General features: G+C 37.2%; 1 protein-coding gene across 1 annotated transcript; it reads right to left on the bottom strand.

Moving 5' to 3' along the window:
• Positions 1-40,754: 40,754 nt before the first annotated feature.
• Positions 40,755-124,514, bottom strand: FGF10 (fibroblast growth factor 10). The gene is made up of 3 exons (XM_045438534.1): positions 123,056-124,514; positions 47,967-48,070; positions 40,755-43,690 (listed from the first exon to the last, which is right to left on the bottom strand). Exons 1-3 carry the CDS (start codon positions 123,408-123,410, stop codon positions 43,493-43,495), a joined length of 657 nt encoding a protein of 218 aa, XP_045294490.1. The 5' UTR covers positions 123,411-124,514; the 3' UTR covers positions 40,755-43,492.
• Between the last annotated feature and the right edge of the window lie 19,665 nt (positions 124,515-144,179).

Genomic DNA, 144,179 nt, shown 5'->3' with positions numbered 1-144,179 from the left:
ATAAATAGTGTTGTCAAAGTTGTTCATATAGGCAAAAAAAATTAGATTCCTATGTCACATCATACAAAGGAAGATATAGGTCTTTTTTTTTCCTAAAAGTTTTTAGAAGCAAATATAGGGGAGGGTATTTTAAAGAATGCATAAGGCTCCAAAATCATTATGCAAAATGCCAAATTTGACTGTATCCAAGTAGGCAAATCCGAAAAAAAACCCCACAAACCTCATGAAGGTATTATTTTTCTGAATTATTTGAAATGCATATAGCCAACAAGATTTTATTACCTAGGATATGTCAATAATTCCTACAAATCAACACAAAAATAACAAATCAACTGAACAAATATGCAAAAGATATAATAGGCAATTCATAGGAGAAGAAGAAGCAATAAACTTAAAGAACTAATGTGCTACTTCACAAATAGAGTATACATAAAAACAAAAGAGATACCATTCTAAAACTATTATGTCATCAACAATTAAAATTTTAAAAAAGTGTTTATTTTTGAGATAGAATGTGAGCAGGAGAGAGGCAGAGAGAGAGGAAGACACAGAATCTGAAGCAGACTCCAGGCTCTGAGCTGTCAGCATAGAGCCTGACATGGGGCTCAGATCCACAAACTGCGAGATCATGACTTGAGCTGAAGTCAAATGCTTAACCTAGACTGAGCCACCCAGGCACCCCAAAAATTAAATTTTTTTTAACCAGATATCAGTGACAATGGGAGCAATGGGAACTGTCATATGCTACTAATTGGTAGAAAACCATTTGGAGAGATTTTGACAATGTCCATTGATATTGAAAATGTGCATGTCCTTTGAAACCCACACGTTTCACTTCTTAGGTGCTCTTGAGAAACTCTTGCACTTATGTATAAGGAGACGTAGACAGGAATGTTTATTGCAACAATGCTTGTATTGGCGAACAGCTGAAATCAACCTAATAGTTCATTCATTGTTTTAAAATTTTATCCATATTGATACTTATTTTTTGTAACTATTATAGAATATTCCACAGTATGCATATTTGTCCATTAATTAATTAATTTGTCCATTCTTGATCTTTGAATATGATCAAGATCACAGGAATCACTGTTGTTTTACCATTATTGCTTAAAAATAAAGGATTTGAGAAAAGTAAGAAATAATGTTAAGATTTGATAAAGCTGGATAATGGGGTGTAGAATGAGAAACTTCTTGAGGGTTTCCCTTTCCTGAGATCTTAGTTGTCCAATATCATTCAAACTGTACCCTCTTCTCAGAAGTCTAACCCATTTAACTCTGACTCTTGCATAACTTTGTCTGACTTAGTAAATCTCCAAATATACTGCGTCAATTTGCAAATACTGTATCAATTTGTACTTGGTGATTTGTTACTTTCTGGTAAGTCTCCTGGTAAAAGAATAGTAGAATTAAAAAAACCTACTTTTTGCTGTTGAAATAACGATGAGATTGAGACCCAGAATATTTTCATGCAGCTGTGCATTGGCCATCAAGCTAGATAGTAACTATTTTCAGAATGAGGATATTGCTGTTGTTTTTTTCTTTCCTTTATATTCTAGGCTTCTCATGCTTTCCACAGTGTTGTGCACATTACGTAACAAAAATGGTCGACTAGGTGGCTACAGAAGACCAGTTCTGAGAGGTGAAAGCTTAGGCGCGAGAGCAGGGTGCTACAAGAGGAAAACCCCAAGTCAAGCATAATGTCGTAGGATTGGGGAAAGGGGGAGAGGTGTATGAAGAAGGAAGAATCATGGAATAGAACTGTGGTCTGAAGCTTAAAGTATTTTAGGAAAACCAGATGGGAGACTGTTAAGAGAGACTTTCTGTAATATTAGCTCTGCATTTTCTGCCATCCATTCAGCCCTTGATTAATCATTAAGCAAAATGGGCAGATATACCGAGGGAAGAAGGACACTAGAGTCTCTCACCACCTCACCTATTATGCCTTTAACTCTTTCCCTGCTTCTCTTGAGTTTAGTTCATTTTTTTGTTAACTTTATTTGCCATATTTTGTTTTCGTCTGTTATTACTAAACATTTTCTTTGTCATAGTGAGTGACTAAAATTTGGGGTTCAAGCTGTTATCAGATACCACATTTGTTTCTATCTTCTGGCGTGAGAGTTTCACTTCTATCCAATGGAAACATAGCTGCTGAGTCTGGTTAGCATTTAACTTACCAGCTGATTGGGTGTATGATCCTAAGCACTTCATTTTCTCAGCCATGGCTGAGGGGGCACCATTGTTGACTACTGAGGGCATCAGTTGGTCTTAATAGAGCCTTGTATTAATTAATTCATCTCAGGTGTTTTGAAAACCACCTACGTGCCAGGAAACTCTGCTGGCACTGGAAATACATGTTGTAAAAGACTCAATCTTTCTCCTGTCCAAATTTATAATAGCCTAAAGGCTGATAAGAGGAGTCATAATACGATGTATTCAGATTGCTGTAGTCTCTTTCGTCAGTACTCAGTCATGGATCCGACTGTGTGTGGTAGCAACATGGACCCAAATGTCTTCTTCCCATCAGACAGAGTTGATACTACAGCAACTCAGAAAGTGAAACTTAAAGAAAACAATTTTTATTGAGAAAAAAGCAAAACCTGTAATCTACACCAGGCCACAGTTATTTACAAACATATATATTTCAACTTTTCTGTTTGGAACGGCAGCTCTCAAACCATAATTGTCTAATTCCATCTTCTGTCATGTGTGCATCCTCCTTGCAACCGAGGGTAATTATCTCTGAGTACATGAACCTAAAATCTGGACTAGGAGTGACTAAAACCACTCTGGAAGTGCTGAAGCCACAATACAAGAAGGAATGAGCACAATACCAGTGTGGGCTGTGAGGCATAAACACCAGGATCAGAATAGAAACATGAATCAGTGGCTGTAAACAAGCTCTGTTTTAACTTTGTTACAACTGATGGAAGTCAATTAATTCTCATTTAATCTAATTGTTTGAAAGAACCGTTTAGAATTTTCTGTCTTTAAGGTAGGCCTGGTTTGTGACGGAGGTGGGAGGCAGAGGAGAGGCATATTTTTTGGGTTTCTTGGGAACCAAAATCTTTATTTTTTAATAATAAACCCTTCATCCAAATATGCAAAATTTTGGGACGTAATAAAAGGTCAGTCTAATCTTTAAGTCATCCCAAATACTTTTCATTTATCAGGAGAGGTCAAAGTAAGTATGGTCCTTGCTGAGTGAGGAAAATGGGGCTCAGAGATGTTCTGTGACTTACCTAAGATTGCTCAGCTTTTTAGTGATAGAGTGGGGAATGAGCCTTGAGTTTTTCAGATGTGACTGAGGAACACCATGTCAAGAGACCTGGGGCCTGGAGGGGGGCTCTGGGCCATTCACACCTTAGAATCAGTTAGGGACCAGTTATAAATAAAGCCAACAGCAAAAAAAAAAAACAAAACTGATGTAGGTAATTTAATACAGAAAATTAGCTACAGGTTAGAAGAGCTTGAAAGAGCAACCTGAGGAAGTTGAGGAAACTCCCAAGATAAGCACCTGCAGCAATCCACCCTTACCCAAAGGGCTGGAGGGGAAATAGATGGAGGAGCTGAGGCCATGTGATGGGAATGGGAGCTTTGTTAGGAGGGGGCCTTTAGTGGGGGACAGAAAATAGGACTACTGAAGATGTTTCTGGGAGGCAGAGTAGGGGGATATCAGATTTTCCATCCAGTAGCCTACAAGACGAGCCTAGGGGTGCGCCAATCTATTAGATTCTCTATCTGGTAGCCTACAAGACGAGCCCAGTGATACACCAATCTGCAAGAAAGTGGGAAACAGCGGGAGTCCATCCTCCTTGGGACACAACAGAGCATGAAGAGATTAAGGGCTGGGTCTGAGGAAAGTGACCAGCATGCCTTTTTCCAATAGAGTATTCCTGTGTTTAATCTCATACATGTGCTCTGTATCTCAAGGATGTTTTATTGAAGAAGGGATTCTGTATTCCAAAAGACAAAAGTTTAAAATTCATGATACAAGACCAACTCATTTTTAAGAAAATACCCTACATCTCTAGTATAGCATTTCTATGTACAAAGTACTTTTGGTTATGTTCCTTCTTAAGATGATGAAATTGTTGATGAATTTTAAATGAAGAAATTGAAGATCAGAGTATTAATAGACTTTCTCTGTGAGACATTGGTCTAGAAGATTCAGGAGCCAGGACCAGAAATCTGAGTGTTGGGTTTCAAATTTGCTAAAGCCACCATTTCTAAATTGTGTACAAAGGCATTTTGGAGTGCTGCAGCAGATTTATAGGGACATAGCTGAATATTTTAAATTTTCAAGAAAAATACAGTAACCTCTTTTGGACACTACATGAACTAATAGTTTAAACATTAGATTGCTGTGTTCTATTTTTTCATGTCATGTTTTTGTGAGGCTGGGTTTTCTATGGTAAAAAGCAAGGACCAAGTGAAAACCATTTTGAAACAGGACATGGAGGTAGCTGTGTTCCTTTTGATTGCAAGGTTTGAGATATTGTACTCAGTGCTCAATAGGCACTGAATTGTTAGGCTATAAGTACTTACAAATGGTTAGACCCTAACTATTGAATAAATAGAACTGTTAGGTACTTACAAAGGGTTAGACCCTAACTGTTGAATAAACAGAACTGTTAGGTATTTCTTTCAGCTTAGGATGTGCTGTGAAATAATTACTGTGATATTAAGAACACTGTAAACTGAGAAAACCTCTCTGCCTTGGTGACATTACCCTATTAGTATCCAAAGGCAGTGACATTAATAAATTGAGATTATGGGTTTGAGACTCTTGGTGGTGGGGAGAACTCACAATTGCCTGGATTGTTCTTCCAGAATCCCACAGCCTTATGACCACCATTTGTTTGCTTTTATACAAAGGGTAACATGGGCTATAGTAGAGTTTAGCAATTGAAAGCCAAGGTCATCCTTATAAGGAAAAAAAAAAGCTATGTGTGTCCTTAGTTCTTAACTTGTACCTCAAATCAATGAGTGGAAATTCTGGAAGATAACTTGCTGGTTTATCAAACCCTCAAAGACCACATGCAAGACCAGTATGGCACATCATTTCTAAACCTTCTGTCAGCACATGCTCTTAACTCAACCAGTCTTTGCTGTGTGCTCACTTGGGAAGCTTAACTGTGGCAGTTAGGTGGCCATTTCTTTAATTGTTACTCAGATAATAGTTTTTTCCCCCTTCCAGAATGTAATTCTTGCAATGATTTTTATGTCTTGAATACTTCATCCTTATCTCTCTGTACAGACCTCTAAACTGTGCCTTATAATGAAAATTACACTTGGACAATACATTCTCCAAGAACCATAGACATCTTAAAAGGTCAAAGAAAATAGGGATTGAAATTTGTAAGTGATGTTATTTAAAACAAAAATGAGTGAAACTGACATCTTGTGACATTATAGAGTGGCGGGAAATTTTGTACCTTGGGAACTAGAGAAATGAAAATCTCAAGATCAAAAGATGAGGGATGGAAATCTGAAAGAATTCAATATTCTACAAATTATGAAAAAGTTCTCTTGTGGTGAGTTAGGATGGAACTAGAGTTCCTAATAATTGCAGTGAAAAGACTTGCTTCCAGATTTTTACATGTACAGTATAGGTACTAAGAAAGTGTGAAAACATTCTCATCCCTGGTTATTAATCAGAATCACTGATGGAATTAAAAAAAAATCAGAGATCAGGGTTCTGTACGAGATCCGCTGAATCCCCTGAGCTAAAGGTCTTGAATCCATATTTTAAAAGAATAATTGATATACAGCTACTGAATTAAAGGATTATTGGATTAGATGCACTCTGGTTTGGAACTGCAGCCCAGTAGCATTAGTATCATCTGGGGAAATGCAGAATCCTGGGTCCCATCCCCTAGAACTTCTACATCAGAATCTGTAGCTGAGCAAGATTCCTAGTGATTTGTTTTCAAGTTCCTGAAGTACTGGTCTCAGGGAGACAAACCATACTGGGATTCATGGTATGTGTATGCCATAGATCTGTTCCTTACCAGCTTGTACAAGTCATTTATCCTCTGCGAGTCTATTTCTCCAGCTAAAGGAACAGATGTAATTATACCTACCCAACTTAGCCTAGGACTGTTGTCAGGCTATGAGATGGAATACGGAAAATATGTGGAAGTACTTCAAAAGATTAAAAGTGCACTGTTTATATAAATTGATACTCTAATGTGGTCAATAGAACCACAGAGTTGTAGAGCTACTTGGCTCTTCAATTTATTCCACCTCTATATTTTGAGCCACATCCTTGATTACTTCATGGCTAACCCCCACTCACATTCATTTAGCCTCCTACTAAAAATGCCCAAAGGTAACATTACTTTCTTCTTACATTTTTAAGTCGTAGGGAAGTATGAAATTCAAGCAAAAGAATAGCTCATTTGGTATCCATGGAGTGTCTGGTAATATACTGCATGTATGAATATAACTCCACACGTGGAACTTTGCAAATTAAGTATTTCAGTAAAGCTTCCTTGACATTAGGAGTTCTGTAGTCTCTCGTGGCTTGGATAATTAATGGCTGATTCATGGTTTCTTGATGAATGGGTCATCTTCTTGTGACAAGTTGCTCTGTGCCATTAGGAGATTTTAGTGCTGGAGCTCTGTCATTTGTGTCTGGGAAAATAACTAGAAGAGTATAATCTTCAGAACTTGTCTGGGCCCTGTTCTCCAGCCTTCTTTGCTTCCGTTGTGACACCTGATGCTGTTTGGAATCTCCTGACTTTTTGTGCCACATTTTTTTTTATCCCCAGCTCCTCCCAACTTCTTCCTACCCTTGCCTGCAAAACACATCTATAAGATGTCCTTTGCTGTGAGGCTTAGCACTCCCTAAATACAAGCCTAGATTCATCTCTAACTCCACTCCTCACTTCTGACTAGTGAGCCAGCTGTAACCCCAAGACTCCCTTCTGCCTCTTGTATCGTGTCTGTGTGTGGGTAAGAGTATCTTTCTGCTGGTAGTTGATGTTCTGAAGTATGTTTCTTGGTACCTGCTGTGCTGGATGCTAATTCTAATAAAGCTCTTTTTGTTTCTTTTTTCTCTTTCCTCTCTGTTTCTCTCTCTCTCTCTCTCTGATTTTTTTTTGTTTTTGTTTTATTTCGTTTTTGCTTTGCATTTCCCCCAGTTGTATAGTACATTCATTGCTCCACATTAACTCAGTGTGTCCTTTCTGCTGTTTCTCCCCTCTTTCAGCTCATTTCCTTCTAAGTCCTATTTTAATTTTAATTTTAATTTTAATTTTAATTTTAATTTATTTTTTATTCTACAGGGCTCAGTTACCATCTTTTGCAGTTAGATTCATTGTGTTTCCCTTCAGGCTAATGTCTATCTTTAATTTAAGGCTGTGTTTTTTTCTGGCCATCTTGTCCTACGGGCAGACATTAGGCAAACAAAGTATCTGACCTCACTATTCGTGTATTTCTCACCATCATTTCCTGGATGGTGGGGGACATGGTTTGACTCCATTAGGGAACATTGTTATTCTCGAAGGTCTAGAAGAATGAGTGTAACTAGAAAGTCAGTAATGAGGAAATAAAACCAAACCATGCTAAATGATGTTTCCTTTGAAGATTTCTTGTCAAGAAAGTTGGTCACCCAATAGGACTTTGAGAAACTGCAGAAATGTTGTGTGTTTATACCTCTGTATGGTCTCTGTTACACATAGGATACACATGTGTCGTTTTTAGCAGAGGTTTCATTTATATATGTACAAACTCAGATTATAGTTTACAAATACCACTTTTTACTTATGTAGTCACGGACTGATAGTAACCAACAATGTCAGCTTACAACTCAAATGATAACAAATTATTATTTATATCGTTTGAGTTAAACTTCTACTGGAAAAATTTCATGAGGTCCTTCTTTTACGTTATTCTCTGTTGTCTTAGTGTTCAGAGAGAGTAGAAAATCTAAGCAGCAATCATGATAAGTATCAATTACTGAAAGATTTGAGAATTGAAATACAAATAAATGAATAAAAGGCAGGTACATGCCCAGAATCCCACAGGGTTTTGATCACTTGCATTTGCATTTTATTTTAAACTGTGAGTATCATCAGAGAAATACAAATCAAAGCCACACTGAGATACCAGCTCACACCAGTCAGAGTGGCTAAAGTGAACAAATCAGGGGACTATAGATGCTGGAGAGGATGTGGAGAAACGGGAACCCTCTTGCACTGTTGGTGGGAATGCAAATTGGTGCAGCCGCTCTGGAAACCAGTGTGGAGGTTCCTAAAAAAATTAAAAATAGAACTACCCTATGACCCAGCAATAGCACTTCTAGGAATTTACCCAAGGGATACAGGAGTGCTAATGCATAGGGGCACATGTAACCCAATGTTTATAGTAGCACTTTCAGCAATAGCCAAATCATGGAGAGAGCCTAAATGTCCATTGACTGATGAATGGATAAAGAAGATGTGGTTTATATGCATAATGCAATACTACTTGGCAATGAGAAAGAATGAAGTCTTGTCATTTGCAGCAATATGGATGGAACTGGAAGGTATTATGCTAAGTGAAATAAGTCAGCCAGAGAAGGACATATATCATGTGTTTTCACTCATATGTGGATCTTGAAAACTTAACAGACGACCATGGGGGAAGGGAGGAGGAAAAATACAAACAGAGAGGGAGGGAGGCAAACCACAAGAGACTCTTAAAAACAGAGAACAAACTGAAGGTGGATGAGGGGAGTGGGGGAGAGGGAAAATAGGTGATGGGCATTGAGGAGGGCACTTGCTGGGATGAGCACTGGGTGTTGTATGTAAGCCAATTTGACAATAAATTATATTTAAAAATAAATAAAGTGTGAGTAGCTTTCGTGCAGATATTTCCCAGAAACATTTTAATACTAAAAATGTGCCAACGACTCATACTCTGAAATTCTGTCTATGACCTTGCAGTCCATCTTTCATGTGTATGGGGATTTTTTCCTTTCTGTCGTGTTTCCCTCTTCCTCCTCCTTCTCTCCTCCTCCTTTCTCTTCTTCTTCTTCACCCTCCCCCTTTCATTTCCTCTGTCCCTGTCCCTCTCCTCCTCTGGCCTAGATTGGTGTATCTCATCTCAACAATCTCTATCTCCTGGTATTCACATCCTGGTATAGTTTCCTCCCATGTGAAACAGAGATACCTTGTGTAACCTATAGGATATTGTGGAAATGATGGAATGTGACTTCTGAAGCTAGGTGATAACACATTGTGGCTTCCTCTTGCTTTCTTGCTTTATATAACTTTTTTAAAATGTTTTTTTGTTTATTTTTGAGAGAGAGAGAGAGAGAGAGCACAAGTGAAGGGGGGCAGAGAGAGAAGGGGACAGAGGGTCTGAAGCAGGCTCTGAGATGACAGCAGTGAGCCTGATGTGGGGCTTGAACTCACAAGAGATCATGACCTGAGCCCAAGTTGAACTCTTAACCAACTGAGCCACCCAGGTGCCCCTTATATGACTTTCTTTTGGCAACTCCAGCTGCCATTCTGTAAGGACACTCAAGAAGACTATGGAAAAACCTATGTGCAAGAACCTGATGCTTCCTGCCAACAACCAGTGGGGAACTGAAGCCCCTTGCCCATAAGCATGAAAGAGTGAGCACTTTTGGAAGCAGATTCCCTAGCCCCAGCCAGGCACTCAGATGACTGCAGCCCTTGCTGTCACCTTGCCTGCAATCTCATGAGAGAACCTGAGCCAGAACCACTCAGTGAAGCCACTCCTGAATTTCTGGACCATCAAAACTGTAAGAAAATAAATGTCTATTGTTTAAAGCAGCCAAGTTTTGGAGTCATTCATTATATAGCAATATATAACTAATGCATACATACCCTACCACCGATGGGAAGATCTCTGATCCAAAGAATATTAAACTAATATAAGTCCCAAATCAACCTGCTAAAGAAATTAAGTTGTTTATATTTTTATGTGTCTTCAATAAAATCACTTTTTCTTCATTTTATATTTAAAGATAATTTAAAACTAAATGATAATACTATAAATTGAAGAGGGAAAGAATTTCAAAATCGTAAATACAGAGGCTATTTGAACGCTTTAAATAATAATAGTTATTCTACCTCTAAATAACCGGAAATTAATCATCTTCATTCAGGTTGACAATTTTTATATATATTAAAGAAACTAGAATAACATAACTAAGTGCCACTTGCCAATATTTTCCAGTTCTGCGTAAAGTTAACTGAACATATAAAACATATTTTCTCCTGCTGTTGACTTTTTATTGTCCTGGGCCTGTAGTAAATGCAAGGCTGCTAAGCTTAAGGGTATAATTTTGTGCAGGAAACCACAATAAGGTCTGGGAATAATTGCCACAAAGACTAAGATTAAAAGATAAAGTTAGCAAAAATCTTTTGACATTTCTATCAAAGTCTGTTCTCTAGAAGAAAAATTGCAATTATTTCTTCAGTGATGAAACTAATATTAGAAGAAATGCTGTTGTAGACTTCATTTTGTTGTATAGTCCAGCAACTTTTCTACCTTTATATCTGTTCTTACTTTAGAAAAAAAATAGCATATTAAATATTTTCTGAGCCAAACCATTTAATTTTAAATGGAGTAGCCCTATCCCTAAGAGAGAAGAAATTAAAATTTCCAGTTTTCTGTAACTTGAAATATTTCTATCATGCCTGTCTCTTCACCCTGGTCCTCCCACAAAATCAGTCACCTCATTCCATTTTTCTTGATAACTTACGGGAAGTAAAATAAATTTGGTTCAAATAGTGTGTTGTTATTATGGAAGGATTCTGGTTGTTTCCCGGGGTGCCACACAGTGGCCCTAAGGCGGTCCTGCATTAGTTTTGTGACCCTCAACCTCCCTAAAGTGAGGTCCATGGGGTCTAGAGACAGCATATAGAGCCCAAGAATACATCTTTTTGCATTTTATTTTAGAATGCTGAAGTTAGTATGAGGATTTTTTATAATGTACCTAAAAGTGGTCTGTAGTTCTCAACTCAGCTGTGTTGGAGATCTTTGAAGAATTACACTATGGTCCTTACCCCATCTGTATCTTAGTATAACCCCCCAGTCGAAGTGTGGGATGTACTCTTCTCACACTCTCATAGACCGCGTGCTCCTCACACCCTACATGCCTGGTCTTGGGACAGTTCACCAGATCATCATCAGCGCTTTTATTTCGAGGTTTTATTAAAAAGATCTCAGAGAGGGAAGATCCAAAGACAGCTCCTCTGGCTAATTTCTTACCAGAAAACCTTCCGAATATGGCCTAACATGTTAACGTGAGAGAAATAGGAGTGAAGAAAGTCTGATTTCACGATAAAAACAAAGCATTTTTCTTTTCCCCAAATATTTATTGGGCATGTTATAGTCATGGAGCTCATGCCACATGCAGAGAAGGCATTTTAAGACTTATTTTAAGTAAACATTTCAAGTCTCTGAATATAGACATAAATGGTAAATAAGAATGCAGGCTCTTAAGGTATTTATTTTTTTCCAGAGGAGCCCTCAGACTTTATTGTGAAATTATTACTGGAAAGATATGCTGTTCATATGCAAAGTCAATGACCAAAGTCCAAATTATTGGGAGGCTCTGATTTGTGTGGTTTCCATTTCAACATGTGAATCCGTGGTTACTTGAGTAGGACCTACAAGTAAATGATGACTTGGTCACCATCTTGAAAATCCACTTTCCTTGTTCTGACTTTGTCCAGAATGACGTTGGTGTTGAATAGAGAAGTGGCAAACAGCAATTTCAGCTGGTCGAAATCCAAAACTCTGTTTTCCACAGACACATAAAATTAGTTTAGTGTAGCCAACATGCTGGTCTGTACTGCGGTCTGGGTGTGCAGTGTCGGCTTCTGTTACTACATCCCGTCTGCAAACCAGGTGCACAAAACATCATAAGGAAGTGAAGTCTGGTTGCTGGTAATTAATGGAGTTATTTGGTGAATGAAAGTCAAAGCAGTAGCAATATATTATGGTGGAGAGTGTTAGAGAAGTTTTCCTGAAGCTAGACTAGAATCTTGAAAACGAAAGCTTCTAATCTCAGTGAACTGGGGACATTCTTGCACATTAAAATTCGATGTCTGATTGTCAACCCTTGCTTAAAGAAGAGGGGAGGGGGAAAATAAGACTTTTATGGGGTGGATAAAATGTTCCCTATAAAGTAAGTATGGCAAAGCTACTCATTGTGATGAACTGTGAAAATAATGGCTCACTAAACATCTTACGGTGCTTAGGGGCTAAATTTAAGGCTGTGTCACATCTTGCTTCTCAAACTGTGTGTCTGTGGCTAAGCATGGTTTGTGATTGGTGCTGGGATATGGGTTTTATTCTCCCATATTTTAAATTATTTTCTCTAGATAATCATGATTTAAACGATATTTAATGATGGAAATGTCACTGCTTGAAAAAACGGAAAGGAGTAGAAGTCACAGAAGACAGATAATCATGACTTATGTTGCATAACTATGAATAAAATTTTAAATTATACAAAGGGAAACATCCTACAAACTGAGAATTTTGGGGAGGTTTATAGATTATATGTTCATATGATAACTCTAAGCTTCTTGTGTCAAAGGAAATTAAGGGATAATGATTGCATTAATGCAAGAAAGGTACCCTCTTTGCATCCAAAGTCAATTGCTAAAGAGGAAATAAAAGCAAAAGCAAAGTAACAACATTTTTGCCTATGAGAAAAGTGTCATCTTTTTCTGTATGTTAAATATGGTATCAAATTTCCCGCTGTTTTAGATAGACATCAATCAATTAATAAGTACCTGTCTGTCACTACTACGTCTTCAACATTGGACCAGACTGAGCTCCTGTGATTTGTAATGGAATCATCTGGGCAGTTTGTAAATGCAGATGGTGCTGGGGCACCAGAAACTTGCTTCTAATCCAGTTTGAGGTTCATCATTCTCAAAGTGTTCTCCTAAAAAAGTGAAACACCTAAGTCTCTCTGCAGAGGTGGGAGATTATGTATAGTTCAGGAGACTAAACCTTTACACCGAAAATAAAAGCAAGTAGTTGATGACAATTGTGATTCTCCTCAGACAACAAATATTACCTCCTATGTTTGCACTGGAGCAGTAGGTGGATGATTAAAATTCAGTTGATCAGTTAGAAATGACTTCACTTGCCTAGACTAATGATGCTCCACTTTTCTTGGTGGTAGGCTCTTTTTGAATTTGATGGCGATTTGACACTTCTGCCAAAGAATATGTTTTCAATTATGTATGTAATTAAAAAATGAGAAAAAAGAATCCAACTACATACCTTCAAATAATGATACATATGAAGTATATGTAACCAAAATAGTATAAATATCCACTTTTAACCATGTTTTCTTAGAGGAAGTGGGGGCACAGTTCTTTGGTTTCACTGATGGATGACAATTGCAGCCAAAAACACTGATGAAACTACCCATGGGAAGTGTTTAGAAAACAAGAACTGAAGAAGAACGACACTGAAAGACACAAATAGGGGAGAATGAAAAGCTGATGAAGGAGAATAAGAAGCAATAGCCAAAGAGAAGAGATGCCAAAAGAGTATCATGACAAGGATAGGGGGAATGGGTTACCAAGGACTGAGTAATATTGCTAAGTGTTAATTGAGGTCAGGTAAGATAAGGAGGGCAGACTATGGCTATCTAAAAGGAGTAGAAGTAGTTTTCAGGACTTCAGGAAGTCATGGATCTATAAGACTAGAGATTATGGCTTTTCGTTTTTGGTTTTTGTGTGTGTGGATTTTGAGCTTCTCTGGGATAATAACAAGGCTCAGTATGTAAGAGGAGACTAATCCAGGAGTGATTTGTCCCAAGTGAGTGAGGTTTTGGGCGGTGATAGGTGATGGTACTAAGTAAAAGTGGCAGATTGGTTCTGGCATGAGGTGCCCAAACCAGAGGTGCCACGGGTATGCTCTCACATTTTACATCATAGAAAAATGCTATTAAGTGAATATGCCATGTAACATTTATCAGAAAGAAAATTGTAAATAGAGTATTTCACATTATCTGTTATTAAGCGACTTACATGGTGACATAATTTAGAAAGGTTTTAAGATATAAAAATCTAAGAAAGTGGCTGTTAATACTGAATAAACATTATACTCATTTGGGGGAGTTAAAAAAAAAACTAATTCCTGGCAACAACCCAATCCCTAGGTTGTTTTCACTTTGTTGATGATTTGCTTTTGCTATATTAATAGAAATTCTTAATTTTAATGTAATCTAATCAACGTATTTTTTGTCATCAGTTTTTTCTTGTGCCTAATTTAATACATTCTGTCCTTCCTCAAGGTCATGGGCATTCTACCTTGGTTTCTTAAATTTTAAAGTTTTCCTTCCACATGTCTTTAATCCATTAGAAATGTTTATAAATAGCATAAGGTACTAATTAAATTTTAATTTTCCTTTGTGGTCTTACTGGTGATCCCAGACTTTTTTTTTTTTTTAAAGGCTCAGCCTTTCTTGAGGGAGTTATAATTCATTTCTCTCATTTGTCTCATATTCTCATATCCTTAGATGTATGGGTTTGTTTCTGGCCTTCCAATTTAGTGACATTAGTCAATTTGGCTATCCCATTTCCATGCCATACTGTCTTAATTATTACAGCTTTACAATAAACATTGATGTTTCATGAGGGCTTATCACACCATCTTCTTATCCTTCTTCAGCAATACTTTGATTATTTTTGTTTTTCCACATAAACTTAGAATGAGCTTATCAAATTCCTTGTAAAACCCTTTTATAATTCAAGTTAAAATTAAATAAATCCAAAAGTCAATTTGAGAAGTGACATCTTTAAAATATTGAGGACTCCTACTTATGGTGCAGATGGTTTACTCGAAATTCCTGATTTTAAGGTACTTTCAGTGGAGTGGAATTGATACACCAAACATTCAAGAAAGAAATACCAATTCTACACAAACTTTTCCAGACCACAGAAGAAGAGTAATAACTTCTAGATTCATTTTATGAAGTCAGAACCTTCTAACAAAACCAAAGACATTACAAGAAGAGAAAACCATAGACTGGTATTTCTCATGAGGATAGATACAAAAATCCTCAGTAAGATATAATCAAATTAAAATCAGTAATTTTAGGAAAATGTTAATACACCAAGGTTGAGTGGGATTTATCCTGGAGAAGCAGGGCTAGTTCAGCACTCAAAATCAATGCAATCAACATGTCAATAATTAAAGAAGAAAGTCCATATGATCATATTTATACAAAAGAAACAGTTGACAAAATTCAACGTCCATTCATGATAAAACTCTTGACAAACTAGAAATAAATGTTTATTTTCTCAACCCAGTGAAGGGATCTACTCCCCTCCCATCCCTCACCCTCCAAATAGAATTAACATAATACTTCTTTGTGAAAGGCTGAATTCTTTAACCCTTAAGATTGGGAAAGGGGGAAGTATGCTCCCTCTCATCTCACTACTATTTGACACTTTGCTGGAGGCCATAACCAGTGCAATAAATAGATGCCATAGAGATTGGAGAGAAAGGAATAAAACTTACTGTATTAATAGATGAGATGATTGTCTATGAAGAGTATGCACAGAACCTACAAAAAAGTTATTAGACTTAAAAATTGACTTTAGCAAGGTCAGAGGATACAAGGTCAAAATATAAAAAGAATTTGTATTGCTATATACTGGTAATGAGCAATTTGAAATTGAACCAAAATCTAGAGAGGAATTTAATGACTGGTCACTTATTAATTTAGTAAAGTTAGCTTATTTTTCTATGTATAGGATCTCATTAAGAAGCTTGGTCAGGATTTGACTTGGATTTTCAGAGCCCTTCAAAGAAAATAATTTATACAGTGGTTGGGACTTCCCATGGTTCAACTCACTCTTGGTGTTATTTCAAATCTCCGATGATACAGTCACAACTCCGCATTTGTTATATCCAACACAGATTGACAAGAACTGTTGTTTTCAACAATAGATCTGAAATAGATTTGGCTGAGTTCAAATAATTTGTGGACAGAAAAAGGCATGTGATCTGCATCATGGCATCTCATCACCCAAAAACATATGCTTAATAAGTTATAAGGAAGGGACAAAAATGAAAAGATTTCCTGAACAGGAAGCCTGTTGGTGACAGTTGAAAAGACCTTCAAATATCTTGGAACCCAGCATGTCACTGTGCATTTCAAAAAAAATGTCTGTCTTTCTGAATTGCCTACAGGATGAACCTGTTAATAGGTAATAACTTGCAAGTGAAGCAAAATGTGGTCTGGTGATAGTTCAGCTTTTATTTACTTTTAACTTAAATGTTAAATTTTCTTCAAATCATTGACTTGAAACATGGTAGGTTCCTATCTCTTTAATATAGATTTTTCAGCCTGGGCTTTACAGGGCACCTTATATAATATGACAGTGCTATGTTCATAAGCTGCCAAGGTGTTTCTTCCTAGCTCCCTTGATGATAGATGTACCATTATATGTGCCTCCACCAGAGCTATAAGGCATTGAAAATTTTTTTTCTGCCACATGTCTGCAAGGCCCTCAAAAGAGGAAATAATTATTTTCAGGCCACCTCCATGAACTAAGTAAAAACATCTGGTATTTCTACATCAGTATAATGTAGACACACTAAAAGCGACCCATTTGATGGTTAAATAGTTATTTTAGAGGGCCATTATATATTCCATAATGATATGATTTTTAGTTTTCCCTAAATATTTCTCTATATACATTATTCATTTGTTCAAATATTTGTCTCAAATATTCTTCAAAGCTAGTGCATGTTAGACACTGAACCAAGATGCTTAGCTGCATAGGAAGCAAAGTGATATAAGATTATATGGAATTATTTCTAAGAACTAGTCAGCCCAGAGAAATAAAATCTTCAGTCAGAGGCAGTAAAATACTCCAATTAGTTCCCTTTTTTTTTTAATTTTTTTTAATGTTTATTATTTTTGAGAGAGGGAGAGAGAGAGAGACCAAGCAGGGAAGGGGCAGAGAGAGAGGGAGACACAGAATCCGAAGCAGGCTCCAGGCTCTGAGCTGTCAGCACAGAGCCCGATGCGGGGCTGGAACTCACAGACCGTGAGATCATGACCTGAGCCATAGTCGGCCACCCAACTGACTGAGCCACCCAGGCGCCCCCAATTAGTTCTCTATACACACAAGTAAGCTTACCTTTTCAATCTGCTGAGAGGGTACCTATACAGAAGACAGTGTCGCATGGCCTGTCACCGTTCTATGGCTTTGAATGTCATGCACGATTTTTTTCCCCACTTTTTTCTTTCAGATAAGAATGCCAAATTAAATATGTAAAGCTTTTAAAATATGAAATGTTGCCAAGAAGATTAAAGGATATGTTACTTCCTGCTGTCCTGTCAAAATAACTTTAAAATGTACTTGAGCTGGAAGAAAGTGAGATTGATTTTAAAGGCGGTTGCCCTCCAGAGGGGTAGCATCATTCAGAAACAAGAGAAAGTGAGAATTCAGTAAGTGAAGTCTAAGAACTTTTTGTCAGCAATGGTTGGTGTTCATGTCCTTGAATTCTGTTTACTCAAAGGAAAAAACAGGGTCAAAAAGCCCAGAAACATTTTGTGGGCAGCTTGTATAGTTCAAAACCAGTTTATTTGCTTTGGTGGCTAATTCTTTGTAAGCAGATTCTCCTGTTTTTCCAGCCACAGTAGCCACACCATTGCTCAGAGAACACTTTCTGTATTATAATATTAATAACTAAGAGTGAAATGTTACCACAAATGTGGAGAGGAGAGGGAAAAACTTAAAACAAACATACTTCTTTTATATGAATGATGCCATTGGAAAAAGAATTTTATAAAATCGGAGGCAAGACTTAGGGCACATAAATGGCATCTATTAGTTTTTACAAGTTTGTTTTGAACTCACAATTTAAGTTTGGGGGTCTAGTTAGCAGAGTGCCTTATTAAAAACCTGCAATCTGGTGATCCTGATTCAGATAAAACCAATAGAAATACAGGTAAGTTCTTATGTGTTTTTACAGATGAATTTAAGTATTTGAACCATTTAGCAGATTTAAATGAAAATATCACTTTGATACTAGACTTTAGACTGAAAGGTCTTACTTGGCCAAAGGGGATGTATCTAAACCCCCCAAAGCCTTGTGATAGCCATGGGAAGATATTCTTGTTGAGTTCTTTGCATCTTTAGTAAAACAGCGTTTGAATCCTCTCGAGTTGTACCTTAGATTTCCCATAACACAATACCAATTTTGCATTTATTAAAACACAGAATATGAGGTCACTATATCAAATTGTATGGTTTCATTGATACTGAGAAGAAATTTTGGGACGTTAGAAACATCTTACCAAAGAATATGTAAGCTCAGGGGCTCCTGGGTGGCTCAGTTGGTTGGGCGACCGACTTCAGCTCAGGTTATGATCTCACAGTTTGTGAGTTCGAGCCCCGCATTGGGCTCTGTGGTGACAGCTCAGAGCCCGGAGCCTGCTTCCGATTCTGTGTCTCCCTCTCTCTGGCCCTCCCCTGCTCACGTTCTGTGTCTCTCTGTCTCTCAATAATAAGTAAATGTTAAAAAATTAAAAAAAAGAAGATGTAAGCTTGGGTAATTATTAATATCTTTCACCTCATGCCAGAGGATATGCCAGGGAATCAGAGGAGGAGGAATAGCAAAGAGACAAATGGAAGAAGCAGGCCACTATGGGGTAATCAGTATGGTGGAGTTTGGATTTCAGAAGTACAAGTTGTAGTACAGTGTATTCAGCTCAGTGAAGTGTGGATCCCGGGAGTACAAGCTCTTGGTTTGGAAGCTATTCTATGTCCATGAACATAGAATCCTCAGATATAACATTAGACATTACATATTATATAACCTAACTTGCAAGATCATGGGAAGCCAAAGAATATTGCCTGATCCTAAGCTTAGAACACAGTTAGTCCCCAATAATATCTGGCTTCTCTGCTTCCTACTGTTGCATTTATTATTCAGAATGGGATTTCTATTTTAAGCATACTGGATTTTGAAGTCCTTGAGGAATGAACCGTGTCTCATTCGTATTTATACTCTCTGTGATAATGGAATTCAAAAATATTAAATGGAAACAATTGAATTTTTGTGTATAGGAAGTCCATGAGGGGAAATATTTCAAGAATAAGCATGTTAAATGTTACCTAAGCATTATTGATAGCACAACAGTAGGAGTACTGCTGGTAGAAAAAGAAATGGTTTTCAAATGTGGTGAAGGATTTCAAAGTCAGTGAAATATGGTCGAGGCGAGTTCTTTATCAATCACGACAGATGTTCATTAGTTCTTAGTTAACAACTCTGTAAGAACTAAAGATGCACTTGATTGTTGAGATCCTGTTTGCTCCGAGGAGGAAGTGCTTTTCGTGTGTGCCAACTCTAATGAACTCTCCTTTTTTCACGTGCTGTCACATTCACAATCAAGATGATGGTCAGAAACAGTCCAGACTATAAAGTTCATGTGTACCAGGCAGTGTCTTAGACCCTGAGGATGGAGCTGATAAGACAGCCAAGGTCCCTGTTGCCAATGTCATTTACATTCTAGTTAGGATGTCAACATTAGGCTGAGACCTGATTCACTTTTTAATTTTCCGTTTCACATGTATAAATTTTGTCTCCATTCCTCTTGTTCCCAGCAGGACCGATAGTTCCATTTAAATAAATTGTCAGGGCACTCGGTGACTCAGTTGGTTAAGCGTCGACTTAGGCTCAGGTCATGATCTCATGGTTTGTGAGTTGGAGCCCCACACTGAGCTCTGTGCTGCCAGTGCGAAGCCTGCTTGGGATTCTCTCTCTCCCTCTGCTCCTCCCCGACTCGCTCTCAAAATAAATAAATAAACTTAAAAAAAATTGTCATGCACTTCTTTCATAGCATTACCCTTGCTGGGGTTAAATGTCTAAAAAGCAAAACAAAACAAAAAGTAGTGGCTGGGATGAGACCGTAGGTTCTCAATTTGCTGCTCTCAGTCCTACCAATCTTTGTGTCACTTCGATCAATTTCAGGAAACAGAAATGGGTTATTTAGACATATTCTTAAATAGGAATGGTTGGAGAAACTCTTAAAAGAGAAGTGCTTAATCATCAGACAAAAATGCTTACTGTCAAATCCACAGTAGGGGCTCCATTGACACTTCCCCCAATAGCAAGTTGTCTTCATTATCCGTCAGAGGTGCACTGTACTGTATTCACCGCATAGTGCAGCGTGAGACAGGTCACGAGAAAAATAACATGTTGGAATTCTAACTAGTGAATGGAATTGATGAGGTGAAATTCCACACCTAAGGGTCCTAATTATTCTATAAGCTATTGAGATGCAGCTGAATCATTTTTTCCCCTGGGATTCGCACGCCCAAGTTATAACGGGATGGCTTATAGTTAGGTTTCTGAACTCATTTATAGACCACTCATCTGTGCTGAGAGTGCTGTCCAATACAAACACAAAAACACAAAATTATTTGCTAACCACCAGAGTTTTTTGGTAACTTGAAATAATAAAATTCATAATTCCTTACAGAATTGGAAAAACACCAGCATAATAAAATCTTAAAAATCCAAGAAATATTTAAAAGTAATTAAATTACTTCAGCAGGAATTATTATAGAACATGCAGAAGATTAGGTTTCTCCAACTAATAGGATTTGCTTCTGTATGCATGTGTGTGCAAGTTGCTTTAATTCACACGCACACAAAGGAAGGTCACATGATGAAGTAACAAAACACTTTCTTTAACAAGATGTATTGACCTAACATGAGAAACTACAAAGGATATTGTTTCTTCTTCAGTATCTGTACGCATTAAGTGTTAAATAAATCCATATCTAACTTTAATTAGTAATATTTAGTAATTTGGGGTGAAATATAAAACATTAAAAAATGGAAAACTTGGCTGGAATCAGACTAAAAAGATTGTTTTATTATATTTAACATAAGGAAGATATCAAATAGACTAGTATTTTGAAAAGAGGATATGAGGATGGTCAATTTGAAGAACGTTCAATGCAATACATCCCCACCTCACATTAAGTACTCCAGGCTAGGGAGAGCTATATATCTACTCTCTGTTTCCTTCTAATGTCTCTTTACTCGTGGGATAACGTACCGTGTTTTGAAAATACCTAAGTTATTCACCATGGAAGGAGCTTGGCGGCGGGTGTGGGGGCTGAGGGTAAACCTTGATGTTCTTGAAACAGAAATGAAATGCTAGTTCACCTCCTTATATGGAATGACTAGTGTCTTAGAGAAAGCAACCTCAATAATTCCTGGAAGTAACAGGAAGATCTCTGCAAAAGGAGGGCAGGCGATAAAGAACCCAGATGTTTTCTAGCCTTCCTTATGATCTAGGGGAAGAATTTGAATGTTGAGAGTAAGAGGATGGAAATTGAAACGTTTTTGTCTCCAGTGTGCAGAACTGATCTTTACTGTCTAGAAAAATGCTTAGAGAATAAAGTTGAAAAAAATGTACATACAAACCCTTCCAAAATAGTGTATTTCTAATATTAAATGCTATAGTCATAAATGTATAATAATGTCTAAAACCTGGGAAATGGCACACTATTTCAAGAGGAAGCAAATAGAAAACCAAAACAAAATGGGAAGTTCTAAGAAATAACCTTATGCTCTGCATTTTATGGAGGGGAAGGGCTCACCTCTGGCCTCAGAAGGAAAGCTTCATTTTCTTATATAGAATGATATGATCATACTTGCATAAGTAAAAATACTTAATTTGGTGTCTACATGATTCTGTTGACTTGATTCTTTTATTTCTTTTCTGGAAATTATTTATTTTTATTACCTTTATTGGAATGGTGAATTAAACATTCTTTCTTTCTTATTTAAACTATATATATTAAGTGTGGCAGAAAATCCCAGATGGGATTAACTCAAATAGTTAATATATATTTATAAAAATAGCCATCCAAAAAACATATATAAAATTTATAGTGGCAAAAATACAACCGCTCACAAATGTTAAAGGTGTAAGAACAAACAAAAGATTCCAATGACTGTACCATTAATTTTATTGTAACATATGTCTTTAATAAGAAAAATATCCATTAGGTTCTTGGACTGTGTGGATATTATAAAAATATATAAGGATTATTTGAAAAATATTACTTTAAAATAATAGCTTTCTACATGATTTTTCTCTGTTCAAAGAATAATGAGGAAAGGTGATAAAGTAAAATATAATTGTGTGAAAAAGGGAAGGAGGAAATGATTGTAAGCATCTGCCACAGTGGGTTAATGTCAATATTGAAAATATAAATTTTTGATACATAGAGTCTAAGGAAACCGTGGACCCAGAAATTGATGGAAGAATTAATAACAGAAAGAACTGCATATTTAAAAACCTTGAGGCACAAAGGTCAGGCACATTCAGAAACCTGAAATAAGTTCTCCATGGCTGGAACCTATGTTTAACTTAACAAAACATTAGCGGCGCTTCTATAGTGGATATTGAGCCAGCAATTACAACTGATCTGTGGTCATGATTTTTAAATATTCCTGTGATCTGTAACTACAGATCTGTTAAATAATGGTTAGTAAATCTAATTTTAAACTGCCTATCAAACAGTTTGGGAAATTTAAGGGCAAGCCAATGTTATCTGAGCATTACTCTAATTAGAAGCAAATATTCTTGTAGATCCAGTGCAAATGATAAGAAAAATTAGAGTTAAATAAGAAACATACCATTCTGCTTTGTTTCTACAGAACCGACCACAACTCTAAAAGATATATAGCGACATTTTCCATTGTTTTCAAAATCCTTGGTACCCTCATAAAAACAGCAGGATCTTACTATGCCACTATTCATGATTTGATAGAATTCACGTAGTGCTATTTGATTATTCTTCATTAATTTAAGAAACCATTACTGGGGACATACCTTATGCCAAGAATGACCTATAAACATATGAAATACTCATCTTTATTAATAACTTTTATTTTCATGGTTATTAATGGTAGCAGTGAGGTTACCATTTCACACCACCAGGTCACTAAACTATTTTTTTAGAGTTCTAAAAATACAATGTGTTGGTAAGGATTGGTTGGGATGGGAACGTCATGGAAGTGTAACTATTACCATTGCTGTGAAAAACCCATTTCATATTACCGTGTAAAGTAATAAATGCGCACATACCAGCAATTTCGCTACTAGGTGTGTGCACATCCTTGAAGATGTGTTACACCAGCAAAAACTAAAAAAAATCATCAAAACCTAGGTTCTTTTTTTCTTTTCTTTTTTTTTTTTTAATTTATTTTATTTTTGGGACAGAGAGAGACAGAGCATGAACGGGGGAGGGGCAGAGAGAGAGGGAGACACAGAATCGGAAACAGGCTCCAGGCTCTGAGCCATCAGCCCAGAGCCTGACGCGGGGCTAGAACTCACGGACCGCGAGATCGTGACCTGGCTGAAGTCGGAAGCTCAACCGACTGCGCCACCCAGGCGCCCCAAAACCTAGGTTCTTTAATACTAGAATGATTAGTTACATCTTTATAAAACGGCAAAAAAATATGAACTAACTACAGCCAATTTTCCAACGTGGATGAGTCTCAAACCCAAATTTGGGTAAAATAACAAAATACAACAGGGGCGCCTGGGTGGCTCAGTCGGTTAAGCGGCCGACTTCGGCTCAGGTCATGATCTCGCGGTCCGTGAGTTCGAGCCCCGCATCGGGCTCTGTGCTGACAGCTCAGAGCCTGGAGCCTGTTTCAGATTCTGTGTCTCCCTCTCTCTGACCCTCTCCCATTCATGCTCTCTCTCTGTCTCAAAAATAAATAAACGTTAAAAAAAATAACAAAATACATACAGTTGGTTTCTTTCACATGAAGTTCAAAAGTAAGTTAAACTAAATAGTAAGTTGCTTAGGAGTATATCCATATGTGATAAAGCTGCGATGGAAAAGCAGATATTGATTATCCCAACACCCTTTTCCCTTGGTACCCTTCTCCTCACCTTAATGGTACTGTTCATTTGGCTTTGTGCTTCTCCTCTTTCTCTTCACCTAAAATCACCTGTTAAAATCTTACCCTGTTTTGAACGGCCTAATTTGAATACTTTTTCTCCATGACCCAGCATTTGCCCAGTCTTTTCTATAGTATGTATTTATTATATTGTCGCATTATATTTTGTGCGAGATTATTTATCTACTTGTCCATGATTCCTTTTGTGTTGCTGCCATCTCAGACAGAGATAATTAGTCCTTGATTTTTTACAACCTCACAGCCTTTAGCAAAGTGCCTAGAATATGTACAAGTACTCACATTTTTTAAATGGAATTGTATTTTAACTGAAATTCACTTTATTATAAAACTCTTAAAGCCGTATAATGAGGTTATGTAAAGGAAGAACACTTTGTTTGCTCTGTATCTTCAAATTTTAAACAAAATATAAAGAGGAGGATTGTTTTAGGGGCAAAGCTATGAAAATGGAATTAGGAAAAAGAATTCACAGTGTGTGGGTCTGTATATGTATGCACATGTTTGTGCATAGGCACAGATATTTCACATTTGTTGAGTAATATATATAATTTTCAATATAAAATCATAACAATAGAAACATTTCTAAGCCTTTATTTTCAAATTACTCTTACCACATAATGAGTGTGTATTTTTTAGAAAAGCTTTACTTTCAAGTTCATTGATAAAATTTTACTTTGGAGAAGTAGATCGTTTATATTTTCAACAACTACACGCAGTATTACTGTGTCAGATGGGGTTGCTCGGTTACTTTTTTTTTTTTAACGTTTATTTATTTTTGAGACAGAGAGAGACAGAGCATGAACAGGGGAGGGTCAGAGAAAGAGGGAGACACAGAATCGGAAACAGGCTCCAGGCTCTGAGCTGTCAGCACAGAACCTGACGCGGGGCTCGAACCCACGGACCGCTAGATCATGACCTGAGCCGAAGTCGGACGCTTAACCGACTGAGCCACCCAGGCGCCCCACTCTGTTACTGTTTTGAACTTTGTGATGAAGCTAAAGCTTATTCTTGGAATAGAAGTGCCAATTCTAGTATTATAGCTGTTTTCTTGTGCTTCTATTAATGTTATCTTTATTCTGAATATTTATAGAAATGTTTTAAAGTCATTTAAAACATAAAACAGTTGTCCATCTCATTATCTTGTTAGGGCCAGTTGAATTAAAACTGGCTCTTACAGGGGCGCCTGGGTGGCTCAGTCGGTTAAGCGTCCGACTTTGGCTCAGGTCATGATCTCGCGGTCTGTAAGTTCGAGCCCTGCGTTGGGCTCTGTGCTGACAGCCTGGAGCCTATTTCAGATTCTGTGTCTCCCTGTCTCTCTCTCTGACCCTCCCCCGTTCATGCTCTGTCTCTCTCTATCTCAAAAGTAAATAAACATTAAAAAAATCCCAAAAACCCCCCAAAAAACTGGCTCTTACAGGGGCGCCTGGATGGCTCAGTCAGTTAAGCCTTTGACATCAGCTCAGGTCATGATCTCAGTCTGTGAGTTTGAGCCCCGCGTCAGTGTTCTGCTGTCCGTGCAGAGCCCACTTTGGACTCTCTGCCTCCCTCTCGTTCTGCATCTCCTCTGCTCTTGTGCTTTCTCAAACAAACAAACAAAAACAAAAACAAAATTTAAAAAACCTGGCTCGTATAACCTAATAAATCTACTTTGCTGGCCACACGTCAATTCCCTTATACACTAACCTGCCAAAAGCAAACAAATCTTGAGGGCCTCACTGTCCCTCTTCCTCTTCCCTTAGGACATCTCACCTAGTGAGTGATCGTGGCTCTTGGACAAAAGGACTACAGGAGGTCAACAGTGTCCATGCATCTGTTAGACTTTAAGAGAGTATAGTTTCTGTTTTACTTTTTCACTTAAACTATACAAGAAAAATTTTCATGTATGACACAGATAATTTTGTGGCTTCTTCATTCCACTTTTGAAATCCTATGAATTAATAATCTATTGATTATCGATGCAGCATGAAGAGATGAAGAATTAACAAAGAAACTTTTACAGTGTCATGGCATACATATGATTTTCCTCTCCACTGTATCCCTGGTTGAGGACTATGGTATTAGGTCACAGTGGTCACTTACTTGGATAGGGAGAAAAAGAAAATTCTAACTGAGTGAGTATAGATGTGAAGACAATTGGCCATCCAGAATTTGAGACCATCAAATAACAGGAATTCCCCAAACAGGATATTCTTTTTCTGTGTTTCTTCAACTCTGCCTCTTCTTTTACTTTTTAAATCATAAGCTTTAAAAAAAAAGCTATAAAATTGTATTTAGGCTGTAATTCCGGCTCATGAGAAGAAATATCCATATGGAAAGAGATGGGAGGAAAAACAACAGGAAAATTAAAGTGATCAGTCATGGAATTGTGAATTTCATTTTTTTTAGTGATTTTTTTGTCATTACTCTGAAGCCAGGCTACCTGAAGTCTTGTCTCTTCCATCGCTTAACTTCTTAGGGTCTCTGTTTCATCATCTCCGAAATGAGTGGGTTGAACTGGTTGATCTCTAAGTCCCTTCCAATACTAATGTTATATCAGGTATCTGAAAAATTTAGGAGGCAAGTCAGTTTTTTATTTGAAACAAATATCAGTAAGAATCTTTAAGGCTTTCTTCTTAGAATTCAATTGGTTCTGCATTTATTGAACATTTTCTGTAACCCAGGAGCTGCCCTAGGAGCTCTGCATGCACTGTTTCAGGTTTTTATACTAACCTTTGAGGGGAGAATTCTAATCCCTATTTTATCGTAAGTAAAGTTCCTTTAAATTTGGCTAAATGACTAAGCCAGAATTTGAATGCAGGTTATGTCAGACTCCAATATTTTTTTAAAAAACGTTCATTATTTATTTTTGAGAGAGAGAGAGAGAGACAGAGTACAAGCAGGGGAGGGACAAAGAGAGAGGGAGACACAGAATCCGAAGCAGGCTCCAGGCTCTGAGCTGTCAGCACAGAGCCTGACGCAGGGCTCGAACCCACGAACCGTGAGAGTATGACCTGAGCCGAAGTCAGACGCTTAACCAACTGAGCCACCCAGGTGCCCCTGTCAGACACCAATATTAATATTCTCTCCACCATACTAAGATTGTTGAGGCTAGTTCTTTAACAAGCCTATGAAATGGTTTATGACAAAACGTGTTGTTACTTTACCTTGGGCATGTAGGAGGGCAATAATGAGAAGGGGCAAGAAATGCTAATGATTATCATCATGGTACAGTATACTTTCATATTACTGAAGGGAGTGGAAGGTAGTTCTTTCTCGAACTTGGTAAGTTTGATTTTAGGCTAAACTGCATAACAACTACATGTAAAATATCTTCTACAAGTGTTTATTTTTTATTTTCCTCTATCTTTGAAAACTGTTGTGTATGAATGTGTGCACTATCATATATATTTATTGAACCTGTAATTCTACATAGGTGACAACAAATCTGTTGCATATTTCATGCTCAATTAAAAAGAACTCTTACAACTCTTCCACCTATTATGGAAAGATCGACATCTGTCCCCCATTTAATTAGGTCCATCCTGATTATGTTAAATGTGTTCTGGCTCCCGTTAAGAAAATTATCTAAATATACATGAAGGAGAACCTAGTTAAAAGTGAACTGTCAGCAAGAAACAGGAGGGATTTAAACAAAGAAACTCCCAAGTAGAGCTTAACCAAACATTTATCTCAAACTTGAGTGATCAGACTGAATAATAACCCTTCCCCTTCTTCTTTCATAATTGATCCACACCAAAATGCAAATGCAACTTGACGCCAATAGTTTTGGAAGCTTCAAGAGTTTGGTTAATTTTTCCTTCCTGTTACTTTTCACTTTAGAACACCTTTTGGCTTCTGGGATCTGACTGCAGCCAGGAGAGGAAATGCCAAAATACTTTGGGGAAAGGCTTATTCTTGGGGTAATTTAGACCTGATTTGAGGAAGCCAACTTCTGCTATAAATTTTGCATTAAAAAACTTCTGTCTATGAAATTTCTAGTGGGTTGGACAGATGGAAGAATTTCAGATAATAAAATTTAGATAATAATGTAGAAGTAGAGAATTGTCAGAATTCATGGAAGAGATTGATTGAAACTTTGGATCCTGAGGCTTGGGTTCTATTCTTTGTTTTGCCAATAATTCTGTGATTGTCTTCAAACTTGTTCTCTGAATTCCTACCTTAAAAAATATGCAGCAGTAAGATCTCCCCATGCTTGATCACTAGGGATATACAAGCATCCTAAGGGGGTGAAAATTCCTTCTATCATTTACTTACTCATTTGCTCAACAAATATTTCCTTGCTAACTACCTGTCAGGAAATAGTCTAAGTTCTGGGGATATAATAGTGAACAGAAAGAATCAGTTCTTTTGGACCTTAAATGCCAGCGGAGAATACACCAATACTCGGTACGTTGGATTGTATTAAGTGCCATGCATAAAAATGAATCCATGTACAAAAATATTTTATGCAGAATAGTTAAGAAAGGCCTTTATGAAAAGTGATCTTTAGGCAGAGACCTGATTGAAATGGGCGAGGAAGCCATTGGGTGCCCTGGGGGGAAGAGTCTCACAAAGGAGGACCAGCAAGCACAAAGCTCCTGAGGTGCCCTCATACCTGTGTATTTGAGAAGCAGTGAGAACAGTGTGTTGGAGATGAGTGAACACGGAGGAAAATAGTAAAAGGCATGTTCAGAGCGTTAGCAAGAAAGAACTCTCCAGTTACTGAGTCTGGAGCACAGGCTGGCATGTGAAAGAACCAGTAATAAGCAGGTTCATTCATTGACACGGTTGCTGTTCTACCATAAATGCGTAGTGCCGCTGGAAGGGCTCTGCCACATGAGTTTAGAATTTCAGACTCTTCCCTTTGCCAGATTTGTCAGAACATTGGCAGGGATGCAGTGAAAAAGGAGGAAACCTAAATACACAAGAAGAGGTGGAAAGCTTGCTGAAACAAGAGAAGCAGATAATTGAGAGAAAAAAAAAATTCCCCTAATTAGGCTATGCATTTGTAACAATTCAGGCAGCATCCCAAAATGATGCCTCCTTTTTCTCTTTTCCTTCCCTCCCCTCTTCTTGCTTTTACTTTCAAAAGGTTACATGCTTTATGATTTCATTATATAACATTCTTGAAATGACAAAACTGTAGAAATAGAAAACAGATTAATGGTTGCCAGATGTTAAGAGCAAGGGAGTGAGAGGGAATTAGGTGTGGCTATAAAAGGGCAATATAAGGGGTGCTCGTGGTAATGAAAATGTTCTATATGGGGGCGTCTGGGTGGCAGTGTTGGATAAGCGTCTGACTCTTAATTTCAGCTCAGGTCATGATCTTGCAGTTCATGAGTTCGAGCCCCATGTCGGGCTCTAGGCTGACAATGCGGAGCCTGCTTGGAATTCTTTCTCTCCCTCTCTCTCTCCCACTCCTCAGTGGCTCAAGCTTGCACTCTCTCTCAAAGTAAATACATAAACTTAAAAAAATGTTCAATATGTTGACTCTTCCTCCCAGTATCCTGGTTGTGCTATTGTAGTAGTTTCACAAGATGTTACCATTGAGGGGAATTAGCTAAAGGATTCAAAATCTTGATCTATTATTTTTTTCAACAGTATGTCAAATCTGTAAGTATCTCCAAGTATAAGAGTTTAAAAAATAACGACCATCATGATGCTAGAGGGCAACTTGAGGCAACTGAACTCTCTCACTCACATCACAGTTCCTCTGGCATCTTTCTACTAAGGCTGTCTTGGCACTCTACAGTCTATGGCGTGTTTATCCCTTAGTGTACTAAAGCACATGTATCCCTTGGTGCAAAAAAGCAACATTATCGATAATTTAAATTCACTGGTACTCTCCTAGGCAAGCAGGCTGTGATGTGGCCAGTTGAGAGCAGAACCAGCTACTCAGATGAAGCAAAACAATTTGCAGAGGAGTAAGATGAGTTGATTTAAAAACTCATGTAAAATCAAAAGGACTGTGGAGCATTTTGGAACATTTTTGATGAAGATGCTGGGTAGATTGTTCTTCTTTTTCCCTCTCTGTTTGACAAGACCCCTGCAGTACCTACGATTTTCCATTTTACCAAATCTTCTCCAGCACTTAGTGTTGTCAGAATTTCTAATTTTTCCTAATTTGATGGATGTGAAGTGATCTCTTTATTTTAGTAGAGGTTTGTAGTTCTCGATATGTTCTGCATATTAATCTTTCGTAGTGTTATGAGCTGCAAATATTATTTCCCATCTGAACTTTATATGAAAAAGTTTTTTACTGCAAGATCCCATGGTTCTTAAAATTTTGTTAAAACTGGCCTGAAATTATCTGGCATTATATATATATTTTTAATTTTTTAACATTTATTCATTTTTGAGAGAGAGAGCGTGAGCAGGGGAGGGACAGAGAGAGAGAGGGAAACACAGAATCCGAAGGAGACTCTGGGCTCTGAGTTGTCAGCACAGAGCCCGACACAGGGCTCGAACCCACAAACCGTGAGATCATGACCTGAACCGAAGTCGGACACTTAACCGACTGAGCCACCCAGGTGCTCCGCTATCTGGCATTATAAACTCATCACTAAAATTGTGTGTTGCAGCTGCAGGCATCTAAGCTTTAACAGAGGAAACCAAATAGTCAAAAAATAGAACCACACACATATTTGAATTTGATTTATGAGTAAAATGACTATATGTCCCAGTTTGCATGGGACAATTTTTGCTTATGCTTGTCTGAGCATAATTATTAACAATCACCCCTTTAATTTCAAAAGCATTTTGCTTTCTATGAACAAAAATATATGCTTATCCTATACATATGCTAAGGTTGGACCTAAAAGGAAGTAGGGAAACCATTGGCTGTCTATGTTGAAAAGAATAAACTTGTATCCACATCCCACACTATAACAAAAATAAATTTCACATGAATTGAAAATCAAAATAGGAAAGAAAATTTCAGAACTTTTAGAAAAAATCTTGTAAGAAAAATTTTATAACATTAAGATGGGGAAGAATTCCTTTAAAATGACATGAAAACACAAACCATGTTAAAATTAAATTTTTTCTCCTTTGGAGAGCAACTTGACAATATATGGGAAAGTTCAAAGGTGATAAAACCCTAGAGTCCATCTCTAATGGCACACTGAAGAGGCCTTTTGACTTTGTACCCCAAGGGACTTGCATGAGATGTTTTACTGCATCGCTGGCTTTAAAAATTTAGAAACAAACTAGATGTGCATCCATTTGAAGATAGATGAATAAATGAATAATGTTATTTTCTTAAGATGGAATGCCATGTAGCAATTAAATATGCCAAGTTAAGACTTGCACTAAATCATAGAGAGATGGATGTTGGCGTTTCTTTCCAGATTGATGGAGCCACCTGTTTTCTTGTGTTTTGCATAACCAAGTCTGCTGAAGACAGCAATTATGAGCATAAAGACCTCATTATTTTTGTGAAAGTGGAAAAAGAGGAATACTATATACCTTTATATTTTAAGATTTATTAACAAACTCAATATTTTTTTAAGAACCCAACATATTGTATTTTGTGTTTTAGCTGCCCAGGGAGATCTTAGATATAATGAGGAGTGAAGTTTTTAAAAGGTTCAAGGATACATTTTGGAACTTAAACACTTCCCGGGGCGCCTGGGTGGCGCAGTCGGTTAAGCGTCCGACTTCAGCCAGGTCACGATCTCGCGGTCCGTGGGTTCGAGCCCCGCGTCAGGCTCTGGGCTGATGGCTCAGAGCCTGGAGCCCGTTTCCGATTCTGTGTCTCCCTCTCTCTCTGCCCCTCCCCCGTTCATGCTCTGTCTCTCTCTGTCCCAAAAATAAATAAACGTTGAAAAAAAAATTTAAAAAAAGAACTTAAACACTTCCCAAATTGTTGTCCTATCCTACATTAAACTTATACGTGTTAATACAAATATACTAGTTCATATAATACTTTAGAACCTCCAGAAAAGAAACATTGCACATGTAAGGCGAATTAAATATATTTTATGTTGTCTTGGATCAAATTGTTATACCATATAACTATCTCTAAAATTTGTTTTAATCTAAGTTTGTTCTCACATCAGAAGGCTGTGTATTCCCTATATTCCATTTCCGACTTGAGTTGTTGAAATATTTTTTTAATCCATTAAAGTAATAAATCCACTAAATTAATATTTACCCTTGTCTCATGGAAGTTTGGGTATCTATCTCTATTGGGCTTGAAGAATGTTTCTGCTTTTCATCTTTGGTTTCACTATTGGCCACCATTTCACCACAGGATTAAAACTGTGTATCAAGAGGCTACAGGGATATCAGTCCTAAAAACAAATCACTTGCTCCCTGAAACTTGCAGGTTTTGGTTAATGTTGAGGAACCAGTCCAAGGACTGAGACTCAGGGATCTGGTCATAAATAGTATCCAAGGTGGAAGGCAGCATGTTCTTGTTCTTTGGTCCGCTCTCATTTTGCTTCTTCATCTCTGAGCTGAACATCTGTCTCCTAAATCCTATTTCTTTTTGCCTCTTGTCATGCCTCACAAATGGTAAAGTAGTTAACAGGAGGGTGTTAAGGCAGAGATGATGGTGATAAGGGTTTAGTCGAGTGATTAGGAACCTTTTTCTGTCTGCTTTATATTTTAATGAGAACCTGGATCTTGTTGATACTGCCCTGTTTGAGAATTCTTTAATTTCTTTCAAAAGTCTTTCATAGAAATAATCGTGTTTTGTGTTCTTTCTTCAGAGGCATCTAGAGTATGCTCACCAGAATATAAACTGGCAAATACCAGCATCATATAACAATGTGGAGGCCCTCTGACTTGTGAGAAACACTGTACCTCATTTCTTTGACTGGCCTTTGCTATGTGGTAATTGTTAGGGAAACATCTGGTTACTGTCACATATTTTAGTATCCGATCTCATTGCGTGACATTTTGTTCTGTGACATTTAGTTCCCGCTTAGGACTTGGAATTGAAAACCTAAAATTAAGTTCCATTTCCAACATAATAATAGGGAATTGTCCTGGATAATGATGTCTGAGGCTCTCGGTAATGGAATTTCAACATAGCACATTGGGAAAAAAAAAATAATAGCAAATTGTTATCAGTGATTTTCTTTAGAAAAATACAAATACTTAGGTTCCAGAAACTGTTTGGAGGGGCTGCTCTGGAACTTTTTGTAGTTTTGAGAATAGCATCCTTGGCTTTCTGGACTCCTGGTAAACTGAAATGAACCCTCTTACAGTGAAGTTCATATACCTACACATGTCTCATTTTATACTGACTTTTTTTTCCTGTAAAGAAACATTTGGGAATATTCCTTTTAAAATGTCTTGAGTATACTTTTGGGGCACCGGGTAGTTCAGTTGGTTAAGCATCTGACTTCGGCTCAGGTCATGATCTCCTGATTCGTGGGTTCAAGCCCCATGTGGGGCTCTGTGCTGACAGCTTGGAGCCTGGAGCCTGCTTCCGATTCTGTGTCTCTGTCTCTACTCTCCTCCCACCCTTGCCCTGCTCACGTTCTGTCTGTCTGTCTGTCTCTCTCTAAATAAACATTAAAAAAAGATGAAAACGCCTGAGTATACTTTTTTAATCCTTAGGTTTTCCACAATAGAACCGCATCTACCATAACCTCTCTGCGGGTTCTGTCAAAAAATAAAAAGGAAAGACTTTTAGACAATTGCCATTTTGCCCTTGTATGGTTTTGCGCTTAGCTTATTCCCCATTGACCTCTAGTTCATATCCTGCAACTGGATTGGCAAACCCATTCCCAATCTCTTATGCTACTGGCTCTCTCCATGCTAGTCCTAAACATTGCTGCTTCCCGCATCAATTTATTCCTAGGAAGTGTTGTGCATCCTTAGGTTTCTCTGGTGGACTTATTAAACTCACATGTTGTTTAAGTTAAAACTGAGGCAACCATCGTTCAGAAGAAGGGGTAGTCATTTTGCCACAGTTTTGTCAAATAGTCCCTACCTGAAAAACAAACAAACTACGCTTACAGGCTGTCTTCGATCTAGTTCCAAGAGAAACGGATTCTGTGATGGAGGTTTGCATGTAGGAAGTTTATGGGGGAGTGCTCTTGGAACGAACACCTGTGAGAGGTGAAGTAAACAGCTGTAGGCAGAGCGAAAAAAGTTGATCTGAGATGAAGTCACAAGAGATGTCTCAGCTGACCCCACGGGGATGACCTGTCAAATAAGGGATGAGCTTTATTCCCAACTAGCAAGGGGGCAAGGCTTTAATACCTGCATTGATGTGACTGCCACAGCAGGCGGCAGGGGGAGCATGCAACTTGCCTTTAGCACCCAGGGAATGAGTGCCTCGGTCCTGCAAAGAGCATTTGGGCAGTGTACCTCCCATTAGTATTCGGGATGCTAAAAGCTGCGAAACAAAGGTGGTAGAGAGGCATACCTTCCCTCATTTCCCAAACTATTTGCAAAAGGATTAAAAATGTGACAGAAGGTAGATGGCCGTACAGTGGAGAATATGAAAAATAATCTTGGTGTGTTGTTTTGTATTTACTATTTACTGTGGGCGGAATAGTTGTCACTTTCACTTTCTGTGAAAGTGAGGTTTGTATTAGTTGGGAGGGAGAGGGAGGCTGAAATAGTGCTAAAACATTGCTAAACGAAAACCTCTATAATTTCTCTAGAAACCCTTGCGCTCATAGTGTTTATTCTTCCTTCCAAGTGAATATTTTAAAACGTCGATCCCTCTTGCTCTCAAACCAAACCTTCCACAATGTCACCTCTATATCTGAAGAAAGCTATGTCCATGCTTACGTTCTTTTCATATTATCTGTGCCTCCTTTGCTCCAGTGCCTCAGAAAGCCCGTTTTATTCAGGTGAGAAAATCGTACTTCAAAACCACAGTACTTCCTCACAAGCTGGCCCAGAGCCCAGTAACCAACAGTGCTAGAGAAGCTGATTTTAATATACAGTGATGATCTACTCAATGGTCAGAAAAAGATTTGAAGAAAGGAAGAATCATAAGTTAAACCTGGAATCTGTGTGTTGAAGTAACCTCCTGAGTAAGGTAGAGATTTTGACCCAGTCATTATTTTAGCACTTTGGGACACGTTTCATAAATATTAACAAATTGACCAACGAGAGGGCAAAAAACCAACATGTATTGAGTACTTATTGCTTACCAGTCATTACACAAAACAGTTAACAAATATGATCTTTCCCAACATTAGGAATTATTCAAGTTTTTTTTGTTCATTCATTTTTATCTTAAATGGGGTAACTTTTTTAAGTTTACACTACTACAGAATGGCAGAGCTAAGATTAAAAATTGTATCTCTGGAGCACCTGGGTGGCTCAGTCAGTTAAGCATCTGATTTTGGCTCAGGTCATGACCTTGCAATCCGTGAGTTCAAGTCCCACGTCGGGTTCTGTGCTGACAGCTCAGAGCCTGGAGCTTGCTTCAGATTCTGTGTCTCCCTCTCTCTCTCTGTCCCTTCCCCACTCAGGCTTGCTCACTTGCGCATGTTCTCTCTCTCTCTCTCTCTCTCTCTCTCTCTCTCTCTCAAAAATAAATAAACATTAAAAAAAATTCTGTCTCTCTGATTCAAAGTATATATATTATTCCTCTCAAAAAAGCACCCATAAGAGGAGATGTGTCACTAAAGGAAACACCTTCATTATCCTTAGACGTACATTGAAAAAAAACAACAACCTTGGACTGTAAATGGTGTGGTTCTCTATTTATTTATTTATTTGTTTGGCAAAGTTCTCATCTAATGGAAGGAAGAGTGATTTTGGCATCAGGATACCTGCATTCATTACCTAGCACGGAGCTCTGGTAAGGAAAATGAACCTCAGTCTTATCCTTTATAAAATTAGGGGGAAGAGCCGAATGACGGAGCTCAACCTTTCAGCTAATTTACTGCATTTGATATAGGAGACAAATCTTGGACAAACCTTCCGGTGATGGTATTATGTTGTGTCCCGGAACCAACCTGTGATATTTTGAATGTTGAGTTTTCTTGTGGTTAAATGCAGTACTGACTCAGCATTGGATTATCCTGGAGTTATTTTATTTGCCTAGCAGATGTCTGTTTTGTTGAAGGCCTGCTAGCTTCTTGCTTATTTGATTACTAGTTGTACAAAAGAAGATGGAAGTTCAGATGGGAAATGATCAAAGGAGGAGGAATAAACAAATTAGGAGAAACGGTTTGGCAAATGCGACTATATTTACAGAAGATCCTTGTAGTTTTTGAGTACATAACACAAGCATTTCATTGTTTTATACATTTTTGGTTCTGGATGGATTTACTAAAGTTTTTGAAGATGGCCCTTATTAGCCATCCATCTTATGGTTGCTCAACAGTAGGATCATAGAAACAAGTTCAGTAATGTATTCGGACTCAAAAGCTAATTGTGTAATTCTACTGGGGAAGTTAAGACTAAAAAGATAAAAGCTAGGATTGTAAATGAGTGTGAGCACAGGTGCCCATCTTTGGTATGAACTACTATGGGTGGGTTGGAACAGAAAGTCCCCGGCATCAAATCAGTGCTTTGAAAAGGAGGTAGGAGCTGAGAACATTTGATTTCTAGGATGAAGAATATTATAAATATGGTCTCCTAGTATTCTCTGAAGTGAGCAATATTCATTAGACGTATAAATTTTAATATATTAGCCAATTCCATTATGTTATCGTCACGTCTTCGTTGTAGTCTATTGTAAATATTTTGCATAAAATAATGGAGATGCTAATTCATAAAATTGTCAGAAATTAGTGGAGGCTACCATATGTAGATTTATATTTGTACGTACTAATTTGATTGTTTTTTGTTGTTCCTCTAGTAAACAAGGAAGGTCAAGATTTAAAAAAATTAGAACTCCCCAAAGTATGTCTGTTTCCCACTAAATTTTCTGGTTACATCAAATTCATCTAACTACCATTTTGAGATTTGGGTCAAGTGTAGTTTTTTGAATCTATCATATTTGGGGTCATTGAGAAACCACACAATTTGTGGGGAAAGTATGACATGATTGTGGGGACACTCCAAAAATCTATGGCATAAGTATAGATTTATTGAGCAAAACTGTACATTGGACTTCTCAGGGACATGGCTTAGGAGTGTGTTACAGGTTGTTTGATATGACGGTTGATGTCAAACAATTCTATGTACTGACATGAAAACATTATGATTCCCATTGTGTCAAACATCCTCCTAACTGATTTCTGTGGGTCTTAAGTTATGGACTCTGTATTAGTTTCTTAGAGCTACCATAACAAAGTATTATAAACTTGGTGGATTAAACAACAGTATTTCATTGTCTCACTTGGCTGAATGCTAGAAGTCTGAAATCAAGGTATTGGGAGGGTTGGTTCCTTCTAAGGCCTGTGAGAGTGGAGAGCTTTTGGTGGTTTACTGGCAATTGTTGGTGTTGCCTGGCTTATAGACTCATCACCCAGTCCCTGTCTTTGCATTTGTATGGTGTTCTCCCTGAGTGCATGTCTGTGTCCAAGTTTCCTGTTTTTATCAGGACACAAGTCATGCTAGGTTAGAGGTCCACTCTAGTTTTGGTGATTCATGACTTACATTTAACACCCAGTGCTCAACACAGGTGCCCTCCTTAGTACCCATCACCCATTTATTTAATAGGACTATATCCTAAAATTTTGGCAGTTAGGACTACAGCCCCTAGTAGGTCCTATGTTTAAATTGTTTTTCTTTTTATTCTTAAAAGTAGAGATGAGTAATTTAAATGATTAGGAACCGCTAATTTTTATCACTAGGGAATATTTATAACCATAGAGAGAAATAGGAATAATAATGACCAGAAAGGAGAATGTAACAATTCCAAGCACTCAATATTAGAGGCCTCCAACAATCCTACTGACATTATCATTGTGGAGTCTTTACTTGTTTGAAGCAGCTGAAGGTAGGTATAGGTGTAAATAAAGTCTGTCTTTTCTTGTGAGTCTAATAAGGAAGTCGATTTCACATAGCTATTTGATATCACCTGGAGTTAAAAATGAGGAAAGAGAGAAAATGTTGCAGTTGAAATGTGGGGATTTGAGTGTTTCTTAGGAGATTTTAGAGGATGGAATGCAAAACTTCCCTGGGGTAGGATGAGAAGGAACATTATGTAATCGGACTTAAAAAATATTATTAAATATTACTAAATTTCATTTGTTTCCTGCATGAAGATACAGTGCATTTTACATTTAATATCAATTTATTAGGAAAGTAAATAAGATATTATTTGCATCTTTGCTTATTTGCAATACCATTTTTCAGTGCTTTGTTAGTTGCAAAGCTCCCTAAATACAGATTTTTTTTCTCATATCAGTTTTACAGATATTGGCTGAAATACTATTAGTGTCTGAATATATTGATCATGTCACTGAAAAAAATGGATATTGAAAAGTCTGGTGTTTAAATAGCAGATGTTAAAACATTTTTAATGTTGAATTGATAAGTGACCTCTCACCTGAATGTCTGCTGTAACCATAAAGGGCAGTCTTTGTTGTTGTTTTGTTTTTAAAATAATACCTATGAAACACTGATTTTAATTTACTGCTCCTTGAAAGACCTAGGAATCTTTGCATTGTCAGCAGCTTAAATTGAGCACAGAAATGATAACTAATTTAGAAAATTGTAAGATTATTTAGTCATTTAGGATGTATATAAGGTAATTAAAAACAAACCCTTAGGAGGGTTAAGACCTGACTGTAGTTGGTTACTCTGTAGCTGGGGTCACTGCCTAAGTTGTACGAAGGCATATGTTCAATTTACAGTTGTAATGAGGAACATGGGATGTTTTGATTCTTCATTTGCCTGTGCTCATCTCTAGAGGATGCAATGGCCTGTATTAAAAAATGAATATAGGCTCTTTTATGGGGGATAATAAAAATGTGTAAGATAATACGTGCCACATGCATATATGGTTGACATATGGCTTTTCTCTTTGAGTATGGAATTGTTGCCCTTAGCTGCTATCACGGAGCAGCCACATGGGAATATTCATTAATAGCCACTTAGGAATGAGACCAGTTCCTTTGATCTCATTAGTTTGATCATGATTATTCCATTTTAATGAATACATAGTGTTTATAAAGGTGTTTTTCAGTAGATTAGTCCCTTGCAAGGACATTCTGTGTTTTATTCTAATCAGCAAAAGAGAGAAATGCATGTTATAAGGTTTTCTTTTGGCTCATAGTGAATGTATAAAAGACGTAGTAAAAGATATAAAGCAGGTTTTTTTATTTTTCTCTCCTTTTTATTCCATATTTTAAATAACGAATGGCATTTGAGTTGCAAATTTTTTCTACATGTTGATAGACTTGAAAATACTGGGATATACTCTTGAGTTAAATAACTTTTCTTGTTATTATGATAGAGGCTGGTATTGAGTAGAAGAATTACCTTTTGACTTAGTGAAAACTTTCACTCATCTGTTATTATTCCGTAAAGTTTACAGAATTACAGTGATCCTGGCTACATTCAGGGTCCTTCTCTTGGCTTTAGAACAAAGCAAAACAAATATAATCTTTCCATTATAAAAGATGCATAAAAGAAAAACAATCTTGAGATGTCTCTGATTTGAACAAATTAGATGAAGGCTAATTAGAATTAGTGAAAAATATAAGATTAAAAGATCTATGTTTTAAAAAGAGATACATGATTAGGTCAGTGGTCTCACTGATATAACTAAGAACCGTTTTGGGTTTTGCACCTGTCCAGCACTCTGCCCTTTCCTTGGTACACTGTTCTTCATTACTTCCAGTTGTGGGCAGAAGCTGCACCTTGCAGCTCTGTGGTCATGTGCTTGACACTTGGCCAGTCCCCATGCCAGACTGTTTGCTCTAGAGGTTGTGATGCTCTCCACACCTGGCCAGTAACAGTCACACCTAGTATATTTGCACTTGGAGATCTTGAGAAAAAGAGATTTGCGGTTTCAGAGTTGGAAGGATGGAAATCAGTGGCAAGCAGTAAGTAGCCCAGCAAAAAAAAGCCAGTCTGAGGTAAGAGGAAATGAGTGCCTGTGAGGAGGCAGAGCTTAGTTGCCTCATATCCCAGTTCCAGTGGAACTCAGACTTGTCCTTTTCTTTCCAGTACGCTTCCAAAATACTCCTCTTTTTTCCTTACTGCTTTAAGTTGGAAAAGTTCTGTCAAGTGAAATAGACAAGAATTCTTATTCAACGTGGTATTTGTTTGCATGTAAATGGGTTACTTCTAATGCACGAGGTATTGTAAGTATTTCATGGTTTCCTACAGTTAACTTTTTTAAGCAAAGTTTGGAACAGCTAATGCCTTCACTGATAAGGAAAGGGTAAATTTTATTTTTGCTGAATAATCATAAATCCTGAATGAACAATGTCCAAATTATTGGAACTGTGCAGTATTCATGCTGACCAATTTAGATAGTGTCCATAACTTTTCTTGGGTCCTGGACACACCTTGCATAATTATATGCTTTTCTGTCTCTACTTCTCAAATCAAATTCATTGGCCTATTCTCTCCCCTTGAAATCAGATTTTGCAGCCTCCTGGCTTTCCTCCAAAAGTCTTTCATTGTTTCACAAGCCATCCTTGTTTTCAATTCATCCTTCTTTATCCACTGTGTAAATTAGGTGGACCTGAATACTCAGGAAAAATCCAAAGCATTTGGTTGTTATTAGAGTAAGGATAGCTGACTCACACATGTAAAACATTAAAGAAAACTTACAAATGTTTGAGTGATGTTTTTCTTTTGTTGTTGTTTGGGACTGTGGGGCATTTAACCACATCCTGCCATGCATAGAACACTAGAGCCTCTCTTTCTATTCCCAGGTATAGTTAGGTATAGGCTAATAAAACAAACAAGGACAATATTTCTGTTTTCTTTTCCCAGCATTTTTATTGATTTACTTAAATGTAACATACTATACACTGTTCAGCCTTTTGGGAGGTAGGAGGAGGAAGGGATTCTATATCTTTATGAGGAGTCTTCTCCGAACCAACACTCAGATGGGGACATACATTTGTGGCTGACACACTTTGACATCATGGCCAGGGGCCACACTTCCCACAGAGGCTGAGCTCCCCAAATGATGATGATTTCTTTTTAACATATAATATTCCAGACTGGAACTGCTTTTTCTTCAGTAGCACAATCCAGCTGCAGAGGGGACCAGAATTCTGTCTCAATTATCAAGCAAAGATGCCATTTTTAAATGCAGGAGAATCTCCTTACTCCTTACCATACTGTTTCTGTTCTTATCTGTGTGTCTGTGTGTGTGTGTGTGTGTGTGTGTGTGTGTGTGTGTGTGTGTGTTGGGGGGGAGGTGAGGGATATGTTTTCTATTTTTGGCTTCTGCAAGCTTTGATACATTTTGCTAGAAGCTGTTTTAGTGTTTCGAGTGCAATAATGATGCCTGTTTACACATAGTCTCCTTGGTAATCTAAATGGCCGTGTGAAATACGAATCCAGTTTGTGTCCTGTTTGCTGTTAGTGTAGTCATCTAATACTGTATTTGTCTTACCAAACGTTTAATTTTGGTTTTGGGTGGTCTGCGTTCATGTGTCAGGTGCAATTATTATTTTAAAATAAAAGAACAAAGATAATCTAGTTCTGATAGCAATACATTACATTACAACTCTCAGACTCAGTTACCAATTATATTTTAACATACAGATTCCCACCACAAAAATTAAACATTTTTTAGAATCTGATTTGTCAAGAAGCAAGTTGGAAGCCAAATGCTATGAAATGCAACTTTAGCCATAAGCCAAAACACTCTGCCTCAAATGCATATCTTTTGAAATTCCAACTTTTTTAAGGAATGAAAAAAATAAAGACCTGTAATGGAATAACTTTATGGGAAAATGTCTTAATAAAACTGATTCTTAAGTAACAGATTAACTGGACGTGCTGGTTAAGTATCGACACAATGAAGTTATAAGAGAGGATCACAAAACACCAGCCTTTCTAGAGGTTAAACTTTAGTAAAAAGACATTTAGTGAGTCTTTCCCTTGTACCAAAATACTGTGTCTGAACAATAAAAATAAACAGACCTTTTCAAAACAAGAAATATGAAGATAACACCGCAGCATCAATATAATCTTATAGTTATGATTTAAAGTATTTAAAACAAATAGTATTTTTCTACACTTTTCTTTTAAAAATCACTACAGACACTGCAAATAAGGCTTATGTGTTTATTTAGTGGAATACAATGTGACGATGACTGGTATATTCCTATGTATTGTTTTCTATGCCTGCTCTAACAAAATGAATTTTGATATGGTTACATTATGGAATCTTCCAAAGCTCTTTAAATTTACAGAAAATAAGTTTTATTTGGTTTTGTAATGACTAGGCCACACAGCTGGAACAGGTTTCCGTATGTGATTAGACATATACCAGGATATATTTGCTCAGTTTAAGCCCCTGGAAGGGTTGCACTTCCAATTCCTTTGGGGGAGGTGTGCTATGTGGGACTTACAAAGGGTTCTTATATATGCAGACAGCCTCTTCATCACTTACTACTGTGAGACATGGCAAAAAATCATTAGCAAATAATGAGGCTAGGCTACTAAAATTTACTTCACAATTTTCCTTCTTTTTGTATTGGAGACCCATTGATATACTGAGAGAAAAGAATTTGGCGTTCTGGTCTATTTTTAATGAAAGGAAGCCTTAGGAGTGATAGCTCTTTCTAAATGACGGCAGATATGTCTCATCAAGCCATGCCCCAGCACTGTCATATTTACTGTTGATTCTTCTTGTTGCAGAAGTGATATTAAGTTAACTGATACTACATGGGGCTCTCACCCTCCTTCCCTAGCTCCTCTCCTAGTCTTAAGTGTTTGCCAAGTTTTAAAAACACTTTGTCATGAACATGCATGGGGTGTGCTGAAGAAAAAGAAAAGGTAAATCAGAGGGCAGCTGCTGTGGATACTCTTTAAAACCCCAAAAGATATTTAACATCCTATTAAATAAATAACTTAGAAAGAAATAGAAAGGGATGAAGGCAGAATGCACAAGCATACCATACTATTTGTTTTGTTAGAACAGTTTTACGCTAACATGTTTACATTTTTAAATCTTATCCAATTCTTCCGTGATGCCACGCCCAAAGCTCCTTTGGTTGTGCATATGATATGACCCAAGTGCTTTCCAGTAAATGCTTGCATGTCCTACTGCTCATTGAATCACTAGGCTTGAATGAGCAATGAAAGTTTTTGATACGAGTTCGTATTCCATAAATAACTTTCCCGAAGATCATTCAACAGATTGTTCCATGTCCTTTAAGTTCTATCTCAGAGGTTCAAAAACAAGAACATAAACAAAAACGTAACCAAAAACCCAGCCACAGTGTTGTTCACTTAGGAATAACTTCCATCCCATTTAATCTGCCTATTATCTCGATTATAAGGCATGACACAGAACTAATTAAAAGAACATCATATGTCAGCAGTGAGTACAAAACCTCCAAAGACTTCCTTTCTTGCAAGCAGGCAGACGTCTGCAATGTGTCTTTGCCTTTTGAGCTACTGTCTTCATGAAGAATACCGACTAGTCCTGGCGAAAGGGCCTTTAGTTCTGCTGTGTCCACAAACATTCCTTCCTCTATGAGTGGACCACCATTGGAAGAAAATGAGCTGAGGTGTTTTTCCTTCGTGTTTTCTGTCCTCTCCTGGGAGCTCCTTTTCCATTCAGTGCCACATACATTTGCCTCCCATTGTGCTGCCAGTTGAAGGATGCATACGTATTGTATCCGTTTTCCTCTATCCTCTCCTTCAGCTTACAGTCATTGTTAAATTCTTTCTGCAAGTGAAAAACAGAATCTTTTATTTCTGTGATGATGATACTTCATTCCATTTGGCACAAACCATCCGGAGAACTCCAGTTCAAGAGCTTTCTTTGCTGTTACCATTTGTACCTAAGTTGTGCACTTAAGGCACATTATCAACAACAGAAGAGTAAAACTCAACCACAAAGCAGATTCTGTGTTTGAAGGCTCATGATTCATTTTAATTGATCATCATAAACGTTTTAGGGTCCCTTTAAAAAGCTAGTGTGTTTTGAATATGACATGGTTTAAGTGCCTAGAATGATTGTCGAGAGCAAAGATTCTACTACTGGTGGTATTTGTGAAGAGCCAATGACAAACAATAGTGTTACAATCCTGTTTTCAGAGTAAGGACCATGGGGTCTCATCGGAAAAATAGAATTACAGAAAATCCTGTGTTTCTCAAGTTTGCAGACTTTGCCTGTAAATCCATAATAAATAAATCCACGTTGGTAAGAAAACAGATCTTACAGGAAAATCATAATAGTTCTAGATAATCAAGAGGCCAGGGAGGGGTGGAGGGATGCCTTCCTTTCTTAAAAATACTAGATTTCTCCATAACCTGGAATTTTAACAGATTTTACTCTGAGCTCTAGGAATGATTGAAAATTAGGACATGAAATGCCTTGCTTTGTGAATTACCATATCAAAGAAATTACAAACATGGTGACTGATCACTGTGTATAGTGTATAAACCTGAGACTTTGACCCTCAGAGATTCCACTCAGTTGTCACAGTCCTTTGGCCTTGTTACAGGTGACCATGTGTTTTTAAGGGGTCTTTGGGACAAGAATTGATTTTCCTTCATTCCATAGATCCAGTGTCTCACTCTGGAGTTACTGATGTAGAGGAGGTACCTCACTAATCTCAAAACTCTGGCTTTGGAAATGTCCCTCTTCCCTTACACCCACACTAAAGCAGGTAAGAAGCTAAAGAATTGGAGCTTTTGCTCTTCTGGTTCTACCTTTTCCAATCCAAGCCAAGGGTATTATAGGCATCTTTCACTGGCCTCTACTGGGCAGTTCAAACAGTTTTTCTCACCTCGGGATTAAAAAAAAAAAGTTACTAAATTCTCAACTCCTGAACGTGTGTATGTTTAAATATTCAGGTTTCTGTGAACTAGATCCTAATTTTGAACATTATCAGAACCATCACAAACAGGTATATATTATGTTCATGTTTCTAGTTTAAGCTTTGTTTCCTGGAATTTCTTTATCCAATGTGCTTCTCTTCTATAACGTGATATTGAAGTGTAACATTCAAATGGTTCATTTGGTTGAAAGTAAGAGGAAAATCGGTAAATTATTTAAGGTAAATATTTTAATGTGACAAAAATTCTGCATTAGAAAGGAATTTAAGTCCTTCCTATGTTTTTTTTTCCCATTTATTCATCTTAGTTTGTCTAAAGCTATGTGGCTTTCAAAGCAGAGATGATTTTTTAACATAGTTACATTCATTCTAATAAAGGGGGCGCAGTTTAGAGACTGTGGGAGGACTGAGGTTTTTGGGATGACTTTATTTTTTTATTTTTATTTTTTAAAGTTTATTTATTCCTTTTGAGAGAGACAGAGACAGTGCAAGTCGGGGAGGGGCAGAGAGAGATGGAGAGACAGAGAATCCGAAGCAGGCTTCATGTCATCATCGCAGAGCCCAACGCGGGGCTCAAACCCATGAAGCCGCGAAATTATGACCTGAGCCGAAATCAAGAGTTGGGTGCACTTAGCTGACTGAACCACCCAGGTGCCCTGAGATGACTTCATATTCGCAACAGAGCTGTATATAGAAAAGAGCAGTGGATGTGTAGTTATTTTGTCTCCCCAATATAAATTTATAGAGCAATGTCTCTTAAAGTGAGGTATACCTGTGGCAGACTCCTAATCTCAAGTGTTTTTTAATATTTACACTTTAGCTCAAATATATCAGAATCTCTGGAGGAGGGACCTAGGAATCTATGTGTTTACAGCATTTAGGCGAATCATCAGTATTAAAGTTTAAAAAAAAAAAGTCTAGGCTAGAGCAAGATCTCAAAAGTAGGGTTTTGGTAGTTTAGAGAAAGGTTTTAAATTTCCTCAGGATGCCTCATGAATTTCTTTGGTCCTTAAATCAGGCTGGATGAGAGCCTGTTTTATTTAAACACCATTTTCTAGTTAACCTAATTCTGTCAGTCATGTGGAAACCAAGAATACATAGATGCATTATTCAGAGAAGGAATAATGAAAATAGAAGAGAGACATACATTTCCCAAAAGGGAACAGAGGAAAATATTCAATACAGAATACAATAAAGAGCTGGTTTAGTTAATCACGCTGAGTGTTGGCCTAATATTTTCAAGAAGGTTTCTGGCATCAATGGAGATCACCTGAAAAAAGATGACAAGAATTTATAAGCATTGCCACTGATATACAGAATTATATTAGGTATGTCCTCTTGAATTTTGATGGCATACCCTTCAGTGCAAAATTCCTAGTCCTAGTCCACCCTGAGAGGGACATTCAGTTTGAGTAGATTTTTCATTTAATTTGAAGCCATCATATTTTACTCTTCCTGGTGGTAATGCAAAATTGCAAACCAAATGCACTGTGGTTAGAAAATGGACTTCTTTCTGAAATGGGCTGAAAGTGGAGAGTACAGCCTACGATGGGATGAGCTGCTAGGAGAGGTGGTTAGGTTTATGCATTTATGACTTTGTGCTCTGGATGGACTGCATGCTGAGGGTATAGTGCAGGACAAGGCAGACCCTGCCCAATTGAAGTTTACAATAAATTGGGGGAAGATAGTAAATACTAAACACAGTAATGAGAGATTTTTCCGATGAATCCTATTGCAGATAAGTAAAAGGGGGTGCTATGCTAGAAAGTGGGCATCTACTTTAGATACAGAGATGGGACAAAATAATTCACACATCTTAGAGTTCAAGAAGCATCATAGGCACAGTACATGAGCTGTGTTGGGACAGAAGAAAAAAGTGGGGAAATGAGAGAAGTAGTAAATATTTTGATGACACTGTTCATTTAAGAATTATCCATTTCTTGGGGCGCCTGGGTGGCGCAGTCGGTTAAGCGTCCGACTTCAGCCAGGTCACTATCTCGCGGTCCGTGAGTTCGAGCCCCGCATCGGGCTCTGGACTGATGGCTCAGAGCCTGGAGCCTGTTTCCGACTCTGTGTCTCCCTCTTTCTCTGCCCCTCCCCTGTTCATGCTCCGTCTCTCTCTGTCCCAAAAATAAATAAACGTTGAAAAAAAAAATTAAAAAAAAAAAAAAGAATTATCCATTTCTTGAGGTGCCTGGATGGTTCAGTCGGTTAAGTGTCTGACTCTTGATTTCAGCTAGGTCATGATCTCACAGTGTGTGGGATTGAGCCCTGCATCAGGCTCTGCACTGGGAGTGGAATCTGCTTGAGACTCTCTCTCTCTCCCTCTTCCTTTTCCCGTCCTCTGCTTGTGCTCTCTCTCTCTCTCTCTCAAAAGAAAGGAAGGAAGGAAAGAAAAGAAAGGAAGGAAAGAAAAAGAAATGCAAATTCCTAGAACTTACCACAGCTTTAGTGTATCAAAAAAATCTAGAAATGTGATTTAATCTTCCCGGTGATTGTGATGCATACTGAAGTTTGGGACCTGCTGGCTCTACGCAGCCACTACCATCATCCTTATGCTAACCAACAAAATAAGGTTATTTACACATTTTGAAGTGATAGTCCTTAATACTTGCTATGAAACACCAGAGATATATGTACTCAAAGCATTGGCTGGATTCCAGCTCCATCATTGAATTAATGATTGTCGCCCACATAAATAAAAATATGGAGTTGATTGGCACACAAATGGTAAATTTCTTAATCTGCCTCCCCATCTCATATTTTAAAAGAATACAAAATACCAGCCCTAAAACACAGTATATGATTTCCTCCTTAATTTAAGATCTTTGTTTTCAATGATTCTTCTCCAAGTTGTCTGCAGCACCCGTGCCAATCTGACCAGATGCTTCCGTGAGAGTCTGACCCTTTAACAGTTCAGAGCATAGACTGACGAATGCCAGTAACAGCTTGTGTGGTAGACTGATGGGTGAACAACAGAGGAAATTACAGAGTTGCAAGAGCCGCTTTGCCAGCCCTTGAAACTCTGGTGACCAGCCCACTGTGGCTCTATTTACTAGCAATAGAATGATAACAAAGCTCTTCAATGTCTGAGGGAAACATTCCAAAACTCTGGTAATGATTTACTACAGCGGACTTGGAAAATTAAAGCAGAATACTTACTGAGCCATAGAGTTTCCCCTTCTTGTTCATGGCTAAATAATAGTTGCTGTTAATGGCTTTGACGGCAACAACTCCGATTTCCACTGAAGTTATCTCCAGGATACCTAAACCATACAATGGAAAAAACAAACACACAAAAAACAACAATAGCTAAACTTAAAGAGTCGCATAAATTTAGGTGAAAGAAAATCAGAAGACCTACTGAGTTTTAATTTCTGATCATTCTAAAATTAGTAGATTTAAAAAACTGGGGAAAAAAACCCCAAACCTCTTTCAATGTGCCTAAAAACTGAGGAGTTATATTGAAAAAACAGTAAGTCTTTAAAAGAATTCCCCTATTTTTATTCTGAGCATACAAGGAAAAATGTTGTTTTAATTAAAATACTTCCTTTGCTAACTCTACATTTTCAACCCCATAAATATTGAAACAACTCTATCGTAGCCTAGATTTCACAAAAAACTTATCAGAACACACATCTGTACTATGGTATTAAATTAAATCCATAGCATATGTCAATAATATGTCAGATTTACCTCAATCTGTAAAAACAGTGGTAAACTATTTCTCCATTGTAGGATACTCAGATAAACTAAATCTCTTGGCTACACTTAACTGATAAATTCAGTTTGGGAAAATGTGTTGACATTCTGAGATACAGAAAGACTGATCCCAACATCCACATTATCTGTAAAATAGCAAAATCACTACTCTGAGTTGGGAGAATATCCAATATTCATCAGCATTTTTAAAGGCTTTTTCCCCCCTAAAAAGAATGGAACGCTGAAGGTTTTTGTAACTGATAGACAAGAGAACTTTTGTCCTTATACACATATTTTGGTTGGTGCATCTAAAGGTAATTTTCTCTGAAAAGTATGTAGGTAACTAAAGGGAGAGCATTTGATATTTTACCCCAAATCTATTTTAGGTTAAGAAACCCTCAGGTGCTAAGACTACTTCTTATTCTAGAACTCGGAAAAGCTTTCTCAGGTGAATAGCAAAGGCTTCTGGATCCAGAGTGTCTGGGTTTGAATCTGGCTTTACATTTACTGGTGAATGACCACAGGAGAAATCACTGAACTGCTTGTGTTTACATTTCATTTGTAAAATGGGCAGCACGATAGTACCCCCTTCCTAGTCGTGTTGTGAGGAATAAATGAGCTGGTACGTATAAAATAATTAGAACTTGCCTACAGCTAGAGCTTTAGTGCCTCCTTAAATATTATTAAAGAAAATAAATTTCCTCTCACACTTAATAGATTTTGGAACTCCTCCTTCACCAAACTGTGTAAATCCCGGACAGAACATACAAATTCCCATTGGCTTAGCCCATAAAATCTGAAAGGTGATTACACGTTATCGTTTATTATGTATCAACTGTCATAAGAAATGCCGTTCTAAATGTGCTCAACAAATTGGGTGTTTATATATATATACCTTCCCGTAGGGAAAGAGTGGCTTGTTCTTAAGACATGAATACCTTCTTTCCTCCTCATCCGTCCTAGGTGGACCAGCCATGTGGAGACCAATAGAAATGTTTGAGTTCCCCCACTGCAAAGTTGACAAAACCAGAGAGCTAGACTATATGCCATGAATGAATCATTCTTTCCATGTATCTTGTAGGAAGCCTCTGACCTAACACAACACACTCCCTCAATAATAGGGTGAAATAAATCTCAGTTGGCAAGCTCAAACCAAGGATAGGTTACAAAGGGTGAAGGAGACCGTATCTGTATTTTTAGTATCCTGTTTCCTTATGCAGCTAGTTGCCCTCAAGGTACAAACAAATACACTCACTTATTTGCATATTTTAAAACAGTTTCTTATAGTTTATTTCTTTAATTCTCACAACAGTCCTCTAAGATGGGCATTGCTCTTAATTACAGATGAAAAAAACCAGAGGATATGAGATTATATAACTGATACAAGATGATGAGGTGACACAAGTCAGTAATGATGGATCCAATACCTAAGCTTCTGGCTTTCAAACTATTTCTCTCCATCTCTGACTACTTGTCTCTTCATCATATCTCCCCTCTCTTTCCCATTGTCTCAAGGGAATCCTGTTGGAAAACCATCTGACAAAATGACTCATCAAGATAATAGTCTTTAATAGGCATGCCACAGAGGAAAATGTCTAAGTATCAGGGAAGGGAATCTAATATACTTTACGTCACAAGCAGAAGATACAAAGTGAGGCAGGAGGTTGAATTCTGGGGCAAAATATTTAGGCCAGTATTTACTTTGCCTAAGAAACAAGTAAGCACTGTCAGTAAATTGCAAGATGTTCCCTATATATGCTTTTGTAACTAGAAATTGTTAGAATGAAAGATTGAAGCAAAGAGTAAAGTGGGATTTTTGCAGGTGAACAAGATGTAGTGGGGTTAATCTATAGTAACAGACTGAGTTGACAAAAGGAGAAACGTGAGACAAATGTTACCAAATCCTTGACCAATCACTTCTGAGCATGCACTGCACATGATATATCATATTTAGCTTGGAAACCCCTGGGTTTTTCTGCTTTGCACAAAATGGAATCTCGATATTGAAAGAATCCATTCAGTCAATGAACCATTTTCCCCACTCTGTAACCAGTTAAGACTAGTGTGAAAAGGTTCACTATGCTTCAAAATACAAAGTGGGGAGAACTAGATGATTTAAGGGTCTTTCAAATTCTGAAAAAGAACTTTTATGGTATAACATATGCCAGCAAATTATAATCTGATAATTTTGTGGTAATGAACAATGACTGTCTTTACTGTAAACATCTGTTAATACGAAAGTGACTTTCTGAGGGGCTCAAGTCTAGAGGACTTGTCCATTTTTCATAAAAAATCTCTCCAGTGTTCTATGTTCTTTGGTGAGAATGATCAAGTCTTCCAATAAAAAGTATTTTTGCGGGGCACCTGGGTGGCTCAGTCAGTTAAGCAGCAGACTTTGGCTCAGGTCATGATCTCATGGTTCACGGGTCTGAGCCCTGCGTTGGGCTCTGTGCTGACAGCTCAGGGCCTGGATCCTTCTTCGGATTCTGTGTCTCCCTCTCTCTGTGCCCCTCCCCTGCTCATACTCTGTCTCTCTGTCTCTCTCTCAAAAATAAATAAACACTAAAAAGAAAAAAAAAGAAACTTAAAAAAAAAAGTATTTTTGCAAAGGAGAACCAGAATTTTGCTTTATGGTTGTTAGACTAATAACAGTGTATTTTGGTTCAAAATTCAATGCCAATTAAAGGATGACCTCCTAAGGGAAAGTAAGTGAAAGACATACAAATTTTTCTGTATTTCTTACAACTTATATGAGCATACAATTATCTCAAAAGTTATAAAGTACTGTTTTGTTACTCAGAGAAACTAACACCTAAAAATCATATCATCCAATGAAAGGGAACACAAATTATATTTCCCATTCATATATGTCAGCTGTTTTTTTTAAATTTAAAGACATATTCTTGTAGTGAAATTTGTTGTAACAACATCAGTTTTGATGTCTCTTAAAAGATGAATATCCCAAGTGGTTTTCTAAATCTGTTTAAGAGCTTTGGGACAGTTTAATTCAGACACATAGGAAGACCTATGAGGAGAAGGGCACTCTTGTAGGAAATGGGAACATAAAGTCAAATGAATCAATCAAAATCTAAAATCCCTCCTCCTCAATCAAAATCTGTGCTCTACTGGGAGTAAAAGACAAATACACAGAGAATTACAATAAAACATATTAAGTGATAGTGAGAGCTAAGATGGAAGACAAAAGAGGCAAAAATAAACGTGGCTCATATTGGCTGTGGCTCCAAGGCAGACTTCCTCTTTGGAGATGAGACTTGAACTGAGTTTTGAAGGTTGCACAAGAGGCATTCAGGGGAAAGGTGGGAAGACATGAACAAAAGCATTCATTAAGGTGAAAACAGTATGGTGTTTTCCAGAAAAATCATAAGTTTGATTTACCAACTAGAGAACAAGGAGCAAGGCAGAAAGTCATAAGAAGTGAGATTAGGGAGTTAATAAGGCTCAAGGTATCAACCATGCTGTATTCTGGAAAATAGGAAGTATTTTATATAAAAATATATTACTTAAAAACCATATTAGAAAAAGCTGGTATTTGGCAAATTCAAATTCATGTAAGTAAATAATAGCAATCTGTAAAGTTTATTTTGAATTATCCTTAAAATCCTACATGATGAAGTTTGATTATTGACATTACAAGTGATTGTGACATAAATCAGCTCCTGTTTATGAGCAGATTCTACCAAAGAATGGAACATCACCATAGTAATGGGGAGGATTTTGCAAACTGATGAAGTCCAAATGGAAATAACCTAGAAGTCACAATTTTCATGTAAATCATCTTTTCTTTTAACTTGCCAAGGCATGAGTTATGTTTTGATGAATCATTGGGTAGTTAATCTGAGGAGGGCCATTCACAAGTTTCTCTTCCAGTTTATGCTTTTCATCCTTCTCCAGAAGAGAAGCATCTGATTTTCTCCCCAGCAATCAGGTTGGACCAAGAATACTTCTCTTTTGGGGCTATTAGAATAAACAAGCTATTGGCCATCATGGTAACTTTCTCCTTAAACATTTTTTTTTAAAGTAAGAGGCAACTTTAAAAAGTAGGAGAAAGTAAAAGGCAAGTAAAACTTTAATAAAATTGGTACAGACAAGGGGAAAACTAGATATAAAAATAAATGCAAAATTCCATTATTCTCTCCTAAATAAACAGAACATGAATATATAAAGGAATCCTAGAGATTATTTGAGTAAATTAATTTGGCTAATACCTATTAAGCAACACTGTGTAGGATTTATGTTATCTCTTACTATGGAGGAGGCAAAGACAAGACACAATCTTTACCATCAAGGAGTTTTAAACCTGGGTAGAATAAGGACACAAATAATTAAAGTAATTACAATACAAGGAGAATGTTTTAAGTGCTATATGAGAGAGAAAATACATTGTCATGATTTTAAATAATAAAATGTTGTCCTGAAGAAGATGGTTGATGTTTTGGGTGAATCTTTCAGGGATAGGATTTTAGTAGGTAAGAATTTGAAAAGTCGAGGAGAATAATCTGTGTGGAGAAAAGTGAATGAGTAAAGAAAGGCATGGGGGAGGGAGAGGGATTCAGTGTGTATTTGAGCTATGGTTGACTCTCTCCACCAATTGTACTTTGTGGGGACCACTCTCGATACAAGTATAGATTGTATTTTATTGAGTAGCAGTGGTGCTCTCCTGGGTGAAGAATGTACTTTTGAAAAACTTTGTTGTGAAACTTGGAAGCAGCTCCATAAATGTCAGAGCCTCACGAATCCAGAATCTGTCACATCTGTTACTTCGCTCCGAACATTTTACTCAAAATTATAATGTTTGATAGTTTTAGACAATGTACTGAAACATATTATAATTAGTATAGTGTAGTAAACAAATCCTAACTTCTCTAAACTAAATCTCTTTCTCATGATTGTTGTCAAGTGTCCCAAATAATATAATATAATATAATATAATATAATATAATATAATATATCCTAATTATAGTTTCTAATTATATCCTAATATAAAAAGGCCTGTACTCCCGACTCTGACTTTCTGGAGTTCTTATCACATTTACCCTATACACCTCAGAGATTGTGTGGCCATACTCTAGAGTATGGGGCTAAATGGCTCCATCTGCGGTCTTGAGAATCACCTGTGAGTCGTATCTCCGTAGTGCATCTTTCTCAAAGAACCATAGAAATCGCAGTGATGTTCATTTTTTTTTTTTTTTTAATTAGAACAGGGCATACATACATGGTTCATAATATGAGCTCAATATATTTTTATTGAATGAATCATAATGAATCAATGAGTGGGCAGTCCAGCAACTAGCTGAATAAAGGAAAACTCAGCATTCATTAAATACAGAATTTTTTTCTTTCGATAGTATAGTAAAATTTGTAAATCCTTGAGATAAATTAATAACTCTACATCCAAATAAAGTGAAAATGAAAGTAAAAGGAAATGCCAAAATGTGTATACTTCAAAGGAAAAGTCAGTGGATTGCAAAATATAAATATTTGTTATTTATAGGCAATTATTACAAATCTGAAACTCCCTTAAACCTTCTTAATATATGTATGGCTCTTCAACTATTCATTATTAAAATTGTGAGAAAAGGGGTGTCAGACATGGATCAGAAAGGCTATCTAGAGCATGAGGTCTCAAGGCAGCTTTCTTGGTTAAGAAAAGCGCCGGTTGGGGTAAGTTGAATTGGAAGAGAGTAATAGTATAAAAATCAAGAACTAATACAGAATGACTGTCTTGTATCATATACTTTTAATATTCATATCTCAGTCTCACAAAACGTATCAGCTAAGCATTATTTTCTATACATGTTGAAATTGGGCCTTGGAGAAATTAAATCAATTGGTGAACACACACTCACCTGGGGTAGGGTAGGTTCAATGTTTGGAGCCAAGGCCCATTCTCTTTCCACTAAATCAGGTTTTGTTGAATAAAGTTAAAAATAGCAAAATAAAAAAGGCAGTAATAAAGACTGTTTTATCTGTTTTGAATACTTTTCTCCATATTCTAGCAGACACTTGAGTTTTAGATTTCAAAAGGTATTTTAGAGACGCATACCGATTAGTTAACACAAAGAGATTAATTTTTATATAGATTGATTTTTCTAGGTAATTAAAGTTTTATAGCTTTTTAGATTTTATTAAAAAATAATTTGGCACCTTCATCTTCAAGTTCATTCACTTTTTTGTTCATATGTGGAGATTACTAATCAAAATTTAATGTTTTTCTTGATGACATTATCTCTAATGACTTTCTCTGCTGTGAAAGTAGGATGCTCTAAGGAGCTTATGAGTACCTCCATTAAAATAAGCTGATAAATTAATATGAGGTCTGGTTAGAATTGAGTCAAAATTATGAGCAGGTTTTGATGGTGTTTTTTTTCTGAGTACAGGATATGAGGTTTTGTGTAGAAATCCTAGAATCTCTTTTTGATACATTCTTTCTTACATTCCAGAGAGTGAAGTTCTACACAAATGTGCAAAATTCTGGGGAAACATGATAATATTTAGGCTTATATTTAGAACAAATTATGTTAGTTTTATCTTTTATATTTATGATAAAACAAATATAATTTTCTTATGTTATAAAAATTGTGATAATTTGCAAACAATCTAATGGGGTATAATTTTGCTTCATAATTACCAAGGTTGCAAAAATTATACAGCAATTATTATTTCAACTGGTAGTTCATTTACACTCTTTAATTTCTTGAAAACATGATTCCACTCATGGTTTTTGACAGTGAAATGCTACTTTACATCTAGGAAGTCCAATAGATTCTAGGCTCATAAGATTATGTCCAGAAAAAATACATAGCAGTTTTCAAAGCTAAATAGTTTCCATTGTAATAATTAAAAAATATTTCAAATAATGTTTTCATTTCTCTTTAATGTGAAAGTTAAATTAATTGAAACCTCAACACATTATGTAACTGCTGCTCCCACAGAGCACAAAGGATCTTCCCTGAACACTTTGCAAAGAGACTTGACCACACTTAAGCCTGCCTTCCACCTGCAATAGGCTCTGTCCCTAAAGGTGACCTCAGGTCCTATGCTGAGTCTTTACTTAAGAAAACACAATTCTATCCAGCTTCAAATCATACATTGTCCAAACCTACCTTCCCAGACTATTTTCAGTTATTCTCTACTTATTCCCTTCCATAATTTTTCACTTCCATGTAGACTCTTCTCTTTTTTCTCACCTTCTCCAGTCTCATAATCCTTTGTTCTCCCTTAGAACCTCATTCATCTTTGGCTTAGTTGGAGTTGAGCTCAGTTAATATTGTAATCTCTCTCCCTTACTACAGTAGTCTGAATAAAATCTGTCTTATCACCTTTAACAGCATTTGATGCTGTTTGTTTGCTTCAATTACATGAGCTCAAAAAGTTTCACAGAAATTATGAGTAGGAAACTGTCACCAAATTCATGGGTAGCATATGCCCTGCAAAATAGTCTATAAGTGGTGAATGCAAAAAGGAAGAAGAGAATGTGTTTTTGAAGACTGGGAAAGGAGAGCACATAGCTGAGGGGTATGGCTCTTATCTTAAGTAGCCCTGTTTGGAATTGCATATTTACTTGATTCAACAATATCAAAAAGTGCATCTAGACTCTAGCTTAACTGTCTTGAAAGAATGTCAAAATGTTTCTAATGCTGTAAATTGAGAGTAACTGGACAGCAACATTTGTGATACTACTTTTATTTTTTGTATTGCCTACTTATATTCCCATTTCATTTCTCTCCACCCTGCCTTCCACCATCTGTCTGTCTGTCTCTCAATCACACACACACACACACACACACATACACACAATGAGGCAGCCAGTAATTTCAGACACACATACACACAAAATTTTAAAGGGAACATCAAAGTCATATTTTATGTGATGAAATTAATGGAAGAAGTATAAATGAGAGGGAAATGGCTCTAAAAGAGCAGAAGAACTTGGCTTAGCATCTCAGCTTTGTTACTTAACCATCAAAATGACTTTGAATAAGTGATTTATAATTCCTGAGTCTTGGTTTCCTCATTTGCAAACTGGGGCTAATTGCATACAGTTCATAGGATTGCATGGAATCTGGAGAAGTGGGTATTGAATAGGTATTTACTATCTGCTGAAGTTGGCTCGTTTTTTTATATCAGCTGTTCTCAAACTTAAGCATGCATCAGAATTATCTGGAAGGTTTGTTTAAACACAGATTGCTGGGCTTTTTAATTTACTAGATCTGGGGAGGCGCCCGAGAATTTGAATTTCCTAGGGAATGGCTGAATCTGTTGGTGCAAGGACCACACACTGTTCCATACGCTACAATTCAGAAATGGAGCAGGTTTTTGACATAAAAAAAGCATTGACAGAAACAGAGAAACAGAACCACAAACAGGAATAGACACACATAATGTTAGCAGCCTAACATCAATGAAAAAATTTTAAAGAATGTGGAAAGAAGTACTAGGTTTTTCTTTTGTGTATTTTTAAAATGTTTATTTATTTATTTTGAGAGAGAGAGAGAGAGAGAGAATATCTTAAGCAGGCTCCACCCTCAGCGTGGAGCCAGATGCAGGGCTTGATCCCACGACCCTGGAATCATGTCCTGAGCCAGAATCCAGAGTCTGAGACTCAGCCAACTAAGCCACCCAGGCACCCCTCTTTTGTGTATTTTTGATACGTGTGGGACTCAACATCTGCATGACTATAGCCATGTGGATTTGGTATTTGTGTACAAATATACCTTATCGTTGTCTATAGGTAATTTTTTTTTTTTAATTTTTTTTTTCAATGTTTATTTATTTTTGGGACAGAGAGAGACAGAGCATGAACGGGGGAGGGGCAGAGAGAGAGGGAGACACAGAATCGGAAACAGGCTCCAGGCTCTGAGCCATCAGCCCAGAGCCCGACGCGGGGCTCGAACTCACGGACCGCGAGATCGTGACCTGGCTGAAGTCGGACGCTTAACCGACTGCGCCACCCAGGCGCCCCATCTATAGGTAATTTTTTTTAGAGATTTGCAAGAAGATTATCATAATCATCATTTTCTTACCCTGAATAAGAGTGTGGAAATGTTGGTTGAAACTTAAGTGCCTTCAGTTACTCCTTTAAGTATTTTACATGCATTCTCATAGGGCCACTTGTGTCCCCATTCTAAAAATTAAGGGACCATGTGACCCCTTTATTGTTATGCTTATGCCCAAGAAATTGCTACAAATCAGTAGAGAGTCACTTGATCTGTTATCCTCCACCCAGAGTTAAAGGCATATACTTGCTCTGGAATGACCTCCCCACTTTTAAAAAGAGGACACCAGAGTGGGCTAATCATTAGCCTAGTTCTGGGCCACCCTGTGCTATTTTAGACTCCAGATGTCCTTTCAGCATAATGCAACCGAAATGATTTAGTTTCTCTATCATCCACAGTTCTTTGAGATACCGTGACATGAATTTAGAACTGCAGACATAAACAGGACCCGCATTAGCAGAAAATTCTCTATATAAGAGGATACATATTTTTCATAATTTGTTAAAGACCAGAATGACCTTTGACATTTTTAACTGGTGCTTCAAGGACAAATGTATTCATTAGCTTGGCCTTATTGATGAACACAGTGGCACATTCTAAATCATTTCTCAATTTAAGGCTATATTCAATTGAACAGTATTATAGTTTAGCCATTGTCATTGACCTACCATTAAAAGTACCAGAAACTAACAACACAATTTTAGGGACAATACTCCCAATTGTAAATTAATTGTTAAAGTGTGCTAAAGAATAATTTTCTGCTGCATTTTTAACTGCAAATTAAATGTGACTCTGGAGTGTTCCCGATTGATCATCAGTCAACAAATACTTGCAGGTGGTCATTTAAGGTCTCTTCATGGCACTGTGCTAGATCAATAGATTTAATAATACAACGATTTTTCTTTTTTATTTCCCTCTCCAAAGATTGCTTTTTGTCCATTTAACCTTATTGAATTATGTCAGGAAATAATTATTTATCAGCATTTTAGGCAAGTGTTATTTCACACTCATCTTAGTGCAAGTCTTAGTCAACTTGTCTGAATAAAACATGCTGAAAATTTAGTATTTAAGACTAGAAGATAGGTTACAACTACTATGTACCTGAGTTCTTACACATAAAATATTTCTGGGATCCAGATTATAGAAAAAAAGAGATGAAGAGAAAACCAAAACTGAAAAGTTGATAGAGGAGAAACACTGCAAGAAATAGAATGAATGCACTGACTTGACCTAAATCACGCTAACTGCAAATGTTTCACTTTACTCAAAATTTTATCCAAAATTGTGAAAACCTTTAAAATTTTGGGGAAACATTATATGCAGAGAAAAGTTGTCTTAACTTCTTTGTAGGATACATTAGTTACGCTGGATGAAATGCGACAATATTATATTTTGAAGAAATGTTTCCATTTATGTTTATTTATCAAAATCTGAAAACATCCCCCCCAGAAGACTCAATTAATATTATTTAATTCATATAATCAATTGTAAGAAGGAATTTGAATTCACTTGCTCAATTCAGACTAGTGTATATAGTATTGTCAAATAATGATTAAATTCACCTGAAATATGATAATTTATAATAATTTATGATAATTAAAATTTCAGTGTATAGATATGGGATAGGGAAAACAGAAGCTAAAAACTTGAAAATAATTTGTCAAACTGCCATTGAAATGGCAAAATACATTTCTAGGCAAAGTGGTTGGCTTTTTAGCAAGTCAGGTTAGTAAATTAATTGAAATATCTATAAAAATCAAGTAGCATTCAATAGTTTCATACTATTTGATTTCTATTGCAAATGTTTCCTCCTCTCCTACTAATTCTAGATAGCCAAAAGAAAACTCTGATTATAATATAATTTAATTTAGTACAAACATTGAAATATTTCAGTGGAGATTATTCTTGGGTAAGATTCAAAGTAAACCCTGTTTGTTTTCGTATAAGAATCTTTACAAATGATGTCCAAAGAGATGTCAAATCTAGTGTCATAATTTAATTTTAGGAGGAGCTATATTTAAAGTCTCCTTATTTTACCAAAACAGACCCAGAAATCCAGGACCATAATACAGGATACATTTTTGGTCAGTGTTATTAAATAGATATATGAATAGAAACATGCACGACTGTCTTATACAAACAAACTGGTTAAAATACAATCATAAAAATTAAAAAAAAACTAAGCAAATAAATAAATAAAAATAGACATGCTCTGAGAAAGCTCAAAAAGCTTGATTAAACTATGGCAGACCATAGAAATGGGGCTGAGGAATAAAACTCTATTAAGCAGTGTTTATTTATGGACAGGTTACAGCTACTCTGTAGCTGAACTTAATTCTTGATGCACTGATAAAAGAACTAGGCCAATTTTCTTATCAAGGAGAAATGGTTCAGTATGCCTATTGCAACTTCTTTCAAAACTCTGATCGTGGATCATTTGGCAGAAGTGAGAACTACAGTGAAGAACAATGAGAATGAATTTGGTTGGAGGTAGAGTCTCAATTTTCCCTTAGTTTATTGAAAGCATGACTCTTTTGTTTGTTGTATGGGCCACATCTGTACTACCAGCACCTTGCCCATAGCAGATGCCCAATATAGAATCATGGAACAAATTAATTTATCTGAATAAATTAATGTGCAAAGTACCTGTTTCAACTTCGGCCTACTTACTTTCCTCTGGAAAGAGGAAAAGAGAGAAAGCTATTGGCAGATATCCCTTTTTAATTTGGGGTGCCAGGCGACCCTGGGTACTTGGGTAAAATCAGAAGCCAGTTCATTTTCACCTTCTATGGCAGATAGGAATGTAGAGGAGCACAACATTGTCCCCCTCCACTGGCCCAATTTTTCTTCTGGGTCTCTGACCCAGAGACTGATCCCTCACATTAATCTTGGGTATATATATTCAACTCAAAGTTATGAGTCGTTACCTCGAGGGACTGATTACCTTATGTAATCCTATGAAAACATTAAAAGATACTGGATGTTTACTGTGTATGAAAGCCACCTACCGAGCATGAAAAGAGCCACCGTAACTTGCATGGTATTGGAAGAGAAAGAATAAAATGAAGTCCCAAACCTAAGTATAGAATTATTCTGCTCAATCTTTTCCTCCTAAATTCTACTCGCTTCTTCCACAACAAAAGTCAAAGACCACTTTATTCCTTCTCCTTACATAGGTGTGCAGTCATAAGAACCTATTTGAAAAGCTTTAAAAAAGTCCCCTAACCTTGAAGTCTAGTATCTCAGTCCACACCACTCCAGTGGACTCAGTCCACACCAAAGGCCTGTCCTTTGCCTCAGAAACTTGGTCAAGAATGTTAAGGTAATGAAGTCTGCTGCCAGTGTCCAAATACAAACAATTACTTGTTGACTCTGAAACCCCAATGGGTGTTTTCACCTTGAGTGCTTAACAACTTTCTGACATGGTGGGAGATCCTGTCTTTATTCCTCTAGCCTACAAACAGCCTTCTCATCCCTCTTTGCTTTCTCAGTCAACACTTTAAGTCTGGAGAGGATGACAGAGTCTTTTCTTTATGTTGAGACTTAAAAGCTCCTAGAAGAGCACAGCCATTTCACGCCCTTCCCCATTCATCATCATCAACTCCGCTTTTTACTATTTTTCTAACCTGCCATTCAACAAAAACAGCCGCTAATAATTATGTTTGTGGTACTAGGCTATGTGATCTAATTGCACAGACTTGTGGCACATGTCTTGTCCAGTTACACAAACTTGATTTCCAAAAAGAGAGCTTCTGAGACATTTTCTTAGCTGTCTGCCCACTCACAAACTTCAAGTGATATGGACACCATCCTGTGAAATGCCTGTACCTGACCATTGTTTTCATTTTTTTTCCCTTTCAACTTCATTCAGCTCTTCCAGAAATACTGGCATCCCTAGAGAGTGAGGAGTGTACTACCTACTGGAATCTGATTGTTTTCTTTTTTCAGTTGCCCTTGCTCGCTAATTACTGTGTAAGGTAATTGTGTTGGAAAGTCAGAGGTATTTTTGACTTTTAAATTGAAGCAAAGTATTGACACACGAAGTCTTTAAGTAAACAGAATTTTTTGACCAATTTATTAGAGGCAGAAAAACATATAGTTATTTTCTTTGCAAGATACTTTCTCAGATTCTTCATACTTCCCTTAATTCTTACCATAGCCTGACAGTCTTACCTATGTTCATAAATACTTTTAAAAAGATTAAGGAGAAAACTATATAAGGAAAGTTATCTCATGTAGATCCCTATCCAGAATAACTTGTTGATATATGATATATTTGAAGAGTTGATATTACAAATGAAGATTTTGCTCTTACTTTTAGCAAACAGGTACATTTCATTGATTTTTTTTTTTTTTGACTTCACCAAATCTAGTTTTTATGATGTCTGTTGAAGCAGATCTTGTCCTAATAGTTGGGCATATTTTGATAGTAGGCTTTTAACCTGACACCACTCTCTTCTTCATCAACACCTCCAACCTCAACCAGCACCCATATTGCCACGATAACTTAAGTGAAAAATACCACGGAATGAGCATATATTCAATATCAAAAACATTTGTTTTGACATCGATGGCTCAGACCTTCTAAGTAGTCCTGGCAAAATTACCTTCTAGGCTCCAACAGAAAACAGCTGTTGTAGGTGGCAAACTCTTGTCAGCCCTTCAGAATGGCTAACTGGCAAGATCTTGTTCCAATTCATCTTTAGCCTCTGCTGAATCTGGACAAACAACTGTGAATTTGTGCCAAATTCCTCTTCCTGAAATAGGCAGCCTGGCTTCCCACGGAGACATAGAGTTTTTAGAGCCTTAGTGTCCCCAGGGTATCTGCTAGTACAAAGCTGGTCTAGGATAAGCCACATTAATAGCAGTTTCCTCTTGTCATTCTTAAGCTGTCTTTTTATATTTATGAGCTCATCCGTATGAATTAAATGTTTTGCATATATTTTTGCTACTTCAATAGCTGATACGTACTCAAAAACTGCAAGTTCTTTAATCCTTCAGTGAATAGCTTTTCAACATTTCCAAAAGTATTTGATTTTCAAAAGAAAGTTGACTAAAAAGGCATTATAAACAAGGTGCAAGGAGACAGGTGTAGTTGATAACTGCTCTTTCTCAACATATGGCTTATGTTACAACTGAACAGGTCCTCAGCTTTTATCTGTGGGAGCTGTGAGGGTGACTGCTTATAAAGTCTCATTGTCTAATTAATCCTTACTTAAAACTCACCTAAGTAAGTCTAACATGGACAGGAAGTTGGTTTCTGTTAGCTGTTCCACCTTTCACCCTACACACATCTGGGAAATATTCAGTTTAAGATCAGATCCAAGCCTTTTGGCATTAACCACCTCTAAACATTAAGATATCACCAGCAATTTGCCTCTGCTTCAGAAAATTAAAAGCATATTTGAGATATAAACATGAATATGCCACTAATATTACTGGCAACAATTGAGAGCTATTCTTTTTATTATAGTGGGGAAAAAAAAGAAAGAATATTCTCAGATGAAATACATAGCGTAACTCCAAATGGTAATATTCTCCTAAAATAACTGCATATACATTTGTATATAAATGCTAAAAATAAAGTTTATTAAATGCTACTGTTTTTCTTTATGGTCATACTGTTTTTATAGTAGGGGAAACACCCTATAAAAGTAGTTAGCGATTTAAATTGTTTACAGGTTAGGGATTGTTTATTTGCTCAATTGATTAGATATTGTCATTTTTTTGCTAAACTGTTGTCTATTCAGTTTAAAATAGAAACAACTGCTTGGATCTTTTATTCAGACTGATTGAATCATAGCAGTTATATTTTGCATTCATATTCTGATAATTAAAAATGATCTTGTGGGGCGCCTGGGTGACTCAGTCGGTTAAGTGTCTGACTGTTGGTTTCTGCTCAGGTCATGATCTCTTGGTTCATGAGTTTGAGGCTTACATCAGGCTCTGTGCTGACAGTGCAGAGCCTGCTTGGGATTCTCTCTCTCCTTCTCTCTCTCCGCCACTCCGTGTTCACTTGTTCTGTCTCTCTCTCGGTGTCTCTGTCAAATAAATAAACTTAAAAATTAAAAAAATTAAAAAAAAAGATTTTGTGGCTAACACTATAAACGGTTACAACCGGTAAAATTATTACCATTGGTTATGACATCATTTGCACAGGATAAAGGTTAAAAGAGAGGTGGTACATGGGAAGTAACTTGGAAAAATTTATTTGGGAGCTGGATTGAAATTTTTTGTCAACATAGAAATTAAGCAAGATTAGATACTTCTTTAAGAAACATATGCACTAATTTTGGAGCTTCTTTGTTGCTGGGGTCTCCCCACTCAGATGTTGTTTCACCATATTTTTTTTTTTTATCTTGGAGGTTTGCTCAATAACAGAGACTCGAGGAATCTGCTTGCATTATAGCCATCAATATCCAAATGCTTATGTCTGCTAACTTTTTTTTAATATGAAATTTATTGTCAAATTTGTTTCCATACAACACCCAGTGCTCATCCCAACAGGTGCCCTCCTCAATACCCATCACCCACTTTCCCCTCCTTTCCACCCCCAGTTTATTCTCAGTTTTTAAGAGTCTCTCATGGTTTGCCTCCTTCCCTCTCTGTAACTTTTTTTTCTCCCTTCCCCTCCCCCATGGTCTTCTGTTAAGTTTCTCAGGATCCACCTAAGAGTGAAAACATATGCTATCTGTCTTTCTCTGTATGACTTATTTCACTTAGCATAACACTCTCCAGTTCCATTCACTTTGCTACAAAAGGCCATATTTCATTCTTTCTCATTGCCAAGTAGTAGTCCATTCTATATATATAAACCACAACTTCTTTATCCATTCATCAGTTGATGGACATTTAGGCTCTTTCTATAATTTGGCTATTGTTGAAAGTGCTGCTATAAACATTGGGGGTACAAGTGCCCCTATGCATCAGCACTCCTGTATCCCTTGGGTAAATTCCTAGTGGTGCTATTTCTGGGTCATAGGATAGATCTATTTTTAATTTTTTGAGGAACTTCCACACTGCTTTCCAGAGCGGAACTCTGTTTTGAGGAACCTCCACACTGTTTTCCAGAGTGGCTGCATCAGTTTGCATTCCCACCAACAGTGCAAGAGAGTTCCTGTTTCTCCACATCCCTCCCAGCATCTATAGTCTCCTGATTTGTTCATTTTAGCCACTCTGACTGGCATGAGGTGATATCTCAGTGTGGTTTGGATTTGTATTTCCCTGATGAGGAGTGATGTTGAGCATCTTTTCATTGCCTATTGGCCATCTGGATGTCTTCTTCAGAGAAGTGTCTATTCATGTCTTCTGCCCATTTCTTCACCGGATTATTTGTTTTTTGGGTGTGGAGTTTGGTGAGTTCTTTATATATTTTGGATACTAGCCCTTTGTCTGATATGTCATAAAGTCAATACTACCCAAAGCAATCTACACTTTCAGTGCAATCCCAACCAAAATTGCACCAGCATTCTTCTCAAAGCTAGAACAAGCAATCCTAAAATTTATATGGAACCACAAAAGACCCGTAATAGCCAAAGTAGTAGTATTGAAGAAGAAGACCAAAGCAGGAGGCATCACAATCCCAGACTTTAGCCTCTACTACAAAGCTGTAATCATCAAGACAGCATGGTATTGGCACAAAAACAGACATATAGACCAATGGAATAGAACAGAGACTCCAGAATTGGACCCACAAAAGTATGGCCAACTAATCTTTGACAAAGCAGGAAAGAATATCCAATGGAAAAAAAGACAAGTCTCTTTAACAAATGGTGCTGAGAGAACTGGACAGCAACATGCAGAAGAATGAAACTAGACCACTTTCTTACACCATTCACAAAAATAAATTCAAAATGGATGAAGGACCCGAACGTGAGACAAGAAACCATCAAAACCCTAGAGGAGAAAACAGGGAAAAACCTCTCTGACCTCAGCCTCAGCAATTTCTTACTTGAGACATCTCCAAAGGCAAGGAATTAAAAGCAAAAATGAACTATTGGGACCTCATGAAGATAAAAAGCTTCTGCACTGCAAAGGAAACAATCAACAAAACTAAAAGGCAACCAATGGAATGTGTCTGCTAACTTTACATAACTTTAGCTTTTCTTAAATAATTGCATTGATAAGAGAAAAGGGAAGAGGGAATTGAAAATGTAGCTTTGTTCCTTTAATTGGAGACTCCAAATTTTTTCTCTTGCGATTTCCATGTTTGGTTCAATGTTTTCTAAAAAAGCACTGACATTTAAAACATTCTTTAAAAGGTCATTTTGAAGACATGTGAGCAAGTTGTACTGAGGGTGTTGTATGTGCAATTAGGATTCCTTTCTCTGTAAAGCCTCGCCAGCATCTTAGATGAATGAGGATCTACCAGTTCAGTTTTCATCATCTTCTGTATCTTTGGGTCTGACACAATGTTGTTGATCCCATTTTGCATGCAAAAAACCATATGGGACTGAGAATTAAAAACAGTTACCAGCCAAGCTATTATAACACACAAAACCAAAGACCACCAAGAGCAGAAACCATGCTAGCATCATGCTAAAAGGAATGTGAAACAGTGCCATGAATATTATGGTTACTCAATACCTAATGATTGGTTGATATTTACATGTGGACACTTTGGGTCTGGAGCTGCAGACATCTACTTTGTTTCTGATGGGAGTGCAGTTGCATGTAAATAGCTGAAGGGAAACACACACACACACACACACACACACACACACACACACACACGCTTCCCTTTCTATCTTCCCTCTTAAGAAACAAGAACTAATAGTGTTAAACCCACCATATGTGTAAAGCATAAAAATGAACTCCATTTTACCATGGAACACTATAGAGATATGTTTAGTGTTTTGTTAAAAACTTTTTACTCTTGGTAGGGAGTCTGTTGATAGTAGTTCCAGCTTTGGCTTGGCAGATAGTGAGTATATGAATTTGGAAGAGCCATTTAACCTCTCAGAGTCTCCTTCATCATCTGTAAAGTAAAGAGGTTGCCCCAGAGGTGATTATCAAAGTCTTTTCCAGCTTTATAATTCTGTGATCTTTGAACAAGAGCCAAAAATACAATTTAGGATTTGGCACCTGACTTTATACTATGCTAGTGCCATGGAACTGCTTTTTTCATTAATCTCACATGTTGAATTTCTCTCTCTAACCTGGTTTGACTTTGTGGTTTTTTCCTTTAAAGGAACTAAGTATACTATCCCTGTGGCAACTGCAGGTGATTCTTAAAAGAACGTTTAATCATACTTGGGAAATAAATGTGGTGCTCAGTGGTGCACACGTCCTACTGCCCTCTAGTGGGTGAAACCATATCTTCCCTAGATCCCCCCCAAAATAGGTTAAGGTAAGGCTTCTCAAACTAATCACATGAGGTGGGGGTCTCAGCTTCTGCATTACAAATTCCCAGGTGATTTCATTGCTTCTGGTCCTAGAACCAGCAAGAGTTTGACTAGCAAGAGTTTAAATGATTATAGTGTTCTTTGGCACAAAATTGGTCCAAGTAAGGAAGGAAACCCATTCAGCATGTGCTGAGAAATAAGTTTCTAGTTAGTAAAAGATGAAAAGGAAGGAGAAAAAAAGGAGGAGGAGGGAGAAGTATAAGAAGAGAAGCAGGAGAAGGAGGAGGAGAGGGAAAAAAGTGCACCAGATTGAAAGGACTCATTTGGCAAAGCCACATTGCTCTCGTTCAGTGGCTATCTCTAGAAAGTTTCTAAGTCTAGGCTTCATATGACAGTATATGCATTTGGACTTAGGGCCCCTCTAATGTTGTATTGTATTTTAGTAAATTTTAATTAACAGGCCTACCAAAAAATTAGAACTAATTGAACCTAAATATAGAAAACAATTCTATAATTATGGACAAACACATTGGAATCAGTCTAGACAGAAAATATTCTCCATATTTGTGTAATTTATTGCAGAAGGAAGCTGTGTTGATGGGAACAATGAGTACATATGTCCAGATGCACTCAACTCTTGGCATCGTGGGATTTCTTTTCAGACAGAAGAGCAGTCTAAGTTTAGCAGCAAAACATTATATCTGTTCAAAGCACTGTGCTGGGTGTAGACCTACCCAAGGAAGACAACAGTGGTATTTTGTCATTTCACAGAGGGGAAGAGAGAAAATTAACATTAACTATGATAAAGTGTAATGAAGCTTGTAGGAGATTAATAATCACTCCAGTGTGTGGGATATCACCATGTACTTGACCCTAGGCTAAGCACACTGTGGTCCTCACCTTGATGGCCCCATTATATGCATATGGAAGCTGAAGTTGAAAAAGCTCAGAGTTAAGATCCCATCTCTTATGAGACATCAGATGTGTAGGCTCTTAACTGCTGGATTATGTTGCATTTCATTGGTTTTCAAAATGTTAAATCCAGTTGACTAACAGATGAAGTGAATCCTTTTCCTGTGTGTGATTTGTTTCCATATTCTCAGTAACCACTTCTGTAGTGCATTGGAGGGAGATGATGCTGAGACTGCCAGTTTGAATAATAAATGATGTGTGTCTGGATCCCACTATCTCTACATTTGTATTTTATGTGCGGGGAGTTGACTGTAGGAAGAGGGAGGAGCTGGCAGGAGGAGAGAAGGCAGAGCCTGACCCTCTCATCTGTTTTTAGATCTGGCTTCCTTCTCCTTCATGAGAGCATTCATTCTCTTCCACTACCTCTTCTGGGCCTCACTCTCTTTTCAGAAGCAAATGGTCTCATGGTACAAAAAGGTGATTATCACTTCTTTTGCTCCTACAGCTAGCAAGGGCACCACTCCCTCACACTAAGTGTTTCTCCAAATTTATCTTCCTAGCATTATGCTTCCAGTAAGCCTTGGTCTTGAAACTTTGTGATGCCCCATATCATGATTCTGAATGAGGATACAAGCTCCCTATCATCATGTCCATTATTCTAGGCCTTCTATCTTCTCCCATTTTGCCATATTATCCCTGCACTCTAGAATGAGAATTCCTTTGAAAAATACTGCTTCTTCTAGCCCTTTCCTTAAGTGTGTTTTGAAGATTCCTAGGCATCTTCTGCAAAGATTTCTTGAAACCCAGTACCAACATAAATTTTCTCCCAATTCACTGAAAAGAAATGCTTGCCACATTCTCATCCCAGCTACGAAGGGGAATATAGTCACTTCACACAAAAACTACATTCAGAAATGCCTTAGAAGCTTATCAGTAGTAATGCTTATAGAGGTAATATTAAAGAATATCAGTAATTTGGATTGGACAGACTAGATGTACACAGTAGTTAAAGGAATTATCTCACTTTATACAGTAGTGGTTAGTCCATGTTTTTTCAACCCCAACTTAATGTTCTTTCTACTAGCTCTAGAAAAATGATGCTATGCAAAGTAGCTTCTACCTGAGATGGTTAATGACAGGAGAACAAGAAAGCTGATGTCTAAGAGGTTCAGGCATCTGGAAAACAAATTTACTGGTCATGAATCAACCTCAGGAAAGCTCAGTGGAAATTGATCATAAATGCTGAGGGGAAATAACTGAGTGTAAGAAAATGTCTCTCTCTTCCTAGTCATTCTCATTTGAACGTTTTCCCTGGTAATGTTATATGATTTTTTAAAGATCTGCTATTGCATGTAGCCTAATCTCTTTTTACATAGTGCCAGACTCAGAATTTAGCTTCAACATGAAGAAGGGTGAATAACAGCAAGAGAATAAGTTAAAGATTGGAATAGATTGTATTTTTCTAACTACCAGGCAGAAGGACTTATGCCTGCAGGCGGGAATATGTGGGTCACAAAAAAACAATGATCATCCACAATGGTTGCTCACCAAGAGACACTCATGCATCGTCATGAGAATGACATATTCCACCTTACCTTAAGCAAACACTGATATATTGGAAAAGTCTCCAGATTTCTTTTTGTATCAAGAAATGTTGATAATTTTGATAATTGAAAATCTCCAGTTTGGGCTGTACCTTCAGTCGTGTTCACAGCTAATTTTCTGCTTAGTATATATCTTGGTATATAATAAAAAACCTTTCATATTAAGTACACTTTAGCAAAAGAAAATTTAAACAGAAGTCTTCTTGGGAATTCTCCTGGGTGGAAACATTCAGATTTTATGATCCCAAAGCTCCATGCCAAATACAACTTTTGGCATGCTAAATTATATGCTGATTTACAACTTGAGCATCATTAATGGAAATCAATGTACTCTTTAATACATGGAAGCTAATCATGGAAAACAAATCCTTTGTACAGATTCAGAGTAGTTAAACTATATGCCCAGACTTTGCCTATATATCAAGCTTTAATTTACTGTTTTCCTCCCTGTTAACTGTACATGTTGGAAAAATCCAGATTGTAAAAATGGAAAAAATAATTCTGTAAACAAACTGTACAATATACTATATTACATATGCACACCCAATTTAATAACCCCTATAGCTTTATATTCTTGAATATTAAAAATATCAATATAATTAGTGAATGTTAATAACGATAATGACTTGAACACCAGGGGTGACCTTCAAATATCCTTATAACCTATGTTCTTCATCACCTGACTCAAAGTGAGAAAAGAATCTATTTTAAGATAGAATACCACGTTTACTACTTCTACTATTATAACAGTTTCTCCAATCCTAACAATGGATCTAATGGTTGTTATTATGAATGTTATTTAATTTTCAAAACCAGGTAATCCCATGCTATATTAATGATCCCATTTTGCTTTTGAGAAGAAAAAGCATACAACTGACCCTGAAATATGATAAAGATAACACAAAGAGAAAGCTCCGTTGCATCTTAAATAAAATACTAATTAATCAAATTCGTTAATACACTATAGAAAGATGACATTATGATCAAGTGAGATTTATCCAGCAGTTCAAACATAGTTTAATACCAGGTAACTACACCCTCTGCCACAACCAGTATTTAATATTAACCAAGAAGTTCAGGTCAATGAAATACAACGTTAAATAGAAATTAGAAGGATAAGTGTTGAAAAGAGGAAGCCGTACTATCATTACCTTTGGGTGATAGGATTATCTAACTACAACATCAAAATAATCTACTGGAAACCTTAACAGTTCTTTAAGTTGGTTCAATACAAAGATATTTAAAATTAATAGTTTTTCTATATGCTAACTACTATTTGGAAATAATCCCTGTGGGGCGCCTGGGTAGATCAGTCGGTTAAGCATCCCGACTCTTGATCTCAGCTCAGGTCATGGTCTCATGGTTTGTGAGTTTGAGCCCTGCACTGGGCTCTGTGCTGGCAGCACAGGGCCTGCTTGTATTCTCTCTCTCTCGCTTCTCTTTCTGCCCCTCCCTCGCTCACATGTGTGCTCTTGCTGTCTCTCCCACAATAAATAAAAACGTTAAAAAAATCTTTTAAAAAATCCCTTTATAAATCATAAGAAATAAAAAATAAGAAATAATCAGGAACAAAATACGCATGGCCTATGGGAAAAACTTATGCAATGTTGAGATATAAAAGAAGGGGAGTATAAAGAATTATGAATATTATAAGCATTTCAGTTTTTCATTTATTATGTGCTTGATTCAATTTTAATGTTTTCACTTGGTAAAGGGGTCTTATCTTTCATTGAGAAAAATAGTTAAGAATAGCAAAATTTCACCTTTAAAAATACATAATCTTGAGGCACACATTTTCTACCTGATCATAAAATGTGTTATACAGGTATAAGAATTTCAACAATGCGACAGTGGCACAAAGACTGATGGGTGGAATAGACAGCTGGGACACTGGTTATCCTACATATAAACATTTCCTTCAAGCAGAGGGAGTGTGGACTTCTGTTAGACATAAGACATGACCTTTTATCACTTCTCGGCTGGCTCATGCAGATGTCCTTTCTAGCCTAACTCTTCGAATTGCTCATCGTCCTCCTGCCCTCAACTGCTTGCATGCCTTCGAGGCACTTCAGGGACCTTCTCAGCTTGAATATTTCTGAATTTGTGGCTGCACAGTATCTTTAAAAAATTGTGTAGTGGAATGAAAAACGTTGAAGGATATGGATTCTGTTCTTACAGTTACGATTTTTAAAACTGTAGTGAAATTAAACTTACCAGAAAGTCAAAGCCATGGGCTTGAAAATAGCCTGCTAGTAAAACTGTTGCCCTGTTTGTTACAAAAACAAAGAATATATTTTACCACATTCTGGTATTCTTCATTATAGTTTCATTGAGCAGGTAATTTGTAATTTTTAAGAGCGTTAGTTTTTTATACTTATGAGTCTTGAATCCTGCAACACACTAAACTTGTCTATTCTCACTAGATGCTTAAAAGCCTAAGGTATGCTATTTATGGCCCATTCCTTGAACAATTATGATGGAAGGTAAAAAATTTGTGTTATTATTGACTCCATATACAATTTCAATTATTATTTTTTCTTTGCTTAATTTTACCTTTGTTTTATCCTTTTCTTTACATGCTGTCTTAATTTAGAGTTAAACACAATGTAAAGAAATAATAAATGATTAGCATGTCAAATAGAGTTTATGATTCAGGTAGCATGAAAAATCAGAAGATTCAGTATAGGATGCTGAGCAATTACCTATCTGGGCAAAAAATGAGGAGTGGGGAGTGATTAGATCCTGTCCTCAAATCAATATTACACTCTCTGAGTTAATGAAAGCATTCACTTTCAAAAGCAATGCCATCATGTAATCAGACATAAAAGTATAGAGAAATAATGTGGTCTGGGGCATGAGAAAAAAATAAAATACAGGGACATACTCTCAAAGTGAAAACGATATATTTGAATATAAAAAATTAATGATTGTCTATGTCAAAGTACATAATAAACCAAAATGTTATAAAAGAGAACATTTCTACCACAAATCTGACAAGGAAACTAACCCCAGTCCATTAAGAGCTCACATAAATCAATGAAAAAGAAGAACTAAAATTCAGCAAGAGGTCACCTGGGTGGCTGAGTAAGTTAAGTGTCTGACTCTCAATTTCAGCCCAGGTCATGACATCATGGTTTGTGAGTTCGAGCCCCGCATCGGGCTCTGAGCTGTCAGCACTGCTTTGGATTCTGCGTCTCCCTCTCTGTCTCTGCCCCTCCCCTGCTCATGCTCTGTCTCTCTCTGTGTGTCTCAAAAATAAGTAAACATTAAAAAAAAATTTTTTTTTAAGAAACTGTTAAACCCTTTAACCAAATAACTTCACTTTTATAAATTTGTGCAAAAAAAAGTTAGGAATGGAAAAAAACAGATTTATATATTAAAAAGTAAATTGAAATCATTACATGTAATACCAACAAATGGAAAGCAATCTAAATATCCAACTAAATGTACACATGAAATTATTATTGTCATATTATTATATTTCCACTGGCAATCATATAAAACATGTTAGAAAAATGTTAAAATAACATTATTTAGTGATAGGACGATTTGATAATAATATAAGCTTTAAATATGATGCTATATGATCACCATCCTATAAAAGCTACAATTCAGCACATATCTTATATATCACATATAATTATCAGAAAGGAGGAAGATAATCTAAAATAATCGTGATTATTTCTGAATGATCACTTTATTGGTGATTTTCCTTTTTCTTTTTAATTTTCTGTATTTTCCACACCCAGTATTTTGAATGTTTTTTTTTCTTCTGAGTGCAAAATTGTCAGAAAAGACGACATAATAATAAAGCAGAGAGATGCTAGAAGACATAGAAATTTTGAAGCTCTTTGTAGGTCTTCTAGAGTTCCTGAAGTGATGGAGCTCCTGTTTACCTTTGAGAGAAGATCAATGCCACATCTCCATAGGAAGATGGGCACAGATACCATCCAGGTTGACAAAAGCACCTGTCCGACATGACTGGCTTTCTACATGTGTTTAAAAGATCAGCAAAGCTTCCCCATGCCTTCCCTCACTGCAGCACAAGTTCAAAGAAACCTTTATTATGAAGAGACTAAATTGTAACAGAAGCTCCTCCTAGTTTTGATTTCCAAGGTAAAGTTTATCTGCAACTTTATCAGAAATGTCCCAACAGCTGAGTTAAAGTACTCTATTAATTTTCACTGGGCCTTTGCGATATATGTGTTGTGTTTGAAGTATCAAAGACAAATAATAGAGACATCTTGTTTTTCAGTGAGGAATGTCATGAGGTGGAAAATTGATTTAGAATAGCAAACTGTATTTTTATAGTGTGAGATTGACATTATCTAACCAGCTACTTAATAATCAATTTAAAAGGTGGGTTACAAATGTCAGTTAGAATGTGGATAGAGAGGGGCGCCTGGGTAGCTCAGTCGGTTAAGCGGCCGACTTCGGCTCAGGTCGTGATCTCGCGGTCCGTGAGTTCAAGCCCCGCGTCTGACAGCTGAGAGCCCAGAGCCTGTTTCAGATTCTGTGTCTCCCTGTCTCTGACCCTCCCCCGTTCATGCTCTGTCTCTCTCTGTCTCAAAAATAAATAAACGTTAAAAAAAAAAAATTAAAAAAAAAAAGAATGTGGATAGAGCTTCACGTAAAACCAAATCAAGGAATCGAATTTCCTGGTCATTTAGCACCAAGTATATTTAATTATAAAAAGTGCCTTCCCTCTTATTGTTTTCCTTTCTAAAAGTGATCAAAGCAAACAATGAATATGATTTAAAGAGGGTATTTTTTGAAAATTTCTAAAATATTGAATCTGTCTCAAAGGAGAGGTTAAATCCAAGAACATTTAAAAATTTTATTTACCTATTTTTATCTGAAGTCAGTACATCTTAGGTTCTAAGTGTTGCAACATGATGATCAGAATAGTTAAATCGGTTTAGAATTCAGTAACACAAACGAGTGTAAATTAACCCACACCTCAAACATGTTACACATATCATAATCTAATTGATGTTTAACTTTTAAATGGAGAGATGATAATACCATTCTTAAAATATATTAAAGGAACGTAGGGTTGAAGAAAATAGAAAAAAAAGTAAAAATTAAAATGTAGTAGAAAGCATCCTGTAAGAGAAATTATCCTTCTTTTGTGAATGAGCTATGTTCTGTCCTAGCAAGAGAATTTCTCATGTTGTGTATTTGTTGATTATCTGAAATGCAGTGATAACCTCCTATCAACACACCATATAAGAACCAGTGACCTATTAGGCTCATGCTGAGAAATTTCCACTTACTTCTTCGTTTTCCACTTTGAGATCCTTTGAACGGTGTCCTCTTATCTTAAAGTTTTCCTCTTGCCATTTGACCCCTATCTTTAACATCTTGCTTTCTGCTCTTTGCTCTTCAGCTTCTCACCTTCTCACGTTTGACTGAATTCTCCCCCTTCTTCAGGCTCTTTATTATCTTGAACAAAGGACTACCATTCCAGGCCATCTGTCCCCATTCTTTTTATGCTCCTATCAACACCCATCTCTTGCCTCTGAAGACTTAGGTCTCCATTCTTAGATACCTCTTTAAGCCAAGTGAAACCTTATTCATTTCCCTTAACTTTAAATTTCTTTCTTCATTATTTGGTTAATGGGACAGCAAGTGGTAAGAAACTGGAATTTATGGAAGACTAGGAATGAAGAATTTTAGAATATAGTCATTATTTTTTCCACTTACCAGTTGCCACTGTCGCCAAAGTGACCATGAATTCTTCCACTTCACATGCATTTGCTACTTTAGACAGTTAAGGAGGAGTAGCAGTAAAGAAGAGAGGAATATATAAAAGCTGAAATAGCGGGTGGAGGGAAAAAGTGGGAGTATGCATCGACACAGAATTTGGAAGGTGGAATGAAAGTAGCCCAAAGGACAGGAATAACATTCCTTGGGCTTGCTTCTCTCCCCATCCCTACAATAATTGCCTAAGAGCTATAAACTTGAGTGAGAGTCATAAACCTTTGAAATCTACCCTTGTACCCATAAAGTGCCTATCTTTTTTAGCTTCTTGATACTTTCCTTTAACTATTAAAAAAACACACAGCACTGACCCGGTAACAAAATATTATGAGACATAATAAAAGTTTGAAAATTTAAGAACATGGCCATACGCAGGCTCTAAGAAGCAGTTAATTCCAGGACACAGTTAATTGTTTCTTTATAATGATGGCAATAGGCATTGTCTTTTGCCAGTGTGATAGTTTAACTTTTCATTATTCTGAGGATATTAACATAAATGATTGCTAGCCTGTACCTCTCACTTTATGACTGAAGAGTGGTAGTAAACATTAAATGTTTCTTTTCTTTTTTAAAAAAAATGTTTATTATTTATTTTTGAGAGGGAGGAGGGGTAGAGATAGAGAGAGAGGGATATAGAGGATCCAAAGCAGGCTCTGTGCTGACAGCGGAGAGCCCAATGTGGGGCTTGAACTCAGAACTGTGAGACCATGACCTGAACAGAAGTTGGACACTTAACCAACTGAGCCACCCTGGTGCCCCAGCAAAGATTAAATTTTGAAAGAGAGTGCCTTTTGAGAATTTAGGCTCTGATGGAATAGCTGTTTTTGATACACACCCCTCTTCTAAGATTTAGAATCTACCTCTTTGGGCAAATTCAAAAAAGGAAGAAAAGAGAATTAAGATTTTATGTATTCTTTTTTACCCAAAAGGAAAAAAAAAAAAAAAGATGAAGCCAAAGGTAGAATCAGCCCAGGAAGAAAAAAATCCACTTCCTTATGAATGTCCTAGAAATTAACATGAGAAGCACCTAAATTAGGATGGATTTGTGTGATAATCTGATGGGTATCACTGTCTGTCTAATAAGAGAAGAAGTTACTCTAATCAGTTCTTTATGTGTTCCTATTTTTCACCACTCTGGGGGTTGTCTGATATCTACATTCCAGAGAGAAAGCTTGCACCTGAATTCTTGAGGAAATAAATGGTAATAAATGTGTACAAATCTAAAAATATGATAGTGTAAGGTTTAAAACAGAAATTGCTTCTTTCCTATTTATATTATGCAAAACCATTGAAAATGTCTTCTTGGAATTTGATGTATGTAATAAATACTGGTCTAAGTAAAAATTGGTTAGATTTCGCTTTTAAGGAATTCTTAGAAAGGAGCAAGAATTTAAAATAAAACTACATCAATCAGTTCTACCTCATTAGGTCATGGATCTGATTTACTGAATACAGTGAAAGACCAATATAATATGGTTCATTATTTTACATAGAAAGTAAGAAGGAAAGAAAGTAAGAGAGAGGCGGGGGAAGAGGAAGGAAGGCCATAAAATGAGTTTACAAGTGGGTAAGTTACTTTACAACTCAAGACATGGAGCAAAACAGTAAAGGCTCTATAATGTCCACATTATAGACCACCCCCATGATAAGGGAATTGTCTTAGAAGAGATTTCACACCCATTATTTGAAGACCTAAATCAATTAGAGAACTATCAGGATTACTCAGCACTATATATTTTAGGACCCAATTGTAAGAACAGAACCATCACAGTAAATGATCTGAAGTGACTGGGAAGAAATCATAGGATAGTGGATTGATCATAGAATTTAAAATCAGACAGACCTGAACCCAGTTCTACCTTTTATTATTTTAGGTGATGTTGAACAACCCTACTTCCTAGGATTCATATAAGGAATAAATAATTCAATGCATGGAAAATGTTGAACAAATAATGGCTATTTTTAGTTCTATATTGTAACTAATCCAGTAGGCTTTGCAGAAATACCATTTAGTGATGATAGAGGCAAAGCTGGGAAGGTTGCTCTGTCTTTTCTAACATAAGCTTTAAAACCTAGGTATGTATCCCTTAATAACTCCATTGTTCCTTAGATATGTGTGAATTTAGTACCATTTAGAAGCTGGTAGATTTATATTTTCAGTCTTTACCACCTATTGCTACTTATTCCTTAGTTGTCTCCTCCATAAAACATATTCTTTTAGCTTTAAATTTGAACTTCATAAGCATCACAGACAAATCAGTGACCCCTTGTCAAGTACCATATGCATAATTTACTGCAGGAAGTACAAGTCACACTCTAGCATCTAGACCTTGTTCTTAGTTCAGCCACTACAATTCACTGAACACCATATTAGGCAAATCCTGTCAAGGGGCAAAACAATTTGTGAAAAGTTAACAAATACTAGTTAATGATGTCACAAATCCATCTATAAATATATATGTTGCCAAATGAGTAGTACAAACAATAACTTCAATAGAAGTTCAAGGGAACAAGGATTTTGGATTAGGAAAGTTACAGAAGGCTTTATGGAGACAGCAGAATCCATTATTCAGAGTATTTACTGACTGCCAGCTCTAGGTCAAGCACTCTAGGAAAACACAGGTAGGAGGAGGGAGCAAGGGACCCTTAGAATAAAGGAAATGAAAATTCTTTGTAACCTTGCCCACCACATTCAAGCACACCTACATTTAAAAACAAAAAAACCCAGTTACACACTTTGACACATTTCAATAATTTAGACTGGGAAGTGTTTCTCCTTAGAGTTCAGTGTTGTCTGCACATGTAACTCTGGAAGAGTAAAAAATCCTGCATGTCAACATTTCAGGGAAAAGCTATGATGAAGAAACCAGAGAGGTGGACAGATAGGTATCCAGACATAGGGACCAAGAGGACAAGATTTCTGTTAGAAATCTGGGCAGAGACCAAACAAAGGGACATCCAGAGAGAACAATGAGTCGGGTGTGCATGACAAGGCAGTAAGGGTATCTGCTCCAAGGCTGAGCAGAGTTCCTTTCCCAGTCCAAGCACTTCAATGCAGTCCATTGTCACAGTCCAGTGTTGAGGCTCAAGCAGACTTTATCCCTGCATGGGGATACCTTCAGGCAGATGAGGGTACCATGTTCGAGTAAAGACAAGCTGGTAGCAAAAGAGCATTTTGACCAACTGTAGTTTTCACTAAGTTGCTATAAAACCGCAGGATATATCATTTGAAAATTTTAAAAAGATTCAATGAATGTTTTCATCCCTAAATTTAAATTAAACACAGTAACAATGCCAGATTTAAGCTGAGTTCTAATTGGGCAATAATTTTTCTTTTTACCAAAATTAGGGTTTTCTCAGTTTTTTTCCCCTACCAACTCCCTGACCCACTTCTGTTTCCAGGGATAAATATTTTGTATTTCCAGTAATTAGGATTGAGAGAGTACAAGTATTCCTTCAAGATGATTTTCTGTGAAACATTTGCTAATAATAACAGTTTCAGCATTGTTCTGATTTTATGGTATGTACTGGGTCAGTGGTTTCTAGGGGTCAGTAAAGGAAAGGAAGTGTTCGGACTTTCAAAGGATTTCATTTGAAAATAACTTTTTGAATTTGGATAAAAGCACTTGTATAGACCTAGAAACTTCCCTGATTCAGGCTACAGTAGTAATTACAATTACTTGCTGGCTCCCTTTTTTTTTTTTTTTTTTGTTTGTATTGTATGTGGACCTCCAATCTGTGGCCTTGGGTACCTTAAGGATTTCAGTTACTGTGGTCAGTGGTCACATTACACATCACCTATAACCTGAAAAAACATCATTTCCCAAGCATATAGACTCTTTTTCAAATACATTTTGTAGTGATATTTTGTAGAATATTTTGTAGTGATAAAATGATAAAATTTTTTAAAGCATTCTTATTAGCTTTTCATCATTATGTAATTATAGTGATTACATGTGGAAGTTTCAAGATATCTTAACCTAAAAAATGGTCTTCAGATGCCAAAAGATTAAGCATTACTGAAAGTCTATTGGTTGTTTTCTTGAAAAATAGTGATAGAATGAGAAAATGAGAAGATTTGACTTGAAGGTACCTTAGGGAAAAAATAAGTAAAATAAAACTGAACTAAGATTGTATTTCCCAAGACCTCAGATTTCAACCACATTTGTATTGTTTATAAAAATGTTAATACATTAAAAATTCCATTATTATTGAAATTCCATTCATCTTTGCTCAAGCAAAAGGCCATTACCATTATCAATTTCAACCCAAATACAGGATCATTCTCTGCAATGTGTTTGAGTATCTCTCATCTTAAAAACAACCTACCTTTTTTTTTTCTGGATTTCAAGTTTTTTTATTTTTTTAAATTTTATTTAAATCCAAGTTAGTTAACATCAAGTATTTTTTTAATTTTATTGTTTTTAATTTTAATTCCAGTAGAGTTAACATACAATGTTATGCTAACTTCAGGTGTACAATATAGCGATTGAACAATTCCTATATATTGCTCAGTGCTCATCATGGTAAGTACCCTCCTTAATCCCCATCACTTATTTACCCCACCCCCCACCCACCTCTCCTCTGGTAAGCCTCAGTTTGTTCTCTGTAGTTAAGAGCCTCTTTCTTGGTTTGTCTCTCTTTTTTCCCCCTACTTTGTTCATTTGTTTTGTTTCTTAAATTCCACATATAAATGAAATGATATGGTATTTATCTTTGTCTGACTGATTTTGCTTAGCTTTATACTTTCAGGCTCCATCCATGTTGTTGCAAATGGCAAGATTTCAATCTTTCTTATGGCTGAATAATATTCCATTGTATGTATGGAAGATATATATACATATATATATATGTGTGTGTGTGTGTGTGTGTATGTGTGTACACACACATACACACACACACACACACACACACACACACATTTTATCCATTCATCTATCAGTGGATACTCAGGCTGCTTCCATAATTTGGGTATTGTAAATAATGCTGCAATAAACATAAGGGTGCATAGTATCCTTCTGAATTAGTGTTTTTATAATTCTTTAGATAAATACCCAGTAGTGTGATTACTGGGTCATGGGGCATTTCTATTTTTAACTTTTTGAGGAACCATACTATTTATCACAAGGGCTGCACCAGTATGCATTTCCACCAACAGTGCACAAGGGTTCCTGTTTCTTGCCAACACTTGTTGTTCCATCTTTTTGATTTTAGTCATTGTGACAGGTGTGAGAAAGACAACCTACCTTTGACCTCAAGTTTGTCTCAAGTTTCTCTCCATTTTTTTTCCTATCTCGGAAAAACATAAGTTGTTTATAGATCCCCCTTTTCTCACTTTTTATTCTCTTCCTCAGCTCAGTAAGACTGGGGTTCCACTTGGTACCCTTTCATGAGGCAGCGATAATTTCCATGTTGCCAAGATCCAGTAGTTCCTTCTTGTCTAAGCCCTTTGCAGTGGCATTTGAAGTAACTGTCCTTCCATACTTCTGGAAACAGTTTTCTCACTTGTCTTCTGAGATATCGCACTGTCTGCATTTTTCTCCTATTCTTTGGGCACTCTTTGTAATATAACTATATTCTTGTGACTTCTTGTCATCTATTCAGTAAGGAGATATTGGGTTGACTTTGGAGTTAGACCCAGGTGCAATAAATGTATGAAGGAAAAATGGATAAATGAATGAATGATGAATCCATCCTTCTGCTTCTTGCTGAAGTTAGGCCTGTGTCATAAAATCCCTGGTTTATCTTCCCTTGAGGACTACTTCTGCCTCACTTAAATGTCCCCTTAATGTCACCGTCTGAATGATCCTTTTGAGTTACATATGTGTTCAAGTCACACACTACTGCTCAAAACACATTGATGGATGTCATGAGAATCCCTTAATGATATGGTGACTTCCGCCCAGCTGGCCTTCCTTACCTCCTATCTTACACTCAAGAAATACTGAAGTGTTTGCAGTGTTCACACATCCCAGTCTGGTTTGAACAAGACTTCCTTTTCGTGTTTAGGATACCCTTATGTATCCTTCAAAAACCTGAAGGTGTGCTCTGTATGATGATTCACCCATGGCAGATATTCCTTCTCTTGCTGAGAATCACTCCTTTTTGTATACCTTTCATATCTCACCCCCGCTTTTATTGCTATATGAATATATTGTACTTAGGTTCAGGGACAGTGACTTATGTTGTAACCTTATCACAGAGCAGAGGTCCTGTATGTAACACATAGTAAGTGCTCCATCAATAATTGTTAATTAAACTCAGCTCATGCCCTTATAGTAGGATTCCATAGTACTGGTGGATGCAACCCAATGGCTCTGGCTCAAGACTCTTATTATTCCTATCAAAGAAGAATTTTTTTTTTTTTTTTTTGCATTTTACTTCTATAGAACAATTAGTTTTAGTGTCTGGAAATAGGATTTTATTTATGTTGGGGCCATATTTTTATTAAATGTAGAAGGTAAATATAGGAATCTTCAATACCACCATTCTGCAGTATGTCACTTTCCTTAAGGCTGTCATAATTTGGTATAAAGTGGAAATAGAACCTGAGTGAAAATATTTCACAAATATGAGAATGGTTAATAGAAGATTCCAAGGGCTCTACCTGCCTTCTGGCTGAATCATGGCTGCTAGGCCAGCAGCCTTTTTCTTCTTTATTTTTTTATTTATTTTATTTTTTAATTATTATTATTTTTTAATTCACATCCAATTTAGCATATAGTGCAACAGTGCTTTCAGGAGTAGATTCCTTAATGCCTCTTACCCATTTAGCCCATCCCCCCTCCCACAAACCCTCCAGCAACCCTCCGTTTGCTCTCCATATTGAAGAGTCTCTTATGTTTTGTCCCCCTCATTGGTTTTATATTATTTTTGCTTCCCTTCCCTTATGTTCATCTGTTTTGTATCTTAAAGTCCTCATATGAGTGAAGTCATATGATATTTGTCTTTCTCTGACTAATTTCACTTAGCATAATACCTTCTAGTTTCACATATAATTGCAAACGGCAAGATTTCATTCTTTTTGATTGCTGAGTAATACTCCATTGTGTGTGTGTGTGTGTGTGTGTGTGTGTGTGTGTGTGTGTGTGTATATATATATATATACCACATCTTCTTATCCATTCATCCATCAATGGACATTTGGGCTCTATCCATACTTTGGCTATTGTTGATAGTGCTGCTATAAACATTGGGGTGCAGTACCCCTTTGAAACAGCATACCTGTATCCCTTGTATAAATACCTAGTAGTGCAATTGCTGGGTCATAGGGCAGTTCTCTTTTTAACTTTTTGAGGAACCTCCATACTGTTTCCAGAGCGGCTACACCAGTTTGCATTCCCACCAGCAGGGCAAAAGAGATCCTCTTTGTTGCCTGAGTTGTTGATGTTAGCCATTCCCAGAAGCCTTTCTTCCTTTTTTATTTAAGTTTTTAAATTTTTTTTTCCTGCAGCCTTTCTTTAAGGAAATGTCTTAGCTATTCTAAAGAGTTGTGCATTTAGAGGTGAGTGAGCAGTGAGTTGTTAAAAGTCTAATTTTCTTTTATGGAACCAATAGTAAGATGGCAAAGTAGGATGAAGTATAGGTATCACACTATTATTAACTATTAATTGTATCTATTAATACTATTTATTAATTTATTTAGAATTTACTAATTTATTTGGAATTTATTAATTTCATCAATAAATTAAATAATTTTATTGATTTATTAATTAGAATTTATTAATTTAATAAGAACTTAATTTAATTTAGTATTACTTTAACAAGAATTTTAGAATTTACAAATTAATAAGTTTATTTTTATTTTATATTTTTTGTATTTATTTAGAGTTTATTAATCTATTTATTAATACTATTTATTATTAACACTAATAAAACTTGCTAATGGAATAGTCCTGTCATAATGGAAGCAGAGCTAGGGACAGAAACAGGGTACTGTTTTGTTCTGTTCAGGCTGCTGTAACCAAATACCAGACTGGGTGGCTTATAAACAGAAATTTGCTGCTTGTGGTTCCGGAAGCTAAAAGTCTGAGATTAGGGTGCTGGGATGGGGGTGAGAGCTCATTTCTGGGTTACAGACTTCTAATGTTCTCACAGGGCAGAAGGGAGCTCTGTGAATCTCTTTTATAAAAGAGCACTAATCCCATTTGTGAGGACTTCACCTTGGAGACCCAATCACCTCCCAAAGGTTCCACCTACTAACACCATCATCTTTTGGAATTTAAGATTTCAACATATGAATCTTGACAGGATGCAAACATTCAGAGTATAGCAGCCACTTGAGATTTTGCTAACATTCTGACACTATGCCTATTAGAGTTTGCCCTATCCTCTGAGGTGTAAGGAAAATTCTTATTTAACTGTATTTTATCTGGCAGCCTGCTTGGGGAGGGTGCTGGGAGGTGGTGACTTTTGCTTCTCTTTATCACCTCTGCTTCTAAATTTTTGCTTGTACTAAAACCCTGAATCTTAGGTGTCAATTTCCATCTCACTTTCCATGAATCTTCTCTTTCTTATGCTCCATACTGATTGCATTGCGAAACTGGGCTCCTTCTCTGTAAATGTTTTCCCCTGAACTCATTCAAGCCATTATGTATATAGTGGGCTTCCCTTAACATTTGCAGCTAGGGAGGAGATACAGGTCTTAATAGTGTAAATAAGATTCAGGAAAGATGAGCTTATTTTCCAGGATACTTCATCCCACTTTGCCCTCCTCCTACTTTCCACTCTGAGCAAATTTCTCACTCACCACTTACCTCTATAATCTTTTACTTCCTCCTATTTTGTTTCACCTCTTCATTTCTTCTCTTACTACTTTACCCCAGCAGCCAGATTTCTTTTTTTTTTTTTTTTAATTTTTTTTTTTTCAACGTTTATTTATTTTTGGGACAGAGAGAGACAGAGCATGAACGGGGGAGGGGCAGAGAGAGAGGGAGACACAGAATCTGAAACAGGCTCCAGGCTCTGAGCCATCAGCCCAGAGCCTGACGCGGGGCTCGAACTCCCGGACTGAGAGATCGTGACCTGGCTGAAGTCGGATGCTTAACCGACTGCGCCACCCAGGCGCCCCAAGCAGCCAGATTTCTATTCAGTTTACATGCAAGGCAGCTAGCTATCTTGTGTTTTTTTTACCATCACTTTACAGACCATGTCTTCATGGCCTTAATTTTTTAACAATGCAATTCTTCCCTAAGAAAAATCGTGTGTGTGTGTGTTTGTGTGTGTGTGTGTGTGTGTTTGCGCGCTTACGTGTTCTCTCTATCTCACTACCTTTGGTGAAGTCCGGGTATTTCCCTTGCTGGAATGTAGTCTCTGTTTTGAAATCAAGTTAGACTTGGTCTAGGTGTACATGTCATTATCAGTTTGATTCATGCTTGGTTTTGAAAATAGGTAAGTATTCTAATTTTGCTCTTAAGTATCTTTAGGAAACATTGGAAAGCTATTTGGGAATATGTGTCAACAACTTTAAAAATTTAAATACTCTTTGAGCCTAAAAGGTTGGCTTCTAGGAGATCAATTGAAGACTGGGAAGTTGAGTGGTTAAGAGCATAGTGTTTAGAGTCATACAGGCAATCCTAGTTTTGCCATCTATCTGCTGTGGAAACCTAAGTCTCATTTGTTTGTCTGAAAGACTGGAATAACAAGAATATTAAACTAAGTGATTATTTTGAGTATTTTAAATAACAAGGTATATGTGTTTCCTAAGTATGTATAATAAATATATGTTATAAATGGTTAAGTAAATTATGTTATAGTTGCAAGTTAGAATCTTACAAAGGTCTTAAACTACTGTCTATATTTTTAACAATATGAAAGTGTCCATTAGAAAAATAAAACTATGGGGCGCCTGGGTGGTGTAGTCGGTTAAGCGTCCGACGTCAGCCAGGTCACGATCTCGCGGTCCGTGAGTTCGAGACCCGCGTCGGGCTCTGGGCTGATGGCTCAGAGCCTGGAGCCTGTTTCCGATTCTGTGTCTCCCTCTCTCTCTGCCCCTCCCCCGTTCATGCTCTGTCTCTCTCTGTCCCAAAAATAAATAAACGTTGAAAAAAAAAATTAAAAAAAAAAAAAAAAAAGAAAAAGAAAACTATAACCAAGATAAAATGTACTATGTGCAGCATGATATCCACTAGGAGTATCCACATAATATAGAATTACGTAATCACAGATACAAAGTAGAGAATAAAAGGAAATTGACCACATAATGGCAGTAACCACTGGATAGTGAAATTATGAATAATTATTATTTTAATACCTTTTATCTCACATACTTCTAGCATTGGACACACAATACTGTTAGCAACGAGAAAATCATGTGTGTATGCATAAACATCTGGATAACATATACACATATTTGATGTATAGGTGACTGTATGTAATATGTATTATATATATAACTTAAGAAATATATTCAGTTTAAAATGATCACTAAGAATGCCCATTTTTTAAAATGAGGAATATTTTCATTATATCTGTTACATGGAAAAATCAGTATTTGGATTTAGCAAAGAGCTTATAAAATCACTATGGTCATTCTTAGTTTTGATTCATGCTTCAGATGGCAGTGAAGTTACTTTTTTAGGAGAATGTTAATTGTTTTTAAAGTTTACTTTAAACTTTAAGGTTTGCTTTAAAGCAGGGGAGGGGCAGAGAGGGAGAAACAGAATCCCAAGCAATCTCCGCTCTGTCAGCGCAGAGCCTGATGCGGGGCTTGAACCCATGAATTGTGACATCATGACCCAAGCTGAAGAGTTGGTCCCTCAACTGACTGAGCCACCCAAGCACCTCAGGAATGTTGATTTTTTTTTTTTTTGTAACTTACATGTTGAGAAAACTTGCTTATATTTGCATCATTAAGTAGCTTAGAAAATAATGCCCAACGAAAACTTATATGTGTTATATTGCACCTAAGAACTTAGAAAGTACTTAGGTAAATATCCATTTGTTAAAATTAAACTTCTCAGGTCAACTTGCTTTCTCTGGCATTGTTAAGTTGATAAACATAAGCTAATTCAGTTTAGCCCAAGTTAAAATTTAAATTCTCTTGGGTTTTAAATAGTCCTATTTTCTCTCTTTTGAGAGAAGATAATGATCCATGATATGAGTTTCTTATTTATCTTATTCAAAATATACTAATCAGCACACAAGGCATGATTTAAAGACATGACAGTGTCTTCCAATTTTCTTACATAAAGAAGTGCTTTATCATTCAATGTTAGATAGATGAACAGATAATAGATAAAATGAGTCAGTGATTCATTCTCTTATTATTTATGCTTAGAGGTTATGCTTGATAAAAGACAGGTCATGTTCTCTGATTTGTCTTATTTAATGTAATCTACTTTGTTTTTAAAGTTACGTGGGTCTCCAAATATTTAAAAACAGAAAAATCTCTGAGGATCTGAGAACGATAAGTAAAACTCGAGTCAGATGATTACAAACACTGTGCCTGATTAATTAAACAGAGAAACATGCTACAATGCATGCTATCTCTGAAAACCAGAAGTAGGTGTTTTTCAGGGCAGATCATTGTTGGAATCATCTTCTTTTTTTTTAATTTTTAAAAAATATTTATTCATTATTTGAGAGAGAGAGAGAGGGAGAAAGAGGAAGGGAGAATGAGTGGGGGAGGGGCAGAGAGGGAGGGAAACACAGAATCCGAAGCAGGCTCCAGGCTCTGAGCTGTCAGCATAGAGCCTGATGCTGGGCTCGAACCCACAAACTGGGCAACGATGACCTGAGCTGAAGTACGATGCTCAACCGACTAAGACATCCAGGTGCCCCTGGAATCATCTTCTTAAGGAAGGAAGGTTTCCATGTCATCACTGACTAATTTCTATGCTAGCATTTCTTTTTTATTTTGTTAATGTTTATTTATTTTGAGAGAGAGAAAGCAAGTGTGGAGGGGCAGAGAGAGAGGAAGAGAATCCCAAGCAGAATCCCCATTATCTGTGCAGAGCCTGATGCAGGACTTGATTTCCATGATATCATGACCTGAGCCCAAATCAAGAGTCAGACGCTCAACTGAGTCAGCCAGGCACCCCCACTATGTTAAGTAACATTTCTATTGCTACTTTGCTGTTAATAATAATAGTCTGTTATTTGGAGGTACTGGATTGGACCATGTAAATTTCAATTTTTTTTCGTAGATAAGATTTGGAGGAATAGAGTTAAAAGTACATGATTCAACCTAGTAGTTTGTGCTAAAAGATGCACAATGGTCATGTTCCTTTCTTCAAATTAAAGACACACACACACACACACACACACACACAGATACACACTCTAGAGTTAAATTATTAATTGATTTATGTCCTATTTATTATTTTGTACTATAAGTTGTGAATTTTCCAACAACTGAGAACTGTGTTTTAATTTGAATTCAGTGGTAAAATTTAAAAGCTAGGGGATATTTGCAGGATTGGTCAATTATTCTATTACTAGGGATTCCATCTCAGGCTAAGAAGAGCCCAAAACAATCAGAATCATATTCCATGAAAGATGAGCACATAAATTGTTATGAGTGGGTGACTGTCATTTAGCACTGGTCATAGCATTGGGGTTGAAAAATGAAGAGTCAGCATGACCCTGTTCTGGCCCAGGGTCCAAACCAGGCTCTTAGATTTTAGGAACAAAATATCCACTGCATTTCAGAAGCTTTGCCTGACTCCTTCCCAGCTCCTGTCAGAGCTTTGAGATAACTGATTTTTGAGATCAGCAGTTGAAACCCCAAGAATATCAAAGTATTCTAAGATGCGCACTTGTGTTAATTTAGATCACCAGGAGTACATGATTTAGACATTATCCTGGGAACCTTCTAGGTTCTATAATTATGAGAACTTGGGAAAGTTTCCTCATCAGTAAAATAGATATTAACAGTACCTAACACAAGGGGGTTTCTGAGACTTAAATGAGTTGATGTATGATGTGTGCTCCATAAGTGCTAACAGAAGTTGTGTTGTTACTACTAGAAATAAGCTTTCAGTCTCCTTATTATTATATCCTAGACTTGTCACAAGAATGTATGAGATACTCTGAAAACATGTTTTGGAATTTAAAAACATTTCCCTTAATGTGACATAGGACCATGTGTAGGTAGAATTAAATCACACAGCCTCTGTGTGGTCATCCTTCTCACAGAGTTAATACTACTGATTTCACCGAGATCTTGTAATGTTTATGAATTAAATGATGTAGGCACCTAAAATAGCATCTGGTCAATATTCTCTACTTAGTAATATTAGTTTCCATTTCTGTCAGCCATTCTCTGTCTTCAGTAGTCACAAAAGAATCCAATGCCGAGATCTATTTCTGACTGTCTAGATAACCTCCCCGTTGTTTTGCTTTTCTATTGTTGTTGAGAACGATTGCATTGTTCCATTTTTCGGTTTACATTCAACAATAAGCTTAGAGCTAAATGTTATGCTTAAGAGCAACCTCTAGCATAGTTTTTAATAAAACTATTGCAACAAAATTATTATATAATTCCTATTCTTATTTCCTTATTTCAGTGGTGGTGTCTTGCGTTTGTATTTTTTTTAAAATTTTTTTTAACGTTTTTATTTATTTTTGAGACAGAGACAGAGCATGAGCAGGGGAGGGGCAGAGAGAGAGGGAGACACAGAATCTGAAGCAGGCTCCAGGCTCTGAGCTGTCAGCACAGAGCCCCACGCGGGCTCAAACTCACGGACTGTGAGATCATGACCTGAGCCGAAGTCGGATGCTCAACCGACTAAGCCACCCAGGCGCCCCTAGCGTTTGTATTTTTTAATTGCTTCAGCTCCTTTGGTAATTAAGTAGAAATAATAAAGAAGAGAAATCCCAAGGGTACTTTCCAAATGTCACAAGAGTTTCTTAGATACCTTCTATTTTCTTTAAGTGTATTTATTTATTTTTAGAGAGACAGAGACAGCGCAAGTGGGGGAGGGGCAGAGGGAGAGAGAGAATCCCAAGCAGGCTGCATGTTGCCGGCCTAGAGCCCAGCCCTGGGCCTGAACTCAAAAAACCAAGAGATAATGACCTGAGCCGAAACCAAGAGTCAGAAGCTTAACTGACTGAGCCACCCAGGTGCCCCTTTTATATACCTTCTAAATAGGAAGATTCTGTTAGTAAAATTGGATATATCTGGAAAACTTTACTTCAGCAAAAGAAACTGGGAAGTAAGGAAATTTGTGAAGGCTTTACAATTGCTTCCTATTAGCTTTACAAGTAAGTCATGATTAGGGAAAGAAAAGTCATTTATCATGAAGAAAAAGGCTCTTATTTTCCTTGCTAGAAAGCAGCTATGCTTGAAAGAGTACTTCTAATTTATCCTGCTAGCTCATGTATTTCCATTTCTTTTTTTAAAAATTATTTTTAACGTTTATTTATTTTTGACAGACAGGGAGATATAGATAGAGTGTGAGCAGGGAAGGGGCAGAGAGGGAGACACAGAATCCAAAGTAGGCTCCAGGTTCCGAGCTGTCAGCACAGAGCCCGACGCGGGGCTCGAACTCAAGAACTGTGAGATCATCAACTGAGCCACTCACGTGCCCCACGTATTTCCATTTCTGAAATGAAATGAATTTGTAACAAATGCACTTATTTCATAAATAATTTGAAGATTTTTCCCTGTATTTTTGTAATTTATACTGGTAGTAATACAACTAAGTAATAAAGCAAAGCACAGAGTAAGGTGGTAAATAAGAAGCTATAACTCTCTGGGATTCTTTTCTTAGTTTAGGAAAATTAGATTATGTTAGATATACCTTACCTTTTGAATGTTAGAAAGTTTCCTTTTTTAGGAGAATGCAAACTGCTTAAAGAATATATAAGATTCTGAAATTGCAGTTCTAGTAACATTTCAATCTCCTTTTCAAGTTAAATTCTTAAATAGAAATTAGAGAGTGGGTGACATGTTAAATGTCTATGTTCTCAGTTGTTACTAAAATGTTTTGCCTAGCAGACATGTTGCCTTAGTATTGTAATTGATGGCATTTCTCATGTTGATTAAGAGGAAGGTTAATTAGAAGTGTTTATTATATTAGAAGTGTTTATTACACATAAATATAATCTGTAACATATTGTATTATATATACGTGTATATATATATATTTATATGTGTGTGTGTAGTAGTTAAAATAATAAGTCTTCCCTGACTCTCCAACTATCCTATATTAAAGGACAATTACACTGGCTTTAAGTCAAATAACCACTTTACTCTTACATCTAATTGCTTATGAAGAACTTGAGAGCCCTCAAATTTTGTTCATTGCCATGGCAAAGCTTTAAGCACCTAACATACATATCTAAACTTCCTCTCCTGCTGAGAAGGTGTCCAAATAGACCCCAGTCTTCATATTCAACATCTCTAAAAATGGCAGGATGTTTACTTATTACACCAGGTGACGTATGGGCATTTGTTCCATTAGGAAAGTTATAATGCAGCTGGTGTTTTAATACTAAATCTGTGATGGATAAAACCCAGAGCTACTGGTCCAGCTACTGCCTGCCCTGAGTCACACTATCTCTTCTCCAAAACACATGTAACATATTAACAATCCGATAATTAGTGCACATTCCTGCCTGCTCCTTAAAACCTTACTCCCAGATGCGGCTTTGGTTGGATCTTGGTTTTATTAGGTTTTATGATTCACTACTGTTGTAATACTAGTGCCCTTTTCCTTCATTAGGCTTTCTCTCTGGCTAGGCAGTGTTGATATAAACCCGGAGCTTAAAAAGACGGTGACTTTCTCCTCTTTGCATCCACCCAGTCTCTAAATTATATGTCCGTGCACTGCAGAACTGTGGTCCAAATGGCATGAAAAGGAAAATAGGGTTTATAAGAACATTTAGTTCACTTGTATGTAATGTTGGGAGAATGGGGTAGGTAAGAAGATAAGTGATTCAGGAAGTGTAGTCATTGCCTCGTGGACTCTTAGCTTCTCACCAAAACACTCTTAACATATGTGGCCCCAATCTAATATTACAAATGATCTTCTAACGGGCATATTTATAGAAAAGTCCAAATATATTCCCTATCTACATGGGATAATGCCTTTGTTGTGGACATGTTAAAAGACTGAACAGAAAGAGCAAACAGGTTACAAGGATCTGATATGAATAGTCTTGAGTAGCACAGAAAGCTTGCTGAAGACTCCCAAGCATGGATATATCCTGCTTCAAGCCACATTATAATGGTATTCTTTACCAAGAAAATAGAGAACTAATAAACATCTCAGATTTATGAGCTTCAAAACAAAGGATGACTAATTAAGTGTTAGTATACAAAGGTATGAAAACAAGGAGAATTCAATGACCCATGTTTTTCTGCAATATTTGAGCAACCATAAAATAATAAAAGTACAACATAGTATAGAAGACTACTTATGTATGACTCCACATGGCTCTTTAAGAGCAGGCTGCATTTATTTTAAAGCATCATGATTCAGTTTTCCTAATCTGAATTTTATAAGTAGAATAAATTGAGATGAATTATTCTGAGTGGTACTTTGGGTCAAATATTCAAAGCACAGCACTGCTTTTCCCAAGAGGCCTGATCCACTAATGCCTTAACAAGGGAATGCTGATCATACAACTCTCAGTGTCAGGAAAGGGTGGGAGGTGAAGTTGTTACAGTCTCCCCTAGGAAATTAATGATGGGGATCTAAGGATTTAATTTCAGTTCCATTCCTAAACTTTTACCAACTCCATTCCAGCTCAGAGTCTATAGGTCAGCCAACAGGGACAATAAAGATTAGTCTTTGCCAACTTTGTTTTAACAAATTTGAGAATCAAAATCAATTAGAAAGATGACCATTAGCAATTCAGTCAAGATTGGCCAATTTCTCCCACTGAAAAAGAGTGGTTCCCATGGGTGGTATCTCAATAAAGGATCTCACCCCTTACTATCAACAAAAAGTTGGGTATGTTTCAGTTTATCAGAAAATCAGCTCTCTCTTGTCCCTTTGGGGAAGAGAATTAGACCCAAATTCAACTTCGATTTAAGTCTAAAATAAGTAATTTTATTAGCTGATCTACCTAACACTTTATTACACAATGCATTCAATGTTGTAAACATGATTTTTGGCAATCTCTTACTTTAGCTCAGGAACTGAGTTGGAAAACACTGGATAACATTTGGATAATGACAATCTCATCTTGTCTTCTTTGGAGAGTAATAATGTAAACAAAACGAGCTCTTTACTGGCAGCCAAATGCAGTGGAGTTTGTGTCTGTTCCTTTTCTAATATCAATGTCCCAGGGATATTTCCTGAACATGTTTCAGGAGGCAGAAATGCTCCGTGTCTTTATTCGGTGTCAGGATCTTATACGGCATCATCAATTCTTTCTCAGATTCTTCTCATGAGAACTATTTCTTAAGAAAATCATTAATTTATCTGTTTTTCAAAAAGCAGCTCTAAAGTTCTCTGATGCTTTAATGGAGGGAGTGTCCCTGAAAAGGTGTCTAGGATGGTTTTAGTTGTTAGGAAGGGCACGAGAGCCTTATCAAACTGATACAATATTACTCAACGGCTACTCTGAAAAACCAAGAATGAGGTGAGAGAGAAAAGAATTACACACTTTAGACTAACCGGGTGACCTTATAACCCTTTCCCTGCAATATACTTTGCTTTCAAAAATCTAATGTTTCACTTCTTCCTGCTCCAACTGCCGAAACTTTTAGAAGGATTGTTACAAAGAAAAAAAAAAATGTGTGTGTGTGTGTGTGTGTGTGTGTGTGTGTGTGTGTGTAGGTGAGGGATGCCATTTAGATCACTAACACTACCTGTAATTTCCTAAGATTTGGTGAGAAACAAATACTCTAATGCAAGTTGGAAACATGATGAGTTATTTTGGCTTGGCAACAACAACTCTAGGGTTAGAGTAATTAGACGTTAGACCTGAAGAGAGCCATAGAAGTAATCTACTTCAACCTCCTCATGTTACAGCTGAGGAAACTCGAACCCAAAAAGATCAGATAATTGCATAGTCATACAGTTCCCTGGTGCTGGGATACAAAATTTAGGTATCTTGTAATGTGCATGTGTTTACTTTCCCATGAGTTTACAGATATAAAATTTTGTCTATATACAAATGGCTAACGATGAAAATGGTATTAGAGAAATGGATGGAATCGATAATTTCCAGTTGAAATTTGAACACTTACCACGTATCAAGTCATTTAACCATCGAATAGTCCTATGAGTGAGATGCTGTTAGTATCCTAGTTTACTGAGAGATAACAGGCACCTGAACCTTAGGTAACTTGCCTGAGGTCATATGTTAAGTGGTGAAGCCAGGATTCAAACAACATGGATCCTGTGTCCTTGATCTTAGCCATTGGGCTCCTGTTCCTCTCTCTGCAAGGTGCTTAAGCACTATAATGACAAAGATGCCAATTTGGGGCAAAATTCTCCTACTTTGTCAACATCTTACTGAATATAGGTTTCTCCTTGTGAGCACAGTACCTTTTTACTTACAAGATCTTCAGGACCCTAAAGCTTCCTGCCCTTTTCATCTACAGAGGTAATTCAGAAGACCTGTAGGAATTCTACATTTCCCTCTGTCTCCTCCAGAATGTGTGAGACCCACCAGATGATAAGATGACGAAGCAGAGCCCATATGAGGAAACGTGGCTCTGGTGTACTCCAGAGGCTGAGTGACGTCGAAGTCGGGAGACTTGATGGAAAACAAAAGCATTCCCAGGCCAGCCTAGACTATTGGGCCCCCAGTGTTCTTCTACCCGTTCCCCGCACCTTTTTGTTGTTGTTATTGTTTAACAACTGAAAGAGTATCACAGAGGATTGTGATTCATTGAGAATTGGGAGACTTCTACATGGCAGAAATTCCAACAGATAAGACACAACATCCTCAGGGTAGGAGACCTTTAACAAATGCTTGTTGGCTAACTTCTTCATCAAACTTCTGCAGGTTAGGGAGGCTCCCAGCACTGCACCACGGACTGTGGAGTTCTGGGTGAACACTGGGATGCTTTCCCTGTGGTGCACCGGACTGCTGTCCTGGAGCACATGATCTTATATTAAGAACTATTCTTTGACACTGAGAATTTATATTCAATATTTTGATCCTCTTGGCTCTTGTTATTTGACTGAATAAATATGGATTTGAATAAACATACATTAAGCAAACAGAGGGCTATTTGAGTCAAAGTCTCTAAAAACCAAGAGGACATTATAGAACACAGACAGCTAGCTGCTTTCTTGCTCTGCTAATAAAGGACTCCCTCCAGATTGTTTATGTAGTGCACACAGACTGTCAACTGATGTGGATTGTGCTGGAAACTTTCAGACATAATTAACCTCAGTAGCCTTGTAATGCAGTTTCACCTATAATCCACAGCTCAGCCTGTACCCCAGAAGAATCTCACAGCTAGCTCACCCCAGGATTGCAACATTTCATGAAGAATCTGTGATTAAAGCCAGACATATAGACAGTAAGAAACCATGTGGTCCATATTATCTCCACACATCAGTTTTAATGGTACATGCTCAACCCATAAGAACACTAAAAGCTAGTACATTGTACCTTAAATTGATATATCTATTTCAAAAGCCAAGAAAAAATGGAAATTATATAATTAATAGGATTAGCTTCCCCAAATATTCAGAATGATATGCTCTAAGAAAGACTCTGTTTTTATGGTACATTTTCTCTCTGTGTGATGCAGCATACACAGGCCCAATAAGCCTCCAAACCTCACTATGCACAAAGGCTCAAGCCTTTCAGCAGTTGACTATGTGTAGTCTTACATCCCAGTGAGAGTCCCCTAACAAGATTCAAAGTCTTATAAAGGCAGGTACCATCTTGTAGTTCTTTTGAATCATCCATAGTACATTGCAGAGTGCTTATATTTAGTTTTGTGCTAGTGAAGTCCTCAGGGTTTTCCTTCTGTTGTTGGATAAGCTCTGAACTTTCACATTTTTACATAATGGAATTTTTAAGGAAAGAATTATATTGACACACATTGGATGTATCTATGGCAAAAATCAGATGCGTATTCAAAGACACTGATATATGACTTTCTGGATATCCTAGAGAAAATAATCCTTAGTTATTGTACTTAGCATTTGTCATTGTGCAGTTTTCCAGGGAAATTACAAAACCTTCCACTTTACTGGGGAAGGGAGAAGTCTGGATTAGACACACCTTCTTTGGGCCAGTCGTGCAGACTGCATCAGGAGAGTGTTGTACATTGGACATTTCAGTAAGGACCTATACAATGGCACATGTAAATCATTTGCATATGGCAAATATTCTTTAATGGTTGATTTTACTTTGTCCCTTACTTCCCAAGGTAGCTTGTGCTAGCTAGGTAATGGTAGGCTAGTTTGACTGGACTGGAAAACCTAATTCCGACTTGAACAATGGGATCTATATTTAGCTCTGTGATTGTTTAGAAAATGCTACCTCCCTGGAATGAATTATCTTTTTGTGATATCTGTATCCTTTTATTAACTCTTCGAGTTAGTCTTGAAATCATCCCAAATCCTCACAGTCCTAGAAACCACAAAAAGGCTTTGTATTGACCAGTGTTCATTCAACACATTGGCTCATAATGACATATTATGATTTCACAGGATGACATTTGCCAAGACACATTTGGAGGATTTTGGAGCCCAAATGTTAACAATTCATTACTCCACTATAAAATGACGTTATCTTAACCACATAAGACTCGTCTTTAATTGAAACAGACTTCATTGTTTAAAATATACCATATTAATAAAAGTAGTTTTGAATGGTAAGACATTTAATGTACTATTGGACTTTCCTTCTGGGACTGACATTTAAGATATTCTGACAGCTTTTGATATGCCAGTGTAGCTTTTCCTACGAATATCTCACATTCTCTGCCCTATGGCAGCCGTTGATTCTGCCAGAAGCATCCGGTCCTAGATGCCTGAACATACAAACCATAGTTCCAGTTTAAGCTGTGGCCACCACCTTGAGTTCCTTGCCATCTCAGCCACTGTTCTAGATTGCATTCTTCCTTTAAAGAGCATCTTTCAAGGATGCATGGCTTCTTCATGCCTGCCTTTGTATTGACTTTACATACCATTCTATTTGTGTTCAATAATTAGGAAATTGTGTATGTTCTTAAAATTATACTACCAACCTTGTTTCCTAAATTAGATTGTAAGACTCTTAAGCTTGGGGGCTGGAATCTTATATCACTTTGTGTTATGCCTGCAGGAACTCGGTGTTTGCAGCACATGATAATCATTTTCGCTACCACCAAAAGTAGCAAGACACCTGTAGCAACCCCATTACCAGTTGACTGATTGCCAAAGAAGAGTAAGGGCGTGACTTTGTCTAGAAAATATTCTGTCTACATGATATTTCAAGACTTGGATCTTCTAAAGAGGTCAGATGCTGATGAAAACATGGGTGAATTGCTAATTTTCCGAACTGAAACTTCTTTTTCTGAATGACCGTCCTCTTAGTTTTCTCATTGACCCAGTATAGAAAACAAACCAAAGTGCCCTGAAGTTTTTGTATTAAAAGGTATTTTACTTACAAGCAATAATACAAATTTGTAAATGGAAAGAGTTGCCTGGCAGAGCAACTGTGTTAAGATTATTCTCCAGTGTTGAAATCTTGAATGATGACAATCAGAGTTTGCTAGTTCAGCTAAAAACGGCTTCTGCCGTCCCACAGAAGCTCTCTGGGCCTTCTTAGTTTGTAGTTTATTGCTTTCTGAGTTCAAAAAATTTTTAAGCTGGAGAAATAACAGCTGAGATTTTTCAGACACTCATGAGAGACTTCTATTTTAATGCAGAGGCATTTGAAGGCCACTCAAGGGGTCCACCCATCCCTCTCCTTCCCAGGGGCAGTGTCATAGATTTGAGAATTCTGACAGTCTCCAAGAACTACTGGGTGCATGGAGATGACCCATAGTGTTAATTAGGAGAGCAAAGTTTGGTGCATTACTCTGAAAACCCATTGGAGAGTAAGAGTTCCACTCCAGATGACTGATCATCAAATAAGAATTTGGAAGGGGTCAGAGCATCTGGAATTATCTCTCCAGATAATAGCTCTGTTTAGGAGCCGAGCCAGGGAGGAGAGAGAAGTCTGTCTTGCATAGTCTGGCAAAACTTAGAAATATCGGGCTTCTACAGATTCTTTGTGCCTCACAAACTCATTACTATGTTGCACTTAATAAATCTACATTGGATATTTTCTGTGAGTTTACTTGAAAATTTTCACTGATTTCAATTTGTCTGCTCAGCAGTTTCGTAGTTTCCATTTCCTGAGCACCTAGATGCCATTTTTTACTCATTTACATCTGCATTTGCAAAAAGTCTTCCTCTCAACTACACACACACACAAAACTACCTCCTACCACTCTCTCAGTTGCTCCCTTTACCAGAAAGGTGATCTATGTTTATTTTGTCCAAATAAATCCTGTGCCTTTATGCCTTCTGCTTCCATTTCTCAAAGGAGGAGACGGTACTCTCTAAAAAAAGTCTTACTGAGCCAGATAACACACACAGAAGAGGAAGAGTATTCTATAAGGATTAGATCCAAGCAGACCTAACTTGGCATCAGGGATTTGCTATTCACTGTCCTCGTCAACTGTGACAAATTATCCTTTAATTCTTCTGAAAGATGGAAAAAAAAACCCACTCCATCTGTTCCATACTATTTTTGATAGAATTAACCAGCACATATGTAAAGCTCCTATAAGCCGGCATACAGCATAACCAGCTATTCTTATGTTTCCTCATATTTGACAACATTAACACTCACAGCAGCTGGTCCTATATCCATTTTGTCATTTTCTCCATCCCACGTAGAGATATCCTAGAGTAAAAATGAATGCTATTTGCTAGAGAATGTATCTGCAGTGTATTCCTCTTTGCCTTATATGTGCTACTCTCCTTCCATTCACAATGTCCCTAACCTCTTGGAGATATTCCATATATCCTGTCTTCTCTGCTGAAGAGACTCTTTCCTAGAGAAGCTTGAATTGCCATCACTTATCTCTGTATGTTCCTGCCCAAAACACTCAGACTGAGGCAGGTTTAAGTCGTCTCTTTTCTTGTGCCTCCACTGCCCTGTTCTTTTGCACTTCATGTACTATATAATTGTGTGTGTGTGTGTGTGTGTGTGTGTGTGTGTGTCTGTCTGTCTCTAGTTCCAGACTGTGAGCTCCATGTGGGAAACAGCAACGACTAATTTTGTTATCCCCCAAATATTTCACAGGGCCTAGAATGCAATAGGCACTCAGTATTTGTTGAATAGTGAATATACTCCTGAATATGTTTGCTCTGTAACTTGTCCAGTGTTTCACAACAGTATCAATTTTCCTGGAGTTCAGTTTTGGTAAAAGCAAGAGATGAATATAATTTACCTAAAATTAGCATGTTAATGAAGTAATTTGTTTCACTTCATATCTCTAAATGCCCGTCATTTAATGCATAATTAATATAGTTTTCAGCTTTTCAGCTTTTCAGTTTTCAGCTCTTTAAGTAAAAGCTTGCATTGGAATAACTCTTGAATCTCAGCTCAACATATTCTCCTTTAATAGGCAATTGTGAATGTTAACAGGAAACTTAAATAGTCGTGGTGAAGTAAATATTTAACCTTTCTTAAGGAAATAAAATTATTCCTTAGGGAACCAGCAAGATTTAGTCATTAGATATTCTCAGAATCAATAACGATTTAAAAGTATGTAGATTGTAAGGTTTAAAGACATTTCAAGCAAAACTTGACTACTGTAAATTTCTGTGAGAATTTGGACCAAGCAAATTTCAGAATATGGGGTTTGACACAAATTATCTTAGACACCCAAGAATCACCGAAGAAGATATGTTTGTTGAAAAGTGAAAAGAGAGTGTGAAGGATTTGTCCAGTTTAAATGTGACTTTCCGGTAAGGTCACTGACAATATCTTCCTTCACTAATTAATGAGACCCTCTTTATAATATGCAGAAAGTAATTTTTTATTTTAGAGAGAACGCACGAGTGGTGGAGAGGGACAGAGGGAGAAAAAGAGAGAATCTTCAGTAGGCTCCATGCCCAACATGGAGCCCGGCACAGGGCTTGATCCCATAACCCTGGGATCATGACCTGAGCTGAAATAAAGAGTCAGAACTCAACTGACTGAGCCATCCATGCACCCCTGTAGAAAGTAATTTTTGGCAAGTTGGTATATGTTCTATGTCATAAGGAAATTTATTAAATTAGAAAGTGGTTATTTACATATCTACTTGCAGTCACTCATAATTTTGCATATACTTTTGATCTATAGGAAATCTCAATCATTTTTTTTGTTCTCATTAGTTATTTTCTTGGTTTCTCCAGATAAATTTTTCCTTTGTAATTTGTCTCTCCAAGTCTTTCATGTACCCCTGAATATACAAGTAAGATAGATAGCCCTGGATCACATGGTAATGAAGTAACAAATTAATTGGTAGTAAACATGATTTCTTCATATTTGAATGGCGTTGTAAAATTTACTATATATTTCAGTAGCTCTCAGCTTCAGAGTATACTATAAAAAATAAGACTTCAGGGCTCAGATCTTGGCTATAGACCAAGGTCTAGGTGGCTAAGAGATTTCCAAACTTATCCAAGGTACATTTTCTTCTTTTGCCATTTAAACTTCTAAGAGAAAAAGAAAAAAAGAACATTTCTTACTGGACTCTTTCTAAAGGAAAGATGGAAAATTGCCTTATGATGGGAAACTAAAGGCCTTAGAAGAATTATGGGAAGGTAGTAATTTATATCCTCTGTGAGTGAATAGACACCCTTGTTATCAAAAAGGTGACGACTCAACAATTCTATGTATATTAATAGGAAGAATACACATCTTACATTTAAGGAATTTCAGGATAACTAATAGAAATTGAATACCGTTATTCTCCAGATATGATCTGCTTGGCAGCCTCTCAACCCATGGCCTGTGACAATGACAATTTTTTGTTGTCACAATTGGGATAGGAATATTATTGGCATCTAGTGGATAGAGACCATGGACACTGCTAAACACCCTGCAATGCACAGGACAGCCTCCCACAACAAAGCATTAATTGATCCAAAGTATCAAATGTGCTGTGGCTGAGAAAGCCTCAGCTAGGAGAAACAGAATAGTGCAGCAGAAAGATTATTAATTAGAAATCAGAGGAAGAGAATTCTAGGTTAAGTGCAATATGATTAGTGTTTTCATATATATAATGAAGATATTACCACGTACCCTGCCTAATTGAAAGAGCTGTTGTGAAAATCAAATAAGCTCACATATGTGAAAGTATCCTGTAAACCAAATAAATATCCAAATGAGTTCAACGAGTATAAGAGTCCTTTTGCTTTAAGGAAGTCAAGGTAGAAATATGTCAGTATAATCTCTGTAGATGCTCTTCATGTGGAAAATATAAAGTTGGAGGATACAAAATCAACATACAGAATCAGCCATATTTCTACACACTACCCACCAACCGTCTGAAGAAGAAATAAAGAGTACAAACTCAATAATAGCATCAAAACCAATAAAATACTTAAGAATACACTAATATATATAAATAATATATTATACATAATACATATATATATAATATACATAATATATATATATATATATATATATATATATATATATATATAATCTCCAGATAGTATATTCAAAACTAGAATTGGGTATTAATGAATACTGTAGATTCTCCAATTATGATGATTTTTAAATATCTGTGTGGGTGTGAGTTGGCTAAAATGAGAAGAGTGTGGTTTGTGGAGAGAGAGAGGAGGTGATCTAAATGACCTCTGAAAGCTCCTTCCACTCCTACAACTTCCACTCAGACTCTATCCCCCAAGATTAGCTGTCAGCAGGCTCTGGCAGGTTGTGTGTAGGATTCCAGACATTGCCACGTTTGGGAGTTCTTCAATTAATTATCTTCGTTTGGTCTCTTCATGCCCCTTTACTGGTGGTCAATCCAGTTCTCAGAATTTGCCAAAGAAAAAGCTTTCTTTTAGTTATTATCTTCCTTTTTTTCATAAATCCTGATTCCATAATGCTTTTTTAAAAATACACTTGGAAGGAAATTCAAAACCTTCTTCTTGCACCTCCCCCTTCTTGCTCCATAAAGTTTCTACTCCACTGAGCCATGACTAACATGTACAGTATGCTTGCAATGAAAATTGTTTTTCTCTTTCAGTGTCCTAACTCCAGATTTTCACTCTTAGTACTTTAAGCTTGATTAAGACATATGTTAAAAGTAAAGATCTGCTTTCAACCCAGTCCTAGGTCCCTTCCTTTGTCACTAAGGTACTTGATAGAAAAATCTCATCTTACCATATGTTGCAGTTCATTACAGCATGGACAACCATAAATAAATAATGCTATTAAAAGAGGGTAACGCACTCATTTAGGGGGTAGCGAACTACGGTCAAAATTAGCCAAAAGAGTGTGGGTTGTGTGTCTTTGGGTAAAAAGAATCACAGAACATCTGGCTCTTCTTTCAAAGTATTAAAAAATGTAAAAACTAGAAATGTTAAAAATAGTGTAGCTTGGACATGACTGACCACAGTTGGACAGTTTCTATGTGTGTAGAATTAAGATAAATTCTTTCTTTCCCTTCTATAAATATTATACCAATCACTTATTATTTGGCACTTTTGAAAACCGCTCTTCCATCTTTCTGATCATATTTTCAGGTTTTAGCCAATCCACTATAAAAGTTCATTCTCACACCTCTGTATCAATTATTTCCTATTGTGTATTATTTTATTTGTCTTCCCTAATGGAAGCCAACTAGAATAATGAGGGCAAAAGGTTATATATACATCTGGTCCCTCCATTTAGCATCCTGGTTTATCTTTTATGCTTTGTTGAGAACAATGGTGAAAGGTGGGCAGGAATACGTTCTTGTATGTATTTTCAGTGCAAAAAAAAAAAAAAAGCATTCAATATTTTGTGCATATGTGACATCTGAAATAACTCAGACATGGTAACATTAAGGAAATCATTGCGTCTTCGTTTCATGTTTAATTGTCAGAGCCAGGAAGGAAAGAGGTGAAGAAAGAAGGCAGGGCTTTGCATGGGCTGACACTCTGAAGGACTAGGCTGGAGCAGGCATGGCTTTCATTATATTTAAGTGAATTAGTCTGTTTCCTTTAAACAGGAGAGATTAACAAGCCACCAAGGGCCTGCTGTGGGATTCTGACACTTTTAGTGGCTTGTGACCTATGATTTGTGAATATCAATTCACCTTCAAAAGCAGAGAGCAAATCTACCATTAGCATAGGTATACCAAAAGCTGAGTTAGGTTAGTTTGGTTAAAATTCATTAGGGAAGACATTTGCTAAGATAGGGGAATAAGTCTTTTATTTGATTCAATATTTGGATCATTTTTAAGTTCTATGAATTTAGAAATGGCTACATGTAGATGTAGGGGTTAATATGAATGACTTTCTTTAATAAAGAGAATACTTCAAGTCTTGAACTTGGGAACTATGGGGACATTAAATAAAAGGGAAAAGTAAACTCTTAAAATTTTGCTTTCTTAGTAAAAGAATATATCTTTGGGTAGTTTGGCTTCAAGACAAATATTTCCCAAACTGCAAGAAAACAAAATATTTTCTCCTCATATGTGATTAGGTCAAAAGTATTATCTTTGATATTAAGTAAATGACCTAAAGAATTTCAAGCTGAAAGAACTATAGAAAAATAAATTCATACTATAAAACTTTATTTTTAAAACATTTCCAGTTTATCATTCTTTAAAATGTTTACTACTGGAAAAGAAAAAGTACATATATTTTTTTTTTGACCTGTTACTTTTTTTAGTCATCATATCAAGACAAAAGTGATCAGGAGCCAGCCGTTTGGAGCTGCAGGTACAAACTTACAGATAGCAAGAAGAGATCTTCTTTCGTCTTGAGCAGGCAAAGTTAAGTCAGGAAAGCATAGAATACCGCATAGAGCTCCCCCCGCTATAAAATGCAATTTGCTGATGCACCATACTGCCCAGTTTGCCTCTGCTTGACTAAAGGATTTTAGGTTAGACTTGTTGTATGTTGTAATGTATTGAAGGGCACAATTTCATAGTGATAAAGTGCATGTACACTGGAGCCTCTCTACGTGGGTTCCAGTCCCACCTCCACCTCTTGGTAACTTAGTGAATTTACTCCGTCTCCTAGAAGCTTTAGATTTTGCTGTCTGTAATTGGGATGATACTAGTATCCACACCTTAGGGTTGTTTGAAGTTGAAATGAGTACACGTGTGCAGTATTTAGGACTAATGAAGCATTTAATGGCTGTTATTATTTTATCCCATCCTAAAAACAGAACTGAAACAGTATCTCAAACTGTGGAGCTAGGTATCAGTAGTTAAGACTGTTCGCCCCGTTTGCATCCATCATTGAATGTTGCCTAATAAAATCCTTACTATGTTGTTTTTTAAATAAAGCTTTCCCTGATTATTCAGTGGATTCTGCTGATATCCAAAATGATAAAACAAACAATCAATAGGACACGAGGAACCCATATGTTAATGAAAACTTGACTGCTTCCAAACATTGTCAATGATCAACACAGGAAAACAAGGATTTTCTATGTAGTTAATCTAAGAGATTATAGGAGTATTACTGAATGTTTATTGTGCTTAAGGTAAAATAAGGATGAATTTAAGAATACAACTTTTCCTCAGTCGTTTTTCTTTTTCTAGTATCTTTCTGGTTTTGCTGCATCACAAAATGTTACTATTACTTTACTTCAATTGAAAACTTTTTACTTCAATTAAAGTGTCAGTCACTGAATATGGCCATGGGATGGTGGGAAGGTCCCGAACAACATGCTTTTATTCTATAATCCTTGTCATCAAAATGGAAAATAATATGACAACTTATGGGTGGCACTTTTCTGATGAATAAAATCAGCAGTGTTCAATTTGAGATTTTTTTAAAAGGTGAAAAAATTTGATGCCTTCTTTGGAGCATAAGACATTAGGGCAAAAACACCTTTGGCCAGGCACTTCGTATAGCACATCAGGATGTAACAAATAATTTAAAACCCTGTGAAGTTTTTTTGGATTGTGAAAAACCCAACCACACTACTTTGGGTTGGTCAGTATAATAACCATCTCAGATTAATAAATTATAGCCAGTGTCAGTGGTTACATATAGCTAAACTCAGATGACTATATTCTGACTAATCTTATTAAATGCCTTCAAAGCCTTCACAGTACAAAGAAAAAAAATACAAGAAGAAAGAAACATGGGAAAAAAGATCCATCAGAGGGTATGCTAATTGTTGACTTTTTTTTTTTTTGAAATTAACATTTCAGATTCATATTCCCTGTGACTTCGCAGGAGACATTCTATAAGTTATTTGGGCTGTAAATCTGCTCTTCTGTAGGTGTAAAGACATGTCACTGAACCAGAAGGGAGCCTATCATTTGCATATTCATGAAGCACAAGGTGGACATTCCACAGCCTTCACCATAGTGTCTGCCAGTCCGATTCATCTGAAAAAAGGGTCATATACAGGAACTGATGCTCAAATCATTTCCACAAGTGAAAGAAAGAGAACCTCACAACAAAGAGGAATTCCTCTCAATAATGCCGAAACCATTAAAGAGCTGCTGGAGTTTGAAAGATTGTTTCCGGGAAACTACAGAATGTCATCTGTATTCCTTTTTCAGGATTCTAGCTTTGGAAGTGGATCACTTTGAGGTTTATGTTCTTGCTAACCCTCTTGGGATAGAGGTGCTTGGTCACAGATTCCTGTGGCTTAACCAATCACAGCAAAACAAGTGGGAAGGAACCCTGAATCTGTAAAAGTTTGTTTTGCACAACTGTCATGAGGTGTATACCCCCGGCTCTTCCTCATAAGTAGCAGCCACAGAGCACCCTGACACTGGGCGAAAACAGGCAGCTGTAGACGGTGGCGGGGGCGGGGGGGCGCAGGGAGGTCACGTCTCCACTCCCCTCACCCCAGATTTGGCATACACGACCCATGTACTTTACAGTAGGGAGCTGTAAACTGACCTGATCTCAGATGTATCAATATCTTCCACCGGTGAAAGAGTATTTACACTTTAGCATATGTTTTAACTCACTTTTAAAATTACTTCCTCTTTGCAAAATACACTGGCACTTTCCCCATTTCCAGATTATGTGCAAAAATGGAAAATATGCAGACATGGAGTATGTGTATGAGATCCATTCTGCCAAGTTTTTTGGATTATTCCAAGCTCAAAACACCTTTGGCCTTTCATCTCATCACCTCCACGCTTACCTTAGCGTCATCCTTAATTTCGTTGCTTCTCAGAGGTTTGTTGGCATTGAGAATTGCTTGAGGTGTTTATTAAAGTTCAGATGCCTGTGTGTATACCTCTTATTAGTCTCCTCTTCCCCTGTGCAGCCCTTCTGAAACAGGACTCTTACCATTTGTATTTGGAGCAAGCACCCTAGTTTATTCTGATCATGTGGCCCAGGGGCCCAACTCTGAGAAATACTTGGCATTGTCTATTCTTATTAGCTATTATAATCTGGCCTCTCTCTCTCTCTCTCTCTCTCTCTCTCTCTCTCTCTTTTCCCCAAATGTCTTTTCTGTGTACTTATTAGAAGGAATCTTATTTTTTAAGAGAAATAGGTAGGGGCTGCCTCTCAAGCCATAACTCACAATTAACCATTCTATTGCTAAAAATGTTTCAGAAGTGTGGATTTACATGGACCTGTGCGATTTACCTGGTCTCAGAGACTGTAAGTTAAAATCTTTGAATGGCACCAAGGATGGTAAGATTGACCGTGACCACTAGCATGCTCATTGTGTTCAAGATAATCGTGGATCAGATCTTTTATCTAGTTCCCTTGCATAAGAGTCCTATTCCTAATTGCACCCACTTTTCCCCCAAATCACCACCATTACCTCTCTTCTCAAATTATTATAGGTCCAGCACTCAGTTAACAGTGAGTGCAAAGGAGAAAAAGGAGTGAGCCCCATAACACTCCAACCTAGGAGATGTCACTGTCCGCCTCAGCTTGGGATAAAAGCCCGTTACCCTAAGACATGACAACAAAACATTTATCTATTGTCTAAAACTCCATAGCCCCTGTTGCTGTGAGAGAAACTAATTTTCTGTAAGAGGAAATGTCAGTTTTAGACTCATGCTTTTTTTTCCAGGCTTTAAAATTTTAGGTGATCTAAACAGCCATGATAATAAATTTTAGGAGAGTTGTACCATTACGGAAACATTTTGCAAAGTGAAAAGTTTAAACTAGGGTGTTATGTGAATTTTATCTGCAGTGACGGAGGATAGAGCATGTGGGATATAGTTTCAAAGAGAGCAAATGGAACTTCAACATAGACATTGAAATACTTTGGAAAGTACCACTTGCTTACATTTTAATCGTATTAATTATCCATTTATTAAATAGATCTTCTATCACCTTTAACTCTAAAAGGGCCTCTTTCAGTTGAAAAAATATGAGTATAGCATGCACGTTCAGGAATGTGGCTTCTGGACCAGTGAGGAGGAAGAGAACAGATACTTCTGGATCCGGATTGAATTTACAACCCGGTGGAAAATCAGACCACGGGTACAACCAGGTTCTGCATCAGAGAATCAAAGCCCTTCTTTTGCTCTGGTAGTGCCCAGCAAAGAAGGTACTAAGTGAAAATAAACTATATTTTTTAAACAATGTTTTACAGATATATAGTCATTGAAACTCAGCATCAATTTAGATTCAATTAAAATTTAAGGTTCTATTATAAGCTTGATACTTGGCTAGATATTTTTACAAAAATTATTTTAATCTTCACGGATCAGACGAAGAATCCAGACACCCAGGAGGTAGACAAAGTGTTTGAACTTACATCTGAGTCCATGCTTAATACTTTCCATGGCAAAATATTATTTTTGTCCAATTATCCTTAATGTGAGTCACATAGAACTGTCATAGGCGGCTGTATTAGTTTCTTAGGGATGCTGTAACAATTACCCCAAAGTTGGTGGCTTAAAATAACAGAAATTTATTTTCTCACAGTTCTGGGGGCCAGAAGTCCAATATCAGTGTCACTGGGCTGAAGTAAAGATGTTGGCAGGGCCACATTTCCTCTGAAAGCTCTCTAAGGAGAGAAACTATTCATTGTCACTTCCAGATTCTTGAGCCACGTTCCTTGGCTCATGATCCTTCCTTCAGATTCAAAGCCAATAGTATAGCATCTTGAAATCCCTTCTCTGCTTCAGTCATTAGATCACGCTCTGCCTTCTGGGTTTATGTCTAATCTCCCTCTGCCTCTATTTTATAAAGACATTTGTGATGGTATTTAGGGCCTACTTGAATAATTCAGGATAATCTCCTCATCTCAAAACACTTGACTTAACCACAACTGTGAAACTTTACTACATTTGATAACATCCAGAGGTTCCAAGGGTTAGGGCCCAGTATCTTTAGATGACCATTATTCAGCATACTATAGTCCATCTTCTAGACCTGCAAAATTCACATGCACCTCTTATGTAAAATAAACTACATTCATCCTATCCCAACACCCCCCAAAGTTCACACCCAACATAAACTCCAGGCCAAAATCTCATTTAAATATCATCATTTAAGAAATCCCAAGTCTCATCATCTACATAATCTAAATCAGGTGTGAATAGACTCTGGGTATGAGCCTTCTTGGGGCAGAATTGCTCTATACCTCTGAATCTGTAAAACTAGAAAATATCTGTTCCCAAAATACAGTTGGGACAGGCATAGTACATCAGTTATAGACATTTGCATTGCCAAAAAGCAAACGTGGAAGGAAGAAAAGTGTCAACAGTCTCAACCAGCTTCAAAATCTAGCAGGACAACTGCCAGCAGATTTCAGCACCTCGGAATAGTCCTCTGTTGCTTGAGGGTCCTGGCTCTGGGCCTGCGGTTAGTCTCTGCCTCTGCACCTATGGTTGTACCCTCTGTGCCCAAGGCTCTTCCCTCACGGTGATCCTGATGATCCTGCTTTTTTTTTTTTTTTTTTTTTTTTTTTTTTTTTTTTTTTAAAGCTAGCATGTATTTGTAGTTGAATAGTTTTATCTGTCTGTTTCCTGCCTGTACAATTGTGGGAGTCGGACAGCTTTCCTTCATTTATCAGCTCTCTTTCAGTCCACGCTGGCAGCGTTTCTGCCGATGCAGCATTCTCAAGAACTTTGTGAGTCTCCTGTGTATGTCATAGGCATTCATGCCAGTAGTCACAGGGTCCTCCTCAGGTCTTGCTCTTATAATCTCTATTCCTAGCTTCTGTTGAGATGGCTGAAGGAACCAATCAGTCAAGTGCCTCATCTCTCCGGCACTAGATTAAAGCTATTCAGCCACACCCTTGGCTTTGTCTTTACAGCACACTTCCTTAGCAGTGTACCTCCTAATTTAGCATCTTTTGCAATCTGGATAGGCTGAGAATTTCCCAGATCATTGAGTGCTGGTTCTGTTTTGCTTAACAGTTCTTTCTTCACTTTATTTCTTTCTTCTCACATTTTACTAAAAGCAGCAAGAAGAAATCAGGCTGCACCTTCAACATTTTTCTTGGAATTCCCCACAGTTACATTTCCAAGTTCACCACATACAAGTTCTGCTTCCCACACGACTATTAAACACAGCTCAGCTAAGTGTCTGCCACTATATAACAGGGGACAGTCTTTCCTCTGGCTCCAATAACATGCTCCCTGTTTCCTCTAGCTGTCGTAAGAATCACTTTTATTTTTTATTTATTTTTTAAAATTTATTTATTTTTTTTTTTTTTAGAGAGAGAGAGAGAGAGCACGGAAGGGGCAGAGAGAGAGGGAGAATCCCAAGCAGGCCCCACACCGTCAGCACAGAGCCCCATGCAGGGCTCAAATTTACGAACCGTGAGATCATGACCCGAGCTGAAGTCTGACATTTAACAGACTGAGCCACCCAGGTGCGCCAGAATCAAGTTTAATCTTCGTATTTCTACCAGTATCCTCTTTATGAGGATATATGCATTCTCTAAGATAACATAGGCTTTCTCTTCTGTGCTCTTTACTTCCTTCTGAGCCCTCACCAGAGTGCTTTCATTGTATTTCTACCAGAAGTCTGTTTTAGACCATCTAAGCTTTTTCCATCATGTGTCTCAAAATTCTTCCTGCCTATAACAATCCAATTCCAAAGTCCCTTCCACACGTTTAGGTATTTGTTACAGCAGCACCGTATGCTGAGGTATCAAAATCTGTATTTGTTTTCTTTGGCTGCTGTAACAAATTGCCACAAAGTTGTGTCTTAGTGCAATAGAAATTGGTTCTCTATCCATTTCACTGGGCTCAAATGAAGGTGTCAGAATGGCCAAGCTTCTTCCAGAGGCTCTGGGGGAGAATCTGTTTCTCTCCTCTTCCAGCTTCTACAGTGACATTCCTTGGCTTGTGGCTCCTTCATTGTCTTCAAAACCAAAGCATCACATCTTTAAGTCTCTCTTTCTCTGCTTCTGTCACCAAACTGTCTTCTGTGTGTGTGTCTAAACTCCCTCTGTCTCTATCTTATAATAACAACAAGTGACAAATGTTGTTATAACAACAGGTGGGTGGAAAGCCCACCTGGAGAATGCAGGATGATCTCTTCATGTACGAACCCGTAACAATCTACCTGCAGAAACTTTGTCATAAAAAGTAACATTCACAGGCTCTAGGGATTAGGACTTAATACCTTTGGGTGGCTATCATTCAGCATATCATAGTTGATATCTCCTAATATAGGTACGCTTGTGGAATTTGGTCCTTAATCTAGGAAATGAGTATCTTGAATAAAAATATTTTAGTACTAGTTTAGTTCAGTTCACTCATTTCATAGATTAGGGTCCAAGGTCAAGTTAAAGTAAATGGCATGCCTAAGGTTGCACAGTAAATGTTGTGACATGACCAAGACTATGAACCATATGTTCTGCCACTGTTCATAGTGTATACATTCTTCTTCTATAAATGAATTACCAAGAATTGATTATTTCTTAATTGGTACTAAATTACTCCAGAATCCAACTATAACTCTGAAACCAAAACTGTGTCACAACCAGCATCAATTTTAAAAGAGAGCAGTCGTCACTTATATCCACTGATCATAGTCAATAGTAATCTTAGGAAAACTGGAGAAATATGGGAAACAATCCATTTCAGGGATTACACAATATTTCCATTCAGAAGTTGGTATGACTTTAAGTTCTTAACATTCAGTTAAGTAATGATGGCCCTAACATTTTCAAGTTCTCAGAACTGTGGAACTTAGAACCTAATGTAGTTTTAAAACATAATTTACTTCAACCACACTTTTTTTAGGTAGGTGGCATATTAATCGTACTTTCCAGACCAAGTGACTGAACCAAAAAGTCTAAGTGACTTGAATCAAGGATATGCAGTTAAAAACAATTTACCTAGTAAATAATATAGAAAGAACCCATTATAGGCCAGACTCTGTATTAAGGGCTTGGATGCAAAGGTCAATATGATGTACGTAGTCCTTACCCTTCAGTAAGTTTTCTGTGTATGAGGAAACTAGATGGGTAAAGTAATCAGGTGTGGGACTGTGTTAAAATACCAGAAACAAGGTGTTTGGGAAGTGTTCAGGAAGGCTTCCTAGAGATGACATCCAATAGAAAGTTGAAAGGAAGAAGTACGAGGAGCAAAGATAGAAACATCACTCCAGTCAGACCTAGTAATGTGTGCAGGGTCTGGACATGAGGGGACAAGGCGTGTTCTGGAACTAACATCAACTCAGTATATCTATAATGGGAAATAGTAAGAAATGGGGTGAGTAGTCAGTAGGGAACAAATACTGAGGGCCTTACATGACATGCTGAGGAATACGGATCTTGTTCTAAGGACACTAGGAAGAAATTAAAGTATTTAATAGGGAACTGACTTGTGTAGATTTGTGCCTTACACAGACCAAGTTGGTTAAGGGTGATTTTGTCATGTGAGACCTGGAGAGTGAATAGGGTGCTATTAATAATATGCCAGAGCAAGAGGCACATCTGAGACTGTTCCTGGGAAACCAAGTTAGAAGATGAAGGTCACCTTTGCTAAGACTGGCCTAAGTTTGAATCCTGACTCACTTATGCTAACTATCCAACTTCAGCCTGGCATCATAACTTTTGGACTCAATTTTCTCACCTAAATATAGTTTTGGAATTACAATGACTATTTTACCCATTTTATGGAAATTTTCCAAGAATCAATTCATGAAAACATTAAAATACTTCATAAACTATAAAATGAAGTAAAATAGTATGATATCAATTTCCTGTCTAATTTTATATTAGGCCATGGCTTAGGAATCCTTTCAGAATATGGGATAATTAAGGGACACCTGGGTGGCTCAGTCAGTTAAGGGTCTGACTCCTGATTTCGGCTCAGGTCATGTGGAGCCCCATGTCGGACTCTGTGTCTGGTATTGAGACTTTCACATTTATAATCTCAGTTGCAAGTTTACAAGCTCATCCTTCCAACAGTGATGAGGTGGGCGGTATTATTATCTTTACTTAACAGTTGCAAGGATCACAACCCAGTAATTTGCCCAAGGCCACAAAGCTACACACTTTTAGAACCCTGATTCTACATCCAGAAGTTTGTCTCCAAAGCTGATGGTCTTCATTATGGGTGTGACTGCATATATATCGCCTGTGTCCTACTCCTTGTTTGTTTTAAAAATACATAAGTACTGGGGTGCCTGGGTGGCTCAGTTGGCTAAGCGTCTGACTTTGGCTCAGGTCATGATCTCATGGTTGGTGGGTTCGAGCCCCACACTGGGCTTGATGCTCACAGCAGAAAGCCTGGAGCCTGCTTCGGATTCTGTGTCTCCCTCTCTCTCTGCCCCTCCCCTGTTCATATTCTCTCTCTCAAAAATAAACATTAAAAAATTTTTTTAAAGTATATAAGAGAAGAGAAGGAGCAAGAGAAGGACCTGTATCTACTTTGTTTCTTTTCCTAATCACCTAAACCAAGTAAATCTGAGATAATTTAGAATTAGGAATGACAAGAAAAAATATACAATGGGAGCAAGTAATGTTGAGGCCTCAGTAGTTGCCTTTGGGAATCTGCTGAGAAATGACAAAACCCCACCCCGTGATATGCATATTTTAGGAACTTCTGCAAAGGGACTATTTTAAATTTTTAAATAATGATGAATGCTAAAGATGATGCCACTTGGTATCGGTCAGAAGAACTACTTTCTCCGTGTCCCTAGTATAAAATTAGTTTTGGGTTTTTGTTTGTTTTGCTGATCAAGCTAGAATTTCAATATGGGTAGGTTATGTCTATTATACTGTAATTTATATACTCTTTTAAAATATATCTCTGCTTTCTGTTTTTTTTTCTTTAAAAAGTAAAATAGGGCCAATATTAAATGAAAACTGTTAATGTAATATTTTAGCAGAAAAGTTAAGTTCTCAAATATAAGGGTGTTTACATTCCTCCCTCTCACATGACAACATGTTCCAGTGTATTTCACTTTGTGTTTCATAAGGTAAGCCCCCAGCCTGTAAACTCTGTTCCACGCTGTTTGCCTGCCTGTTATTACCTGGAAACTTCATGTAAGGCTCTGCACCCATATGCTTCTGTGCCTTCTTTTAGGATGTTCTTACTCCTCTCTTTTTATCTGTGTCTAGCTGGAGTCCTTATCCTTGGTGCGACACTGCCCATGTCATTCATGCATCCCTTGGGTTACCTTTCACTTAATTTCTGCTCTGCTTCTTTGGCGGTTAGTATAAACTGTCTTATATTATCTTCCAACTCCTTGGGAAGATCTCGTGTCTCTGTCTCTAGGTTGTGAACCCTTTAAAGCTATGGGCCAAACAGGTCACCGTCGTGGGATGGGAAACAAGAACCTTAGATAGAGAATTTACTGAGAGCTAAGCATCTGTGATAACCCTGGTTTAAAACCATATCATAACTTGGAACATAGTTTGTCTTGAAATATGTAAACATCGAGTCACTTCTTTTTTTGCCTCTTGTGCAGTAATCTGTCTTCTTCCGATCTCTAGTTACCTGTTTCATTCCTACTTTTCCCATTTGTTCTTTTCTAATATGTCCTGAACTCATTTGTTACCTTCTACTTATTTTCAGCTCCTCGCTCTTTCCTCAAATTATCTTCAGTTTTTAAATATCTGCTGGTAGTCTCTTAATAAACCAGAACTTTACTCTTTGCCCCCCATATTTCAGAACATTATGAATGCTACACTTGCAAACCCTAAATAATTTCAGATGTTGTAATATTTCCTTTTCCAAAAATGTCATTTTATTCCTCATTCCTGCGTCTTTCTTTAATTCCAATATTTTAAATTCTAACTTCAGCAAATAATCTAACTTGTTGGTTTCCCAGCCCTTTCCCTTCCAACAAAGGGAAGCATTCTCTTTACTTTTTCTTTTTTTTTTCTTTTTTTTTTTTAATGTTTATTTATTTTTGAGACAGAGAGAGACAGAGCATGAACAGGGGAGGGGCAGAGAGAGAGGGAGACACAGAATCTGAAACAGGCTCCAGGCTCTGAGCTGGACGCAGAGCCCGACGCGGGGCTCGAACCCACGGACTGTGAGATCATGACCTGAGCCGAAGTCGGACGCTTAATCGACCAAGCCACCCAGGCGCCCCTCTTTACTTTTTCTTTATAAAATACCCATTTGATGAGGACTTGTTATGCACCAGGCACCATTAAGCTATTCCGTGCATTACATCTGACTTCTCCAAACTTCTCCCCAAACCCTAGGCTCAGTGTGCCTATTCTGTCCTTCTTGGAGGAGGTACCAAACCCTCCCCATGCTGTTCCTTCCACCCACATCTCACCTTCCAGGACTTCTTAGCCATGAGATTTAGAATAGTTTCCAATTATTTTCTTCTGGAGTACTCTCCTTCTTTCTTCCATAGCATTTACCCCAAGTTTTCATCACATAGCTATTTTTTTTTTTGACACTGTCTTTAGAGTGAAGCTCTCTGAGAGCTAAACCAGGCTCTTTTTTCAGTACTGTATGTATGTGTCACACAGTATCTGACACAAAGCAGGCACTCAATTTCTGTTGAATGAATGAATAATCTCAGTTAATCTTTATGGTATAGGAAAAAGGAAGGTATTGTTAATGTTGTTGTTTTACTGATGGCAAGTTGCCAAGTCATACACCCTGGCAGGTCAAAGCCTCCAATACACCCACTTTTGTGTCTCCAAAGTTCATTTTCAGTCCAGGGCCATACCTGTCATCATCAAAGCCCACACTTTTAATCCCTCTATCCTGCTGCCTCCTTAGCAAGAATTCTGGATTTAGCCTTCCTTACTTTGATACCGTGGCTGCGATTACTTCTGTGGGATTCCTTTTAGATCACAGGTTCTCATTTCAGTTAATTTAACATGCAGTCAAATGCCAGGGCTTGGGTTATATTTCCCTCACACCTTTCTTGTCATGTCCGCCCTTTTGCAGAGCTACTCATTAGCTTGATCTCTTTGCTGGGAGTTCAGAACCCTTGTCTCCATCACTCTAGCCCAGCATCTCTTCCTCCCTTCCACGGTCTGTCGAAATGCTCAATGGCTTCTCCTGCTTTTCCTCTGGCTTCTAACATTCTGATCATATGTTCTTTACCATCCCTCTTGCTTCTGCTTTAAGCACTTCAGTAGTTTCGTTGATCTAGTTTTTATACCATAATCTTATCAACATCCTTAGCACTTTTCTTTTTCATATTTGTGGAATCATACCCTTCTACAGAGATGTTCCAAAAAACGCCCTAGAAATCTGGTTTACTTACTGTTATTAATAATAGCATTGTAAAGCTATTTCACTTTAGATAAGAAATAGCTTACAAATTCATATCATGTGTTATCATTTTGCCCATATTACAAAATGTTAATTTTTCTTTTAATAATTCTATCAATAAGTCAAAGCTATTTAGGCTTTGGAAATCTATTTACATCTATGTATCTATATAATTTGAAACCAATTATAAGAAGCTTGACTTTTAATTATTATAACAGATCAATCTAACTTATATAGTCAGATTCTACATATCATAAAAATAAATTTAATTCAGCAATCAGTACAAAAAGGTTCTTCTTTAAAAGACATAAGTGAGACGTATGCTCTTGATTCAAATTCTAACTCCTGTTGGTATCTCAATATCTTTCTAAAAATATATGTGCATTTCTATATTTGGTCAGCCTGGAGTATAAATGCATGTGTATTTTATATTTTTCCCCCTTGACCACCAGTATTAATGAGAAAAATAGGTTTTACTTTTCAAAGCTACATTTGGCAGGGGTATACAAGAAGCCCTGTGTTTTAAGGGAAATCATGGAAGTTAGAAATGGTAAAGACCTTTATGATTAGCATTCATCTTCTTTGAAATAAATGATGACTAAAATAGAAGAGCAGTAGTTATTGGACTTCCTAATTCAGCTTCACTTTCTCTCATAGGAGTCCAGACAAAGGCAAAACGTAGGGAAATTGGCAAAGTAGCTAGTAAGTGTTACATGTACTAAAATAATATAAAACAAAGGCAAAATGAACCTGCAAAGAGAGTTATTGGAGATACAATATTTAATCTGGAGGAAAATGCAGAATAACCAGACAATCAGCATTCATTGGCAGAAGGTGCTTATCTGTGATTTGCCTGTTTCACTAAAGGCAAGGCTGTAAGAAATTGGCCTGAGTGCTGACTCCTCAGCATTTTGGATGCTGAACATCCAAAAAGGTCTAGGCTGCTGGCTCCAAATATAACATGGCATGCTGAGCAATGATAATGGATGACTTTCCCTGGCCTACATGACATGTAATGGGTTTGAACATCAGGGAAAAGGAAAAAAAGAAAATAAGAAAAAGAGGAGAAAATAACGGAGTGGTGAAGGGGCAAAAAAGTATCATGATTCACAGTGCCATAGAGGCAGGGCTGTCGCAGATGTCTAATGTTCCAGATGTATAAATGCCTCCAGACAGAATTTTTAGTAGTTGATGAGCCTTGGGGCGCCTGGGTGGTTCAGTTGGTTAAGCATCCCACTTCAGCTCAGGTCATGATGTTACAATTCACGGATTCAAGCCCCACATTGGGCTCTGTGCTCTTAGCAGAGCCTGGAACCTGCTTCAGATTCTGTCTCTCTCTCTGCCCCTTCCCTGCTCACACTGTGTCTCTCTCTTTCTCAAAAATAAACACTAAAAAAAATTTTTAATATTAAAAAAAAAGAAACTGATGAGCCTTGAATTGTAAAGACTCTATTAACATGTCAAGTTATCCTCAGACAGGGGCAATGCCTTGAAAAGGGTTAAGGATGAACTAACACACATGTTTATCAGTAAAGCATGATAACACCAGGTCCTTGAAAGACAATAATGATTATAGGAAAATGCCTTTTAAAAAAGTTCTCAATTTTGCAGTTAACCATTGCCACATAGAGTTGGGTTGCTGTTAACCCATACTATCCATGATCCATGATTAAGTTATAGTTGTGGTGGAAGTACTAGGTTATGTTTAGTTGACAGTTTACTCGAAGTTGGGTATATATTGACCTAATCAATACTTTACCTCTTCTATTATGGTTAATTAAATGGCTCATTAATCTCTCAGTGTCACCATCCATTGTAGGAAGCATGCCAAACATTTGAAAATTCCTCATTAATGATAACACACATACTGACAGATTAGATATAGGTAAAGGTGGACAGATTTAGGCTGAAGAATTATTAGGTGAACTATAAAACGAGGCAATGCTTTACTGCCAGCACTATGAATCTTTCAAATGGTAATTGGATGCACGTGTTAGCAGCAGTAAAAAGTCACTGTCCAGTTGTCCACCTTACATGGGAATCTACTCTGAGTGTCTTCTTTGATTTATTGTTCCAATTAGAACACAGTGTTCAAAGAAAGAACACAACTGACCGGATTTAAAGGCAAAGGAGCCTTTAAGGCCATTATTGGATGGCCTTTAAGGCCATTGGTGGATGACCTGGCTCCCTTTTAGTTTATCTCGAAACTTTCTATTTGTGTAAAATCTGTACTGATTAAATATTTGCTTTTAAACTGATTCTATAAAGCATCAACATTTTGTATTCATTAGCTCTTGATCAGAGTATCACTGGCTTCCCAAGATGCAGGTATATTTCCTTTCACTAATTTTAAAGGCCTATGTCTAGGTTATTACTTGTTATACTGACTGACTGGCACAGGCAAAGGTTAACGGGCAGTGAAAAAAAAGAGTGCCAATTATGAAAAGTAAATATTTTTAATCTGCAAAACCAGGTAACAAATACCATTGGTCAAATGGTAAGTGTAAATGATCTTCAGTGATTGCAATATACCATGAAAAATGAAGGTATTTCTGTATAGAGGACTTGAGACAAAATGAGGTCCGTTATTTTCTAAACTGTGATAAAGCTGTATTAAAATTACATAAACATAAATCTTGTGTCCCATCTTGCTGGAAAATTAAAAGAGAACTTTAATTTCTGGGAGGGAAATACTAATATTTTACTTACTTACATTAAGCAAATATCAACTATTAATGCTAACAAATGTTGGAACAGTAATACTAAAAACGTCATCTGAATTACTCCCCGTTGCAAAGTTCACAGAATTAATGTTAAGATAGATTAAAATCACTTTGAACTAATACACATGTGTTACTACTCTTCCTTCTGAAGCATAATAAGGAAATATCATTGGTACTACAATTTTGGATAAGCATACAGACATTTAAGGCTTAGGAAAGATGTAGATATTCCCAGGCAGCTCATAAATGTGAGGAACATTAGCTCCATTTCAAATGAGCTGTCAACTTTTTTCCAACATTTTGGCTTGTGGAAAGTCAGGCGTTTGAATAATAAGTGGGGTTTGCCTCTGCACAGGAAGGTAACTACAGGAGTGTAAAGTGCTCCTTCATGTTCCACTATAAGTTCATTAAACAGTTAAAAAAAAAAAGAACTCGAATAAGCCTTTTTGCTCTAAAGCAAGCAGTAAAAATATAGAAGAAAATATGCGTGCATTGGGGTTTCCCTCATTTAATAAGACAATTTTTATTTTAAATTCTGTGCCTCAACATCATTTTGAAAACACCTGTTTTTAAAGAGTGGTCCATACCTTTGCCTCATAGATTCCTGAAATACCCAAGACTAACCTAGAGATTGGTGTTTCTGAATTCTCATACTCCACTGTTGGCATGTGATTTCTGCCAACTGTTTTCTTGGGTTTCTTCTAGTAGAAGGTTATAAATCAGGTTTATGAAGAGGAAACTGGGTAATTGTGCATTTTTAATGGATTTATGATAAAGCCATCAAAGTGGAGGGTCCATATGGTAGGAATGCGGTAAAGGTAACGGGACAATGTCATGTAAACATTAAATACAGTGCTCCCACCTTCATAAATCCTCAATGTGCATGATTAAATGCTGCCAGTTATAAATTATGCAACCAAACTCTAGAAACAACCACAACTTAAATAAGACACCGGTGGAAGCCATAAGTTGTATATAGGTTTTCTTTTCAAAAACCCAAAATAAAATCATTTATTAGGAGATGATATTCAAGTCCCTATTTCCCTCAACACTTCCTTTCTCACTTTAGGTAACTTCCTACAATCAGCCCCAGTCCTGATTTAAAAGTAATAATGCAAACCTTTAATCCCAGACAGTAATTTGTCATTTATATGTGGTGAAGTACCTTTTTGATTTGCAGGCTCATTTTAAAGCCTTCTTAACATGTATATAGCTTTAGGTCTCTAAGATTTTGCCCTTTTTAGAGTCATATATCAGAAGTTTCTGCAACAGCCCACTTTCACACCGGTATTTACAACCAAATTATTTTATTACATGTGGGAACAATTAAACATTTTGCCCTCAGCTGTAAACAATTACGATATACAATGACATTCATGGATTTTCTTAAATGTATTCCTAATGCCTTCTGTTAAGAAAGTGAGATCCGTGTACATGTATTTTGCGTTTCCGTAAGCAAATATATTCCCAAACAAAATATCAGAAGAGGTATTTCACCTAGAGAATGCACTAACATTGTCTGATACCATGTCTGCATAGCCACCTGCAATGATAACCTTTAACATATTTCACTTCTCTTCCACTCTCAATTTACTACTATTCCAGCGTGAACCTGAAGAACTGTTGGTGTTCATAGCAAGAAGCAATTAAGATTTCGGATAATTTGTTTTTTTTAGAGTTTTGAGATATCTAATTCTAATATATTGGTATCATTGTTGCCAGTAACGGAGGTAAAAGGAATAACGTAATCAAATAGATGTAGGCTTGAATCCTGACTCTACCAATTTCCAGTTGAATGACCTTGGGTAATTAACTGTTTTCAGCTTATTTTTCATCTTTGAAAAAGTATGGATAGTTAATATCTAAATTATAGGACTATTATGTGTCAAATGAAATATATATTTGAAGAAATAGGGCACTTACTACACAGTACATCCTGATTTCTCTATTGTAGCTTAGTCTCCTTTCCTGCAAAGACTCATAAGCACTGTGGCTTTCCATTTTGAGAATATCCATTTTTGGCTGTCTCAAGTTTAGGGATACATTTTCTTTTCACTAGACTCCCCTTTTCTACCAGTGACAACCATGGGAGAAGCCCACAGCCCACTTGCATCCAGTCCCAGTCGCAAGGGTACCCAACAGCTGTATCCAGCCTTTCCAGGAGTCCAGAAATAGAGCTGAGTGGTAATGTTTCAAGGGCAAAGCTCTAGATATAAAGAGTGATAAAACAAACTTAAATGAGCCTAAGCATATCTAGTGACAGATACACCACAGCTATTCTAAATTATTCAAGCTTTCTTACACTTCCAGCAGGAGAAACATAATTCATCTCTGCTCCCTTTATTCTGTTTTCACATAATGACAAAAAAGCAAACAAAAAATCACCCTCCCTTCCACACACACACATAAACGTTTGTAATCACCCCAAGCACATATAATATTTTTAGAAGCATCCAATTTCTGGGAACCAGCTTTGGAGGTAGAAGTTAAAAATGATTTTGCAATGTTTATGGGTGATTTCCTTACTTCCCTTTTGTTAGTATTTTGCTGGCAAAAAGCCAGTAAAACAGTTGTTTAATTACCCAGGACATCCCAAACATGTCACCTCTCAGATAAGCTGTTACTGTATTTTAGCAGCAATAATACTAGGGTCAAAAGTAACAAAGAAAATTAAGCTTCAAATAAGCAAACCTCAAAAGAACAGCTTTGTGTATTGAAAATAATTAATAACTTGTTTAGGAAAATGTTACTGAAAAGTGGTTTTTGGACAAGGAACTGACACTCTTCAGAAATCCTAATATTTAACAGGCTACCATTTGGTGGGCTGGCCGGCTGGTTACCCTGTAGGCATCGCAAAAGTTTGTTCACATGTAATTATGCAACATTTAGACAATATCTTAATGATACCATGCAGTTCAGCTGAATCAGTCCAGCTGGAAATTGTAGGAGTGTTCTGATTACCCAGCCACATGTGAAATTAAGGCTTTTTCAACCTTTACTTTTCACTTGCTATATCTTGATACAGATATTCTTGGAAAGCCTAAGTTATTTATGGTTTAACATTATTTAACAGAGTAAACCCCACCCCCTCTCATTTTCAACCATTGATTAAGATTGCATTACTACATAAGATATTATATTTTAATAAGGACTATTGGTATGCTTTATCATATGGAAGGGATATTATTCTATTTTGGACAATTGGGATGGAAACTTTCCATACTAGTTTTTATGCAATAAAAATCAGATACTTTTCTCTTTGCAGATAATTCTTACTCTAAAAATATAATTCAATGTATACCCCTAGCAATCATTTTATTAAATAATCACACATGATTATGATTTTAGAAAATAGTCATTTCAGTTGTATAAACAAACTAATATAGATTGGTCCTTGTAGTAAATCATAAAAATACTTAAAAATATACCAATAGCAAAATTAAGTTAGTGTCCAAAAAAAGGAATTTTGCTCGAGCTTAAAACTGAAAATTTATTATATTTATCTCCATGAACTAAAAATACACAGAAGATTTTCAGCCCATGGGGATTATTATTTTTTATTTTTTATTTTTTAACTCTCAGCTCACTCTTCAGCAAGTGTTTGGCTCAGTTCTTCTCCATTTTCCTACCTGGATGACACCATGACTATTTTGTTTTAGAAGTGAACAAAAGTATTAAATTTTTAACCAACAATTATAACGTCTATACATAATACCTACCGAATTCAGGCAACAAATGACTTTCAACCCAAAGAAATCATAATGACATTATTTCAGCCACTTTCTATGAATCAGAAACAGAAACAGCTCTAGTATTAAATGTAAGATGGATACGTTAAAATACTTTGACAAGTATTTTTATTACTTACAAACTTATTGCTAATTTTAGTAAGTGGAAGCAGCAGCAGAAGTTAATGTCAAATGTACGTGGATCTCCAGAGAAGAAAACCAAGTTTTAATTCTTATAAATCCTTATTTAAAAAGAAAATGCTAAATTCCGATTAACTGTCTTTCCCATTGGTGCCAGATACTTTTCTGGGCCAAGGTGTCTTGGAATGTATGACCCATGTATTTAAGTTAGTTGGCAAGAAATTCCCAAATGACTGATACTTTAAGGTCCCTTAAAGAGGTGACTTGGAAGAACCATTGAGATAATGCTAAATAGTCATTAAAGATGTGTAAATGTCATTGTCTACTGTCTTCAGTGTGCCATTACATAGCCTCGGGCTCCTTTCAAATAGCAGTCAATGGAGGGTGAATAAGTCTCACCACTTGAAAGTAACTAGGAAAAGAAGCCAACAGAGTAATCTGGCTTTGCTGGACTGATTCAAGAAGAGACACAATATCCACCCCTCCTCCTCCAGTTCTCCCTCCCCCTACCCAGCCCACAGCCCTGCAAGAGAGAAAGAAGAACAAGAGGTAAAGAAGGAAAGAATGAGAGAAAGGAAAATGGAAAGAAATGCAGAGGCGGGGTGGGCTGGGGAGGGGGTCATAATTTACGTATACAGAGCAGAAAAGTTCATCCAGTGGGACAAGCTATAGCCATGGAAACAGACTTATGACTTTTACTTTGAAAATAAAAGAATGACAATGAAATTTGTGTGAGGTCTGTGTGAATCCAGTCCCAGATGTTTACAATGCTGTAGTAGTATGGCTCTGCAATATGAGAGGTTTCAGAAGAAATGAGTACAACAGGACACCACAGAGCAGCGCATATGCCATTGACAATGCAGACATGAGCATCATGTTACCAAGAGAGAAGGCAGGCGGAAGACAAATAGCGGCGCTGGTGCCTGAAAAGCTAACTTCACGGACTGCAATCACTCAAACCAACATGAGGGGCCAAAAAGAAAAAGAAAAAAAAAAAAAAAAAAGAATCAAAACCAGAGAAATGTTTGCACTCCTGTCTAGATAGGTAGTGGGTAAAGGGTTGGGGGTGGGGAGCTAGTGGAATTGACTTTTCTTTCTTAAATAAGGCTCCCATAAAGCCCCTGTAATTGACAGCGGATAATTATTTTCAGCTTGAGGAAGCTGTCCCAAAACTCTTAATAAGATTGCCAGCGAAACACACAGCAAAATGTGTTTACTTGGGCCATTTCCAGAAGGGAGGGAGAGGGGACCTTGGGATGAGGTGCGGAAGGGCGACGGAGACGGAGAGGGGGGCATCGATGAATCTCTGCGCCTGCACTACTCTCCAGCGCCCTGCGCGGTCCAGGTAATGACAAGCAGCGGAGACAGGGCAGCTAGGGTGGCAAGGAGTGGGGGGTGTGTGGAGGGAGCCGCGCCAAGGGTAGGGGGTGCGGCGGCACAATGTATGGGGGTGATTTAGTGTGAAAGTATTCCACTTCATCATTTTACAGGGGTTGGGGACGTAAATATTTAGCTGGCCACATCTGGAACAGATTTTCCCCCCCTTGTGGGGTGGGGGGTGGATAATTGGAAGGAGGGGAGCGCGCATTTGTAACTTACTGTACGGGCAGTTCTCCTTCTTGGTACCGCTGACCTTCCCGTTCTTCTCAATCTTGAGAAAGTACTTGGTAAAAGAGAACAGCTTTCTCCAGCGGACATCTCCTTGGAGGTGATTGTAGCTCCGCACATGCCTCCCCGCACTGGAAGGAGAGGAAAAGGAGGACGAGGAGGAGGAGGAGGAGGACGAGGAGGAGGAGGAAGAGGAGTTGGTGGCCTCTGGTGACACCATGTCCTGACCGAGGGCTTGGCAGGTGACAGGGATGGAAGACACCAAGAACAGCAACAAGAAGCAGCAGCAGCAGCCGGGCAGCTGGGGAAAGGCTGAGGCACAATGTGTCAGTATCCATTTCCACATTGTACTGGAACTCTCGGCACTGGAAATTGTCTCATCAGAAGGAACATACTGGAAGGGTAAGACCTGGTGCGAGGCAAGGAGACAGCTGGAGGTGGAGGCCGCTGGTTAGCTCCCTCTGGGCGCGGATCTGGCCAGAAGTGAATACACCAACATCCATAACTCCTCGGAAGGGCCGGCTGCCTCTCCTGGCTCCTTTCTCGGATCCGCTGCCGCTGCCGTGAGCCTCTCGAGTCTCCCGGTGAATGGTGGATGTGGGTGGCCGCAGTAGCAGGAGCTGGTGGTGGCGGTGGCGGTGGTCACCAGCGATCTTCACTCCACCCGGAGTTACTTTGTTCTCTTCTTCACGCCTTTCTTCACCATGTTAAATGCAAAAAAAAAAAAAAAAAAAAAAAAAAAAAAAGTCTGAAAAACAGATGACAGCACGGTGAACAAAACCCACAGAGGCTGGGGGAGATATCTGCGCCTCTCTGAGGTTGGCACCTTCTGGTCCCTCTGCGCAGAGCCCCAGCCTGCTAGCCGCCTTCGAAAAGCGCGTCCCTTCGGAGTTGTCAGGGCTGGAGGCGGCTGCCGGTCGCCGTTGTTTGCTTCCCCCCTCCTGCTTTCTCTTTTTGGTGGTGCCTGTTGATTTGAAGCCTCCAGAAAGTCACTTCTTGTTTGGGGGGAGATGGCGGTTGGTGTTTTGTTTGGCCCTACTTCCCTCCCTCCCCACCCCCTTCCTCTGGAAAGCCCGCTTGTAAACAGGTTGCAGCCAGGAGTCCAAATGTCAGTGATTCCAAGCCCGAGGTGGGCTCTGCCTCCGCTGGTCAAACCTCATTTGCAGGGGTGGAGAAGCGGGGGGGCGGGGAGGGGGTCAAACGGCGGTGGGACATCTGAAACCCTCGGCTGCTGGGAAAGCCAGGAGAGGGAGGGGGAGGGGGCTGGGAGGGTGGGGGGGAGAGCAGGGGAGCAAGGAGGAGAGGGCGCGGTGCCTCCGCGCGGAGCTGGGGGCTGCCGGGTCCCTGCCTTGTGGCCCCGCGGCCGCCGCCTCCGCCCTCGCCTCCAGCTGCGGGGAGTTGCTGTGAAGTGTCCGTGTGCTGGCTGCGCTGGCCGCCGGCGCGAGCTGTAGCCTCAGGCTCTCCGAAGTTTGCTGTCTTCCAGCCTGAACCAGTCCCCTCTGGGGAGCCCCTTTCTCACTTGTTTTGCAGCGTAGGATCCCCCCCCCCCAACTTCTTTTGGCCGTGCAGTACTTGAGAGCCACCTGGAGCTTGGTGCTCGGCTGACTGTTCCCCCCTCCCGCCCCCTCTGGCTCCCAGAAGGAGGGGAGGCCTGGGGGAGAAAGCAGAAGATGCTGAGGATAAACCTTCCAAAGCAGCAGATTATAAACTGGTCGGAGTGAGCACAGAGAAGGGAGACCATAATTGGCTTCTTTTCCTCCTCTTCTGCCAGCTTCCAAGGAGGTCTCTGCTTTAATGAATCACTGATTTCTCGCTTCCGTTGCTGAAGTAAAAAGTTCACACTTTGGCCCTCTCTGCCTTTTAAGCTCAGGGAGATTTATCGTCACCCTTAAAAGTCGCCTCTCTCTTGGCGCAAATGAAATCGGGGACCGAAAAGACCGATTTCTAATTGCTAGCATGAGTCGGTTCCTGAACCACGCGTGCACTTCAAAGCGAACCCACTTTACTGAGATTGCGAAGATTTAACCATGCGATTTGGCCGAATTGTGCTGTTTTCTATGCGATTTCCTTTGCACCCTGTCATAAAAGGGGCATTTTCTTTTTTCTATCTTTACTTTCTATGTTAAGAGAGCTTTGTTTTGCAATGCAAGTGAACTACCAGTCTCCCTCTCGGTTCCACACTCACCACCTCGAAACACCCTTACTGCTAGCAGTGCCCACAACCCAGGTGTAGACAGAACCAAATCCCTGGCTCGGAAGCCTTGCCAAGAATTAAGAGGCGCGAGAGGACACTACGAGCAGAATTGGTTCCAACACGAGTAAGAGAGAGTTCCTAGAGGCTCACTACTAGAATTTCGGTGAACGAGGGAAGGCTTAACTGGAGGGAGTTACTGAAGATGTAATGTAAAATATTTAGCTTCTGTAAGGCAGCTGGACATTAGCCTTATGTGGAAGCATATGAAATGGCCACTATTTTCTATTTCTTGACCTTCCCAAGTGGCAATTTCATATGGTTCAGCTTAATCTTTAGACTGCTGTTCTAAGATGGAGAATCGCTTCAAGGTGAACTTGGGAGTTTGACCTCTGCAACTGTAATCTGGAGAGAACTAATCAGAAGTGCTTGTGTATATACTACAAGCCAGAATCCCTATAATGTGCGTTTGACCTTAGTCTTCATTGTGAACCGAACAAAATTCGAAGAAATAAAAAATCTAGCTTTAGAGATGGGCATTAGGAATGATTGCCCAATTATGTTGTTTAGTGACCTGAAAAAATGACTTTATATGCATGCGCTTACATTTTCCTATGCATTCAGAGTCTTTGAAATAGAACCCTGTAATGCTAGAATCAGAATTTTAATTGCATTGTTTGTAACCAATTGCAATGCTTACTGAAAAGATTTTGACAATGTGAACACCACAGTAGGGTTTTTAATTTAATATAATCAGTTCTAATTTCTGTGGCTATTAATTGGAAAGTTAAACAAATAAAGAGCATATGTCATGTGTATGCTTAAAGTTTTGTTCTTTCACTAAAGCATGGGTGTTTAAAAATGAAATCACTGTGCTAATTTTAATTTTCTAGCTCACAGTTTTATACCTGAGCTAACAAATGCCTGAAAGAGTGTAGTGTTTCTAAGGGACTTGAGTTTCAGTCCAATTGTTCAGCAGAATCCAAATGTTTGAATTGACAACTAATTAAAACTACATGTTGTTTTTAAAAATATGTTTGATGAAACCATACAGTAAAGATTCTGCTGTGAAAAGTTACAAAGTACAGGAAGTTATTGTTTTGAGGTTTCTCTACACTGGGCATCAACCCTATTGATGCCAGCTTGAGATCCTTTTAATTTTTTTTAAAGCTCACAATAGACACTCCAACTTTCTGCTCCAGCAGAGAAAGCTATTCAGATCTTTGTGAGAAGTTTTGTGTTTTTATTCTGTTTGAAATGGGGGGGGGGGGGGACACATCGTCAAACTTCCATATTAAAATCTGGTTGCAGCAGGTGCAGTGTTTAAAAGTTCTAGAGTCCTCTCGCCGTTCTCCTGTACAGCGTGATGACAGGAAGGGCATTTACAAAACAGCCCAAAGGAAAAGCTGACATAGCTTTTTAGATTATATCTCATTCTTCTTTTTCTTTTCTGTACAGCCTTTCTTTTATAGCACAGTTGAATCCCTAAATACTCCACTGCTTTTCATTGTTAGGTCACCTCTTAGGTTAGCCCGAGAAAGCCTGAGAAAAGTTCCACAGGAAAGATGCACTATTTAACGGAATTCAATCTCTCCCAATAGATTTGAATCACTAACATAAATGTATGAATGTAGATTATATCTCTGTAATGAGGCCTGAATCATTCTCAGTTACTTCAAAGGACTGAAATTCTACCTTCCTTTTTTAGCAGCAATAATCAGGTCTTAATGGGTTCCTTTATTAATTGTTTCTCTGCAACGATTGAAAAGGACAGTACAAGCTTCAGATTAGAGTGGTACCTACTAATTCTCAAAGGCTGTGTTTCTTTTTTTTTCTAACCTCTGGAAGCCATGCTTTATTTCTATGTCCTAAACATATCCAGTAATATTAGATTAAGTCTTTATTGGAGGAAATAGATGTGGCCTTTTGTTTAATGTGATGCCTTGAGGAGTTATTGAGGCTTTTAAAAGCAAGACCATGGCAGCAGCCACTGAAGAATCCTAAGCTGTAGCTATTCAGCCTCAGAGAAGCAGTTTGCGTATGTACTTCCAGATCCTTCGGTAGCTCTTCTGTTTGAGCAGTTTACATTTTAAGTATGTATTTCCTGGATTCTTTATGTTGCTTGGCACTATCTGTGGCTCAATTACAAGATGTGTGTTCTATTATGTGTGATGTAATTGACAGTGTCAGTAAGCTGCTTCAAATAATAATAAGTCAGGTCAAAAGTCAGCCAGGCTGTTCTACAAAGTAGACATGTGCAGGCCTTATTTTGAAGTCTGCAGTTTTAGTCTTCCGGGCTGTGTGTCCCAGCTCTTACTCCCTTTCCGATACGGAAGAGGCCAGTTTTAAGGCATTGTTGGAGCTTCTGGTCTTTTCCAGGATGAGGCTGGAGATGATGCGTATAGTCAGTGACATTTGGGACAAATCAAACAGTGATATCTTATTTTTTTAACAAGGGGTTTCAATTGAAAGGGAAAGAGGTCTTAAACCACAGAGAGCAGTGCAATACTTCAGAGCTAGTGGGAACTTTAGCAACAGACGAATCTACCTCATTCATTTTATAGCTGAATGAACAGATGCCCAAGTCACTCAGTGATAGAACAGAGTTTAGAACTCAGGGGCTGAGTCCTAATTTTAACAATCAGAGGCTGCTGTCCGAATTTTTTTGGTAACACCTGCCTTGTCTGTTTTCTCTTTCCCCCCCTCCCTGCTCCTTTCCTCCTTATCAATGACCACTCATCACTCTAATATGTCAGAGATGGCAGAGTGGAAATGATAAGAATGGTTAGGAGGCTTTACTTATGCAAAACCAATATATATTTGCTGGAAAAGATTAGGCAGAGAAAAGTAATAAAATAGCTCTGTGTTGAATTATTGAGTACCAGTTAATCAGCCAAATAAATATTGATATATATTTGGCAAAGGGGGGCTTTTTTATCAAAACTCGTGAAATGAACACAATTAGAAAGTAATGCATGCCATGTATTTTCAATGATTTTTTTCTATGTAATCTGGATGTATAAGTTCTCCTCTAGGAAATCCATGGCATCTTCAAAAAAAAGAGCAGATTTATAATTTGATTCTGCCTTCTCTAAGACTAAATCTCCATAAAGCAGTGTGATATTTCAAAGCATAGGTATTGGCTTAACTATTTTTTTTCAAAATTTGAAACTAAATTAAATGTTCTATTCCCAAGCTTTCAGACAGACTTAATGATCTGTTGTGGAGAATGAAAAATGGCTCAGGTAGTGACAAAGATCTTTTGAAGGGGAAAAAAAAAAAAACAACAACTATATAAGAATGTTTAAATTATACAATAAATCACGAAAGTTCTTGGAAACTCCACTCTGCCTCAATTGGCACGAAACACACCAAACATATTTGCACAAAGCTTCTGTTTGTCTCCTCCCAGCTGATGGTAAACAGAACCTTCCCTTGACAAAGCTGTGAAGTATGAAGAGTTCTGTTTGTTTTCTGTGTTTCCAGCTGTCCCTTTGTAGCGCTGTCCTTCCTTCCACCTCATGCCCTCTAGGTTTCTTAGTCCTGTATCCTTGATCAGAATTTTAAACACTCTGGTATCAGTAATTTATGTTTGTGACTCAGTTGGTACGTCATCACGTTTTCTTTAAAGGTGCAGTGTCTTAAAACAACAACAGACATTTATACATGTCTTTCTTCGTGCATTCATTTAACTGGTTTTGATTTAACTAAAGTTTATTGATACCTACTATGTGCCAGCTGGGCGTGCATGGTGAGGGATTTTGCAAATAACTAAGAGCAGCATCCCTTGTGAAAAGCATGAATGAATGAATGGTTTTAGGTGCTTTATTATTCATGAGAAATGAAGTAAAGTTATCTTAGGACCCAGAAAACATTTTGGAGGAGAAAATAGCCCCTGAATTTTTTTTTTCTGGTTGTCCTACTGCCTATAAAAAGAGCCGAAGGGAACTGTGTGACTTCTATTTTCTGGCTTCATGAAGGATCAGGGTTCCATCTTTTCCTGTGATGTGTCCCCGACACAATCCCTCACAGTTTCTCCTGTAGTCTGGGCAACTGGGCTACATCCTTTTTGCCAACAATGCAGCCTGACTTGTTGTCCTTGCCTTTTGTTCTCAGACTCCTGTATGCATATTTTGTGTTTTCCACCTTATTATTTTAATTCCTTCCCAGTAAGGGTTCCCTAATCTATATGCTGTCCTGTGTGCCTCCTATTAAAACATATATATTACCAAATATAATTTGACCTGAAACTCATTCTCCCTATCCGACAAAATTTGCCTCTGTTAAATAGACTTCCACAAAGAAGATTATCCACTAATTACTATTAGAAATATTATTGTGTTGGGAGAAGGCAATATTCACGGTTCTGGGTTTTTCGTAGATTGGTTCTCAGATCCGTTTCCTGCCCGTCTCTGCTCAGCTCTGTGTTAACGCCTGTGCATCACCAGTGTCAACTTGCAGTTAGTTTTCTTGGTGGGAGAATGGGATCTCCAGAAGATCAGAGCCCAGGAGAGAGAACTCTGGGTATTTCTTCCTCTCCTTCTCCTCTTCAATTGCCTGTGACTTTTCTGACATTGGCTGTGTCCTTCCAGATCCACATATCCTGCTGGATGACCCCTCCTCCAGGGATCCAACTTTCATTGGAGTCCCTGCAATATTATTTCCTCTCCTTGCCCCTTAAGTTCAAGGAGTGGTAACAGTTCCTCTCTGTTGCTGGTCTGCCATCATCATTCCTTGCTTGTTAATTTCCCCTACCTACACCTCCATGACTGGTAACTTTGTTCCAGTCTCTTCTTCTGGGTCAGTTGGGATAAATTCTGTGTCATAGTCAGGACACTAACTACAGTGCACATCTTCTGCAGTAAGTAACCAGTGAGGAATATGTTTTATATGTGTGCAAGGTAACAGAGGAGTGTAATTTAATACGAAGTGCATTGTGAAACATCTAGTGCTTGCTTGATATGCTATAATCTTTGAACTATGTAGAAGATAATGACACATGGCACTTGACCTCAAGAAATATGTAATCTAGTATTGAGTTTTGAATGATTATTGCAGAGATTTTTTTTTAATTTAGTGAATGACTTTGAGGTCTAAAAACATTTTGATTGCTAAATGTTCAATAAAATACTTTCACACAAATAACTAGAAAATGAATACAGTAAAGTAGAAATTATGTTCATAAATAGCATGCAATTGTGGAAAGCTGTAGTAAGAGCTCCATATTAAAATTACCTTTTTCTTTTCAGTTAACTATGAAAAATTTGAATGTTTCCTAATCTTTAAAATCATTATTTTTGTGTGAGTAAATTTGTTTCATTGAACTTTACTTATAGTTTAGTTAGAAGAGAAGGACGGAGGTAAATAGTATTATTTTCTAGCCTGCTTTGTTTTTATCTAAAGACAAGTCTTTAAAAATGGGTACGCAGCTAGCTTTGAATTTTTCAGTTAGGCATAAAAGCTGGGTACAGTACCAAAACTTGCAAGACAAACTATATATACAGATAATTTTGTGGATTGATCACTGCCTAGACAATTCCATAAATTTCACAAATAACTTTTCACAGAAATTAACATAACCCAGAATTTATGGAGCTCAGATCAAGCCTTTGTCTTCTTCTCCCCTTTGTCTATCGTCTCCCCTTATCAGCATGAACAGTTATAAAATTGTGAACCTTTATAGTTGGAAAAGACGTTAAATTTCTTAGTTCTGCTGCCCTTGCTTCACAGGTGGGGTGTGGGAGGAAGAAAGAGAACAAAAAGGAGGAGTGGGAGGAGGAGAAGGAGGGAGAGCAGCTGGAGGCCGGTGGCCTGGGAAGATGAAGCAAACTGCCTAGGGTGACAGGGCTAGTAGTAATGAACTACTACGCCTGCACGAAACTAGTGAATTGCAAGAAAGAGCCATATACTTAAAAGATGTAGTACACTTGCAAGAACAACAGTGGCCCCTGCTGAAGCTGTGGGATAGGGAGGAAGAACATTTCCTAATGTTCGGGGCGTTTAGCAGGTTTTTTGGAAAATTCTCAGAGTTTATTCCAACTTGTGCCTTTAGGAGAGCACGTCCTTGTGGTTGAGAACATCCTAGACTATCCGTGAATTAGGAGAGCATTTCAATAAATTGCTTGAAGTCTAGCTAAGGGATAAAGAGACTGCCCTCAGGATAATAGTTCAAAAGTATGTCATTTTAAAATTAATTTGTGCTCAAGTATCTACAATGGCTCCTTCTTGCCTATACCATTCTGGCTTTCACATTCCTGTTTCAGTTGTCAGTGGGGTTTGGCTATTTTGATTTGATGTATTTAAATTTATTGGGCAAAGGGAGAAAGGACTTAGAAAACTTTTTGGCTAACTTGTGAGAAAGAAATACTGTTTTGCCTTTAACCAAAGTCATGCTCATTTGTGGGTGGATTAGGGTATATTCTTCCTACTTTATAGCACTAGATAGCAATGTTTCCTGGATTTATTTACGTAGCTGGTATTATTTTTACTGTTTTACCTATTTTCACCATGTTTAAAAATAGGGAAATGTATATGAGAAGTAGTTTATTCTTGTATTTTTTGCAATTAGAAGTATAACTGTGAGAAGTTACCTTACTCATTTATTAAACATACATACACAAATACTCCTCTTCAAGCACCTCTTCTTAGACATCTGGTCTTTTTTTTTTTTTTTTTTTTTTTTTAAATACAGAGCCTGTCAGATTATTTGGAATTGATTGAAAAATAGTTTTTTTTTTTTAAAACTCCAAAGCGTGAATTAAGAAGAGGGCCAAGAGCTAACATGGCCCATTTTCATTTTTCCCTGTTTTATTGAGAAATAATTAACATGCATCAGTGTAAGTTTAAGGTATGCAGCATGATGATTTGACTTACATATACTGTGAAATGCTTACCACAGTGGGTTTAGGTAACATCCATCATCTCATATAGATACAATAAAAAGAAAAGAAAAAATGTATTTCTCCTTGCGAGAGAACTCCTAGGATCTGTTCTTTTAACAACTTTCCTGCTTATCATATAGCAGCATTAACGTTGTTCATTACATCCCTAGTACCTGTTTACAACGGGAAGTTTGTACCTTTTGACCACCTTCCTCCAAATACATGAACAGCTTTTGCACTAGTTCAATATTTACTTATAACAGATTAATGTTATTTATATGAATTGGTGCTGGGTTCTTTCTCTTTTGGAGGTCAGCTTCTAGATTGATAGAAATAAGCCCAGTAAAAGAATTGCTTAGTACAACTGGGAAAGCAGCCCATTATAATTGGAAGGCAACTTTGGATATTTGATTTATCAAAGAAATTTAAGTGCCGTACAAGAATAAACATGTGAGTTCGTCGTCTTTGACAAATAACAGAGGGAAGCAGAAAGGAGTATTGACCTTAGATGTATGTGTTGGAGTCCAGGAAGGTGAAGAAACCTGTTTCAGCGGCAGAGCCAGGACCCCTCTTTGGACACTCACCTGTGAATAGAAAAGTCCTGGGTACCCAGTCTGAGGACTCTGAACTTCAGAAATATCAGTATCGAAGTTTGGGGGTATCTGTTTTGGGAGGATCTAAGGAGTAAGGACAGTGGTTCTTTACATTGATGTTCCTGGATTTTTCTCTTTCAGGTGCCTGATTTTATTCTTCCAGAAAGTTCTGGGTTCTGAATACATACTCAAACGCATGTCCTCTGCTTCTTTATTCCTTTCCTAAACGTAGACACTTGTTCTGCATAACTGCCTCTTCCATTTAGTTATTAATACTACCACAGTAGTAGTAATGACAGCCTTTTGCCCTAACTTGAGGGCTTGCTCTATGTGCCAAGTTGCTCCTCCCTTTCTTTTGCTTGGGGTAGAGACCTGACTCTTGAGCTAGTTTTGTGCCAAGATTAAATACAATTTGGTTTTTTTGCTTAGAAATCTAGGGCTGGATGGCAGCGGACAGATTCTACATAATGAGTGGAGAAAAAGCCTTTTTAAGCTACCCGAGGACATTCCCAGTAAGCACTTGGGGCGTCTTTCAGTGAGGATTCTTAACACCAGATCCCAATCTGAGCACTGAAGGCCTGAGGGATGATGCCAAATCATTTTTTCAGAGAACAATGGGGGCCGCGAGAGGGGAAAAAAATCCCTATGGACTCATTGTTATGAGTTAGAATTTAGGTAGCAAACTTTGCTGCTGTTTTCAACTCTGTTTTTGAATTTTAAGTTTGTTGGTTGACTTTCTGTTAGTGCATTTTTAAATTGAGTAAAATTTTAAATTACAACAAACTCAGTAAACCTAAGGACAGGATCTCCCATTCTCAAACTTCAAAAGAAAATTGTCCGTGAGGTTAAAAAAAATTAGAACTAAGCAAAGCCAGGGGGGAAATGTGACTAGTTTATCTTTTGGTAAATAAGCAAGGGAAATGAAATACAGACAGCAAGGAAGCCACATATTTGGTAAAGATAAAAACCTCAGATTTTTTTTTAAATAAAGCAACTTCCAGATTTAGCAATATAAAGTATAATTAGTTTTGGTACTTAGGAACATTTTATTGATAAACACTACCCTTTTAGGACTACTGAAAATGCACAAGACTGTATCCACATGACAGCAGACGAATGTTTTAGGAAGAAATGAATTGTGTAAAGGTTTGGGAGCCAGTTTCATTTACATAATATTTTGTCTTAAAAATATTTGCTTCTGTCATTTGGAGGGATTTTTTTTTTTTTGTTCCTTCCTATCTGACTTGTCTTTATTACCAAGTGAATTTTTCAAAGCCACCTCACTAAGTGGCAATTAGGGAAAATTAGAAATTTGTGGCTGGCATTATGTTGGTGGAGGATAAAGAGAAAGCTGGGTATCCCTCAGCTCCCGTCAGGAAAGAGCAGAAGCTGGAAGTAAATCCCAGGTGGGGAGGGATGAGGTTGAGGTGAACCGTTTTGTCACAGTGGCTGTCTCCTACAGGGGCGCAGTGAAGGGAGGCTGGTGTGCAGATGGAGGGGATCCCATCTAGATCCCTATCTTTCATCAAAGCAGCTGTAAGACTGACAGCCGGAGCCCAGGGAGCTTTCCCCTTGGGTAGAGAGAAGCAGGTGAGGCACTGTCCTCAGTTCTAAATGTGTGAGGCTCCTGTGGAAGGAACTGGAAGATTAGACAGGGACAGGACCCATGGGAGTGGTTGCCCCCTGCCCTACATTTTGCAAAGAGAACCATTTTAAGAGCCTTTACATAAATCATCACTATTTTCTTATGATGTTTTATCTTCAGCACTACTGTACAGAGACTAGTAAAGCTAATAAAAAGTAACATGTTTTTGTTGGAGAGGCAGATCATCTTTAACCAGTAGATTTTTAATGATTTTTCATTTAAAAATGTCTTAAAATGCATAGAAAGGAAAGGGGATGTCTTTTAAATTGAGCAATATTTTGAAGCTCAACTCAGCCTTTGACTCAGGAGATGTGTATGCTATTTGCTGTTGGATGTTATTCTGGGTTTATCTTCTGACCAAGGTGTATTTCCCGGTGCTGTTTCTTACAGGAAGATATTTAGTTTCTTAGCCTTTACTTTCAAGGCTTTCATTACTAGTGGAGAATGCTGAGTCTGTCCAGATATGAGTAAAATGTGGAATGACAAATGACTGATAACCTGTGTTTTAATTATCTCCTCTGATAGTGTCTTCTACAACGTTCACCTGAGGAGAAAAGAACAATTGAGAATATTCGTCAGACTCACATAGTGTGTAATTACGACATTGTCAGGTGAAAAAAGAGGGATGTGCATGAGACCTAGAAGTTAGGAAATCTAGATTATATTTCTGGTTCTGACACAAACAATTGTGAGACCTAGGGCTAATATTTAGGCAAAGGGATAAATAACTTCTGGCTTTAAAATTCTCTAACATATGAGGCCCAGAATAACAAAGGTTATATTTTTTCAGTACTGCACTGTGGATGATATTAAACATTGGTAGTGTGATCGTGTCACTGAGGTTATCTTCTGGAATCATGGAGTAATAGAACTGAAATGCCCATCTAATACCAAACTCTCTTTTCATTTTTTCCTCCATAATTGCACATGAGGCAACTATGGTCCATAAAGGAAAAATTACTTGCCCAATATTATCCAGGTAATTACTGACAGAACCTTAGAAGCTGTGTACCCAAACTTCCCAATATTCTTCTCACTATATCCATCTCTTAAAGCAAAAATAATGTAAAATTGTTTTTTTAGGAGGATAGTAATAGAGTGAGAAATATACTGAGTAAATGTAAATGTGGAGTAAGGGGAACTCTGACTAAATAGATTTTTAAAGATCTTATGCAAGCTACTATAAAAAAGACTGGCAAAAATCCAGGTACTTTAGGATGAGAAGGGGTTAGAAGTCAAGTATCTGATACTTGATTAACCATAGGCATCGCTGATGAGACCACTGTGTTTGATGATATATATTTATAATACTTTATTTTATTTCTTTAACATTTTTTAAGTTTATTTATTTTGAGAGAGAGTGTGCACTTGTGAGTGGGGTAGGGGCAGAGAGAGAGGGAGAGAGAGAATCCCAAGCAGAGTCCATGCTCAACAGAGCCCAACATAGGGCTCGAACTCATGAACCATGAGATCATTGAGCCAAAATCAAGAGTCAGACACTTAACTAAGTCACCCAGGTGCCGCTATAATATTTTCGAGGTCCAAAGACACTGAAATGATCAGCAGTTGAAAGTTCTAGGTCAATTGGAACTTTTGAAAAGAAATTGTCAAAAAACTGCATGAATGAGCAGGACAATGATACAATCTTTCATCAGGTGATTTCTAGGAATTTATTCCAAGAAAATAATCCTTGGCCTTTCCTTTCATCTGTGTGGAAAGATGACTTAATTTTTAATATCATTCTCACTCTTGAACTAACTGGACTTCATCCCTAACTATTTTGGTCATGTCTCCTCTAGGGTACTTCTTTAAATAAAGAAGGTTGCTTATATAATACTGGGTGTTTCTTGTTTTTAATATACTTTCTTTGTTTTTTTTTTTTTTTTTTGAGAAAATTTACCATAGACCTTTTAGAAAATCATAGTCTAATGATATCCATTTAACTGTGTATTTTCTCAATATGATTATATATCAGTCCATATACTTCCCCGGCTAGAGTACTCTCCCTGTTCCTTGTATATCCATGTTTAGAATGTTCATACCTTGGAATTCTTAAACAACACTAATCACACTCCCATTTCAGTGGCTATACAGTTGGATGAAAATAAATCAATTTTTACTTTATAAATTTTCCAATACTATTTTCATAAAATTATCTAGTAATTAATTTTAACAGCACCACATTGCACAATTCTGGGACCTATCATTCCTATGTTAGTCTATGTGAAAAGTATCTCCTGGTATTTTGCAATTCAGAGTTTTATGTAGCAGACACTATTGGCTGCCTATCCAAGAATCATCACCAGCTTTTCCCTTTGTGACATAGTCTCTAATTTATTTGGTGAACCCACCCTTCTCCCCAAGTCCATGTAAACTCACTAAGTCAAACATAAATATACCATTGTGTTTGCTGAACGGACCCTAGCTGAAGATAAAATAACTGTGCTGGGATTTGAGCTACTAAAGAATTTGTCTCCAACTTGAATCCAATTAAGGTAATCAGTAATATAACACGATCCTCAGCATATCATTCACAGTATCTAGTATCTAACCCAAGTTCACTTAATGTGTGACGAATCAGAAATATGTGATCCTTTCTCAAGAGAAAGGACACTCAGGAGATACCAATGCAAGAGTGACCCAACTGTTGAAAGTAGTAGAAAGACTGCAAAGAGTTGTACTCAATGAGGTAAATTAAGATAAAGGAAAATATACTCACAATGGTTTAAAAGGTGGGAAATCAAAGCAGAGAGATAAAAAACATTCAAAAAAAGAAGCAAATAGAAATTCTGAGGCTGAAAGGAAAAACACAACATCCTTACTAAAAATGTCACTTAATAATAGAATGGAAATTTCAAAGGAAAGAATCAGTGAAGCTAACTAGGAAAATGGTAATGATCTGGAGTATATAGAGGAAAAGATTTTAAAACCATAAAAAGAGACTCTGGGACTTATAGCGTAATATTATAAGTTCTAATATATGTGTAATTGGTATGCCAAAGGGGAGAAAGGAGAAAATATGACAAAAAGAAGGAGGAGGAGGGGGAAGAAGAGAAGAAATAGTGGCTAGAGTTCTGAAAGACACAAAGTTACAGATTTACAGAAGCTATAAATCTGTAATTTTACTCCCAGACTCAAATGAATAATAGCTCCATATCTCCTAAGTAAATCAAATTATTAAAGAAGATTTTACCACAAAGTAAACTACAGACCCAGATGGTTTCCCTAATGAATTCCAAGAAACATTAATGGAGAAAAAGCCCCAATATTACACTAAACATTTCATGAAAAAGAGGACAAATTGCTCCCAAATTATTTTATGAAACTAATAGTCTAAGATATTGAAAAAACAAAGGAAACCAAAGACCAGTATTTCTTGGGAATATAGGCAACGAACAAAATATTAGCACAACCAAATTTAGCACAAAAAAACATTAAACCTTTACTACGCAGGATTTAAAAATGCTTTTTATAAACATTTAAAATTATAAATCAGACATTAAATCTTGACTAAATAGGGTTTAAGAATTCCCCTTTTAAACATTTAATATAAATATGTAAGTCACTGTATTAACAGAATAAAGGAGAAAAATATTTCAATAACTGCAAAGAAAAAATTTGAGAAAATTCACCCATATGTGATAAAAATTTCCAGCAAAGAATAAAAGGTGATTTCCTTAATATGATAAATGACGTATGTAAATATAGTTACTATCATACACGATAAAATATTGAATATTTTCCCCTAGATGTTGGAAACAAGGCAAAAATACACATGGACACCACTTTTATTTAACATTCGTTGGAAGTCCTAGTATTCGTTGGAATAAGACAGGAAATAAACATCTTATTTTTTAAAATATTTTTTAACATTTTATTCATTTTTGAAAGGCAGAGAGAGACAGAACGTGAATGGGGGAGGGACAGAGAGAGAGGGAGACAGAATCCAAAGCAGGCTCTAGGCTCTGAGCTGTCAGCACAGAACCCGATGTGGGGCTTGAACTCATGGAACGCAGATCATGACCTGAGCCGAAGTCGGCTGCTTAACCGACTGAGCCACTCAGGCGCCCCAAAATAAACATCTTAATTGCCTTTAATTCAAGGTGGTATGACTGTTTATATAGAAAATCCTAAGGAATCTACAAAAATACTAGAAATTAAATCTATGATGCAGGACACTAAGCCAATATGGAAAAAACCTATGTACCTTTCTTTACAAACTAGCAGGAACAATTGAGAAATAAAGTATAAAAAAATTCCATTGGCAATCATGTCACAATACATACAGTGCTTAAGAGTAAATTAAACAGTAGATGTATGATATCTCTCCACGGAAAACAAAACATTTTTAAGAGAAATTAAGACCTACATAAATGGAGAGATATACCTTATGATTTGAAAGATTCAGTATTTTTAAGACATTAATTCTCTCAAAATCTGTAGATTCAATGCAATCCTAACCATAGTCTTAGCAGACTTAACTTGTAAAAACCTACAACTGATTCTAAAATATATATTGCAATCTAAAAATATATTTAAAGCCCTTTTCAAGAAGAATAAAAGACTGTAATTCTGTATCATAAAGACAGCATGGGATAGACAAAAAAAAATTGACAATGAAATGGAAGAGAAATCTCAGAAACAGATCTATACTTGTGTGGTGATTTTATTTTCAACAAAATTAGATAAGCAATCCAGTGGTAGAGGAAAGTATTTTCAACAAATGATGTTGTAATAACTGGGAATCCAGATTAAAAATTAAAAAAAATTTAATTGAGATTGAGGATTTGCAGGCCAGCGTGTGAGCAGCTCAGAAGTCACAACAGCTATCCTAAAAACAAAAATCTGGACAAACTGAAAAATCAGCAGCTCTTCTTAGATCTTTTAGAAAAATGAGATCACAGATAAAACCACTGCCGCAAATATTGGAGAGACAGAGAGGCAAGGAAACAGAACTTACCAGAACAGAAATCCATGAGCAGGTATCCCCACTGGAACCAGTACCAGGGCAGGGAAATATGACAGTAATTGACAAGTGTTAGAGGCTATGTGTATACAACTCTGAGAGTTAAAAACTATGGGGACCTGGTCATAGAAGGCCTCCCACACTTCTATGAGCTTTACTTCCAGGAGCTCTATCAGGTCCTCAGAGTGAATATTGGAGAAAAATCTCAGGCTTTGACAGGCAGAAGGAATAGGAACCATGTTTAAATATACCAGAAAATTCCGTTCTTCATAATGAGGTGTTTTCTCAGGAAAAACTATTTTATAAGAGTGTAACCTTCTGAGTTTTAATTCAACTTCAGTAAGCCCTAGCTTTAAATACAGGGGAAGGGAAATAGCCAATTCTAGCCTCCGCTAGCCATACTATTCCACCTAAGAGCAGGAAGATATACTGAGAAGTAATGGTGAAGTTCATAGTCCAGGGGCATAGATTCACCAAAAGGCAGATGCAATCCTAGGACTGTAGAATGCTTCTTCTCTTCCCCACACCTTGTCATTACATTACTAAAAGCCTATTTACCACAGCCCCTTTACCAAATACATCATGTCTGCCTTTCAACACAAAATTACAAGACATGTTAAAAGGCAAAAAATATTGTTTGAAGAGGCTGAACAAGCATCAAAACCGGAGTCAGATAAGGCAAGACTATAGTGTTCATTGGAGAAGGAATCTTTAAAACATATATTAATATGCTAGAAAATGATAGATAACATATAAGAATATAGAGGTAATGTGAGCAGAAAGATGGAAATTCTAAGAAAATAAAAAATAAATGATAGAGAACAATAACAAAAAACTGTAATAGAAATGAAGAATGCCTTTGATGGACTCATTAGTAGACAGACATGGCTGAGAAAAGAATCACCTAGCTTGAGGATATGACCATAGAAACTTCTAAAACTAAAAAGCAAGGGAAAAGAAAGAATGAGAAAAAAATGATTAAAAAAAAAGATCCAAGAACTGTCGGATAACTATAAAAGGTATAACATATACATATTGGGAATACTAGAAGTGGAAAAAAAAAAAAAGAGAAAGGAACAGAAGCAATAATGACTGAAAATTTTCCCAATTAATGTCGGAAACTAAATCACAGATTCAGGAGCCTTGAAGTGTACTAAGCAGGAGATACCAACAAATCTACATTTAAGCATGTTTGGTTTAAACTTTAGAAAATCAAAGATTAAAAAAATTTCTTTTGGAAGAAGCCAGAAGAAAAAAAATACATATAGGGGAAAAGATAAAAATTACATCTGACACCTCACAAACCATGTAAGCAAGAAGAGAATGGAGTGAAATATTTTAAAATATTAAGAGAAAAAAAGCTGCCAACATAAAGTTATGTACCCTGAAAAATGACCCTTCAAAAGTGAAGGAGAAACTTTTTTCACACAGAAACTCAGAGAATTTGTTGCTAGTCTGCCTAGTAAGAAATGTTAAAAGAAACACTTCAGAGAGAAGGGAAGTGGTGTAGGTCAAAAACTCTGATCTACATTAAAAAAAGAAGAAGAACATCAGGTGATAAAGGTAGATCTTTTATTTTTCTTATTCTTTATTTTTTAAAAATTAATGTTTATCTTTGAGAGAGAGACAGAATGCGAGTGGAGGAGGGGCAGAATCTGAAGCAGGCTCCAGGCTCTGAACTATCAGTCAGCACAGAGCCAGATGCAGACTCAAACTCACAAACCTTGAGATCATGACCTGAGCCAAAGTTGGAGGCTTAACCAACTCAGCCACCCAGACACCCCTATGTTTCTTATTCTTAATTGATATATAACAGTTCAAAATCATAGCTACTATGTATTTGATTATACACACATATATTTATATATGCTAATGTGTGCTTATTTATAGGAAAAATGAATGACAGTAATGATACAAGAGATAGGAGAGAAGAATTAAGAGTATTTTGTTATTAAAAGATACTTGTATTACCTGTGAAGTGGCATAATGTTATTTGAAAGTGGACTTAGATTAGTTGCAATGTATATTGTGAATTAAGGACAACACTAAAAAAAAAGTGATTGATATGCTAAGAAGAAAACATGGAATCATACAAAATACTTAGTGCCACAAAGTATATGAGAAAGTATGGAAGACAAAAACAGGAGCAAAGAATAGGGCAACAAATAAAAACAGTAGCAAATATAGTACATATTAATTCTATTATATGAAAATCACCTTACATGTCAATGGTTTGAAAGACAGATTGTGAGTGGATCTAAAAACAAGACCCAACAATATGTTGTCTATAAGAAACCCACTTTATTTTTTTATTAAAACAAAAATGTTTTTAATGTTTATTCATTTTTGAAAGACAGAGACAGAGCATGAGCAGGGGAGGGGTAAAGAGAGAGGGGGACACAGAATCTGAAATAGGCTCCAGGCTCTGAGCTGTCAGCACAGACCCCAGTGCGGGACCTGAACCCATGAACTGTAAGATCATGACCTGAGCTGAAGTCAGATGCTTAACTGACTGAGCCACCCAGGCACCAGGCACTGACCCCCACCATTCATTCATTCATTCATTCATTCATTTATTTATTTAAATATATGTGTGTGTGTGTGTTTGTGTGTATACGTGTGTGTGTGTGTGTGTGTGTGTGTGTGTATATATATATATATATATATATATATATATATATATTTTTTTTTTTTTTTTTTTTTACTTTATATCCAAGTTAGCATATAGTGCAATAATGATTTCAGGAGTAGAATCTAGTGATTCATCGCCTACATACAACACCCAGTGCTCATCCCAACAAGTGTCTTCCTTAATGCCTCTTGACCATTTAGCCCATCCCCCTACCCACAATCCCTCCAGCAACGCTTATTTTGTTCTCTATATTTAAGGATCTCTTATGTTTTGTCCCCTCCCTATTTTTTTTTAATTTTTTTTAATGTTTATTTATTTTTGAGAGAGACAGAGACAGAATGCGAATGGGTTAGGGGCAGAGAGAGAGGGAGACACCGAATCTGAAGCAGCTCCAGGCTCCAAGCTGTCAGCACAGAGCCCAACGTAGGGCTCAAACTCCCAAACTGTGAGATCATGACCTGAGTGGAAGTCGGTCGCTCAACCGACTGAGCCACCCAGGCGCCCCTGTCCCCTCCCTGTTTTTATATTATTTTTGCTTCCCTTCCCTTATTTATTTTTAACGTTTATTTTTGAGAGAGAGAGAGAGAGAGAGAAGGGCAGAGCATGAGTAGGGGAGGGGAAGAGAGAGATGGGAGACACAGAATCTGAAGCAGGCTTCAGGCTCTGAGCTGTTGGCACAGTGTCCAACGCGGGGCTCAAATTCATGAGCCGCAAGATCATGACCTGAGCTGAAGTTGGACACTTAACTGACTGAGTCATCCAGGTGCCCCACGAAACCCACTTTAAATATAAAGACACATATAGATTAAAAGTAAATTAATGGAGAAAGTTCTACCATAGTAACATTAATCAAAATGAAGCTGCAGTAGCTATATGTTTGAAAGAGTAGACTTAAGAGCATGGAGAGTTATCAGAGATAAAGAGGGGCATTACATAATGATAAAAGGGTCAGTACACCAAGAAGATCTAAGAATCCTGAATGTGTATGCATCTAATAATAGAACATCAAGCTACTTGAGGTAAAAACTGATAGAACTACAAGGAGAAATAGATGAATCCATTATTATATTTGGAAGATTTTAAAAATATTCTATCAGAAATGGCAGATCCAGTAAATAGGATATCAGTGAGGATAGTTGAACTCAGCAGTACTATCATTCAACTAGATAAAATTGACATCTGTAGACTATTTCATCCCACAACAGCAGACTAAATACTCCTTTCAAACTCACATGGAATATTCACCAAAATGAATCATATTCTGGGTGATAAAACACATCTTAACAAATTTAGAAGAGTAGAAATCATGCAATGTCTACTTTCAGGCTAAAGTGAAATTAAATTAGAAATCAATAACAAATAAAATAGCTATAAAAAATCTGTAAAATCCCCAAATACTTGGAGATTAAACAATAGACTTCTAAATAAAACATGGTTCAAAAAAGAAATATCAAGAGGAATTTAAAAATGTTTTGAATTAATTGAAAACACAATTTATCAAAATTTGTGGGATATAGTAAAGGCACTGCTTAGAGGGAAATTTATAGCATTGAATGCATATATTAGAAAAGAAGAAAGATCTAATATCTAAGCTTCCATGTTAGGAAGCTAAAAAAAAGCAGATTAAATTTAAAGAAATAAAAAAATAATATACTGGAAAAATAAATGAAATGGAAAATGGAAAATGGAAAATAATAGAGAAAATCAACAAAATCATAGCTAGTTCTTTGAAAAGATCAATGAAATTGGTAACACTCTAGCTACACTAACTAAAAAATAAGAAAGCAGTCATGAATTATTGATATTATTGAGAAATAAAAGGAGAGTCGTTCCTATAGATCTGATGAATGATAAAGGATAACAAAGGAATATTATGAACAACTCTCTGCCCCGAAATTTGATAATCTAGATGAAATGGATCAACTTCTTGAAAGTCATAATTTGCCAGAACCAACACAGGAATAGACAATCTGAGTAGGCCTGTATCTGTTAAATAAGTTGAGTCAATAATTAATAACCTCCCAAAACAGAAAGCACCAGGCCCAAATGGATTCACTGGTGAAGTCTGCCAAACATTAAAGCAGTAGATTAAATACATTCCCCACAATGTGCTTCAGAGGCTAGAACCAGAGGGAATATTCCCTAACTCATTTTATGAGGCCACCATACCCTAATACCAAACCAGACAAAGATATTACAAGAAAAGG

Source organism: Leopardus geoffroyi, chromosome A1 (genome assembly GCF_018350155.1).
Source record: "Leopardus geoffroyi isolate Oge1 chromosome A1, O.geoffroyi_Oge1_pat1.0, whole genome shotgun sequence".
Lineage (NCBI taxonomy): Eukaryota > Metazoa > Chordata > Mammalia > Carnivora > Felidae > Leopardus > Leopardus geoffroyi.
The sequence above is the reverse complement of the archived record's forward strand: the minus strand, read 5'-3'. Positions and strand labels throughout refer to the sequence as shown.

Coding starts and splice junctions, on each gene's coding strand:
- FGF10 (XM_045438534.1), bottom strand. CDS start 123,410: ATGTGGAAATGGATACTGACACATTGTGCCTCAGCCTTTCCCCAGCTG. Junction 48,071..123,055: donor GAAGGAGAACTGCCCGTACA/GTAAGTTACAAA, acceptor TGTATGGTTTAG/GTATCCTGGAGATAACTTCA. Junction 43,691..47,966: donor AGGGGAAACTCTATGGCTCA/GTAAGTATTCTG, acceptor TTTCACTTGCAG/AAAGAATTTAACAATGACTG.